We start from the raw sequence: 116,068 nt of genomic DNA, 5'->3' as shown, positions 1-116,068 counted from the left end.
ATAAATTGGCATTCCCATATTTCAGGGATATGGTAAATTGGTAAAATAATTTCAGAAATAAAACTTGCTTAGAGTCAAAAGAATGGAAGAATGTCTATGAATGTGGATTTTGTAATGCATAGACTTTACAAGAAAGCCTTTTTATAGGCTTTAAAAACAGCACAACAAATGCTTTTTTAAAATAAAGAATGAATACATAAGTGGCTAAAGAGATGATGCCAAGATGGGAATTTAAAAGAGAAAATAGGAGGAGACTAATCATAAAATCCTTGTTGATCAAGGAAAGGAGACTGAGATGGAAGATGTTGGAGCAGAGGAAAGTTGCATTCCAAGCTATATCATGATGTGGGACCACATCAGTGGGTGTGCAGTTTCTCAGTGAGGTGGGTGAAAGAGGGATTTCAATAAAACTTAATATTGGACATTCAAATCACCCGTGGGTGCTGCAGGTGCAGATGTACCACAGAGGGAGGGGAAACACAGTTTTTGTACAGAGAAGCCTGACACAAAAAAATGCTGCCTAATCTTAGTCATCCAGAGGCTTCAGTGTGTGCTGGTGCTTGAAAAGCATGCTTTGTCTCTCAGTCTGCCTCAGAGATTTGACGCAGGAACCATCTTGTTCACAGCTGAGTTCTATTTGGCCTTTATAGAAGAAATAACACCAGTCTTTCTCAAATTATTCTATGATATTTAAAGAGAGGAAGCACTCCCAAATACATTTTATGAAGCCAGTGTAACCTTGATACCAAAACCAGACAAAGATACATCAAGGAAAGAAAACTACATACCAATAACCCTGATAACATAGATGCAAAAATCCTTAATAAAATATTAGCAAACTGCATTCAAAGACACATCAAAAAGATAATACACCATGATCAAGTGGGTTTCATTCCAGGGATGCAAGTTTGGTTCAATGTATGGAAATTAATATGTGTAATTCATCACTTAAACAGAATTAAGGACAAAATTTACACGATCATCTCAATAGATGTAAAAAAGACCTTTGATAAAATTTGACATCCATTCATGTTAAAAATGCTGGAGAAGCCAGGAATTGAAGGAACTTACCTAAACCTCATAAAGTCTATTTATGATAAACCCCACACCAACATCATATTAAATGGAGAAAAACTAAAAGCATTTCCTCTAAAATTAGAAACAAGATAAGGCTTCTATTCTCACACTTTTGTTCAATATAGTTCTCAAAACATTAGCCAGAGCAATCAGGCAAGAAAAAGAAATCAAATGGTTACAAACAGGAAAAGAAGAATCAAACTATCTGTTGGTTTACAATATGATCCCATCTAAAAGATCCCAAAAATCTCCACCAGAAGACTTCTATAGCTTACAAATGAGTTTACCACATATTAGGACATAAGATCAACACCCCAAAATCATTGGATTTCCTATATTCCAACAGTGATTCAGCCAAGGAAGAAATCAAGAAAACAGTCCCATTCAAAATAACCTCAAAATGATTAAGTACTTGGGAATTAATCTAACCAAGGAAGTAAAAGAGCTGTAAGATGAAAATTATGGAACACCAAAGAAAGAAACTGAAGAAGAGCTTAGAAGATGGAAAAACATCCCATGTTCTTGGGTAGGCAGAAGCAATATTTCAAAATGGCTATGCTACCAAAAGCAATATACAGATTCATATCAATCCACATCAAAATACCAATGACATTCCTCACAGAATTAGAAAAAAAACAAGTCTTAGATTAATTTAGAAGAATGAGACTCAGAACAACTAAAACAATACTAAGCAAGAAAAGTGAAGCAGGGGCCTCATAATACAAAATCTGAAATTATACTACAGAGTCATAAGAACAAAATGGCATGGTATTGGCTTCAAAATAGACATGAAGACCAATGGAACAGAATAGAAGACATAGAGACAAATCTACATATTTATAGCCATCTGACATTTGACAAAGTTGCCAAAAATATATCTTGTAAAAAAGACAAGTTTTGTAATGTCCTATTTCAGACTTCCTTAGGATGGGGTTATCATGGGTATGAAATTCCTGATCTTGGGAAAGATTGCCTCCCAGAAAATCTCTGCATGATCTCTGAAGACACTGCCCAGGAAGGAGCCCACATACGGAATATATACTGATTTCCGCAAAATAACATTTCGTTAGCATTATTTCAGAGTTTAGTTGAGGGATCGCTTTAGCTGTGTAATTTAAGGCTCTCTTGGTAAAGTTAGAGCTTTAATGTGCCACATTACATCTTGAAGACCAATCTGAGGGATAAATATTGGAGTTGATAATCATGCCCGAAAAAAAACAGAAACCCAGATCAAATCTTCCTCTGTAGGAAGTAAAGATTTGTAAGTTTATGAAATTTGACTCAAGTTAACTCAGGACAAACCTGTGACTTTTGAGTCCTTTGTGATAGTTACTATTGGAAACTTCCACACAGGAACCATTTTTTATAACCTCCTAGTCTTACTTACCTTTGGATAGACTGACACAAGAATACATCTCAAGTTATATTAAAAGAACCATTGTCTTTTCTTTTAAATATTCATGTATGACTGCATTTTGGTTATACTTTCCTGCCAGGTATTTAAGTCCAAGTTTGTTAAAAAATGAACTTTTTCTTATGTACTGTTAATGCCAGCTGAGATTCCTCAGGGGCAAATCTTGGAAACTTGTGAGAAGCCCCTGTGACTTCTTTAGTTTCTTCCTCTACCAGTTGTGCCTTCTTTCAGGATGGATCAGAGTCTTGCTGACCACATGTGGTTAAGCTTAAAAGCACTAGAGAAATTTCTCTCCCCAATGAGCCTCCTTTTTGCAAAATGTATGCTGGTTGGTTTCCTGTTTTCTAGGGTCTCCACAATCCCTCTGATCAGGAGGTTGGGTAACACTAGAGTTTCAGGGCCCTTAGATTGGTCACATCATTCCCCAAGTCCTGACTGAACTCGGAGAGGGAGGATAAAAATATTGGCTGCTTTCTCCTTAGACCTTTTATTTCCTTGCCTTTGATTTGTAAATTTTGGTTTTAAGCATCTAGCAGGACTGCCAGTATTGAAGGGAAGTAATTCATTTTAATTTTAATATCTATAATTTACAGTCACTTCTGCTTAATTTCAGTTAGCATTAGTAGTGGGAGTCAGTATCACATTCTATCTGTACCTAGGTGACGGTGACAGTTTATCTCTAATTAACTGAAATTATTCTATTAGAAGTAGTACTTGTGCATAACACTAAAGGCAACAATTGAAAGTTTTACAAGAAAAATGCAGAATTATGTTAGCAATAACAAAAACATATTTAGTTTGTACACTAGTTTTGAACCAAGAAACATAATTTCTGTAGTAACACTAAAGCGACCTTGGTGTCTACTTACCCTTTACAAAGGCCCATGTTTATTAATTCACATTTGAAATCATCTACAAATTTTACTTTCTTACAAAAGTCTTTTAAAACCTATAAATGAATTTTATAATTTACCCATTTTAATGGTGAATTTTGTGTTACTCATGAAAACCAAGATATTAGACAAACCTAGTTAACATTTTAAGCCATAATTTTCTTATCTAAAAAAATTCCTAAGAGCAATGGACATTCTTGTAAACCTTTTATAGAAACTGATGCTCTTTTTGTTTTAACTTTATATACTAATGCTCTTTTGATTGGCTGACCACCTAGAAAAATGTGTGGGTTAGTAATATTAAACACATCTTTACTCTGATTTTTTTTTAACCAATTTAAGTCAGTTGAACAAAAAGACATTTGGATTCATTCTGTTTTTTAAATTTGTGAGCACATCTTTATCTATGAGTCAATTTAGGTATCAGGTACACAATATATAGACATAAGCATGTATGTAGACACACTATACAATACACAGTTGTGCACAAATATGCATAAAATTAAACAGGAAACAAAGACTTCATAGTTTTTTACCCAGGATTATGTCCCCACCACTAGGAGATAAAAGAGCGACAGATGTTTTTACCCAGGGTCTATCAGATTTAACCCTTTTGAAATAAAAATAGAGCCTGTCACAGAGTTTGAAAGTATGGCTCAGACAAGGGAAGGGCCTCTGCAGTGGGAGATGTTAGGAGTAGGGTCTGTCAACCACAGTGGTTGCTGAAATCAAAGGTTCAGGTGGCCACTCATCCTCCATGGGGGGCAGATTCACTCTCGTCATCACCAGATTATTGTCCCTTCTTTGAACTCACTTTTCTTCCTTCTTCCCTCCTTCCATTGTTTTCTTCCTTCCTTCATTTCTTCCTTCTTTCTTATATACTATGATAGAAAAATTTTGAAAATTTTTATTGCCTTCCTATTTTCATTTAATTGTATTTTTATTCATTTTTATTGGTGCAATATTATTATACATAATGGTGGGGTGTGCTATGATGTATTCTTATCTGTACATAACATAATTTGGTCTGTTTCATTCCCCATATCTTCAATTTTCCTCCCCTAGTGTTTCCCCAATTTCTTTTACTACTCTACTTGATCTCTCTTCTATTTTCAACAGTATTTTTTTTTCTTTTTTCTCTCTAGCTTTTGCATATGGAGAAAACGTACAACACTTGACTCTCTGAGTTTGGCTTATCTCACTTAGGATGATGTTCTTCTGTTCTATGTTTATTCCTTTGAAGGATATAATTTTATTCTTCGTGTTTGAGTACAACTCTACTGTGTATATACCAAATTTTCTCTATTTATCTGTTGACAAACACCTGGCTTATTTCTATCACTTGGATGTTATGAATTTTGCAACTATACATATGTGCATGAACATTTCATTGTAGTAAGCTGACTTTTTTTTGGAGTAAATGCTGAGGCATGGTATAGCTGGGTCATATAGTGGTTCCATTCCTAATCTTCTGAAGAACCTCTACACTGATCTCCACAGTTGTACTAATTTAGATTCCACCGACAGTGTAAAAGTGTTTTCTTTTTCACCACCTCCTCTCCAGCTTTTATTATTGCTTATAACCTTTTTAGATGGAACTGGGGGATGAAAAGATAGATAATGAAAATACTGGTGAGAGGCAGTAATTAATGAACTAAGATCTAAGTCAGAACAGAAGGAAGTAATAGTAAAATGGAGATTCTGGTTAACTGAGGAAAAGCACTTTGGTGAGACAGAAAGGAAGGAGGCAAACAATATGAACATTTATTAATATGAAAGTGAGACCATGGATGTTTTGGAAAATCTCTTCTGTCCTTCCCACCCCCCAACATAATTAGAACCAAGGAGAGTAGGGGAAGCCTGGGTTGAGTACTGGTGGTGGGGAAAATGTTGACTTCTTGGAACAATAGTTCCAATAAAGAGAAGAATGGAAGCATGTGTTTTCAAAATGATAAGTGGATGTTGATATATAATGTGGGCGGAATGTGAGAAAAGAATGGAGGAACTTTAGATTATGTAGAAAGAAATGAGAGAGAGTGGGGTATGAAAAATTGTGGAATGAGACAGACATCATTACCCTATGTACATGTATGATTACACAAATTGTATGAATCTACATCATGCACAACCATAGAAATGAAATGATGTACCCCATTTATGTACAATGAATCAAAATGTAGTCTGAAAAAAATAAAAAAATAAAAATTTAAATAAAAAAAAGAAAATGGGAAGAATTGTCAGCTGCCTTCAATGGTAAAACTTATATTAGATATTCCAAATTTATAACATGTATTAATACATATGGTTGAATGAATTTTCTCTAACTCTGCTCCCTAGTTTCAGGCATAGAAGAGACACTGAGTTCTGGGATTGATAGGACCGGGATTTTGCTGCTTTGGGAGGTAGACGTACTATGAGAATATAGGGACTCTAGAACATTTAGTAAATTAGAAAATTGTGTTTCCCGAGCAGAACAGAAATTATGTTCATTTGGACTAATAAGCTCAAAGAATTGAGGGTAAGTGTGGGTCATCCAACAGGAAGTTGGAATTCATCACAATGAAGACAGGAGTTGGATACAGAGGTCTATTTTGAACCAGTTGCCTACTGCCTTAAAAGTCAGTAGTGATCAAGAGATTGGAAGTAAATTTGGAGGGACAATGTGTGGTATGGCTAGAGGCATGAGCCTCAAAGAAATATATTTTTATACACGTATGCAGAAAACATTTTTTAGAAGACTACATAAGTATTTGGAAGCTTTTATTGGGACTTGGAAGAATTCTGAGTTAGTATTTAAGCCAGGGAGAAAGAAAAATCACTTGAGAGAGCTAAAACAAGTAATATTCTAAGAAAGTGACATCCAAATTTTGGTAAGATGATGAAGGAGCATTCTCTTAAGATTTTGAATATACAGGGATATTTGAACACAAGGGAATGAAGACAGCATGCTATTATATCAATTTATAAAATATGTATGCATATATGTGAGGATTAGAAGATAAAAACTAAAAATAGTATTGTTGGTACAATTGTATTCTCTCTACCCTACAACTTATATTTGTTATAATGCTCCCTTATTTTTTTAAAGGTGATAAGCAAATAATTACTTTCCTTTCCTTCTTAAAAAATAACCTTTATTCTGAAGCCCACTTATTTTTTCTATAAAATTTTTCATCATGACACTGGGACTGAGCATTTTTCTTTTTTCTTTTCATATCCTATTCATTTCTTCTCTTCACTTTAAAATTTTCCTTTTTTTTCAAATGTATGCCTGCTGTTCATTCAAACTTGTAACCCTCTTTCCTTAAGAATTATCACTTGTATGGCAAAATACTAATGAATTTAAAAAAAAAAATTCCAAGATTTGGGAATCTTCACTTTGATCTAAACAGAAAGGTATAGGTTTGAGGTTTTGCAAACAGTACTTATTTTGAATACAGATGAAGGATTGTTATTAAAATAATTAAGTTGGAAATTCCACATGTTTAAGAAATTTCTTGTAGAAATATTTAGGAGGAACTTAAATATCTTCAATGGAAACTTCCTGGGTTTGGTGATGTGAAAAGAAAGCAATCAAACTGGATGTTCTTCTTATCTTCAAGACTACACTTTTAAATACCAGTGGGGTACAAAATGTATAAAAGTATAATTTCACAGGGAACCTGTGATATTTGGTTAACATATTCATTATTTCCATGAAGATTCATTAACTGTGATCTCAGGTAATGAATCTTCAATAATTGAGAATATAGACTAAAATATTACTTTGCTAACTGCTGGCCACAGAATGCTTTTAGTATTTTCCACTGTCAGTTATATAATAGCATAAAAATGTTCCAAGTAGATCAACTATGGAGTCCTTGGACATGCTATAGTAAAATGTGCTTTAAGTAAAATGAAGTTGGATTATGTTTATTCTTAAAGTTATCAAGTTAACAATTTCATTTGACTGTTTTTACCATAAATTAATATTAACCACCTAAGTTGTAATCTATTTCTCATGAAAAAATGCTAAATATAATTTTGTAAACTGCAGTATTTGAGAATACACAAAACCACACTACTAATAAAAATGCTAACGTTGTATAAAAACTTCTTTACAATCTTAATACATGGCAACATCACTTGTGTTAATATCCATTCACAATAGCATACATAGCATTTTTGAGTAGGTATCAAACAATCTCTGAGTTTTACACTTTATGATTCAACAACAAATTAAATAATCACAACATCACGAGGTCCCATGATGATGTTCTATTTGGCAGCTTGAAGACAGTTGGGAGCAACAGCATATTACTCCTTTTTAATTTTGTGACATATCTACATTTTCCATTTTTCTTATTGGATACAGTTAAAACTTTTTTTTAACCCATCTGAAATCTGATTTTTATTTCCTTTTTTTTTATTGCTGCATGTTAGTTATACAGAATAGTGGGTGTCATTATGGCATAGTCATACATTCATATTGTTTGATTGGTTTACTCCAAAATACCTCCCTTCTCTCCTCTTCTCCCTATTTTTTACCCACTTAATCTACCTCATGGTCTCCCTTCTATTTTCATATCATCCCTATTTTCTTTTGTTCTCTCTAGCTCCCATATATGAAAAAAAATCAACACTTGAATTTTTGAGTCTGGCTTATTTTGCTCAATATGATTCTCTCCATTTCCATTTATTTTCCTGAAAATGGCATTATTTTGTTTTCTTCTTTATGGATGAATAAAACTTCCTTGTGTCTATACCACATTTTCTTTATGCAGTCATCTGTTGATGGATACCTAGACTGATTCCATAATGTGACTATTCTGAATTGTCTTGCTATAAACTTAGGTTTGCATGTATCTCTAAGGTATACAGACTTTCATGCTTTTGGATAAATACCAAGGAGCGCTTACAGCTGGATCATATGGTAGTTCCATTTCTAGTTTTTTGAGGAAACTGTGTACTAACTTCCATAGTGGTTGTATTAATTTACATTCTCACAGTTCAAAGTTTCCTTGCATGATTGCCATTCTGACTGGAGTGAGATGGGATCTCATTGTGGTTTTTACTTCATTTCCCTCTAATGGCTAAAGATGTTAAACATTTTTTTTTCATATGATTGTTGGCCATTTGTACTTCTTTAGAGAAGAGTCTGCATAGTTCACATGACCATTTATCAAATTTGCTATTTGGTTTTTTGAAGCTGAGTTTTTTTTTGTGGGGGGCAGTTCTTTCTATATTCTGAATATTAATGCTCTATCAGAAGAGGAGCTGGCAAAGATTTTCTCACATTCTGTAGTCTTTCTCTTCACAATTATTTCCTTTGTTATGAAGAAGCTTTTAAATTAGATATCATCCCATTTATCTATTCTTGGTTTTGTTTCCTGAACTATAGGAGTCCTATTTAGGAAGTCGTAGCCTGCTATATGTTAGAGTTCCCCCCTATGTATTCTTCTAGGGAGTGTGTTATATCTAAGTCTTTGATTAATTTTTAGTTGACTTCCATACAGATTAGAAATAGGGATCTAGTTTCACTCTTGTATATGTGGATATCCTGGTTTCCCAGCACTATTTGTCAAAGAGGCCATCTTTTCTCCAACATACATTTTGGTATCTTTGTGAAGAATCAAATCACTTTACTTTAAAGCAAGGAAACTATCAAAACCTATAAAAGAATGTTCATTATAAGTATTTTTGAAAACAACTTAATCAAAACTCTTTTTAGTTTTCTACAAATTTTGGGCTTCAATAGTTTTGTTGGTAAAACAGATTTTCTAATGATCATTACAAAGAACATGAGCAAAACACATTTGTCATTTTAATAAGGTTCAAATCTTTTGCTGTTCCTCATTTTAAAATGTGGTATGAATTTTTTATTTGCTGCATATCAAGGTTTTACCTTACTTCATAATTATACAGCTTAGTGTAGAGAACGAGTAAAGGAACAACTGAGGTATGAATTTGGGAGATAAATTTTCCATGGAGTATTACATCTTGCCAGTTTAGTTAGCTTAGCAGTATTGCCTACAATAAAAACACCTTTCATTTCCTTAGGAATAGGTATAAAAAGTGGATTGTTATCTAAAGTATAAAACTGTTGGTTTGGTCCCCAACATACTTTGGAATATTTAACTTATCTCACTTTGGTTTGGCAGTGGTCATTTAATTTTAGTAACTTCTAAGACTGCAACGTCACTGCCTACTGAGCCTGAGTTTATAGCATTGGAGAGAAGACAGGACTGGATACAAGAACTTCTGGATTTTGTTCCAACACTGTCAATAGCCCACTGAACAACCTTGAAGAAATTCATTTGGTTTTGACATCACATTACTCAAAACAGGAGGCTGGTGTAAATAATCTCTTAAGTTCCTCCCAGTACTAACAGCTATGAATTCAGCATTCATTTCAATCATTTATGATGAGTTTATTTTTCATTTTCTCGATTGCATGAACAAATGTCTTCCACACATTCTCCATCAAATAAATATATTAACAAATTTGTTCAGTTGAAAGGGCATAGTCCCACTAATATGTTTTTTGTTGTTATTGTTGAGTCGTGAGAATGTGACCGAGAGATAGTAAACCTTTTTGGTTCATTTTTCTATTCCAGATTATAAAGTAGCTGCTTCTAGCTTTTAGGTTACACATTAACCCTTTAGTACCCATGCTACCTAAAATCCTGTTAAGATTTTTAGGGATTACATTTTGCATTATTTACTATCAGAATATATATTTGATCTGTCATAAAATGAATCTGAAAAATTGCAGGCTTTTTCCTATTAGAATATGTGAATGTTAATATAGCATCACCACACAGGAGGCAAACTTTAGTGTTTTTGTTTGTTTGTTTTTAAACCACAAATATATTTGCAAAATTCACAAAGCATTAAAAATGCCAACACTGTATAAAAACAAATCAAACTTATTTATAATCTTAAAGCATTTTCAGCATCAGCTGTATTGATTCAGTTTACAATAATATACTTTGCATTTTTAAGCAAGTCTTAAATATTCTTTGACTTTTCATCTTTATCACTCAGAAGGAAAGCTTCACAATAATACCATGAGGTAGATAGCTTAATGTCCCATTTGGCAGAAGGAAAACATGAGGTAAAACATACTACATGATTCCTATAATACCATTCTTATAACCAAATACCAAACTCGAAATATGAAACATAAATCCTCCTTTAAAAACTCCACTTTTCTGTTGCTCAGCTTTCCATATGACCTTTTATATTTATTCTTCTCATTTGTGAATGTCATTGAATTGATTTTTTGAGTTAAGCACAGAAATATTTAAATAAGTATACACAGTTTCACAGATATTTAAGCACAAAAAGTTATCACAGTCTTGTGAAATATATATATATATATAATTATACAAAATTATACATCCATTGTTTTAGAACTTACATGGAAGAAAGCAATTTGTTGTTTTGAGAGAGGTTTGCTTTCCTCAATGTACCAGAGGAGGTGTTCACCTTTAATATAAAAAAAAGTCCAACATCAATCAGGCCCACCTTTAATATGGTAAATATTCTTTAGAAAGCTTTAGACGTTTTTGTGCTATCTGCAGAGTATAGGAACTTAAAATTAAGGAAGTATGAAAATTTAAGTTTTCACTCGGCTTTCTCTGATGATATTTAGTTGTTACTAATCATAAATTAGAAATTTGATAACATTTTCTTTGTGAAAGTGAAGTATGCATGCATAATTCCTCTGTGCTTATGGTCTTGCAAACAATAACAACTAGGAGACCTTTTTTTAGTTGTGTTTAACTTGTTTATGCATATTACACAAAAGTACATATACATGTAAACTAACAAAACTTTTCAATCATTAAATAAATGCATGGGCCAGATTTTTCTCTGATAAATAAGAGCAAAAAATCCTGTCCCACATTCGAGGGTTGGGAGTGAATACAGATGCACCTCTGTAGCCACAATCATGGCCCCAGATGGTCATCCTGTTTGTCTATAAGCAGACATAGTTCAAAATAAATTAAGGAAACATAAAAGTGATTTTTGGTAATCTAGTACTTCACCTAATGTTTTTATAATGTAACTTAAAGTAATTTGAAATCAATTGCATCACTTTAAAGAAGCAAAGGGCAATTTTTAAAAAGTATAGTAAGTTTTATTGAGACCAAAGCATATTAATAATGATTAACAGTAATCATCCATTTTGAGAGCTTATTGAATGCGGACACTGTCATAAGTGTTCTACTTAATGTATTTAGTCCTCATTACAACCATATGAGGTAGTACCTTTTTAAGTCCCAAATAGAATTGAAAGAACTAATGAATAGAGATGTTAAGTAATTCACTGAAGGAAACACAGTTCAAATGTGGCAGATACAACATTCAAACTCTGGCAGCCTGTGTCAAAGAGTCTGTGCTCCGTATGACTATATCCATCGCTAGGCTTTGTGTAATATTTAAGCCCTAAGGTCATTCATTTATTTGACAGATTTGAGTTCATTTATCTAAAGCTTGCTGAGGTGTTTGTCTTTATTTACTGCTTACTATATACCAGGAACTGTCCTAAGTACTTTATACAAATCGGTTCTCACAACCTGACGTTCTGATATACATCTGACTTGTTGGAAAGGTGAACTGCTGACTTAAAAAAAAAGCACCAGATACCATATGCTGATGTAGATATTGCTAAACAAATAATTGGATGACTCATTCCATCAAATATTTAGAGTGTTTTTTTCACAAATAATTATTGAAAACATTCTGCTAACATTTGTCCCCTTCTTTTTATCTTCTTTCCTTTATCATGGAAAAATGTTCCCAAAGGTCTTCTCCATTCTGGGCAGACTCTGATTGATGTATGGATGGCAAGATACCATTAAAGAATAAACCAGAAATGCTTCTTAATAACACAACAAGCTTCTGGAAGCTAGTTATTGAGTGCCTAATGTGATGTGAATGGCAAGTTCAGATACATGGTAATGCTCTGTACTACTATACATAAACCCAGGTTAAAGCTCAAGTTGTATTGCAGATCCCATGCTCCTCCATTCCAGCTACAAAATGTCCAGTCTAGAATGTCGAAGCTCTGAATTTTCAGAAAGACTGCTGTTTGACTTTTTGCTGGAAGAATCCCAGATGCTCCAGGTGTTACATAAGGTAAGATTGTGGCAGCCTGGCAATGCTTCATATCCTGTGAAAAATGATGATCCCCATCTTTCATCAAGGAAATACACCACTTGTAAGTATTTATCACATTAAGAAGTATCACAGTTTCCCATGTGAGTGAGGAATCAGTACTACCTGTCCCTTGTATTGTCTTCTTCCCTCGTGGTAGAGTTTATTCATAAATTCACAGGGTCCACTTCAAGATATTAGATTGGTTCAGGTCTCAAGAGTTTCTTGACATCTAGCAAAAGCACTGATTCAAATCACATGAATCTAAATAATAATATACAATATGTAGATGTTTCAGTTCTACTTGCCATTAGTGTAACTCATGGGCCACCCAAGCTAGATACCAGTCTTTGAGGCAATCCAGTCTCGATACTTAGTCACTCTTGTGTAGACACCAGGTTTTTTGGGAAGAGCACATGATTGTCCCCAACTTACTATACCAACAATGTACCAGATGTCATGATTATCATAAACCAGAGGTCCACCAGAATCACCCTGGAATAAAAACAAATACATATTTGAAAATGTTAATTCCAATTTAATTTAGTAGGATGATCATTGTATCATCTCTTCTCCACAGGGAAAATAAAACAAAATTTGGTACATGAAACACACAGCCAGACTATAAATAGACTATATAATGTTTCTTTCAATTGAAATGAAATTGTGTGCTAAAATTTTACATGTAATGTAACTCATTTGCATGGAATGGTTACATTATTTTCTGGTTCATTATCCTTGGATTTTTTTTTTGTTAGTTTGATTTAGTAACATTTCATCCATATAAAATGTAAAATATAGAATTATTATTTGTGGTTGAAAATGTCAATGATTTCTCTTGTTGTTAGCTTAACTATTTAATGAACCTACTCTTGGTCTCCTTTTCTTTAAATCAGTTATTTTTAATGCACATTTTCTTGCTAAATTTTATAGATGTCCCTTTAAAACTGTTTGGAACAGGGAAGCCTAAATAGATAAATAGATATATATGTAGAGGTTAAAAGTATGGGCTTAGCAGTTGAGCAGTCTGAAGTTCAGGTCCAGTTCCATTAATTACTGACTATGTAATCTTGGGTAAAATACGTTACCTTTCTGAGCCTCTGGCACTCACTCTTTTATTTATTCTTTTGTTAACTACAATTTATTGAGTTCCTCTTATGCATTCCATGAATTTTTAGGGATGTTTGGGATATAGTGCTAACCAAAATGTAAAATTACAACTGTGATATATGCTATGGAAATATTACAATAGGGAATGTGACTGATGGAGGCCACAGGAACATTTCCCCCACAAAGTATAATTGATTTCTGAAGGAAGTGGGGTCAACCATGGAAAGGAAAATGGGGATGGAATGCATTCCAGGCAGAGAGAACAGTATGCAAATATTCTGTGGCAGAAAGGAGCCTGGAATATGCAGGAACCTACCTGTGGTTGGGGTGGGGTGTGGAAAGAGGAGAACAAGGCTGGCAAGTTGTATGTGATGAGGTAGGAGGAGATGAGTCCATGCAGAACCCTGTGGGTCTTGCTTAGATGTTTTTCTTTGTTTTGTTTTGTATTTTAAGATAAAAAGAAAGCCCCGGAAGCATTTTAAGGAGGGATTTGACATGATCAGATTGGCATCTTGTTAGAAATCAAGCTGGCTTTCATTTGATTAATGTACTTAAGGAACTTAAGAGTGAAAATGAGGTAGGTGGTTGAAAGGATGGCTGATGGTGTCTGTTGAGGAGAGAGGAAGGAAGGGGAAAAGAGGGGAGGAAGGCAATGGAAAAACAGTGATGGAGAGAGACTGAAGATGGTAATATCCATGGGATTAGGTCATCAACTGGATATGGAGTAGGAAAGTAAGTTGGGCTGAAAATAATTACAAACCAAGGGAAGACAATGTTTAAAGAAAAGGGAGTGGTGAGCACCCCATTGGTGCGTCATTGGAAAGTTTAGAAAGCACTCTTGGTGATGTAATAGGGCAAAAACCATATTGAAATAGCTGAAAAATTATTGGGTGTTGAGAAAATTAGTATCAAATTTCCCCCAAAATATTTGATAGTAGAGCAATAAGATAGGAGGCAAGCTGGAGGCATCTCAGTGAAGAAGGAAATTTTCCTCCTGATTTAAGATATCTGACTAAAGAAGGATTTAGTGTAAGATAAATATTGACCATAAAATATGAAAAGTAATCTTCCCCAAATGGCCAGTAAGAATCTAAGCAGAAATAAGTATCAATCTTAGAGAAGAGACTGTTTCTCTGTGGAGATCTAAGCTGAAAGTGGAAGCAGTGGGTCCAAGCAAAGAAAGGGCTACATGCTTGGTGCTGGGAATAGGGGAAATTCCCCTCTTATGGTTTCTTCAAAAATTGGAAAACAGCCATTTGCTGCAAGTCAGGGGTAGGAAAAAGTAGAAATTAATGAAAGTTGGGAAATTTCAGAGAATGGTAGATTTGGAGGGAAAAAACAAAACAAGAAAGCAAACAACAAAAAATAAATAAACCAGGATCATCAACTTTGTTATCTACAAACTCTAGTGGAACCAAGGTTCTCTGTGAGGATATTTTTTCTAGGAACATTTAACTGCTTGAGTGCAGGTCAAGAGACACAGAGAGAAAAGATTGGGGGCAGGGGAAGGAGCAACAATAAGCTTGCAGTAAAAGGAAAAGTTTGTTGTTTGTTTCTTTGCTTTTAATGAGAGATGGGAATGATGTCAGCAAGATGGAATAAGAGTTTTCCTGCTCAACTCCCCACCCCACAGGAATTCCACCAGCAACTATCCGTAGATAAGAATTTTCTCATGAATATACAAGTTTGAGAACAAGACTGACACACCCTTTTGGACCACAGAACTGAGGACAGCTATACAGAAGAATAGCAGGAGCAGTTCCATTTTGACCACGTTGGCCCTCCCAAGAGCCAGCATAGCACTATACACAGAATTCTATGGGACGCTGTTTTTGTAGTGGGAGGAGAGGTGGAGGCAGACATTTGCTTCCCCACCATTCTGGGTCCCTACATAGGAGGCCCTTTCATGTCCCACCCCATGGGAACATTGGAGGTATCAGCAGAGATAGACTAACTGGGGCCAATTAGAAACAAAAGGACTTGGGCGGGGCTTACGGTGACCACAGTGCTAATCTTGGTGACTCAGCATTCTGGCCCTGGGATGGTTAGGGAGCATACCACCACCACCAGAGAGTAGCCAATAGCATCATGCTGTAGGAAACATGGTAAATGGGTCTCCCATGCTTGATGCCCCGGCCAGATTCCCCAGCCAGTGTTCTAGTGCTCTCCTTAATTCTTCCACCAACTGGCAGACAGAAATAGCTTAGTGAATATCTACTGAGAGAACATTTGACCCCACCCATATCCAACCATTAAGCATCAATACATCCAAACCCCAAGTATCTCCAAAAGTCCTTGCTAAGGTAGATGTCAAGAGCAGGTCAGTGAATGTCTGCTGAGGAAAGCATCTGACTTTGCCCAAGCTTATCATCTGAAATGCCATGCCACCAAGCCTTGGTACTCTGCTTAAGCCTACAGTAGGATAGGAGACAAGTTCTTGTCCATATATATCTGTGTAACATAGCCTCTGGCTTTTCCCCACCTATACCCATGAGATTTAGTAATGATCTCAGAGACCTTTCCCAACCTCTAAGCCAAGAACATGGTCCTGCCCAACTATAGATGATCAACTGCAGAACAGGTTAGCCAGGGAAGTCAATCTACAATGCTGCCCAAATAGAGCAATTATAGAGCCCAATAGCTCAGCTTGAATACAGAGTCCAGTTGATGGTTTCACTAGACAACAGAGCACAGCTAGCAGTTATACTTGACCACAGAGCAGAGGTAACATCCCAGTACAACTAGAGAACACAGCACTACTTGTCTTGAGTCACTAACAACTGACCCAAATCGAAGTCCAGTGAGAATAAATAGTCTGCAGTTGCCAAAGAACACCAGAAAAGGATGGAAGAGGTAGCTCTTTCCTCCAGATTGTATATAAGGAACCAGGAGCAACTGAAAGATAAGTCAGCAGAGGGGACATGTAGGGATACTAGACAAATAGAAGATGGGAATTTGTCCTTTTCTCCTCTGTTTTTTTTTTTTTTTTTTGTGGTGCTAGGGATTGAACCCAAGGCCTTGTGCTTGCAAGGGAAGCACTCTACCGACTGAGCTATCTCCCCAGCCCAGGAATTTGTCCTTTTGAAGATGGAAGAGTTTATGATAACACGGCCCAATATATAAGAATAGGGTCTAAGGTGACTGAGGAAAAGTCTCATTCACTAGAGATGAAATGTAAGAACTCAGAGCCCATCATTTAAATGGGTCAGTGTTGATACTGCAGGATTTGGGGCGGAGAGGAAACCTGTTTTAGATGACAGTGTTTACAGTGTGAGAGGGACAAAGGGAAGTGTCTAAGACATTGGAATGAAAACGTGTTTGAGAAGTTATGATAGACGTAAGTGATGTGCCATTCAGAGGAGAGCTTTCTCTGTCTTTTGTTTCTGACTTTGAGAAAGCAACAGTAGATCATAAAAGTAATTGTGTGAACAAAAATAGGGAGCAAGACTTTTATTTCCTAATTTGTAAGATAATTACAGTACTGCTTATGTCTCATTATATTAAATGAAGCAACATGTAACAAGTTCTAAGGTTTTGCTTTAGCATACATTAAACATAATACAGTAATATTTGTATACCTAGATAAACTTAGCTCATGATGAGGTAGATGCCATTGTTTTCCTCCCAGGTCAAATGTATATCAAAGTTAGACATAGATAATGGAAACTTTTCTTTTAAAGTTTTGGTCTTGACTTTGGCCTACCTTACATGCATCCACTTTTCCTTCCATGAAGCCAGCACACAACATCCCTGAAGTTACCAGGCCATCATACACATCCTTTCTGTTGCACACATCAGTTCCTATGGTTTCTACCCTGGCTTGACGAAGTTTATTTTGTGTAGGTCCTGTTACACAAGCAAACAAACAATATGTATTTCAAATATAATTGCATATAAGACATGAGAGACAGAAATGTTACATATTTCTAGGAGCAAAAGCATAAGGTTATTTTGGTAACTTTAGTTATTCTTTATTTTCTGTATAGTAAGTTCATACAAAGAAAAATAAAACATACACAATCCAACTTTATATCACACTAGTGAATCGTTCAGGGCACCCTTAAAACTATATACAAACTATTATGCATTTTACATATTTATATATTATAAATATATTTTAAATATATGCAAATATTATATATATATTTTAATAAGGGGAGGCTCTACAGTTTTCATGAGATTCTCAGAGATATACAGCACATCAATCTTTTCCAACTGATACATTTTCCATATAAGGAAACTGAGACCAAGGAAATTCACTAATACCAGGATATAGCTGCACACAATTAGGTTGAAACTACTCACCATCATCTACAACGGAACCAAATCCTGTTACAAATACACTTGTTTTAGGTGGCAACTTCAAAGATGAATCTGGGAGGCAAACCCTCTGGACTATATTTGAAAATTCAACTCGGGTTGTGAGCTGAGCCAAAGCAATGTCGTTTTCATTAGTTTCTCTATGGTAATTTTCATGGAGAATAATCTTCCCCACACTTCGTTTCACTGCAGGTGGTGTTATAGTTGTACCAAAAGTCACAATCCATTGACTTGGGTCTTTATTCCTACAAAAAATTAAAAGGTAAGATTCATTGAGCTTTATCTTTAAAAAAAATTGAGACTATATATTTCCCAATTATGCTAATGAAAGATTCCTATGGTGAGAGAATTTACAATTGATGACTTTTAGAGAAAACTATTTCCTATGATTAATGCAATGAATTATATTCCATTAATTAATTAGCATGAATTTGCAGGAGGCAAAGATTTTTTCCCACTTTATAGGTTCTCTCTTCATATTCTAGATTGTTTCCTGGGCTGTGAAGAATCTTTTTGATTTGATACCATCCCTTTTAATGATTCTTGATTTTACTTCTCGCGCTTTAGGAGTCTTGTTGGGGAAGTCATTTCCTAAACTGAAATGATGGACATTTGGGCCTATGTTTTCTTCTTGTAGGTGCAGGGGTCTCTGGTTTAAGGCCTAGGTCCTAATCCACTTTGAGTTGAATTTTGTGCAGGGTGAGAGATAGGGGTTTAATTTCATTTTGCCACATGTGGATTTCTAGTTTTCCTAGCACCATTTGTAGAAGATGCTATCTTTTCTGCAATGTATGTTTTTGGTGCATTTGTCTAGTATGAGATAACTGTATTTATGTGTGTTTGTCTCTGTGTTTTCTCTTCTGTACCATTGGTCTTCATTCCTGTTTTGATGCCAATACCATGCCATTTTTTTTGTTAATAGACTTCTGTAATATGATTTAAAGTCTGGTATTGTGATGCCTCCTGCTTCACTTTTCTTGCTAAGGATTGCTTTGACTATTCTGGCCTTTTATTTTTCCAAATGAATTTCATAACTACTTTTTCTATTTCTATGAAGAACATCATGGGAATAGTAATAGGAATTGCATTAAATCTGTATAGTATTTTAGGTAGTATGGCTATATTGACAATATTAATTTTGCCTATCCAAGAACTATGGGAGATCTCTCAATGTTTTAAGGCCTACTTCAATTTCTTTCCTTGGTGTTCTATAGTTTTCATTGTAAAGGTCTTTCACCACTTTTGTTAGATTGATTCCCAAATATTTTATTTTCTTTGAGTCTATTATGAATAGGATAGTTTTCCTAATTTATCTTTCAGCTGATTCATCACTGATGTATAGGAATTCAATTGATTTATGGGGGTTGTTAATTTCATATCCTGCTACTTTGCTGAATTTGTTTTTGAGTTCTAGAAGCTTTCTGGTGGAGTTTTTGGGTCTTCTAAATATAGAATCATGTCATTGATGGATAGTTTGAGTTCTTCTTTTCCTATTCATATCTCTTTAATTTTTTTCTTCTAGTTGCTCTGACTTGAATTTCCAGGATTATGTTGAAAAGATGTGGAGAAAGAAAGCATCCTTTTCTTGTTCCAAGTTTCAGAGGGAATGATTTTAATTTTTCTCCATTTAAAATGATGTTGTCTTTGGGTTTAACATATATAGCTTTTACAATGTTGAGGTATGTTTCCACTATCCCTAGTTTTTTAGTGTTTAGAACATGAAGAGGTGCTGTATTTTGTCAAATGCTTTTTCTATATCTATTGAGATAATCATGATTCTTGTCTTTAAGTCTATTGATATCATGAATTACACTTACTGATTCCCATATGTTGAACCAGCCTTGCATCCCACTTGATCATGGTGCACTATCTTTCAAATGTGTTTTTGTATGTGAATTGCTAGTATTTTATTAAGAATTTTTGCATCTCTGTTCATCAGGGATATCATTTCAAAGTTTTCTTACCTTGATATGTCTTTGCCTGGTTTTGGTATCAGGGTGATAATAGCTTCATAGAATGAGTTTGGAAGGATTCCCTCCTTTTCTATTTCATGGAATAATTTGAGGAGGATTGAGGAGTTCTTTGAGGGTCTTGTAGAACTGGCCGAGAACCCTGGGTTTTTCTTGGCTGGTAGGCTTTTGATGGTATCTTCAATTTCATTGTTTGAAATTGATCTGTTTAAATTTTCTGTGTCTCCCTATTCAATTTGGGTAGGTCATATGTCTCTAGAAATTTGTTAATGTCTTCAAGATTTTCTATTATTTGAGTATAAATTTTCAAAATAGTTTCTGATTATCTTCTGTGTTTCAGGAGTATCTGTCATGATATTTTCTTTTTCCATCACAAATTTTAGCAATTTGAGTTTTCTTTCTCTCTACATTAGCTTGGCTAAAGATTTACTAATTTTATTTATTTTTTAAGAGCCAACATTTTGTTTCATTGATTTTTTTTTTTTTTACTTTTTTGTTTTGATTTCATCGATTTCAGATCTGATTTTAATTATTTTCTGTCTTCTGCATTTGGTGTTGATTTGTCCTTCTTTGTTTAGGACTTTTAGGTATAATGTTAGGTTATTTATTTGGTGACTGTCTATTCTTTTAATGAATGAGCTCAATGTAACGAACTTTCCCAGAGATTTTGATGTTGTATCGCTATTCTCATTTACCTCTAAGTATTTTTAAAAATTTTATCCTTGATTTCTTCTGCTATCCATTGATCATTCAATAGCACATTTTAAAATTTAGTTTCCACGTGTTAGAATGTGTTCTATTTTTTAATCATTGATTTCTAATTTGAATCCATTATGATCTGATAGAATGCAAGGTAGTATCTCTAATTTTTTGTATTTTTCTAAGAGTTGCTTTGTAGCCTAAGATATGATCTATTTAGAGAAGGATTCATGTGTTGCTGAGAAGAAAATGTATTTAGTCATTGATGGATGAAATAGTCTATATATGTCTGTTAAGCCTAAATTATTCATTGTACTTTTTAGTTGTATAGCTTCTTTATTTAGTTTTTGTTTTGAGATCTATCCAGTAGTGAGAGGTGCATTAAAAATCACCCAGTATTATTGTGATGTGATCTATTTTGTGCTTGAAATTGAGAAGGGTGTTTGATATATGTGAATGCTCAATTGTTTGGGTTATAAATATTTATGATTGCTATGTTTTGTTGATGTATAAGTCTCTTAAGTAGTATGAAGTATCCTTCTTTGCCCTTCTAATTAACTAATTAGTTTTCCAGTCCACTTTATCTGATTTGAGCATAGAAATCCCTGCTTGCTTATAATATCTTTGTGAATGATATGTTTTTTCCCATCCTTTTACCTTCAGTCTGTGTATGTCTTCCCTATGAGGTGAGCATCTTGGATACAGCATATTGTTGGTTCTTGCTTTTTAATCCAATCTGCCAGTCTATGTCTTTTGATTGATGAGTTTAGGGCATTTACATTGAATATTATTATTGAGATATGATTTTTATTTCCTGTCATTTTGGTTTATTTCTGGTTTTTAATTCGAATTAGTTTCTCCTTTAATTGACTCTTCTTCTTGTGTAGTTCCTCCCTTTCCTGATTTTCACTTTTATTTTTCATTCCTACTTCATGAACTATTTTATTGAGTATGTTTTATAGTGCAGGCTTCTAGTTGTGAATTATTTTAACTTTTGTTTATCATGGAAGGTTTTTATTTTATCAATTCTGAAGCTTAATTTTGCTGGGTGTTGTTTGGTTGGCATCCATTTTCTTTTGGAGCTTGTAGTATACTATTCCAAGACCTCCTAACTTTGAGGGTGTGGGTTGAGAAATTAGTTGAGATCTGTATCAGTTTCCCTCTAAATGTGACCTAATCATTTTTCTCTGGCAGATTTTAAAATTCTATTCTTTGCGTGTATGCTATGCATTTTTCAAAATAATGTGCAGTCATGTGGGTCTGTTGTAATTTTGTATATTTGGATTCCTATAAGCCTCCTGTGTTTGATTTTCCATTTCATTCTTTAGGTTTGGAATTTTTCTGATATTATTTCATTGAAAATATTGCACATTCCTTTGTTTTGTATCTCTGAGCCTTCGTCTATCCTGATAAATCTTAAATTTGTCTTTTCATGTTATCCCATATTTCTTGGAAGTTTTTTTCATGGTCTCTTAACACCTTTTTTCTGTATTCTACTTTATTTTCAAGATCATATATTTTGTCGTCATTGCCTGAAACTCTGTCTTCCCAGTGGTCTAGACTGTTGGTGATGCTTCCCATTGAATTTTTAATTTTGTTCATTGATTTTTTTCACTTCAAGGATTTCTGCTTGATTTTGTTTTTTTCAGAATCTCTATCTCTTCTTCGAAGTATTCTTTTACTTCTTGTATTTTCTAATTTCTCTCATTACATCATCCATTACCTCACAGGTCAGATTGGTGATTTTCAAAGTATTCTGCATTGCTCCAGAGATCAGTGGGCAACACCCAGAAATAGGGGAGGGGTTTCTTCTTCTCTGTTTTACTTATTTTTATATAAATAAATATTTTTTTAAGAACCTTAGGACTGGAGTGTTCATTTGAAAACTGGACACCAGATACTAGAATTCTGGGAGATAAAGTAATGTATAACTCCAGGCCTATAAGAGCTCACATACTAATCAGGAAGACAGAATGGAATTATCCATAACTTTATGCATTGCCAATGAGAGAGGAAGTCTCATGTAATAGGCCCAATTCCACATGCTTTGTGGAATAAGGACACTGAGACCTGGAAGTTCAGGGATTTGTTCCCCTGAGTGTTATAACCAGCCAGTAAGTATTAAGAACAGACAGCCCATGTCTCTAGATAAATCACCAAGAACTTTCTTCCTGACCACACTGCTTTGCAAAAGCTAAGATAATTTTTCATGAACATAAAGATAGTAAGATTTGTCTTAAACACAATTTTAAAAATAGACTTTTTCTGATGAAAAATACACCTTTGCAAAAATTTAAAACCTATTTGTATAACTGTTACATTGTCTTCAAATACCCCCTTTCCTCTTTCATAGCAGTATATCATGCCGTTCAACTACATGAGATTATTTCACTCTCCAAACTGAGCTCTTTTCTCCAGGATAATCACCTTACCCAATTTTTTTGTCTTATTATTATCTGTGTAAATTATGCTATAATTATGTCTTATATTTTAAAAAATTCTTCTTTTTTCATCACAACCACCATCAACTGTCATATTTCTCTGCTCCCTGTCATTTAAAAAATTCCTATTAGTGGTCTTTAAACACACTGCACACTATATTCCATTCATTTTCTCTTGAATCCATTCCCATCCCCATAATACCACCAAAATATCTCTCATCAAAGTCACTAGTAATCCTAACTTTATCAAGCTTAATAGCCAATTGCCATGAATGTCTTCCAGCATACAGAGACCTATTAAGTATGTCAGTCATTACAGCTTATATTCTTCATTATATATAAAGCTGGATTCTGGTTTTATTTATTTTTTAGTTTACATTAACATAAATCTACTATAAACTAAAGTGGATGACACTCTCACAAAAAGAGAAGCACAAAGATTAGACTATGAAAACCTGAGTACATCAGAAAGCCTTAACAAGTGAGGGGGACTCAAGTTCACCTGCTAGCTATTTTGTGACTTATAAATATACATAAGTGAGTCTTTTCTCACTGAGGGAGTAACAGACAATCACAATAAATTCATTAGGTAATTCTTATAAAGAATAATGAAAATATCCTGGAATCATTTGGGCTATTGCCCTTAGAAGGGTGAAAAAAATTCAGAATCACCCAGGACAGGCCTCTCTAAAGGGTGCATAAACAGTGGCTTGGGCCAGGCAAAGGGACTTTATTCAGAACCTTTGTATCTTGAGACCTTGCAGGAAAATTTTTTGTACTCTAAGGGTAAAACTTCTGGAAGAAAAGATGGTTATGTCCCTGATCTCCTGGGATAATAGGGTGCCTGTGTATGTCTGTATATGGAATTGGCACAGTTGAATTTTGAAAGCTAACTGTGAAAACCCAAGCAGACAGCTCCCACTGGGTTATACATGAGGAATCTTTGCTATTGTGAGGGCAGTGTGACAAAATAGCCGGTCTCACCTACCTTCCAACTCTCCAAGTCATACAAGCCCACTAGGTTTCTTGGATTATGTAGTGAGAAGGGAGAGGGGGATATGATATTTATGATTTTTTCTTATTTCTAAAGTCTATTGAATATTAACAGTGGAAAATTAGAGTGATTAATTGGGGGGAAAGGGCAGAACAGAAATAGATAACTTTGCTTCTTGAGTATGGAAGAGATTGAACTTGTTACATGTATAATATTTAGTCTTCACATTAAAATCATCTGGTATCATAGGGATGATAGCACTGGGATCATGATGACACAGGGAAATTCATGGTAAGAACTACCAATAATTCAAACCAAACATCATGGATGAGGCATAGAGTAAGCACAATACATTTAGGGGACAGGGTCAGGAACACCTGGAGTAGAGTAAACTAGTGAGTTGGGCTCTTCCCACGTACTGAATCAATGGCATGAGAGGACTGGGGAAAGAATGTTCATAATAACCCCAGTGAACTTACTTCCGGAAACAGTGAGCTGCTGTGAGCAGCCATGTGTTACTGATGAGGCTGGCTCCACATTGATGACCTGTTCCTATGAGTTGCAGGCTGGCCTGCCATGGCCACTCCCCTTCCATAGCAGTCTCCCTTCCCTGGACAATCCTTTCTGTAGAAGAGGATGCTGGTAATGGCATGTTTGAAGATGTCATCCTTATCCCACAGCCTGTCACACAGAAATATACTTAAGGTGAAAAAGGAGGAAAAGAAATACACACACACACACATACACACACACACTTGTTGTGTGGAGATACTTAGCAAATTCATTGTCCCAGCCTTCTAAACCATTCCTAACATTCAATCTCTGAGGTTGTTTTACATTTTATATGGTTTCTACTGATTATATATATATATATATATATATATATATATATATTTTTTTTTTTTTTTTTTTTTTTTTTTTTGGTGCTGGTGATCGAACCCAGGGCCTTGTGCTTGCAAGGCAAGCACTCTACCGACTGAGCTATCTCCCCAGCCCCTCTACTGATTATATTGAGGCTCAGAAGAAATATTACTGACATTTTGGAGGCATTCAGTTCAAGAACTGATTTCCATCTCTCTCTATAAAACATATATAGATGGATAATGTAAACCAAATCATAAATGAGATTAAAATACAAGAAAAGACAGTTTTAATATAGTGCAGAATAGATTTAGAAACTGGAAAACATAGCCAGATTGGACAAGCAGTCTGCCATGGGAAGGTGGGCTTGGGCTTTTCTAGCCAGGAGAAGTGAGTGGGGCAGCTCTAAAGTGCAGAAAAGAACTTTTGTTCTTTTGACCGTTGCCCAGACATTTTGACTTGTATTTTATCAATAAATAGATAATTTATTGAGCATCAAAAATTTGTCCACAAAAGATCCACAGTTTTCTTGGGTGTCAGGGGCAGGATTGAGAAGGGGGCAGAAAATGTACCTATCAGACATTTCATTCAAATGCAAGAAAACTGAAAATAATTAACAAAGCCTAAACCTCAACTCATTACCAGTTTAAAATACTCTCTTGAGTTGTGAGAGAATATTAAAAGAGAAATATTTAAAGAACATATTAATATAATATCTAGAATACTATGTAATTTTTAACTTATCCCATGGATCATAAAACTTAAAATTATATTTAATATAAACTTATAAATTTAATATCTTCAATATTAAAAAATAAGAAAATGTAATTAAAGGACTACATGGTTTATAAAAATATAAATGAGCAAAAAAAACTTGGTAAATTATACTTCTGATTTTTCTGTGGTTCTTATCTTTACAGTGAAATAAATAGTTATTTGGGGATTTTGAAACTTACGACTATTGAGAAGATTCCTCATCTTTTTGCTGTCAATAGCTGGAAGAAGCAAAACACAAGTTAGTTGGAAGAATAATGTATTTCCATTTTCAGGTTATATTGCTAAATCATAAATTGAAAGTTAATTACCTGAGACATCCATATTTCAAGAGGTATCGGATTTTTCTTGTAACCAAATAATGCATAAATAACCCTGTACTCTGAGTTCAAAGTGTAAAATTTCACTTGCAAATAAAATCAGAGAGCACTTTATTTTCTGGTTTTGCTTCAGAAATGAAAAAGAAATCAGAAAACCAGGAAAGAAAGAATAGGAATGAATGTGCCTGGTTGCTTTCTTTGAGGTACCCAGTATAAGAGTATAAGTCAAAGAAGCAAACTTGATTGCCACTGCAGTTGGTGTTTACCATACTATGTGGTTTAAGCAACTTCCCAATGACCAGAGAGCAGAGGGCAGCTCCAAGGAGCAAAAGGCACCACAGATCCCTTGGGGCCCAATTTCAAGGTCCTGGTCTAACAAAAAGTGGGAATTTAGTCCAGGTCAGTTGGTAACCTTCTCTCACTGAGCATTCTTCCTCCTGAAGAGTGCTAGGTAAGTCTGTGACTCAGGTAGCAGGTACTCTGGGCAGGGCATGAAGTTCTTTCACATACAAAAGTCCAAAGAACCCACCCATGCACAAGCTCTCACTACACTTTATGCTTCTCTTTAGAGACATCTTTTCTCTTCAGTGTTACTTATTCTGGTTCATTTTAACTCAGCTACATTGGATTTTTGTTGATTTGATGATCATTTATTTTGTTCTGTTTATTTGTCAGAGAAAATGAAGAATTATACTGCAATTTTTCTCAAGGAACACTGACTTTTCTTTTAGGGAATGAAAAATTTCTTTAATATTTCCAGGGTTCCTGGCTATATCTGAAATAAAACTGAGAAGACCAGATTAACAGGAGGAAATATACACATTTAGCTAATAAAAGTGCTTGTAGCATGGGAGTCTTCAGAAAAGAAGATTGAAAAAACCAGGGAAAATCATCTGTTTTTATTCTTAGGTCTGATGAAGAATGGACAGTCATGTACTGTAGAAATGTACTTGAACTAAAGGGTGTGATCTAACACTAATAGATCAAGGTGGGTGGAGGACCCACCAAGCAGGGCCTGACAATTCAGTCTTCTTAACCTCTCTAGGTGGAGTTCTTTCTTCTTAGGTGTGGGGCAGGACCCTCAGGAAGAAAGGTGTGGTGATCTATAGTCAGAAATCATAGGTCAGAGAATTTCTTTATGTCCAGCTCCTACACAGAAGGGTGAGGGAAGGTTAGAGTAATATTTCTAGGTTGTATCACTCGCTTGAGAAAAGAAGAGCTCTAGCTTCTATGATTTACCTTGAAGGAAAAAGGGAAGCAGAAGAAAGAAGGGATGGAGATGAACAAAAAGATCTTGCTTCTAAGGTCTTTTTCTTTTTTCTTTCTTTTTTTTTTTTTTTTTTTTTTGACACCAGGGATGAAACCCAGCAGTGCCTTATCACTGAACTATATCCCCAGTCCTTTTAAGTTTTTATTTCGAGATAGGGTCTCACTAAGTTACCTAGGTCTTGCTAAATTGCTAAGATTGGTCTCCAACTTGTGATCCTCCCACCTCAGGTTGCATAAAGTGTGCCTCCATGCCTTGTTTCTCAGGCCCTTTTGATTTCCTTTGATTCAAAGTACTCAGTACAACAAGGCACCTTACTTTGAAGTATTCTGTTCTAAGCCATAACATCTCACAGAGGGATGTGAACCCCAATTCCATCTAGGAATTTCCTGAATATGTCTATTTTTAAAATGAATTATATGTGTATGACAGAAGAAATTATATGCAATTGAGTTTTTGTTATTGAGCTTGATCATAGAATATAGTTACTTTGGCATTAAAACAACCTGTATAATCAAAAGTCTTGGTGCATAACCAGAAAGGCCCAAAATTACTTTTTAAAATTATAAAATAAGAAACTTTACCATTTAAAAAACTCAGTAAACTTCTATTATTGATATTTTGCTTTAAAATTTATGATTATGCCTTAGGGACAGTTGTCAGGAATTGAAATTAAATTTGAGATCTCCCTTTACAGAATGCATTAGAAAATCATATTTTATTTTGGAATATAACCAGTTAACAATCAAGGTGAATACTACACTCTTCATTATTTCTAATAACTTCATGACAGTTATCCCTAATATTTGGAGAGATTCTAGCTAAGATGTATTTGAAGGATTTTTAAACTCTCCCTCTTTTATTTTAAATCTGAAATAACTAACCTTGGAAATACATAATGAAAAACAATGAACAGAACAGGAATACCTATTTCATGTGAGATGTGTGCTGCAGTTGGAGGCAGAGGTAAGAAGATTAAAATACAGTTCCTATCCTTGGCACTTAAAATCTTATTTGAAACAAAGAAGTTTACTTACTAATTGTATGTTGTAGACAAAAACTGAAATGTCTCTTCGCTTGGATGTCAAGTAGATGTAAGGTGACTTTCATTTTAGTTCCCTAAACTTCCTGAATTTTTTTGTCTACTTTGGGGAATAAATACAAAGAACTTTCCTCATATTTGTGTGTGTGTGTGTGTGCGCGCGCGCGCGCGCGCGCGCACACATGTGCACGCATGCATTTGTGAGAACAATAAGAAAACAAGTGAAAAGTATTTTTAACTGGGAACAAGAAAAAGGACCTCTTTATAATTCATGTCACTTATTCTTATTAGGCAGGCAAACCTCCAGAATGATGTCTGTGTCTTTGACACTATAAAAATGAGCCTCCAGAATTTTTGACCTGTAAAGACCTCTGAGATTCATAATACCTGTGTCTAATTCTAGCCCAAAGGTTTGTTGATCTCATGTCTCAGAACTTCTCAGCTTCCTTACCTGTAATTGGTGAACATAGTAACTACCCTTTGTTGCTTTTGTAAGGATCCAAGCATCTTGTTATATAAGAAAAAATTTCAGAAAGTTTATCAAAAAACCGTAGTAAAATAGTATAGAAAGTAACACTAAATTTCCCCTCATAGTGAATATTTTACTTTAATTCCAAATTGATATATTTATCAGTGGTGAATTCTTAAAGTGAGAGAATACATTTGACCAAATTCTTATGAAAGGTAAAGGAAATTGTAAGTGATGGGAATTACAAAAATGCCCCCCGCAAAGAAATAAAAAAAAGAAAAGAAAAAGACTTACGTGTGAGTCTAAATGATGGTTTGTTTATAGTCAAAGGCAACTGTTTGATCTTCAGACTTTGATATAAACTCTTTTCAATTTTCTTCTTGATCATTTCAGCACTGCCAGTAGATGGGTATCGAAACATGAGCACCATAAGAATGTTCACACCTTGTTCATCTGGACTGAGAGCAAAACAGCAGACAAATGGTGACATTTCTGTAATCATGGATGATGTTTACCTGTTTAGAATCAATGAATTTAAAGAAACATAATGGATGACATATGTGACTGATTTTAAATTACTTCTGGATAAAGGGGATAGGAATGGATGTAAAATGATCAGGAAGTGTTGGTAAGTGAAGGTAACATGCTAGAAATGCTAGGTAAGTGATATTTATGAAAAATCTTTTCCTCTGTTTCCTTCCTGAGTTCATGGTTTTAGAGAGGTTCTTGGGAGGAGATATTCAGAATTCATGCTTTACATGCACTTACATCACTTACTTTTTAAGGCATTTTCAGCAAAAGTTGTAACTGAGATCATTATTCTTCAGAGTGGTGTAGCAAAGACAAATCTTTTGTTTACCGAACCCTATGTCCTTTGCTTCCTTGGCACAGAGCTAGATTTCATTTCTAACCCCTCTTGAGGTTGACTGAAACGTTCTAATGAATTTTGGCCAATGGGATGTGGGCAGAGACAATATTCCTCCATTACCAGACCTGGCTCTTTAAAAACCTCCCATCAAAACCTCCCATACTATTTTCCATGCTCTTGTTCTTCCTTTGTCTGCCAATTGTAAGTGGAAGGTCCTATGGGCAGTTCCATCCCACAATGTCCACCAGTGGAGACATTGTCCCCACTTCTGCCTCTTTGGACTTCACCTTGGAAGTGAAATAAAATTTTATTGTATTAAAGAATTGATATTTAGGTATTTCATGATCAATTAACAAATGTATAATTAGTGAAAGGAGTTTGTAAAGGGAAATAATACATAATACATATTGTGATGTGTAGGTCTAGAAAGACTTCAATAACCTTTTCAGAATGAATTTAACTTATAAAAGACACAATGAACAGAAGGGAGATAGGAAAATGTAAAAGGTAAGAAAAGTAAAGAAACAAAAGAAGGAAGGGCAAGAGGGAAAGAAAAGACCTGGACCCTTAATCATTTAATCATATGTGTATTTACTTTATCACCACCAAGTAAAGTAAATAAATTTTACAAATACACACACACACACGAAGTATAGAATTTAAGTATAGAAACCCAGTATAGAATCTTTCAAACATCATACAAACAGCATATTCAGAATGGATTCTAGTAATTAAATTTAGTCTCTGATATTAAATCATGTTTAATTTATGTGTATGACCTTTCACAAAAACATCAAAATAAAAAGACATTTAAAATAATATCAAAGATGCACTGACATTAAAGAAAAACCTTATTGCATAGAAAGTCATAGTCTAATGGTTGTGCAACTGTAAATGAGGAAAATAAAAAAGACATAAGTTCTACTTAGCTCCTTGCTTACGAGGCACAATGGTGTTCATAGTTCCATCCCTCCTTTTTCCGTGTCTTTTACTCCATTTTGCTTTTTAAGAGACTTTCTTGTCATTGCACCCTTTACATCTTCCTATTGTGGTTGGGAAATAGGTCACATAACCTGGGTTGTTTTGAAATCTATCTCTGGCTACACAGATTTGCTAAGGGTAGCCTAGCAACCATGATGATTAAATACTTCATCTTAGCAGTACTGGTTTGAAGTTACAAACCAAATTTACATACCTTATTTTGATAACATGAGATTTGATAAATCGACCCCCTCCAGAAGAACGTCGAAATATCCTAGACATCTGATTAAAAGAAAACGTATTAGTCTTAAGAAAAATGTTACTCCTTGTGTTATCTAGAGACTAGAGGCAAAGAAAGTTTTCAGTTAATTCCTTGTCATGTAAATTGATTTTACACAGTGGTAAGTCTAAACCTGAGTTTTAATTCTTATGGAACTGAACAACCTTAACAACATTGTTCAACTTTGCTGTCTCTGTTAATCGAGATAATAACAACATCTGCCTCAAAGAGTTAATCTGAGACTCAAATAAAATTATGTCTCATATTTCAACCTGGTCTACTTTCTAGGAAATGACTCATGTTAGTTTTAATCACTATCAAATGAATTAAATATATACTATTTTTTTAAAAAGCATCTTTATCTCTAGAAAAACCCCTCCTGTTTCTGCACTCAATTCTGAGTATGGCATCTGGCCCACTATTCCAGGTTTGTTGATTTCTTAACGATTATGCCATTACTAGACCTTTTTTCACAACTTGCAGCATCCGTCATGTGACTCTGACACTTCTCATGTTGTTAGTCATATCTCTATGCCCTCAGGATTTCACAAGAGATACCAGGGTTGGTTATAAGTTTCACCATGTATCATACCAACAGTATTTCATTCCTCAATTTTTCCAGACTGGGCCTTTGAGATATTTTGTAAGTTCAGTGAACTGATTTGCTAAAGGGCCCTGATTTCCTAAAGGGAGCCCCGTTGATGGTTGAAGCACTATCTTAGGGTCAAAGAACCCTGGACTAAGAGACAGAAGTAAGAATGTGTGGATCCGTATAAGTTTGTATAAGGTCCATTTTGGAAGCAAGTCTTGCTCCCTATTACTACATCCTTTGAGAATAGGGGATATTATCTCCCTTCTCACAGGATTCTTCTCTCCCCTTGAGTCCTCTGAATTAGTAACAATGTCAAGTAGATTTGACTGCCTAAATATTAAATCTACCTCCCTTGCTTCTATCCCATTGCTATGTCTAAAACTAGGCCCTTGGAAACTCAAGTTTATGTGGTTCTACCCTATCGTCTTTCCCATTATCTGTTCCTTCCTAATGCTAACAACCAATGATGGTTCTACAATTCAAGCCTTGCTGTTATATTTCTGCTTCCAGCCCAATGTCTCCCTCAGTGAGTCCACAATCTTATCCCTTCATTGACTCCCCACCTTGCTCTGCCCACTTTTGCTGCTTCCAAGTTTCTCTCTCACTTTCTCCTTCATTTTAAGGTGCTTATTTTATCAAAGTTTATATGGAAAGCTTGAATTGGCATTAATATACACTCACTGACATTAAGTATGTGAACAGAGAGAAGCAAGTGAAACAAGATCAACCATTTTATTTTATAAGACATTGAATGACTTACCTTTAAAACAAGAAAGAGTAAAGAATATTTATAGCATAGAAAATCAAATTTACATATTTAGACACTGTGATACAGTTAACAGAGAATAGCTTTCTTAAAATTTTAACTCCTGATTTGGGAGGCCTCTGTAAGTTGAGGCAAGCCTCAGCAACTTGGTGAGACCCTCAGCAACTTAGATCCTGTCTCAAAATAAATTTACCAGGGGCTGGGTGTGTATCTCAGTGGCAAAGCACCCCTCTGTTCAATCCCCAGTATCGAAATCAATAACTAAATACAGATAAATTATAACCTCTTTCTTGATTTCCATTAAGGTAGTGCATTTTATCAAAATAACAATGACGAATCTCTGATATCCTTTCCACCCACAACTGGGGTGAAACCACTGTCCAAATAACAAGATTCACCTTCCATTATTAACATATGGCATAAAACGATCATTTCTAGTTTGTAGGTTGGTATAAGTTTTCAATTTATCCACAGTTACCGAAAAGTTTTACTGAAAGGACAGTAACAGTAACAGCTGAATAGAAAATCAACCCTTTTGCTGTTAAATCACCTCCAATGGTGGGCTCTGAATATTAAGGGTTTTCTTCCATTAGTTGGATTCTCTGGCTTTCTCTCTGATGACATTAGGCAAAGTCCTTTCACTAGTGACTTCTCTTTCTGGATAGCTAGATCCACTGTGGTAGATATGACCTCTTTACTTCCTTTTAGCCCAGTTGCACCTGCTGCCTGTTCTGGAATTCTGTTCCAGTTTACCCTCAAGATCTTTTCCAAGTAGGAAAGGATTTGAAAGAAGATACAAACTATCAATCCAGACCAGAGACCTATTATCCCAAGTTTAGCAGCAAACATGAAGATACTCCAATGGGAAAACCAAAAACATAATAACCAAGGGTGTTCCAGATAGCATCAATCTTGTTTTCCTGTACCTCCCAGGACTGTACCCAGATGGCTCTAAGTACATCAAAGAGATGAAAAGGAGAAAAAAAAAAAAAAAAAAAAAAATCCCAGGCATTACTAGTTTCACAAGGGAAATGATATCTCTGGTGAATAATCAAAAAGTATATTCTTCAAAACTGAAAGACAATCCCTTCAAGAGGACATGCTGGCATACAGGAGAACAGTGAGGCAGGAGCACAGAGCCTGCCCAGCATTCCCTGCCCCAAGAGCACTACCCAGTCATTAGCTGCCACACCAAAACCATGGGACATCAACTAGACCACCACAGCCAGTTCATAAATGAAGGCCTGGGTTCCTAGCTGTTCCACATCAATCAGTCCTGCCAAGAAGGGTTCAATCTCAAAGGTCCACTATTCCAAGCACATCATGAACATCCTGGGAATTAGCTAGCTTGATGTTGGAGATCCACTCTTGGAAATAGTTCTTGTCAAACCTCCCCAAGTGTGGATGTAGAATTTTTTCCACCAAACAATGGCGAAAAAAATAGAGCAGAAAGGAAGAACTGGGAAGTGGTTTTGTTAGGCAGAACCTACCACCCCAAGGTCTAGTGCACACAAAAGCACATTCATGCTCACATTTTGGACATTTGCTGCACTAATGTCATGAGGCACAATGACCACCTCACTTCATATATATCTTGTCTGCAGCTGAACAGGAATGCTGCTGGAAGAGCAGGAATGAAAAATCACATAAACCTGGGCTATCCTGGAGATTCCAGGGTTTTAAGAGCTGGGGAATGTCCTCCGTATTGAAGAGGGTAGCCCAGAACGGTAGACCACACGACATCAAGATGAGGGTTCCTCTTTGAAGAATGATCCCCATGCATTTCATGTTCTTGTCTACAAAGGACTGAGATATTAGTGTGTCACAAGCCAAAGCTAATTCAGTTTCAGCTACATTCCCAACAGCATTCACAACCGAGACACCAAGTGTGACAGCATTCCCCTCGATTGTGCCCAGATGTCCAGGGAATATGAAACTAACAGTGCTAATAAGAAACATCATGGATTATGCTAAGGACACAGAGCCTGAGAATGCTGCTTGCTCAGCAGCCTCCTGCCACCAGTCCTGGGTAGAGGGCCGTGGCGACCCTACAGGCAACCGCCCCAGTGGGGGATGCCCCGCCTCTCCTCCTGTACAGGCGGATTCTAGGGGACGGCCTCATGCGGACCTGCCCAGAGGCACCAGTGGCTGGGTGCCTACCCAAGGAGGGCGAGAGGCGGAGGCAGAGACTGCCTGCCCTGCCTGCTTAAGTCCCCACTGCACCATTGCCCCGGGAGACGCGTGAGCGGCACTGACCTCCCAGGCTCCCAAACCTCCCTCACCCTTTCCCTGCCGCTGCCAGGCTGCTGGTCCCAGTCGTGATGGTCAGTGAATCCCAGGGTTGTGTGAGTTGGGGAAGGCAAGGCTTCTTATCTACTGAATCAATCGCTCTCTTCTAATACACTAGGCTGGTTGGCACTTGAGTGAATTAGCACATTCAATTCCCTCTTCTGATAACAACTTTTGCCCCCAGGGCAAATTTCTTCAGTTAAAACTTTGCTCTCCTTGAGAAACTCCAATGACATCTAAGTTAGCTTCAACTTACCCTCCTTTATTTAGGCCACCCTGGCATCTTGCACATGATTCTATTATAGCAGTTATTGCGCTGTTGTATAGTGTTTCTCCCAGTATAGATTATGAGCTGTGTGAAGTCAGGAGTGTGTCTGCTTGGTCTTTGTTATTTCCAGGGCTCCACACATTGTCAGGCCTAGAGTAAACACTCCAGGCATGGCTGATAAGTAAATGAACGAATGAATAAACGAGTTTAATTAAGAATCAACAACACAGTAAGGTTGCCAAGTGTTAAGTGTAACTCCCTGAAACATGGGAGGAGACCCCAGGGATAAGTTCACAAGACTGGTCGATTATTCCAAGGGTTGCAGTCGTTCTGAATCATGCCAGTTAGGCTTTCACTGAACTTCTCTGAGCTCAGTTATTTCCATATTTCGAAGAATGTGGAGAAACATTAATTTTTAATCTCTCTAGAACTTCATTAGATAAATGTCCTCTGAAATTTTGAACTATTTATATATGACACTTTGGGAAAGGATGAGGAATCTGTCATATCAGAGTATACCAAGAATCTGTTTGAACTCTGATGTGATCAAACCCTGGTCTCCTTTAAATGACTTCTATTTAAAAATGTATAGAACCTAGTAAAGTACAATGTTGTTTAAACTTCACACTACCTTGGGAGGAAAGTATTATTCTCATCATCCCGTTTTTAGATGAAGAAACTGAGGCTCAGGAGGCTTAAACTTGTTTAAGGTGGTACAGGAAGAGGTGGTTCTGGGATGCGAACCCTGGGAATCTGGCTTTAGACCCTGTGTCAACTACATTGACTGGCACTGAAAACCCTTAGTTACATATACTTGAAGACAGATGTTCAGTTCTGAGGGGGGAAGATAATTTTACTAGTTATTATTTCACTTTAAAAAAGATAATGGCTGTGGTGTTGATAAAATTATTCATTTGCCTTAAACCAGATCCTAATTGTAGTACTTGATTTGAACTCCAGCATTAAAAAACAAAATATGCTTGAAACGATGTGTGTGGCTTTGACTAAGAGCCCTGGTACCTATCCAGTTACTGTTTTTGGCAAGCTTGAGCTTGCATCTTTCCTCTGACTGAGAACTGCATGCACATTAAGTCTTTAAGAAAGATCAGTAGTTATGAGATGCTGGCAATTACTAGATGCCAGCTAGGGAATCCCTCTGAGGTTCATCCATGGAAATAAGTCAAACTCTGTAGGATTCCTACTACTTTCAGTGGAATATATACCAGCAAAGGATAAATAAATCAACAAAACTGATTCTTTTTCCCTTTCTACTCCAGGAAAGATTCCTGCTACCTCAAATTGATTTCCTTTCCTCTGATTCCAGAAAATACTGATCTTTCAAGTCACACATTTTGAAAATTATGTGCTACACTGTGGAAGCTTTGACGTTATTATGTTGTTATCTAAATTTCCATTTTGTATTCTTTTCCTTACATAAACTTCTATATAGAAAAAATATTATAAAATCCTTTAGGGAAAGATTTTATAATACTTTACTGACCTTGGCATTCTTCACAACTTTGCCCAAGGTAGGTATACAGTAACATTTTCATTAATGATTAAGTTTTCAGCTGTGGTGAAGCTTAAAAAACATTACGAAGAAAAAAATATCTGGTTTTTGTATGCCTTGGTGACTCTTTCATTATATGTGTATCTTTTTCCCATTTTTCCCATTTAATTTTTCATTCAACACAATCAATGATGAATCTCCAATGTTGACTCACTATGATAGACACTGGATAAAGTATTGAACAAAAAGGTACAGGCCCCAAATTCACAGAATAGAGAGAGAGAATCAAAAGACATGAATTCTCAAAGACCATTAGTAAAGTAATATAGGATAATAGCTAGGGAACTATAGTAGAGGAAGGGCTCTGAAAGTAGGTGATGTTTAAGTGATATTTGAAGGATAAGCAGTCACCAACAGAAAGCAGTGTCATGGGGCAATCTTCCAAGTAGAAAAAAAGTGTACAAAGAATTCTAAAGAAGGCCAATATTGGTAGAGCACAGATAGCAAGCAGGAGAGTATAGAAAATGCAGAAATTATAGTCACAGTTGGTGAGGAGTTTGAACTTTATTCTAAGTACATTTGGAAGTCATTTGTTAATTTTAAGCAAAAGAAAATGCAGAAATTATAGTCACAGTTGGTGAGGAGTTTGAACTTTATTCTAAGTACATTTGGAAGTCATTTGTTAATTTTAAGCAAATAAATAACAAAATATGTTTTCAAAGTTCGTTCTGACTGCTATGTAGATAAGATATTAAAGGGATCCTGAGGTGAAAGCAGTAACTGTGAATTGTCTATGTAAAGGAAGATACTAGCTAGGTACAGAATAGAGAGAATTAGTTGGAAGTAGAAACATGACTTGTGAATGGATTAGACTTGAGAATAAGAGAAATGTAGGCATTCTAGCAACTAGGGAGAGTGATGACATTTATTGAGAAGGAACCAAATGAGAGAGTAAGAAAATGGGAGAGGAAATAATTTTCAAGAATGAAATTTAGACATCAAAACTTTGAAATGCCCATGAGAGATCCAAGTGGAAATGTTGAGTAGACCATAGAATGCACAGGTGTGACACAGCTTTATCCAGATGGCTCCAAGGGAGACAAATTTTTCCCCTTTTCCCACACCCCATAAGGGTGTCACAATTTCATCCTCTTGGTAACAGTGGTCCAAATTAGGCCAACGAGATGACAAGATTACTTCTTCAAAAATTCATTAAAGGCCAATTTTGGAAAATTGTCTTTTACTGCTTAAATTACTAACCTAGGAAAATGTAAATATAAAGCAGTGATTAGCTATCTTAACTGTCATATAGAGAATAATCAGAAGGAGGAATAAAAACCCAAGGGCTTGGTTGATCTCCTTAACCCAGTCATACCCAAGGCCAGATAAGTCTTTAGGTTTTCCAGGAGTCTTCACTTTATTTATCTAAATATCTTTACTTTGATTGTTAATTTGGCTTATGTTATTTGCCACCAAGAGTGTCCTATTATGGAAATGGAGGAGATCATTTACAGATGACCAGAAGAAAGAGAAGCAAAGCCAGAATCATACCTTGAATGATCTAGAGGCCTGGGCCAATGAGGATTTAATGTTTATAGTTGCTTAGCAAGCAAGCAAATGACATATGTCTTTTTTTTTGTTCTTTTTTTCTTTTTCTGTACTGGGGATTGAACCCAGGGCCTTGTACTTGCAAGGCAAGCACTCTACTAACCGAGCTATATCCCCAGCCCAAAAATCCTTTTTTATTTGTAATTTTCTCAAGAAGTTGGATTCACCTATATATTGATAAATTGTGATGAAAGCAGAGTTGCAGCATGTATTTACTCTCAACCCAAATTGCAGTTAGTGGATGTGTGTACACATCCCCCAGTTTCTGTAAGTATTGACTGATATCAACTCACACCTGCACTTCTCCAGAGGCTTGCCCTTGCCTGACCTGAACCTCGCCCAGGGATGTCTGGGAGGTTATGCTCCACCTTCCCTGGGAAAAACTTTTCAGTATAAAACAAACAACCCAACCCTCATACTTTTGCACAGAACCACCTCTATGATGTGTTCTAAGTTCCAGTCCTCCCAGAGAAATCAGACTGAGGCAGCACTTTTGAAACCACATCTTTGTCTAGCTTCTTCCTTTGCTCTTTTCTGATGTCTTAACTTCCTTACAATGTTTTCTTGAAAATGTTAATGAAACATTTAACCAAGAACCTTCAATCATAGATCCTGCTTCTTGGGTTCCAACCTGTATAAGAATAACTCAATTGGAGCTAGAGAATGTTGTGCTATTTCAATGTTCTATTTTTTTTTTTTTTTTGGAAGACCAGTGATCTCACATCTCTAACTTTAGATGATCCAGGAAAATATTGAAAAAACTTAAATATTAACTTTAGTATTCAGTGTCTAGGAGGAGTTTTTGTATTGCAAATGTTATTTCCTTGAATTAAGAAAAAAAGAAAAAAAGGTAAGAACTTAAAGATAGTCCCTCAAAATATGTTGCAATTTTTGAACAAAAAGAATCCTACAAAGAAGGATTCATGGAAGCTATTATTGAAATATGAGGTTAGAAAAGTATAGAACCAACATCTGTGGGCCCTAATAATGTCTTTATTGACATTAAAAATGATGCATAATAGAGGGGAGTCATGGGAATTTTCCAGTCTTCATTTTGAAAACCATTTACCGCCCAACTATAATAACTGTCATGTCATTCATTTATAGTTAAATTTTGGGATTTTTCTGAGAATGTCTTTATAAAGCAAAGCCAATGTATTATAGAAGTCATGGGAAAATATCAGAACTGCTGTTGATATTTATTTTTGTCTAAACAAGTTTTTACAGCTTTGGAATGTGGACTCCTTGCAGGAATTCACTAATTACCTGCTCTTCCCAAGAAGAAAATGGAAATGGGGCTGTTTTAGAATGACATCTAGCACAGTGTTAGTCTTGGGATGAGTACCCATTAAGTCCTTTGTGCATTGCATCAAATTAAAGAGTCATACTGTACCCCTTAAACTTAATAAAATGAGCGATTCTCACCATGTAAACAATTACTATCTTGTTTTAATTACTCTATTTGTCACTTTTAACTCTGCCAAAACCAATGAAGTATTGTTGAAATGTACATACAGTTTTTAAGCAAAAGAGTTTCATGGCAAACCCTTCTACACTTCTGACTCTGGGATTTCAGGTGGGCTTTGGGGAAGAGAAAGATGCTAAAGACAATGACTATCTTTAACATTTCTTTTCCTGAAGAAACATGATTTAAACTAATAATAATTCAAAATATTAAGAGATTGTTAGAGATGGATATAATGTTTTATTTACCAGCTCTTTTCTTGACCATTAATAAAACATAGTATGATTTCTGTAAAGTACTGGATTTGACAGATTCTAGAGTATAGCATCCTCTAAACATTCGTTAAACACATACTTTAGCAAATTAATTAATGAATTGATGGCTTAACAGGTCAGTGGACAGATAAATGAGTCATAGGCTATGTTTTTATATCATTATCTTCAATAATCATGAAAGTCAAATCCTTACTTGTTCAGAATGGAAAGAGTCTATTAAGAAGTAAGAAAAGAATCTGCAAAAAGGAATAGTATTTAAAACTGAAAAAAACATGATAATTTCTACATTTCTGAAACACTAATAGTCTAGTAGTTTCTGGTGATAAAAGATGAAAGATCAACATATTTTTGTCATCACAAAAGACACTGGAGTCAGCTAGAAAACTTATTCTTGCTTGGTAGCACAGACCCCTCCTGTATAAAACCTTAATTCTATTGATTGTCCTTGAAGATCATTGAAGTGTCATGATAAATGATAAGAGGGAAGGGAAATACAATATTCTGGAGTATGCAGGTATTGTTATGAAAAATAATTCTAGGAACTAGGAAATTTTTAAATGGTAGTTTTTGACACATGTAAATGAAGAGATTTTGGTTCAGAATGACAGAATGACCATGTAATTCCTCTTTTTTGAAGACCTGATTAAATTATGTTATGTATCAAAATAGGGTTAAACCCATGATGCTGACAAAATTAAAAGAGATTTCTCTAGTATATAGAGATTCAACTCATGCCAATGTGGGGGACTGATAAAGTGGGGGAAGACACAGACTACACCAGTGTTTCTTACCCTTGACATTATTAACATTTGGGGCCAGATAATTCTTTCTTGTGGGAAGGGAACGTGTCCTGTTGAATTGTAAGGTCTTCAGCATCTCCTTGATCTCTACATACTACATGCCCTTAACACCCCTCCACACAGTGTGACAACAAAAAAATTTCCCCAGCCCTTGCCAAGCCTTCTTTTGGAGACAAAATTACTCCTTATTGAGAACTACTAGGTAGCACTATGAGTCAAGAGAATTCAGCCAAGAAGAATTCATCTTCTTTGAAAGAATAAAAAAAAAAAAAAAAACAAAAAAAACACCAAAAGCAGCTTAGCCCATGGAACCAGTAAGTACAAAAAAGAGTGGGGTAAAGAAGAGAGAGATTACAAAAGCCAGTCACTTTTACATTGAAAGTCAATAAGAAAATGTACCTTTTAAAGATAGTAATTAACAATGACAAAAAAATAAGTACCTAGGATTAAATCTAAAGATAACTAAGACTTAAGGAAACAATGTTTTATTGAAAACATCAAATAAATTCTAAATAAATGAAGATATCAATTATCTTTACATTGAACTCTTGATTTGAAGCAAGTTAAATCAAAATCCCAATATGAAGAGTTTCTTGTGTGTGTTACTTGATATAGAAAAACAAAGAACCGAAAATACCTAAAATACACTTGAAGAAGAAGATGATAATCCCAGGTATACTGGGTTGGATGATTGCACCTTGAAAGAGCTGAATCCAGGAATCCATGAATATGACCCTATTTATAAAAGAATCTTTGCAGATGTAATTAAGTTAAGGATCTTCAGGTGAGAACATCGTAGATCATCCAGGGAGGCATTGAGTCCAAGGACAAGGGCCCTTATCAGTATGGAAAAACACTGAGAGAAGAAGGCCATGTGAAGATGGAGACATAGATTAGAGGTTCCATTTTATGTAGCAACAAGTCAAGAGATGCCTGGAATTGTCAGAAGCTTGAGTAGGCAAAGATCCTCCCCTAGAGTCTTCCAAGAGATTGTTGACATTTTGATTTCATATTTCTGATCTCCAGAACTGTTGAAGGATAAATTTCTGCCATTTTAAACCACCTAGCTTTGTGGTCATTTGCTACAGCAGCCCTAATAAACCAATATAATAGGGACCAAAGCTTGTTGTCAGGCAATAGAGGTCAAAGTATTGTGGGTGGTAATGACACAATGAGAAACAAGGCAGCCAATGGAACAGGTTGTAGAGCCCAGCAACACTCAGTTCACTTAAGGAAACTTGTTTTGTGGGAGAGATGGCTTGGCAGATCAGGCAAAGAAGGATTGGCTATTCAATCAGTAGTTTTAAGGGAACTGCTTACTGTGTAGGGAGGAAAATCCCTAAATTCAACTGACATGCAAATAGCAATTCTATACTGAATAAGTCTTAAATGCAAAAAGCAACACCAAGATTTTTGGGGGGACAGATATCATCAGAATAAGGATTTCTTATACAAACAAAAAAGGCATTGATAGGAAAAGAATGATACCTTTAACTATTTCAAAATTCAGAACCTCTGTTCATCTATTTATAAATACAATGAAAAGGTAAGTCACAAATGAAAATCATGCATTTAATACATATAATGGACAGAGGATTCATTTTCAGGAAAACGTGTTTCTAACAAATTTTAAAAAGACGAAGAAGCAATAAGAAATGGGCAAAAAATCACAAGTAAGCATTTATAAAAGATGACTTACAAATAGTCGATGGTAATTGATGAATCTCACTAATAATTAGAAAATACAAATGAAATCCATTTAAGTGCATAACTAAATTTGAGGTTGATACCAAGAATTGTAGACATACCACATCCTTTTATATGATCCTTTAAGCACTCTCAAAGACAAAAGTAACCAGAATGATAAGGTGAGTATGCCAATTCTATATTGTTAAAGAAGGCTAAAGAAAATGACTCAAATAACTCAAATCAGAGTTAAAAACAGGGAAAATATGTTTCAACAACACTTTCCTAAGCTAATTAGTTGTCTACTCTATGATCTGCTACATATATTTGCTGGTGCAGAATACCATCTTTATAATATTTCATATCTGTATAATTCTTACAGCTGTCTGGCCTAAATTCTGCATTAGCTCCATTTTACAGTCAAAGAAAATTGACACAGAGAGACCAAGTTCCTACATTTAAAGTGGTAGAAAAATTAATTCATAAACATTTAAATTTACTGTTGAGCTCACCATTCTTTCAATCTGATGACTCCTTTCTGTAAATTCTCTTGAGGATCTCATTGCGTAATTTTCTTTATATTTGATATTTGTGACTTTAAAAGAGGCAAGATAATAGAATGATTTATCATCTGAAAGATAAAATAAATGAAGGATTCATGGTTAAAAATAACCAGCCCTTTGTTTCTACCCTGGTAAAAAGCTACTGTGATGCTATCTGTTTCCCCTTAGGACAAAAATCATTGTAGATACATTTCAAATATTTTCCAATTTCATTATTGCAGTCAGTCAAAATAAAAAATTCAGGTCCCAAAATACACCTACCAAATACTTCATTTATACATGCTTATGCATATTACAATTTTCATACATTTGGTCATGCAACAAACAACGGAAAGTGAATATGAACACGATGGCTGAAAAGTCATGTAAAAATAATTTATTTCCTCAAATAATTGTTAATGTACATATATCACACATAAACAGTCATATGAAGATATGTCAATTAAACTGATCTTTTTCTGTACTACTGCTGAGCTTAGTTAAATAGAACTCTGTATTTATTGTTTTCACTTTCTTGTTTCCCATTCACTGTAAATCTACTCCCAATATACTATTCAAACAGTCATTATCAAAGACAGCAGTTATAATATTTAGTGTTTACTGTTTTTGGTTTCTTCTTTGTTTTACTCCTTGATTTTTTTGCAACCTCAGTCGTGTTCTTTGAAACATTATCTTTGGCTCTATGAAGTCATGTGGTTTTCTTTCATCCTTCTTGACCACTTCTCATTTACAATGGAAAGCTCTTTATTTCTGTCCTTATTCTTCCCTTCCTAAGGTCCAATCCTTGGTGGAGATATTCATCCTAAGCACTTCTCAGTGATCTTAATTGGAATAACTTTAACCACTATTTGTTGGTATCCCCTAAATTTTGATCTCCAGACCAAACTTTTGTCATGAGTTTCAATTCCATATCAATTCACTTCAGAAGAATATTCACCATACATTCACTGTGTCTCAAATACTATATCAAAAGTGAAATAATCATTTATTCCTTCCATAACTCAAACTGTTCAACTCCCATATTTATTTTTGTGAACAGTACTATCATCCACGTGGTCACTCAAGACATATCTTCATCCTCATTTCCAAGCTCAAACTAATCTTTCAGTCTTTAAATCCTATGGATGCAGCCCATTTTAATCACTCCAGTCTTTCACTCCATCTGCAGGAGCTACATCCTTAATCAGGTACTCATTAACACCACCTAATGCTGATCCAAATCAAAATGCCTTTTCTATCAAAAGTAAATCTCTCATTTATGTTCTCTATCTTAAATTATAATCTATTTCTATAATCTACTTTATCACTCAGACTAGAAATCTTTGATTCTTTCCTTGTTAATCATCAGGTTTTGACAATGTTACTAACTAAGTTTTTTTAAAAAATATCCATCGTCCTCACAAATTCTGCTACCACCACTGCATGATCCAGTTCATACCTTCATCATTCGTTGCAAAATATAATAGCTTTTTGACTAGTACCCCTGCCTTCAGTCTTGCTTTCCTCAAATTCATTCTCCAGAGTGATCTACTAGACTGCAAATTTGACAATATCACTTCTCCAACTAAATCATTAAGCACTGTCAATGGGAATGACTTATGGAGATTTTCTAGCCCTGGAGCTGCCTACCTCTTCAGTATATTCTGCCATGTTCTCCTTAGAATTTATGTTAAAACCTCAGCAAACTGTTTGTATTTGTCTGTGTTTACTCTGCTATTCTCTTTCCTTAGGATTTTACTTCTGTTAACACTTTGACTGGAAATGCCCTTCCTTAGGAATGCCTTTTCTCTGGACTTCTCCAATCCTATCTTTGATGTCAACACCTATCAAGAAAGTCCCTGGGACATCCAGACTGAGATGGGGACTTCACCTATTTAGCTAAGTATAGCTTTTGGAACTCTCTTTTGGAAAGCTCTCCTTTGCACTTGGCACAGCATCGTAAAGCTCTGTAGATGGTAGTACAATAGAATGTCAGCCTCTGGTAGGAAGTATTGCGCCATTTTTCATTCAAAGGGGAGGCAACATTTCAGGTAATATTAACAGAAAAAATAGTACCTTCAACTTTTTAAGTAATGAAATAATATATATTTCAATATTGTATATTTATTAAGTGCATAATATATCAGATGCTGCACTAAATATTCTAATTTAGGTTTTCATTTTTAAATATTTTTAAGATTATAAATGCTACATTGGAAGTCAAGAGAAGTATTTATAAGTGAATAAACATAATCTATAACCCAAAGACCTAGAAATAATTGATATTATTATATATTTGTTTTATTTTTCTCCTGTTAAAAATAGTTTACTTGGCTGAGATGCATTATCACTACAATTTTGTATCTTCTTTCTTCCATTTACGAACCTGATACTAAGCATTTTCTTACTTCTTAAAAAAGTATATTTTATTCATTCAAAATTAATTGAAAAAGTGCACCAGGAATGATAGATTACCCCAATAATTTATGTTCCATTTTGTTGTTTTTCTGCTTGTTTTTATTTTAAGATTATGGCTTAATTCTTATTGATGAATGAATGAATAAATAAATAATATTTACCAGGGCCTGAGAGACACTAAGCTGCCCTGTGTATTGCCTTATTAAATTTAATGGATTCAAGCTACTTGTCTATGCATATCTTGATAAAATTTCATAGCCGAAGTCCTATTACAAAAAGATTAAAATTGAGATGTGAAGGTCCAATTCTAACTCCTATATTCTTCAAAATTTGATGCAAATCTATAAGGTAAGATTTACTTTTACGCTTTAGCAAGAAATATAATAATCAATCCCAAATAATCCTAAAAATTAATCCAGATTATAAAAATGTTTGTTGAAAAATATAGTTTATTACATAATTCCAATATCTAACAAACAAAATAACAACAACAACAAAAATAAAACAACCAAAATAAACCTCCCAAAAGAAAACAACTTGCGAATTCAAAGTTTGAACTTTCCTAGTTAATGCCATATTTCTTGTGAATGGTTATAGTAGTTTTAGCTTTATTGGTTAATCTTAAAAGACCCTCAAATAGTTGTATAGTATGAAGTTATCATAATCATACATATACATATATGCCATGAACTTTTCCACTGGCAGAAGATATTTGCAATAGGCAATGAATATATATTTAGAAAGAACTATTCAAAATCAAAAAGAAATGACAGATGACTCAAAAAATGAGAAAAACTTAAGCCCTTGGCAATAAACCGAAATGAACAATTGATACATGGATAGGTTCTCAACATTGTTGTTGCTCAGTCAAATACAATTGAAGTTACAATGAGAACACTACAACCTCACCAAATTAGCAAATACAAAATGGTATGTAATAGTAAATGCAGGTGATGAAATATGGAGCTATGGAAACTGCCACAAAGTGCTGGTAGAAAAATTTGGTATTATTCATAAAGATAAAAAAGCACCTACTCAATTACCCAGCAAGTAATTATGTATACCTACATAGGCAAATTCTTGCATGTGTTTACCAAGATACATGCATAAGAAGGTTCATAGTGGTGCTATTCTAATGCCTAAAACCTGAAACAATTCAAATGTCCACAAATACTGAATAAATAAGTTAATTATGGAATATTTAAGACAATTATGGAACATTTAAGACAATGTCCTGGCAAAAAATAATGCATCAAAACTGCCCACATCAAGGTGGATGATTTTTACAACAGTTTTCAGTAGAAGTCAGCTTCAAAAAGTATGTTAAATGTTGTTATGTTTAATGGTTAAATGAGATTTTACTTTTTTTGCCAAAATAAAATAAGGATCCAAATGAAAATCCTGAGGATAAATACCAGAGAAGTTTATCAGTCTTTTTATAATGTTGAGTAGTAAACTTCAGAGACATGAATTCTACCAAGCACTGCTATGATTTGGAAGTGATTTGTCCCCCAAAATGTGTTCATGTGTTAGATTCTTAGTCTCCATTGTGGTGAGATGAGAGGTGGTGGAAATTTTAAGAACTGGAGCTTGGGGCTGGTGCCATCCCTAGCACTGCAAAAAAAAAAAAAAAAAAAAAAAAAAAAAGAAAGAAAGATAAAAAAAAAGGGGGGTTTTGTGAAAGGTAATTAACTCATGGGGGAACTACCCTAGAAATTAATTAATACCTTAAAATAAAATGTGCTGTTTTAAAGAGTAAGGATGTTTCCCCCCAAATTTCTAGCTTCTTATTTCCCCATGTGATCTCTTCCTCATGTGCGCCTGTCATGATGTCATTAACCATGTTGTGACCCAATGAAGGGGGCACTCACCAGATGCCAAACCAAGACGCAGCCCATCTTGGATTTTTCCCTTCTAAACTGCAAGCTAAATATCCAGTAAACATTCAATTTCAGGTATTTTGCTACAGCAACAGAATAGGGACTCAGACAAGTACTTGAGTCAATAACAGAGAAACTGCTTTTTAAAGCAATACCCAATTAGCATAAAAATTATAAGTCATGAATGTATGAGAGAAAAAAAGCATTCCTTAATATCCAAAAGTTGATCTGGTACTATTAGCTGGGTCTTGAAATTCTGTTTGAACATCAGGATCAGACAAAGCCCTTCTGTGGTCATATTAGACAAGACAAAAACAAGACCATTCCACGGTATGTCTGAACTCAAAGACAAGAACCTTATTCAAAGCCACAAAGTAAAGGAAAACAAAAGAGAAACACCCCCATCCTGGTTAATATGGGTGACTGTGCTTCTTTAATCCTTAATTGCAAATTTAGCTTCGTTTTATTGTTCTTTGCCTCATAGATGAGATTTATTATAATACCCAATCCTAGCACTCTTCTAGCTTTCTGACAGCATCCAATCCAGAGGAAAAACATGGTTCCTTCAACTTTCCCCCAAATTACACAACACAAAAAAAATTTTACAGTGCATCTTCCAAATAATCTCTTAATGAGCAGACCTGTGGTTTTCCATAGGATATGCCCTTCCCTGAAACCACTAATAGATGTATTCCTCATGATCTGTGGCTGGAAGGCATTGGTAAACAATATATTCTAAGAGTTGCTGGATTATTTTATTGTTTCTTATTTTGAAATGACCCAGTTTTAATGGGTTGTGGATAATTGGTCAAAATTTTAATACAGCGAAAACCAGTTTCATAACTACTGAGCTCTTTAGGGTCAAAATAAGTTCATCAAATATACTTCAACTGGTGATTTAACTTTTATCCATAATTCTGCTAAAATTCTTATTTCCATTGTAATTATTACACCCACATGTTTTTCTTCTTCTGTCTTTAGATCTACTCATTTACAATCTTTAAAAGCAATATTTAAAAACGTAAGTTTTCCTTTCATTATTGTCCTGGTTACGGAAATGTGATTTCTTCATTGACTCCTTTGTGCTATGAAAATGTGTATATCCATTATAACTCTAACTTATCTCAACTTGCTTATCCTCTGTCATAGTTCATCTTCTTCCTTTAATAAATGCCCATTTCAGAAATCTCTTCAGTTATCCTCAGGGAATGTCCTAGTACTGGATCTCTCAAATCCTTGACTGTTAATTGCAGGATTAGCCTCTTATTGCTGTTGTTTAGTGACTCAAGCTAATACATGCTTACCTTGTACATTTCTGGAGGTTAGGAGTCTGAGGTCAGGGCTAAAATCAGTGTGTTGGTTCCTTCTGAGGCTCTAAGGGGAACACCTGTCTTGCCTTTTTCCAGAGGCTATCCTCATTACTTGGCTCATGCCCTGCATCACATTATGCCATTCTCCCTTTCTGGTGTAGCATTGACCCTTTTTCCTTTCTTTTATAAAGACCCTTATACTTATATATAGGGCCCTTCTAGAAAATTCAGAATAGTCTTTCCATCGCAACATGTTTGGAGATGTTTGGAATGAGGTAATATTCACAAATTCTGAAGATTAGGATATGGACACCTTGGGATGAGGATGGGGCATTTATTCAGTCTATGACAACCTATAAGGGAGATTCTTTGGCACGTTTTTTCTATTATTATTATTATTATTATTATTATTATTATTATTATTCCTTCACTTTTTCTCTTTCAAACACCTGTAGCATTGGGGCTGATGGGTATTTTAAACACAAAACTACTTGGGTACTTTCTAATCCAAAGGAAATATGAACAAGAAAAAAAAATTATAGAGGGTAACTTCACTTGTGTTTTTAATCTTATGAGAGTCTAAGAAATGGATATTATCAATCCCCCAAGAAAAGTGGGTAGAAGGTAAACTGAGAATGTTTAACAATATATTTTTTTCTTCTGGAGTTCTTTCAAGTGTGGTTTTATAGTTATCACTGGCATGGGTGCCTAAATTTTTAGGTAAAGTTTCAATAATCATCTGTAATTACAAACACACAAATCAAAGGCCAAGGTAAATGAATCTTAGTTGATTATCATTTGGCTTCTTTGTGATACTGACTATCCATTTCTCCATTAACTAGTAATTAATTCTGAACTTTCCCCATCATGAAACAAATCTAGTTTTCCTTCAAAAGTAATGCTTGATTTCTAGTCACTGAAGACTTTTATTTTTCAGTTGAATTTTTATCACTCAAGCTTTTCTTGAGGCAACTGAATAATATATTGATTCTGATTACACAGTATATTAAACATCATAGGATATTATTTGTCTTTATTCTAAAGATTTGTTTTTACTCTTCTTTCTTTTTTTATGTGTGTTTCTTATAGAGGAATTTACCAATGTACTATATATTTAAACCTCTACTGGGTAGAAATACATAGCACCGAGTTAACTGTGGGAGCAAAATACAATTGAACAATTAAAATATTAATATCATGCAGATGCCATTTTTCATACAACCGAGAATTTCAAGTCACTAAGTCATACAGTACTTGGGAAATAGAAATGTGACCTGGATACTTACCCTCAATAACAAAATGAGTAACAATACCAATTGAAATTCCTATGATGGCTACAATTGCCAATGTGAAAAGAGCTAGCCTTATCGGGTCCCAAAACTGTTGTCTTCTTTGATATTCAACTTGTGGATATTCAGCTTCTGAAATTTCAACTGGTCTGTGAGAACAGAAAAAAAAAATCAGTAAGACAATTGAGAAATGCGTTGCACTTCTGCTTTATGTCCACTTGCTATGATCCTCTGAAAATAGCTTCCTTTGCAAAACAACAATGAGATGCTTAAACCTGGAAAAGGACACTAGGTTTTAATTTGCATACACTCCCCAATATCACAACACAGTACAAATTTTAAAGTTCTACTGATGTAGACATTCAAGTGATAGTGTTGCCCCACTACATTGTGTCTGGCATACTGGGAATTTGAAATTTTGGAAGTGAAACACAAAGACTCACTTTATAAAAATGTAATTTAGAAATAATATTTTGATGTTATTTAAATAAGGGAACTTTAAGCAACAAAGTTATATAATATTCCCACCAGTTTTACTTGGTTAAAAAATAAGAGATTTTAATATGACCATTGTGTAAATGACCTTTAAAAAATTCTTAGTGGTGAAATTTTATCTTATTTCAGTTAGAATGGTAGCCATTAAGAATATGAACAATGATTTACTGGAGAGGATGTGGAGAAAAGGAACACTTTTACACTATTGATGGGAGTGTAAGTTAGCACAATCACTATGGAAATCAGGATGAAGATTCCTTAAAAGACTAGGCATGGAACCACCATATGACCCAGCTATACCAATCCTCCATATTTATCCTGAAGCATTAAAGTCATCATACTATAGCAATACATGCATTCCCATGTTTATAGCAGCCCAATTCACAATAGTGAAATTATGGAACCAGCCTACAGTCCATCAGTGGATGAATAGATATAGAAAATGTGGTATATATACACAATGGAGTTTTATTCAGTCATGAAAAAAAATGAAGTTATGTCATTTGTCAGGAAAATGTATGGAATTTGAAATCGTTATGATAAGTGAAATAAGCCAAACTCAGAAAATCAAGGGTCATATGCTTCCTCTCATATGGAAGTTAGGAAAAAGGAAGAAAGACATAGTGTGGTGGGATATCACATGAAAATCAAAGGGAGATAAGTAGAGTAGAGGAAAGGGACCAGGGTGAGAGAGGAGGGAAAGAAAATGCAAAATACTGGGAATAATATTGGGAAAATTATATTTTTGTATTGTGTGCATATACAAATATGTAACAATGAATCTCACCATCACATACAACTAAAATTCACCAATAGAAACATTGGAAAAAAGAAAAAAACATTCTTAATAACTTGGTAAGTAAGCTATGGTTGTTACTTGTTATAAGGGTAGTGGTTATAGTGTTACTTGTTCAGTAAGTAGCAATACTACTTTTGGATCATGGTTCTTTGCATTTCATTAGCTTCTCCCAGTGAAATCACACTTGTGAATTATCCTTGACAGAACTCCTGTATTCAAGAACACCTGTCCTCTTCACTCAACTCTGACCTGTTCCCACTTGTGCACTACCTTCTTATCCGATGACATCTTATATCATGTATATTATTTCTCCAACTTGAAAGCTGTCATTTATTATTTTATTTTCTGACTCCCCAAAACAGTATTCAATACTGTGATATTTTGCAAGTGAGTTTCTTAAAAAGTTTTTACTTTTAATTTTATTTAGTAAATATGTATTATGAAATTTCACTAAATTAGATAATGTGGTTAAGTACCCCTGGGTTTAATCCCTGATATCAAACAAACAGAAATAAACAAAAAAGGGTAGAAATATGAAAAATCATTCATTACTAATAATGAATACTGGAAATAAAAATAAAATATGGGTTTGCAAATTATGTCCAGACTGTATGTCTCTCCTGGCACACTGGAAGAGGACAAGGCAGAGCAGGTGGCTGTAGAATTCATGAGGACATAAATAACCCAAAGGAAAGGACTAGAAATTTACCCTGCAGGGACTGCAGAGCTAATAAAATTTTAATCAGGTAGTGAATTTAGAATAATCACACAAATGTGAATGAGGACAAGGACAAGCTAAGAGGGACACGTCAGGTAGATCATATTGAAGGTCTAGAGAGGGTGAAGGCTTAAACTAAGGCTACGGTATGAGATGCAGAGAAGATCGATTTAGTTCTAGTCCTTGAACTTTATTGAGTGATTTATTGGGTGTGGGATAAGGAAAGGATTAATGAATCACTTATTTGGATAACTAGGCAAATGGTTGTGCCTCCAGGCAAGATGAGGAAGATTCAAAGAAAAGAATTTCCAATATAGACATCAATACTGCTAATAAAGAACAATTTGTTGTCTTTATATCTGATCCTGAGCCAAATGGAATGAATCTGCTTTATGCCCTTTCTCTGTGACTCATTTTATTTTGGTTTTGTCACAAATGCCTGTTTACATGATTCTAATGAGCAACTATTAATGTGGAAAGTATCCCACTCCCCAAAAAAGATTACTAGAAGTTACAAAAGAATGCATTGCCTTCTTTCTCACCCATGATTGAAGTCTCTATTTCCAAAATCTATGGCAATGCATTTCTTATTACTTATTTTGTGGATGTTTTGACTGCAGTAATTCATTTTTGTTCTCATTCCCGTTCCCCTTAAGCTTTGAAGATTTCAATGCTACACCTTGAGCCCTTCAAAAAGTAAGAAATGATGAGACTCATATTTTATCACAGGGGGGTGATAATCAAGTTTCACAACATGTTAACAATGCATTATTATAAAGGAGACTTTCTTTTTCTTTTCTTGTGGTCACATTTAATTTTAAAATGAGTTTCTTCTTTTGGTGATCAGCTATTTTCAGTGTGCTGTCACCGGAATGGAGACTTTTGTCTGATGTGAAAGTTGTAGTATTACCAAATATTCATTTCTATGTTTTGAAGTATAACCAACAAAGCAGTATGAAGATAATGGCAAAGGAAATGGTAATTACCATCACTTTTTGCAAAGGAAGTGGTGTATAACCTAAGGAGGGGGAGTGGGAGTAAAACTCTAGCAAAGTATTCAGAAAATTATAAAGCAATTTGTTAGTTAGGCTAACAACTAACAAATTATTTTGTTTGTAGTGAGCATAATAATAAATAAAAATGCATTCAATGCAGTTTTATCACATGAAATAGATGTTATTTTATTTTTAAAATGTTTGCTGGTGCATAATAATTTTCATAACAGTGGGATCCATTATAACATATATGAGTACATGCATGTAACTTTCTTTAATTTAATTTACCAGAATTTCCCCTTGCTCTTCCCTTCTCCCTCTTGATCTCCCTTCTCTACCCTACAGTTCTCCCTTCTGTTGTTGTTGTTGTTTTCTTTCCCCTTTTTCCTCTCTAGCTTCCACAAAGGAGAAAAAAAATATGACTCTTGACTTTCTGGGTCTGGTTTATTTTACTCAACATGATGCTTTCCTGTTCCATCCATTTTCCTGCAAATGACATAATTTTGTTCTTTCTTTATGGTGGAACAAAATTCCCTGGTGAATATATACCACATTTTCTTTACCTATTCATTTGTTGATGGGTACCAAGACTGGTTCCTTAACTTGGCTATTTTGATTTATGTGGCTATAAACATGGTTATGCATGTATTGTTACAATATGCTGACTGTAATTATTTTTGATAAATACTAAGGAGTGGTATAACTGGATCACACTGTGTTTTTATTCCTAGTCTTTTGAAGAAACTTCATACTGGTTTCCCCAAAGATTATACTAATTTACATTCCCACTAACATTTCCCTTTCCCCTGAAAGGCATTCTTATGTGTGCAATGAACTTGAAGAATTTGGCTACGAAATTTAGAACTGATTGTTAAATATATAACTGGTTTAACCTTTGATATTGTTTTATTTTGATGATATTTAAAATATTTAATTCTTTTAAGTATTCCTAAATGATTCCACTGATTTTTACATGACAATTATTTGCTCATTTAAATCCAAATATGAATTGGATACTAAGTGGAACTTTTTAACAGTCTTTTATGTTATTTCATATTACATCTGTTTTAAATAAAGCAATTAAGCATAATTGTTCTTAGTTCTTTGAGGAGGGTATGTTGTTTCTCTTTGTTTTATTTTCTTTATGTCAAAGTAAAATTAAAATTAAAATTTGGAATTGTATAAATGAATAGAGAACAAAAATATAACTCAAACATACTATTCCATTTAAGCATCTTGTCATGGTTAAATGGAAAATGTACATCTTTTAAATTGGCTGTGGCTTTTATGAGGGAAACATAAACATAAGTCAGCTGAGTGCAATTCTGACTTTGTTATTATCAATAAGCTAGTTAAGTCCTGGACCTCAATCTTCTCATTTTCAAATGAAGATTTAAAGCCTTTATGGCTTTGTGAAGGTTCCAAATAGATAATGCAAGTAGACTCAGAGGACAGTCATGCTTGTTACTTCACTGAAGAATGAGCTTTGTTTTGCAATGGTTTGTTCTGTTTTTGGTCTTGACTTTAAATATAACTCGTCAGATGACCTGACAAGCTATCATAAAGAATATTTTTACATTTTCTATAGAATAATCTACACTTAGTACAATTACTGTCAAATTACGCCTGCATGTTATTTTTCTTCATAACTTACGTGAATCATTGTTTCTGAATTTGTTGCCAAATGAATAACAAACTGATCTCTAGAAGTATAAGCATCAAAGATAAAAATCTTTTAGTTTTCATTGCCAAAATTCTCTGACTAGTTTAGCTGGTTCTACATATATACACTTGACAGAACTAAATTAAATCTTGATCCTCAGGCTGAAGTAACAAACCCAAGATATTTAAAATAAAACTCACACTTTTGTTTTAAAAACCTCATGGGTAAATAAACCAAGAAGGGCTTATATTCTGACTTTTTTCTTTAATACTTTAAATACCAAGCAAAATGGCAATGTTATGATATTGTATTAGTGTTGTGATGAAATATAAAACAACTACCATCTTTAGAAGTCTCTATCATTAAAAAAATCTGCTCAATAAACAAAATTCAGAAACAAAACATTTTGGTATTTTCCAGAGAAATAATACTTTAACGGTTGTAGTACACATAAAACAGTTCAAAAGAGCAGTAATTTAGCATCAGAAATCCTAGGTTCAAGTCTGTTTGTTCATGTATCAATTCTCTTTTCTCATGAATCTGATTCTCTAAGAATCCCTCATCTATTAGATTAGGGTGATAATACCCTCTCTTCAAGGTTATTATGAGGAATAAATTATTAAGGTATTTCATAAATTTTAAAGAACTATATAAACAGAATTTAGCAGAAATCATAGAAAAGAACAGCATACTTTCTATTAGGGTTAGATACAAGATAGTTTACACTTACCCTAATCTTGCATAATTTCTGACATAAATGTTTCTGCTCTTTTAATGAATGAATGGACAAATATCAAATGTAAGAAATTAAGTCTAAATCCTAGCTTCAAAAAACTTGTTTATACCCATAGGCTCTTAGTGTAAGAGTTATTATTTAAAGCTGAACAATTATGTTAGAACCAACTACCATGTTTTAATCACTAATGGAAAGTACTAGAAATATAGTGAATAAAATACAAATACATGATTCCTGATGTCATAATGCTTACAGCTGGAAAATACAGACTGATAAAAGTAGTAAATATGGAAATGCCTACAAGTTTGAGAAGAGCTATAAAGAAGAGTAAGGTATCTGTGATTAAATTAAAGAGGGTATAGATTGGGTCAAGGGAGGGAACTACCTGAAAAGAGTTAGTATGTAGGTAAGTGCTCTTTGTGAGGTGCCACTTATGCTGAGACATGGCGAGAAGAGTGTTGCTGGCAGGTTTGTTTCTGTCAGATGGAAAGATGTGCAAAGTGTCTTTATTGGAAAATAACAGTCTGTTGGTAAAGCGTACCATGGAAAGAATTATGCAGAATCAGCTATAAACCAATGCGCATTTCCTCACTTAAAATTTAGAATGTGAGAGAAGCAATTGCTTTAACAGAATTTCTTCTATATTCCCAGCGATAGCTCCTACTCATATTTTTTTCTAAATCTAAACATATTCAATTTCCTTCTTATGACCTAAATCAGTTAGATATAGCAGACTATCACATTATTTCAGTGAGACCAGAAAGATGTATATAAAAGGTCAGTCATACACCTTTCTCTCTAAAAAATCTTGCAAATATTCTGATCAAGAGAGTAACAACTGGGCTGGGGATATAGCTCAGTTGGTAGAGTGCTTGCCTCACAAGCACAAGGCCCTGGGTTCAATCCCCAGCACCATGAAAAAACAAAACAAAACAAAAAACAGAGAGAGTAACAATCATAACAGTATCTTCCTCCATACCCCACTAGCAAAATGCAACCTGAGTAGATTAGCAATTAAATCTGAAAGCTGTTACCTTTGAGAAGCAATCTTTGAAAATAAGCACTATAAGCATTCCTAAATAAATTGATAAGAAACCCTGTCCCTTCCCAATAGCTGGTGATGAAACTAGTATATGTCATTTCCCATAATCTTACTATATGACTATTAAGTTCATAGTAAAATCTCCCAAAATTTCATATAGATTGTATGACAATAAGTTTCTTCATATAACGTGTGTCAAGTGTTTCTAGACAAAGTTCTACAGGGACTGAACTTGGGACATACCCAGAACACATGATGCATGATCTGGTCAGCAGGAAGATTGTTACATGTGCTTTTCTTACATTCAATTGCATTCTACTTAAGTTATTGTGGGACTAATACATCCCAAACACTGAGGATACAAAAATTAAAAAGAGAAGACATAGGCTTTGTATTCAAAGGGCTCATGTTAGAGAAGAAAAATGCAAAATAATAAAATCAATATATTATCATTGGGAAAAAATAAATGTGCCAAATATAGTGATAAGTAAGCATGAAGGCCTAAATAGTAAAAGTTGTTTGGGAAAGGAAAGAAATGAGTATGGGTAACATTTGTGAGTGTATGCAACAGCTGAGCAGGCCTGTGAAGGACAAAGGGAGTTTTCCAGCCACACAAAACAGGTTAAATAACTGGTTTGAATTAATTTACTTAAAGACCTCATAAATTTAAAGTAATTTTTAGTACCATTCAAAAGAATTAGAGATAAAATGGAACAAAAACCAAACCAAACCAAAACAACGACAAGAACAAAAACGCAAAGCCACGTGAACCAGATAGAGAATCAGAAGTAAGAATTTAAGAGAATTTGAGAAGCTATTTTCGTAGTTTAAACAGTGTGACTGAGCTCAGCTACAGGCTGTGGGCTTCTCTTCAGAAGCTCTTTTTGTGGTAAGACTGCTGGAAATCGTGGAAAGCAAGAGTTGGGAAGGACTGCAACCAGGAATCAAAAAAGGGAGAACAGCATCATCATCAAAACAGCTGAACAGAGGTGCTCAACGCTTAGCTGCTTTCCATAGGATGAAAATGAACAAATGAATTTAAAAAATTCATTATACTTCAGGGAAAGCATCTGAGGGAGATCACTGCAATTGAGCCGGGGAGTGTAGGGACCCTGTGTGGCATGCAAACTCAGGATGGCAGTATAGAGAAGAGCAAGAGGCACCCTGCAGCTGTGACCCTGGCCCCCAGCTTGGATCAGCTCACAGCCAAGGGGACTCCCCCTTGCAGGGAAAAGGTAAGCACAAGGTCCCAGTAGCCTCCCTCGTAACAGCAGACACTAACAGTCGTAGCTAGAGGAGAGCCCATGCTCCTCACAGGCCCCAAGCCCAGTTGAGGAAGCTGCCTTGCTCCAGAGAAAGAACTTACGTTGTGTCCCCAGCTTCCTGGGAGCCAAGCTGGTCTACGTAATGGCACCATCATGAGAATGGAACCGCTGCTAGAGTGCATCTTCCCCCAGAGGAGGAGTCCCCACATGCCCCCGCTAGGACACTCTTATTCTGTCACACAGAAAGCTGCACCTCCCTGACCTCAACCAGACCTGGCAATACAATGATGACCCTGGCACTCTTCCTGCACAATGGCCTCGACTCCAAGGAACAATTATCCCGCAGAGTAGTGAGGCTGTCCTCAAGACCAGGTGATCTTACGTGTGTCCCCTCCAAGGCCTGAGGATTGGCCCACCAGGCAGCTCCCCCCCTAGTGATTTCTCCACCCTTCTACCACCAGTCACACTGCACTCAGCGTATGCCCCCAAAGACCTCAGGATCAGCCCTCTTGGCAGGCCTAGAACACAGCAAATCAAACCACTGACTCCATAAACATCTGCCATCTATCCCACTGAGAAACTTGCAGCTAAAGTGAAAAAAAAATAATAATAGTAATCACATGGAGGCTATAATACTTTTTACTCACACAGAACCAAAGCCAAAGCATCCTTCCAACTAAAATATATAACACAGCTACAGGAAAAGTCATTTACTCTGAAAACTATTCCATAAAATTGGAAAAAGTGACTGTTTAATCACATGCACCCATAGAGACACAAGAAACGTGATACATCAAGGAAACATAACAACTCCAAAGGAATACGATATTATTCTAGTCATGGACCCCAAAGAAAGATAAATGTATGAGATGCTTAAAATGAAATTTGAAAGAATGATCTTAGGGAAACAGCGACAGGAGCATACATATAATTCAACAAAATTAAGGAAAAGATTCCTGATCTGAATGAGAAATTCAATAAAGATATAGATATTATAAAAAAAGAACTAATTTAAAATCTTGGCTCTGAAGTAATCAATAAATTAAATATATATATATATTATATACAAAATTGAGACTTTTGACAACATACTAGATCAAGCACAAGAAAGAATTTCTGCACTTGATGAAAAGTCTTTCAAGATAATCCAGTTAGAAAAAAAAAATTGTGGAGGGGTGAAGAGCTAATTGTGTTGTTGCAACATTTAAAATAATAGCAGCCATTTAAGTTACGATGGCATTAATATTTTCATGATGAGACAAAATTTTCTACAGACTTGATATGAATTTCAAAGACAAGAAACATAAAACAGAGGACTACAAAACTGTGCCCAAAGGCACGTGAAGTCATGTTCTGTATCATGAAGCCATCCTAGAGCTGCGGAGCCATGGTGCAGGTGGGCTAAGGCACAGGCAGTAGCCCCTGCAGAACCTGCCATGCTAGTGTGGACCTGAGGCGTGACAAGCCTGGGCTGAAGCAAGGTAGGGCACCCTGACCAGCCCAGTGTGGAGGCCTGCTCCACTCAGTGTGGCAGCCAGAACTCCTGAGCATCCACGGTTCATAAACCTCAAACTCCACCCCCTTTCTGACCAACCGTGAGAAAATGGGGCAGGCCTGAATGGAAGTTCAGATTCAAGAGTTAACCAATAGTATTAGTGCTTTTCAACCCCTGATTAGCATTAGTTTGGGCTAATAGGGTTATTGGTCCATACTATATAAGCCCCTAGACTATCACACTCAGTCAGTAAGGTACCCTCTTCCCCCTGCAAGAGTTCTGTTTCTATTCTTCACACTTGAATAAATCCTACTCCTTTCACTCTTGCCTTCTGTTGGCCCATGGATTTCATTCTTTGAATTTGCAAGACAAGAACCTGGAAAGAAGTTGGTGGTAAGCTGCTGGAGTCTATTGCAACACTGGAGGGCATAGCCCACCATTTAGAGCTGCAATACAGAGAGCTGCCACAAACCACTGGATGATAGTGAAGATTGGGCTTTGCAACCCTCAGAACCCATGTGGACAGGCACTCCCTGCTGTGATTAGCTGCTAACTCTAAAAAAGGAATTCTTGGCTGCAGAAACCTGCACCTTACAGATTTCACCCATAAACAGAAGCAATGAATGGAATTTTATCTCAAACTCTGCTTCATCGTGATGATTAGTGACTTCAGAAGCATCAAGAATGGGTAAAGTGAGAGGAAACCAGAGGAATTTCAAGGATGGTTTAGTTATCAAAATTAACTTCCTCTCATCTGGAAATGACTGAATGTCAGGCAATGGAAAAGGACAAAATTTCGGAGTGTGGACAGAAATTGCACAGCACCTAGTGTATTTATTAGGATATGGAAAGCTCTGACTACGGGGGGGAAAGATGTTAGTCCAATTGAATTCCATTTTCATAGAAGAGTATAATATAAAACATACAAGTATGTGTTGGTTAGATTTCCATCACTGTGATAAAATACCTGAGTTAATAAACTTAATAAAAGAAAAGGTTTATTTTGGTTCACAGTTTTGGAGGTTTCAGTTTGTGGTTGGTTGGCTTCATTGTTTTGGAGCCTTTGGTAAGGTAGCACATAATGGTGGGAGGGTTAGGTAAAGAAGCCCCTAACCTTAGCACAGCTGGAAAGCGAAAGAGAGGAAGAGACCGTGGTCTCACGATCCCCATGAAGACATGTCCACAATGACCTACTCTCCTCCCAGTAAGCCCCACGACTCGAAGACTCCACCACATTCTAAAAGTGCCAAACGATTAGTGCATGGGTCTTTGGGAGACATTCAAAAATCTAAACCATAGCAATGCAGGAGGGAAGACTGAGATGTAGACAAGATAGTTTTTTTGATAAAAAGACCTGCTTTTTCTGAGCCTGGTTGCAGTTATAAATGAATTTTAAACATGGGGATAAGGACTTCAAGGACTCTTTTCTTGATTTTATCCAGCACTCTTACATAATCATGAAATTTATAATAAGCCATAGGTTATAATTTATTCACTTTAATCATCAATGCTCAAATACCTTTTATCATAACACTACAAAAATGTTGTCTAGAATGGAGGAAGGAAGGACTATATAGAGGGGAAAGAGGGGTGGGAGGGGTGGGGGGGAAGGAAAAAAAATAACAGAATGAATCAAACAACATTGCCCTATGTAAATTTATGATTACACAAATGGTATGCCTTGACTCCTTGTACAAAGAGAGAAACAACATGTATCCCATTTGTTTACAATAATAAAAAAAAGAAAAACAATGTTGTCTAGTCGATCCCTAAAACCCTAACTTCCTGAGGAATCTCTTCTCACCTTCAATTAGCCTGATGATGCTTTTTAGACTCACATTCCCAAAGTTTATATATATTACACTTGCTGTATTTCATTATTTCATATACAACATGGATCTAATCCTTTTGAATAGACCTTTTATAATTCCACCAGGGATTTTAACTGATTACCTACACACACTATTCTGGGCACTGGCTCTTCACTAATAAACAACTTAAGTTCCCTGTTGTCTAATAAATTAAAATCAGTTGGACATTCACAGTTCCTTTTACTAGTAAGCCAAACTATAAGATTAAGTATTTTTATTGCCATGGGAAAATGTTAAGGACATGTCAAAAAAGCAATTTCCACATCTCCCATAAATTGACAAGTATTAATAGGAATTACATAACAGATGAATGTACATGAAAAAGCACATCCCTTTGGGAACTCGATGTCTGCTTTTGCTCATTGAGAATTCAAGGCTTTGGCTCTATTTTAAATTCAACCATGTGATGCCTCTTAAAATTAGTAAGAGAGAAACAAGAGTTTATGTTGAATGAATTTGTTTATTTATTTCACTCAGTAACATGGAAAGAAGGATAAGTTGGGAAGGTAAGAACAGATGAGAAGCTGTTCTGAGGGTCCTTTGCAAATACCCTTTAATAAAGTTTGACAATATTATTCAAATCTTTATGATCACCCTTAAAGGGTGGGCTTATTCCTATGTTTGTTTCTAAAGCTATTAAAATGCTGCAAGGAAACACTACAACTAATTTGAACTGGGTGAAGTAATAGGTCAGATAACTGACACCACCAAGATAGGCTTTAAACGTGTCACTATCCCTGGCATTAAAGAAATGTAAATAACAAAACATAAATCACACACCCTTCAATGTGCAGCATAAATATTGATGTGTTAATCAGATGTTCCCTCAGTAGCAACCCCGAGGAGAAATTCTTTCTATGTCTTACACATGTCTTAACATATTTGTATTCAACCTGAAGTATAGATATGCATTAGATATTCTGTTTGGGCACAGTCCTCTCTACCGCTTGCCAAAAGTCCTTCATTTCTGGGAATTCCCATGATTAGTGATATGTCTTTATTAACATCTCTTTAGCATGGGTTAACTGAGGTTAATGATCTTCCTTAACACACAGTGATACATGCATGATAATGGGAAAAAGTTAGCAACGGAAAACAAATACAGTGTTCATTTTAAATGCAGTTTTGGATGCACAAAGGAATCTGCGAATCTCAGTAATATCCACAGACACAGACCCTTGCTTCTCAGGGTCCAGCCATGGATATATGGCAGAGTGGAATTTAATCAAGAATGGACTCTTTTTGATTATGGTCTGATCCATGGGCAGTTAAAAGGCAAAGTTTGTTTTGACAGATGACAGAGAATATGGCATAGTGATTAGAAGCATAGATTCTAGAGTCCAGCTGTTCTATTTTAAATTCTAACCCAACACTTATTAACTGTGTGATTTTAGGCAAGATATTTAATTTCTGTGTGTCTCACACTTTTCATTCACAAAATGAGTATAACAGTGTCTACTTCAAAAGTGTGTTGTGAATATAAAATGAGGCAATGTGACAAAGTGTTATAAAAGTGACTGTTATTATTGAAAAGCTATTAACTCACTAATTCTTGTTGAAAAACACTGAATTTTCTCTTCTTTTGCTTGAAAAATTCCTTCCCCAGAAATTTGTGCATCCTATTTCCTCAAGGGTGACTACTCAAAAATCTCCTCAGAGTCGACATCAGCTACTCTCTTAAAACAGCACAGATTGCTTCTGGGCCCTTTCTTCTTCTTAGTTTTATTTATTACTAAATTATGACTTGTATTTGCTTATTTTCTGTCTTCTTCATTAAAATATATGTGCTTAATAACAGACAGTAGTGAGTGTTACATTGTTTTCCTATAAAAATCATCTGTTACTGTTTCACTATTTTAAAATATAAACTTCTTCACTAGGTAGAATCACAGGTTTCTGCCAAAGATATATGCAGTTATTTGGAATTAATTTTTAAATAAAAATTTCCTTATAATCATGAGAATATATACTACAAGATAATGGGTTTCTGTGTAACATTTTCTACATATACACAACATACTTTGATCATATCTACCCTTCCTATTATTCTCCCTTACAAGTCTCCCATTTCCATCCCCTTCCCCAATAGTCCCCTTTCTACATTCATGTTGTTTGTTTGTTTGTTTTTGTAGATTTTATATATGAGAGAAAACCATAGTGAGTTTCCTCAGTAAACTAAACATAAAGTTGCCATATGATGTAGCTGTACCTCTCCTGGGTATTTAATCTGAAGGAAATGATTATAGCATAAAAAAGATAACTGAAAACCCATGTTTATTGCAGCACCATTCACAATGGCCAAGTTATGGAATCAGCCTAGATGCCCATCGATGGATGAGTGAATAAAGAAATTGTGATATATGTGCACAGTGGAGTATTATTCAGCCATAAAGAAGAACAAATCACAGCAAAATGTATGGAACTGAAAATCATTATGTTAACTGAAATAAACCTGACTCAAGAAGACAAGTACTACATGTAATTCTTTTAAAATACACATATGACTGAAAAAGAAACCCTTGGTCACTTAATAAAGGTATCTTGAAGGAAGAAGTTGCATAACACTCATCTATTTTGTTCGACACAATAAATCCACACCAAAAGGAACTAACTCTTCTCTCATTTTACCCAACATTTAACTCTAATGGCAAGCAATTTATGGAGCATTTGCATCATAGCCTTTTGTTGGTAATTTAAAAATATTTCACAAATCTATGTAAAAATGCTTTAGATTTATGTGTGTTGATTTTGTATCCTACTATTTTGCTGATTTCATTTATTAGGTCTAGAAGTTTTCTGGTGGAGTTTTTTGGATCCTCTAAATATAGAATTATGTCATCAGCAAATAGTGACAGCTTGAGGGGAAATGAGGAAAACAATTCCATTTGCAATAGCCTCAAAAAGAACAAAATACTTGGGAATCAATCTAACCAAAGAGGTGAAAGATCTCTACAATGAAATCTACAGAACATTAAAGAAAGAAATTGAAGAAGACCTTAGAAGATGGAAAGATCTCCCATGTTCTTGGACAGGCAGAGCTAATATTGTCAAAATGGCCATAATACCAAAGATGCTATACAGATTCAATGCAATTCCAATTAAAATCCCAATGACATTTCTCATAGAAATAGAGAAAGCAATCATGAAATTCATCTGGAAGAACAAGAGACTCAGAATAGCCAAAGTAATCCTGGGTAGGAAGAGTGATGTAGGAGGTATCACAATACCAGACCTTAAATTCTACTATAGAGTAATAATAACAAAAACAGCACCAAAATAGACAGGTAAATCAATGGTACAGGATAGAAGACATAGAGACCTACCCACATAAGTACACTTATCTCAAACTAGACAAAGGTGCCAAAAACTTACAATGTAGAAAAGATAGCCTCTTCAACAAATGGTGCTGGCAAAACTGGAAATCCATATGCAGCAGAATGAAATTAAACCTCTATCTCTCACCCTGCACAAAACTCAACTCAAAATGAATCAAGGATCTATCAATTAGGCCCAAGACCCTATACCAAATAGAAGAAAAAGTAGGCCTGAATCTCCATCACATTGGCTTAGGACCAGACTTCCTTGACAAGACCCCCGTAGCGCAAGAAATAAAAGCAAGAATCAACAAATGGGACAGATTCAAACTAAAAAACTTTTTCTCGGCAAAAGAAACAATCAATAATGTGGAAAGAGAGCCTACAGAGTGGGAGAAAATCTTTTCCACACACACTTCAGATGGAGCACTAATCTCTAACCTTTTAAAGAACTTAAAAAACTTTACACCAAAAATACAAAGAACCCAATCAATAAATGGGCTAAGGAACTGGACATACACTTCACAGAAGAAGATATACAGGTGATCAACAAATATATGAAAAAGTGCTCATCATCTCTAGTAATTAGAGAAATGCAAATTAAAACCACCCTAAGATTTTATCTAACTCTAATTAGAATGGCTATTATGAAGAACACAAGCAATAATAGATGTTGGTGTGGATGTGGGGAAAAAGGCACACTCGTACATTGCTGGTGGAGTTGCAAACTAGTGCAGCCACTCTGGAAAGCAGTATGGAGAATCCTCAAAATACTTGGAATATACCCACCATTTGACCCAGCTATCCCACTTATTGGTTTATACCCAAAGGACTTGAAATCAGCATACTACAGTGACACAGCCACATCAATGTTCATGGCTGCTCAATTCACAATAGTCAGATTGTGGAACCAACCTAGATGCCCTTCAATAGATGAATGGATAAAGAAACTGTGGTATATATACACAATGGAAAATTATTCAGCCATAAAGAAGAATAAATTATGGCATTTGCTGGTAAATGGATGGAGTTGGAGAATATCATGCTAAGTGAAATAGGTCAAGCCCAAAAAACCAAAGGCTGAATGTTTTCTCTGATAAGTGAATGACAATATGTAGCAAGTGGGGGTTGTTGGTGGGTGGAGAGAAGAATGAAGGAATTTTGGATAGTGTTGAGGAAAATGGAACTGGAGGGGGTGGGGAAGGAGAGGAAGTAGAATGAGACAGACAGTATTACCCTATGTACATGTATGATTATGTGAATGGTGTATATCTTCATTGTGTACAACTATAGAAATGAAAAGTTGTACCCCATTTGTGTACAATGAGTCAAAATGCAGTCTGTATAAATAAAAATTTAAATTAAAAAAATCTATATAAAAGATAGAAAGGGCTGGTAATAAAACTGTTGCATCAATGAGCATTTTAGTAAAATTTCTTACAATAAGTTAATAGTATGAGTTGCACTTTATGAAAGCACTGATGGACACAAGTTAGTCCCAGTAACATCTACCCTGAAACTCATTATTTCAAAACTACTCTATAAACTCATAATAATGATTTGCAGGGATAATGCCATTTTATTTCTTTTTAATACACCTCCATTTTATTATTAAAAGCAGAGTTATGACAATGTAATGATTGATTTTGTATTGGCTTCTTATTTAAAAGAAGCCTGTGTATTTGGAAATTAATTACTTAACAAAAGCATAAACACATTTCAATATTGACTGTCATTGTCTGTTAAAGTTGTTAAAACAAAATACCATAAACTGGGCAACTTAAAAAAAATTGGTTTTTCACAGTTCTAAGTGCTGGAAAGACCAAGATCAAGGTCTCAGTATTCAACATCTGGTGAGGGTCCAATTTTTAGCTCCTAGAAAATACCTTCTTGCTGGGTTCTCACATGGCAGAAGAAGTGACAAAGATCCCTTGGTCTCTTTCATATGGGCGTTAATCCCATTCATGAGAACTCTGCTCTTATAACCTAATCAGCTCCTATAGGCTTAACTTAATACCATCATCTTGAAGATTAGGATTTCAACATATAAATTTTGTAGGGGTGGGCAGAGGCACAAACACTTAAACAATTGCATGGACTAATAATCACCTAATTATGCTTTTAATGCCAACAATGTTATGATAACGTTCATTCACCTTTTTTTCCCCAATTTTTCCATCAGCAAAGAGTCACCTGCTATATGCTCTAGGTCTAAGGATACACCAGTGAGCACAACAGATAAAACCCACCCTAATATTGTTTACAAAGAATCCAGTGGAATCAGAAGAACAATAAACACATAAATGAGGGAAATAATATGTAGCACAATAGATAATGGCAATTCCTATGGAGGAAAAAAGAAAGAGTAAGCCTAATAGTGATCCAGATGGTGGGAGTAAAAGGGTGGTCAAGGAAACTCTCACTAGGAAGATGATACCTGAGCAAGACTATAATTAAGTGCATGAATAACACATGCAGATGGTGGAGAAATGTTTTCTCAGACAGGGGCAATATCTTTTGCAACAACCCTGAAGCAGAAATGTACATAACGAGCCTAATAAATTGTGCTAGACATGAATGACAACTTCATTATTTTTAATTACTTTAAAAAGATAATGGTATGAACAGAGCAAAATTATTAACAACATATTGTAGGGTGTATGTATGGTGAGATGTGTAATAGGAGAAAAAATAAAATACATGCAAAGAATAGCACAAAAAATGAAAGAAAATTAAAGTAGGTAGCATACACATTTATATTATAAAAAGTAGTATAATATTATTTGAGAGTAAAATTAAAAAATTTTAAAACATATATTGTATAGAGAATAAAATGTTCATCAATCTAAAAATGCTTAAAATACTGACAACTGAATTTTGATGATGTGGATAATATTAAAGATAATTCTTAAGAAAAACTATGGGAAATCACATAGTGGTGGCACTTAAGAATTTTAAGTAAGAATCTTAATTTAAAGGCCAATAATAGAGATGATGGAAAAATATAAACAAATTATTAGTCCAAAATAAGTCATAAATGAGTAAAAGTTGATAAAGAACAGATGAGATAAAAATTAAGCAATTAGAAAAATGGTTAGATTCAAATCAAGGCATACAATTATATTAAATGTAAATGAGCTTAAAAATCCAATTAGAAGACAGAGATTGTCCAAGTAATATAGAAGAAGACCCAATTATATGCTGGGTACAACATACCAATTTTTAATATAAAGACAGTTAAAAGTGAAAAGATGGGAAAATTATAGTTTATATAAATACCAATCAGAAGAAAGCTACAGTGGTTATGATAATATCATACAAGATCAACTTTAAATCACCAGATTTACCAAGAACTGAAGAAAGAAGATACATAATGATAAAGGGGTAACTTCAACATAACAATGATATAACAATCTTAAATGTGTTGACAAACAACAAGACTTTGAAGTACTTGAAACAGTTTTGATAAAGAGGAAAAATAAATTCACGTTTATAGCTTAAGAAATCAACACAATTCCTCATTTACCGATAAAGCAGACAAAAATAGTAAGGACATGAAATACATCAGCAACATAATGAGCTATCTTTCTCTTTAGTTGACATTTATAGAACCAATTCACCCAACACCTGTATAATTCACATTCCTCCAGTGACATGCAGCATTCACCAATAAAGAACCAATCTGATCTATAAACACACTGCAATGAATTAAATGCAAATTAAATCTTATAAAACACATTCTCTGACCATGGAGGAATTATACTATAATTTGTTAACATAAAGACATCTGAAAAATTCCCCAGTATTGGGAAATTAAACATTATTCTTCTAAGTGACTTATTTTTTAAAAAAGGACACAAGGAACTTAAAAAATATTTTGAATTGAGTACAAACATTTCAGAAAATTCCTGGGATGTCCCTAAGGCAATGCTTAGGGAAATTTTTGTAGCTGTAAGTTCTTACATTAGAAAAGAAAAAAATAATAATTTAGTCTAGACCTTAATACATTGAAAAGATCAGAGCATACCAAGAAAAAGCAGAAGAAAGGAATAATAAATATCAGAAACCAATGAAGTTGTAAACAGAGACACAATGGAAAAATCAATTAAAATAAAAGATCCTTATAGCCTTATATGAAGTTTATAAATCACTTCCTAGAATTATCACAAGAAAAGATAAAAGAATAGGAATGAAGAGGAAAATATCACTATGGATTCTTTGAAAATCAATAGGATAATAGAGAAATACTATGAATAACTTTATGCCAATAAATTAACTCATGTAGATGAAGTGGGTAAATTTTTGAAATATACAAACTACCAAAGCTCATTCAACAAGATTCAGATTACATGCCTAAAAATAATAACAATTTAAACAGACTGCCAGAAAATATAAAACAAGGGAACACTTCCCATATTTTTTTTAAGAACCCAGCATTATCCTGATAGCAAAACCAGACAAAGACCTTATTTTAAAAATCGGACTGGATGCTGATCTCAGTGGCTCGGGAGATTGAGGCAAGAGGATCTCAAGTTCAAAGTCAGCCTCAGCAATGGCAAGGCACTAAGCAACTCAGTGAGATCCTGTCTCTAATAAAATATAAAATAGGGCTGGGAATGTGGCTCAGTGGTTTAGTACCCCTGAGTTCAATTTCTGATACTCCTGCCAAAAAATGACAGAAATTCCTTTAAACAAATAAAAATTGTTAACAAAATATGAGTCAATGAAATTCATCAATGCTTTAAGTTAATAATACTTAAATAAAGACAAGTGGGGTTTACCCTAGAAATGCAAGGTTAGTTGAAAATTTGAAAATTTATCAGTATAATGCTCCCTATTTATAGACCAAATCAAACCAAAAAAATAAAAATAAAATAAAAATAAAAATTGATCATCTCAATAGATTCAGAAATAGCATTTGGCAAAATTCAACAAAGCTTGATTCATGATAAAAAAAAAGAACAAAACAAAAACTTTCAACAAACTAGAAACAGAATCTTGTCAACTTGATAAAGGTCTTCTAAGGAAATTCTGTAACATATGGATTGGTGAAATATTGAATGCTTTTTCCTGAGATTGAAAACCAAGCAGGGTGTTTGCTCTTATCACTTCTCTTCATGTTGGAAGTCTTAGCAGGTACAGAAAAGCAAGAAAAGGAAATTTAAAAAACCCTACAGAATGGCAAGAAATAAACTGCCTTTATTAACATACTATGTAGAAAATTCCTGAGAATCTACCATAGAGGGACTCTAATCTAAATTTATAAAGACCATTGGGTAGAGGGTCATATATAAAAATCAAACTATTTTTGTATACTCTTACTGAACAAATAGATAGAGAAACTACAAAAGCAGGATAATTTACATGACATTGAAAATCATGCAGTATTTATGTATAAATCTAAAAAAATTTGTAAAACATATATATGTAGGAAACTAAAACATTGATGAAAAAATCAAAGAGAACCCTTAAAAACAGAGATATATATCATGTTCATTGACTGAATAACTCAATATTGTTAAATTTGACAATTATCCTGAAGCTGAACAATAAATTCTCAGAAGAAATCAGCTACTGATCACAAAATGTGAGTCCTTCACCTTTATTCTTTTTCAAAATTACCTTGCCTAACCTCAGTCATCTGTATTTCCATATAAACTTTAGAATTTCTTTTGGATTTGCCAAAAATGTCTAAAAGTATAAAACTTATAAATGACGCAGAAGAAAAAATTCATGACCTTGAAGGAAGTAAAGATTTTTTTAGGACACACACAATCCCCTAAAGAAGTGAAAGCCCTTTTTAAGTGGAAAATAACTGAAGCATTTATATTCTGGCATTGGAAGTGCAGAATGGTACTTCCTAGAAAATGATTTGGAAGTTTGTAATAAGGTCAAACATATACTCATGTGATTCAGAATTCCTTGTCCTAGACATTTATTCAAGAAAAAATAAAACTTATTGAAAACCATATATATGATAAGAGTTTAACTTTCAAAATGTTTAAGAAACTTAAAATTCAAGAGGAAAAAAAAAATAACCTGATTAAAAATTGAGCCCAGGAGGGGCTGGAGTTGTGACTTAGTGGTAGAGTGTTTGCCTGGCATGCACAAGGCCCTGGTTCAATACTCAGCACCACATATAAATAAATTTAAAAAAAGATCCATTGACAACTAAAAAAAATGTTCAAAAAAATTGGTCCAAGGACCTGAATATACATCTCACTGAAAAAGGCATACAAAAAGCCAATGGGTATATAAAAAGGTGTTTAACATTATTAATCATGAGAGAAATACAAATCAAAAAATGAGACTGCCAACTCACACCCGTTACAGTGGTTATTATCCAAAGGAAAAAGAGGAAAGGGAGAGAAAGAAAGAGGGTGGAGGGGAGAGAGAAGAGGAAAGAAAGAAGAAAGAAAGAGAGGAAAAAGATAAGGTCAGATGGTAGGAAGGAAAGAAGGAAGGAAGGAAGTCAGGACCAGTGTTGGTGAAGTTGTGAGGAAAGAACACTTGTACACTGTTGGTGGGAATATAAATTGTTCAACCACTATGAAAAATGGAACGAAGTTTGCTGAAAAAATTAAACAGAGAGCCAGGCATGGTAGTTTATACCTGTAATCCCTGCCACTTTGGGAGGCTGAGGCAAGAAGATAGCAAGATCAAGGTCAACCTGGTCAACTTAGTGCGACTCTGTCTCAAAAAATATATATATATAAATAAAAAATAAATCAAGAATGTAGCTCAGTGGTAGAGTTCTTGCCTGGCATGCAAGGGGTCCTAGGTTTGATCACCAATAACACACACACACACACACACACATACAATACAACTACCATTTAATCCAATAATTCCACACCTGAAAACATATCCTAAATAATTGAAGTGAGGATCTCAAAAAGATCTTGGCATCCCATGTTTCTTGCAGCACCATTCATAACTGAGATATAGAAACAACATTAATGTCCATCAGTGGGTGGATAGATAAAGAAAATGTGGTGTACATAATGTAGAAGATTGGTTATTTTAAAGGAAATCTTGCTATTTGTGATAACATATATTGAACTAAAGAACACTGTGCTGTGTGCAATAAGCCAGAAAAACAAAAATAAACACTGAATTATCCCACTTACATGAGGAATCCAAAATAGTTGAACTTTTACAGAACATGAGCCTGGAATACTGTTTACCAGGAACTTGGGGGAGGGGCATGGAAGGCTTCAGTCAAAGGGTTCAAAGTTTCAATTATACAAGATGATTAAGTACTGCAGATCTACTATACCATACTGCATAAAGTTAGCAATACTGCATTGTCTAGTGTTAAGTTTGTCTAAAGAGGGTGGATCTTATGTTCATTACTCTTACCATAAAAGAAAAAAACATTTTAAAATTTCTTAAATAGTGAAAAATAATAAAGTGGGTCTTTAAAAAAAGGACATTTGGAGATGATGGACAAATTTATAGCCTCGATTGTGGTGATAGTCTCATGGATATATACTAATCTTCAAATTCATCAATTTGTATACATAAATGCGTACATCCTTTCAGCAATTTGTTTTGGTCTGAAATGTCCCACAGAGGTCGGTATATTAAAAGCTTGGACCCTAGACTGTGGCACTACTGGGAGATGGTGGAAGTTAGTGGAAGGACATTAGATCATTGGATGGGGGTTGGGTGGGGGAGTGGGCGTGCTTTAGGGGAGATATCAAGACCCAGGCCCTTCTTCCCTCTTTTCGATTCCTGGCCACATGAAGTGAGCAGACCTCTTCCACCTCTTCCACCTCATGCTCCATCCTTGATGTGTCATGCCACCACAGGCCCAAAGCAGCAAGGTCCAAGGGTCATGGACGGCAACCTCCAAACCATGAGCCAAAATAAACTTTTCCTCCTGAGCAAAGGTTAAGTATCTTAGGTATTTTGTCTCAGTGACAGAAAGCTAACATAATTCATACCTCAATCAAGTGGGTTAAAACAACATAAGCAAAAGAAGTTGGATAGGGCTGGGGTTGTGGCTCGGTGATCGAGACCTTGCCTGACTTGCATGAGGCACTGGGTAAAGGTATTGTGTCCATGTACAGCTAAAAAAAATTTTAAAAAAGAAGTTGTATTGATAGGAAACATCAGCATAGGAAAAGATTAATTGTATATGTTTGTAAATATTGATACCATAATAGACAACTAAAAGTCTGTTGAGGTATACTTAATCTCTAAAATTGGTAATAGGAAGGACATGCAGATTATGATATGCTACATCTCCTGGTGTTGCCATTGGCAATACATTATTAAGATGGATGGGCTCCTAAGAGTGAAGTTATTGACTAGACAAACTTACAATAAAAATGAGCCACATAAACCTAAGAAACGAAGAGCTAATTTTCTTCTTAAGCAAATATCTTGGTGGGCTCCATGCTTATGTGGGAAGTATCCTTCAACAATCCCATGTGTATTTTCCTTGTCATGTTTTCTGTTTTTGTTTAGAATCTCTTCAACTAGGACTTTCCTTCTTAGTAAGACTATCACCTGGTGAATGATTAAGTAAAATTTAGACCATTCCACTTCTACAGGCTGAAGTATCACAGAGAAAAAAATATAGTTCACTTAAATTTTGCACAATGGCATGAGAACTTTTCAGTACTTATTGCTTTGAAAAGACTGTTAGAATATTGAAGCAACTCATATTTTAAATAGAGAATAGAAATTTGTGATTATAAGTATTTGTTTTTCAATTATCTTGAGTACCAAAGGGGAGAAATTTATTCTGAAGGGTAAAGAAATAGTGTGCAGGTCATGTTTATTAAAGAGAGAAACTTTCTGTTTATATTTTATGCAATTTGGAAGCACCTTTTACATATGTTGGATATGCTAATTGCAATGTATTTCTAGAAATTCTTTGAAAATAGTTCTTCCATCCTAAACTTAGTAAAGAATGCTAACATTTGTATACTCATTTGACAAATAGTAATTGAAAGTTTTTGCTGGTTGAGGCTGGGATGTTTAACTAAGCATGTGCATGGAGTTTATGGCTTAAGGGAGATGCATATATTAAAAAAATCATGAAGATACTTAATTATTATGATGAAAAACAGTACAAGAAATGCAAGGTGCTCTTATATGCCTATAACAGGGAAATTTTATCTTGAGCAGGGGATCAGGCAAGATCTTTCTAAAGGCATTTAAAACAAGATGACCTGAAGGAGCATCTAATTATGTGAAATTTAGAGGGTGGAGCAGAATCTGCAGAGGAGGCAGCCTATGCCACATGAGTAGATGTGTGACAAACTCATACCCTGAAATAAACCAGTGTTGATAAAACTGGTGAGTGGGAAGAGAGCAATATGGAATCACAGCAAAGCAATATGCAAAGTAAATTCCCAAATTTGGACATGAACATCAAAATAAGCATTATAAATCTACTAATGTCACAGCATATAGAGTTCATCAAAGAATAACACTGTAATTATATACAGTTGCATCATGCTTCTCTAAATATTTTAAACTTTGGTAAAGGTGAAAATGTTAGGAAATTCAGTAATAACTGGGATACTGTACAAAGGGATACTTCATAGCAATAATTCTTATGATGATTATAATATAAACATCTTAGCATCCTCTTGTATTTTATAGTCTATTACACTGTACTCTCAGTTGCATGCTAACTTATTTTTTGCTTATGTGTACAAAGTTTATTTTTCCAACAAAAGTATAAGCTCCTGAAAGACAGAAATTTTTCTTCTGCTTCTTCTATACAGAAATATATAAAAATATGTAGTTTATGGCAGTTACTTAGAAAATCCTATTGACTTGAAAAAATTTAAACTATGAATATGAATATGAATCTCAAATGAACCTCAGGCTCATAGCTTGCCAGGATTTCCCCTAGATAAACTCAATGTTTGACACACAACAATTAAGAACAACCATAACAACGTCCCACAATCAAATCAAGAATCCCTGGCATTGCATTTTATTTTGTTCTCTGAGACTGTGAACAAATAATGGTAGGTCATCTAATGTAGTAAGAACAACAAGACTTTTCCTAGGGTTTAAACTTCATATAAGGTAACAGGCAGAACATTTACTTTTTTCCCTCAAATATGACCTCAGAGACACTATTTTCATAAACTGACATAATAAAAATTGAAAAGAAAAATGCAAAAGAGAAGTTCATATCAAGTCTCACCTCTCCTTCTACATGACACACCCAGCTGACTGAATCCATACCTCCTCCATACCGCTCACGTCAGCTTCTTTTTAATTTTATGAGCTAACCCAATTATCTGTCAATAAATTCTTTGTTTTTGTTTTTGTCAACAATCTTACTTACCATTGCATTATTATGTATTCTTTCTCATCAAATTCTCTTTTCAACTCAAGCCCAATTGTTCTAATTAAAATAATTTTAACCATTCTCATCTCTTACTCAAAAAAACACTTTTCCAGAAATCAAGATTTGTTAATTGTTAATTCTGTTAACTGAGTTTGGGAGAACATGTCAGGGAACAAAGGCAGAATTAAAATAGTGACTGAAAAAGAATCCATAAACTGTTACCATACTTTCTTCTGAAAAGTATTTGTATTACTTATAGATGTTGAATATTTGTTTTATGCTAGTCTTAAAATCTTAAATATTTTGTTTCTTATTTAAAAATTAAATAATTATATAAAGTGCTATTAGTTGCAATAAATTTAAATTTATAATAAATACCAGTTCTCTCTTTCTCTGTCTCTCTATATCTACATCTACACCCTATCTACACTTCATGCATACAATCTGTGCTTCTATACATAGTATAGATGCCAAACAGAATGTGCAACTTGCTCTGCAGTTTGTGGCAAAATAACAAAATAAGTAAATATGTATTTTTAAAACAGTTGTTTTTAGTAAGCAGTCAATGTTCCTCACAGGTTCCTGTTTGATTGTCTGGCATAAAGGTTTGTATTTTAGTGGTATTTTGTAATCTTGTTCAGAGGGAGGAGCTATGATTAAGATATAAATGTCCTAGATAAAAGAGATCAACAATGTTCTAATTTACAATTCATAATCTGCATATTTAATAAACAACATTAGCATGTCCCAGAATCTGTCCACCACATTACTGAAGGGTCATGTGAGAGATAATGAGCAGGTTAGAATGCTCCATTCAAAGAAGTTTAAGAGCCTCTCATTCTTGTAATTTTCCCCTCTAATACTGAGTTGCCTTAACTTAACTAGTTAACTAAACAAGCACACAACTCAAATGCTATTTCAAAACATTTATGATTTTTTTTCAAATAATTAGTTTTTATTAGCTGAAGTTCTGAGTGTACATTAAGTGGTTCATTGATACTTAGAGTTACCTAGGTTTGAGGGTGTATTTCAGTAGTGGTGTGCTTGCCTAGCATGTATGTGGCCCTGGGTTCAATTCCTAGGACTGCAAAAGAAATAAAATTTAAAATAAAAACATAAAATCATAACATAAGTTGTGGAATAACAACAGAATAACTTAATTTTGACTTCTGATCTTTTAAAGATAAGTTTACAAACTGTATGCTCTGTAGTTTAATTAATGTAAGGGATTTTGACTGTATAAGAATACCTAGGTTCCATTGTTATGTTTCATTTTCTGAGAGATCCAACTGTTACTTATGTAAATAGATCAAAAGAAATGTAGTTTGTTTGCAAATTCATTAACCAATGTATACTTCTATATCTGGCTATAGATAAAATTCCAAAAGGAATTACTGTCAGGAAAGAAAAGTTTATTTCACAGCTGTAGGCATAGTGATAACCATATTTCATTAAGTACACTGTAGGATTTGGAATCTTGTTTTCATATATTTTCTCCTACGCAGTTCAAGCAGTTAAATATTATAAATGCAGGATTAGTTTCCTCAACATCAGCATATGAATTAAAAAAATGCAATTCTAATAAGTAGATTCCATTCTAAATAATGTTTATGTCAATTATTCTAATGCATAGATAGCACATAATTCAAGCAGATATTCCAGTTCCAGTCACTCAGAACAACTGCTAATACATGCTTGTGTGTATTATTTAAAATTAAATCACTTCCAGAAAGACAATCATGAATACTGAGCACTTTATTCTTATGGGTTGAGAGATATGGGCATTTTAGTACTATCCAAATGCTAGATTCCTTCAAGTGTGTGTGCGTTTGTGTGTGTGTGAATGCAGGGTGATGATTAACTTTGACCTTGGGCTTAGTCATAGCAGAATTAGCTCAGCTTATTCAAGTTGGTGAGGTACGAATATCACATTATGTTCCTTGATAATAAACTGCGACTTTACCTTAGCCATTACAATTTTCAACTAATTAACAGTTTTAGAGGAAATAAATCCCCATATTACAAATAGATAAATACAGCACTACTAAAAAATTGATTCATAGTCCATAAGTTTGTGAATTAAGAAGAGAGCAGTTAATAAGCCATATCGTCCAGGTTGCCACAATTTCGTTATAAGTAATGTTCAATGTTCTTTTTAAAGCTGCTGTCAGCAAGAGGAAGATGGCAACTGACTAACTAAATGAGCTGAAATGAGGCAAAATTAATGGTTTTGTCAATTTTGAAGAAATAGAAAGTACTGACGAAACTCTTGCTGCTCTGATTGGGCAAAGGAGTAAAGAATACAGGAGCAGTCCTAAAAAGAATTAACTGCCAAAAAAAAACGAATGAATTATGAATTGCAAGGAATCTAAGGCTGTGTTCTCTAAAGAGAACACATTTCTTAAGTTAACTAGTAAAAATAAATGTTAACTAGTAAAAATAAATGTTCTCTAAAGAGAACATATTTCTTAAGTTAACTAGTAAAAATAATTTTGCTCATTCTGAAAAAAATGAAGACACTTATCTCAACTATTTTATTTATTTATTTATTTATTTATTTATTTATTTTTGGTGGTGGGAGTGGTACCAGAAATTGAACCCAGGGGCACTGGACTACTGAGAAACAGCCCCATCCCTGTTTTAATATACATATTTTTTATTTAGAGACAAAGTCTCACTGAGTTGCTTCGTGTTTTGCTAAGTTGCTGAGACTGGCTTTGAACTCGAGATCCTTCTGCATCAGCCTCCTGAGCCTCTGGGATTATAGGCGTGAGTCACTGCTCCTGGCCACAACTAATTTATATGACAATATTCCAATAATGACAATAATTGTAATATTCCATTAGTTCATATTTTTAAAATAATTGATATGATATAAAAGCTATGAAAAAAGTAAATTGATCTCTCTTTTACCTAGCAGAAATGGTGACCAGTACCCCCTAAAGCAACTGAAGTTTGAGAATGATGATGAAGGTATGATCAAGGACTAGTAACCACCAAAGGTTAATATGATAATGGAAGGATGAATGAATAGAGGAAGGAAAGATAGTAGGGTCATAATGGGGCAGGAAATGCCTTACCTGTATAGTAGAGAGGAGATCTAAGGTGATGTCTTTGAGAAAGTTTCGAGGTGCTATCTAAGGTAATATGTCAAACTCAGTCCTCAACAGATCTCTACAACCTGTTCAGATTTACACATGTGATTGAAATAATGAGTTCAGTGTGAAAGATGGAACCTAGATAAATGATCTGATTTTTAATGTATTTTCAAAAACCTCTATCAAGATGAAATTGTAGGTTACTTTACGTTGCTTCTCTTGTGATTTGACACTGATGAACTTACACTGTAGGCCTTGGACATTGTAGGTGCTTCCCTGTTCAACTTTATTTGAATGATTTTAAAAAGGGAGGTGTGCAGAGCAAATATGAAAAGAATCTGCCAGTGATTATGAGAGGAGGATATATATATATATATATATGTAAGAGCTAATGCAGTTGTTTGATACCTTGTTGATCAAATGGTTTGGTTTTCCTTCTTACTCATGGTAGTACCAAAGCACATTCTATTCTGTTTTGCACTAGATTTTTTTTTTTTTTTCTATTTTCAGGAGTTAATTCTTGCCAGTTTGCTCTGTCTTATCTCACCTGATGGAATGTGTCTTTGAGATTGTTTTACATGCTAGTAGCTATGCCAGAATTTTTAAGACAGTAGAGAAGACTTAAATGTTGCCTTGATGTTTAGTTTTTAAAATCATGAATTCTGATGTTTCCTAAGAAACATCAAAAATTATATTCCATAAATTATATTATGGGAAAAACAAAACAAAACCATGAAGATAATTTTGGACCATACAAAATTGTCTGTATATAATAAATTTCAACCTACAAAACAATTTCATATGATTCTCATTTGTACATCATATTATGTATTTTCTAAAGTTATATCTTAAATTAATGCATTTTTACTTTATATAAGATACCTAAGATGTGGGCTGCTCATCTGATGATAATGTCAAACTATAGGGAATTTGTTGAGTCACAGTTTGGGCATGCACACTATTGGAATAAAACATAACATATGGAATCTAAAACAACAAATAGAAACATATTCTAATGGTCTTTAAATTGTATTTTGAACTTGGATTTTCAGTAGGTCTATAAAATGCTAAGGCTTTACGATGCCTTAATGACTGTATGATTCAAAAATATAAAAACTTTTTTGCTATTTTCCCCTACATATCTAATCCTGCAGTACTCCAAAGATAAGATATCCTTTTAAAAGATTACTACAAATAATCATTGTAATCTATGGAGACTTGTCTTCCTGATCAAGATACTGGTTTCCATGTTGTCTTCCTACACTCATTCAATGATGGTGAGAAGTTCTGTTTAGATTTTATCAAGGCTTCTTCAAGAACAATGGGAAACTATATTAGTATCTAATGTTTTAAAAACACATTTCATGGGGCTGGGGTTGTGGCTCAGTGGTAGAGCGCTTGCCTGGCATGTGTGAGGCACTGGGTTCGATTCTCAGCACCACATATAAATAAATAATAGAATAAATGTCCATCGACATCTAAAAAAATATTTAAAAAAACACATTTCACAAATGTAGCTTTCATTTATGCAAATAAACAGGAATGGGTCATAGAATGTTAACATATAAATTGAAAATCTACTTTTTAAAAAGGTAGTAGTTAAAGAAATTTTAAAAATTGAGATTTTTGTGAAAAAGTACAAAATTTTATCTCATAATTATCATATTTATAATCCATATCATTTGTCTAATTGCTTATGTTTGCTTTAAGATTGTAAAAACAGTATAAAAGTAGGACAATGTTTGTTGTGTTCTCATACATGTGTATTTTTTTATATATATCTGATATCATATTTATACATATGATATATACACACAACACATGGGTATATACAATGTCTGTAGGTATTTACATATTCATGTAATATGTACTACTAGTACTCTAAAGACTAGTATAGTAGGCATTTATTGAATGAATGAATGGATGGATGAAATTTTAAATCTAGTTCCTGAGCATTTATTTGATGTTCTTATCTCTTCAACAATAAATCCTCATCAGCACCAAACATAAATTTACCTGGAATAAATTCTCCCTACTGTTCAGCTTTGTATTCATCTACTGAATTACTGTATCTCAAATATTTCATAGGCCTTCTTTAATAAATATGTAATGAAAAGTAAACTTGAAATTTTCATTTACTCCTAGCCTTTCCTCTTAGTTCTGTTCTTTAGCTTTAGTCACATGTAATCATAAAGCAACATACAAATGTTGAGACTCTACATTGGACAGGCAAAGTGTTCGGCACTAGTAACACAGAGAGCTCTCTGTTTAACTGGGAAGACGATTTGAAACAAGTAATTAAACATACAGAAGTATGTAATAGAAGTATATACAATGTGTTATGTAGGTTTGAAAAGGATGACTGTGCTTCAAGACTAATCAAGAGGTCAAGAGTAAAATGATACAGAAACTTTGATTAGGATCTTGAAGGAAGACTATGGGGTCTTACCAAACGTGAGGAGGAAGATTCATTGCAGGCTGAGGAAACAACACCTAAACACATAATTTTCTTCCACTCTCTTCCTCCTGTTCTGCAGATGAAAATTGAACCATACAAGTGCACTGATCCCCACTAACAGTTCTAGATTGCAAATTTCATAATTTCTTCTTCTTGCTTAAATTTTTACTGACTCTTGTTTAAAAGTTCAGAAGATTTTAATCTGGTACACAAAGCTCTTCATAAAATAATCACTTTGCTTCATTAGACAATTTTCAACATCTATTTGCAAGCGTAATTAAAATTTTGTGGCCTTTGCCAAGGCTCTTCCCAGCCCAGGATGCATTTTTCTTTTCTTACAACCACTTTCTACTTTTGAAAGACTCCACTCAATTATTACATATCCAGAGAAGCTTTAATGAGGTTGGGTGGTTACCCCCATAACACCCTGTTTGTGCTTCTTATTTTTGATTTATCAGATTGTGCCATTAGGTGTGGCTTATTCAATTACTCTTGAAGGTCTACTTTCTGGCAATCATACCTCTTATCTCTGCCTCACTTTTGGAGAGAACCAAATGTAAGTATTAATGAAAAAATTTAAAGAGTCTATACTCTGGAATAATTTAGATGGTTTGCTCATGCCTTAAGTTAATGTTATCCATATGAACTAGTGGTTAGCTCTTTGAAATCAAAGAGTTGAAGTATTTAAAAGAACTCTAAGATTATCTACTGCAGTATTTTAAAAAATATTTTTGACCATGACCCACAGTAAAAAATGTTTCACATCACAATATGGTACATGCAAAGATTCACAAATCTGAAACATTTCCACTACATAATACTTAGACTTACTAGTTAAAACATAATAAAAGTACAGCAAAATTAATATCAACTATTATTTTATTACTACTTATATGTAACAAGGAAAGTTGATAATGTGAAAATAACCAAATAATAAATCAATAAACCAAAAATAACTTCCTGCTTATCCACAAAAAATTATTTCAAGTCCTATTAAATGGTGGCAAATACCTCCATCCTATTTATTTAGCTATATACTCTCCCCACATTTTACAGATAAAAATGAAATCTTGAGAAGTAAGGGACTTTTCCAGAAAAGTGAGCACAAAGCTGGACCTAGAATACATCTAAATATTATGCTGTTCTTTTTCTACTTCACCACAGAGTTAGGACTTTTGCTAAGAAGCTACAGCTCACATGACTCATTTACTCTAGGAGACTAGATCCCTTGGGCAAAATTCCTTAACTAACGCGCACAATCCATACACTTTGGCAAAATATGTGTACTGGTCTGGAATCCAATTAGAAAGGATATGTGAAATCATCAGACCTATACACTCTGAATCAAAGCTGATGAGGTTTTAATATGGACATTTCATACATCTATAATGATACTTTCAGAGTAGAAGAGTGAGTGATTAGAGATGATACTATAAATGGGGAAGAGAAGAACCAGCTGGTAGAAAAGCCATACGCAGAATTAAGAAATAAATGAACATGAAAGATCTTAAAGTTCTTTGTTAATTCTTTGAAGCTGAAATTGTTAGATATCATATTTAATGAATGTTGGTTAAACATAAAAGTAAGGTTATTTTCTCCTGCACATTTTACCTTGTTCTGCCCTTATTTTGGTAAATAACAAGTAAGTATACTTTCTTATATTTTTAAAAAATCAAAGGGAGATCATTAGAGTAGAGGAAAGGGACTAGGGAAAAGAAGAGGGGAGGGAAAGGGGGAATTAAAAAAGAAAAAGTACAGATATTTTACTATAAGGTGCTATCATGAAAGGGTCTGTGGGGGAAACTTTATGAATGAAATGGACAGTCATTCAGGCTCATGCTGTGATTGAAAAGTAAAATCGGGAGGGGAAGAACACTCATCATTTAAGAGTGCAAGAGCCTACAGGCTTAACGTATTTTATTTAACTGAAGACAAACTCAAATGACTGAGCAATTACAATTATCACAAAATCGTGTTTAAGACTAGGAAATTTGTGTCTGTAGAGATATAAACACCTATTTGAGAAACAAGTTCAGACTAAGCAGGAGTTTAAATGAAATCACTCTTAAATATCATTTACTCTTTTCTGAGTTTAAAAAAAATACCTGAATATTACCTAAATAAAAAAAATATATAAATGTTTTTACCTTCAGATCATTAATTGATCAATTATTTTGGAGTTTAATTATGACAAATGTCATATGGAATCTAAGTTTTGTTAGTTTAATAATTATTATTTATGTATTAATTTTAATTATTTCATTCAAGTGATACAATAATTTCATTACTGTTACATTTTTTAAAATTTAACATTTAAACAAATAAAAATTCTAATAGACTGTCTTCTTCAATTTACACTTTGTTGTCTCAGAAGATATTTCAATAAACAAAAGTGATAAAATATCACGCTGTTGAGAATACTAAAGAAATGAAATAAACTATGTTAAGAACTTTATGATCTGAAGCACAGATTTTTATGTGTTTAAATATAATACAGTTCACATGTTACTACATATCATTTCCATTTCCTTTATCTAGAAAGAAAAGATTACAATGGCCCCTTTTGTTTTAAAAGTCTTACATTGAACTACAACAAAAATAAAAACATAACACAAAATACAATAACACACATAAAAATAATCTTATTTTTAAAGTAATCTGTACCAGGCATCATCTGCACAGCCTGTCTCAGGAGTGGCCAGCATCTGTTCCCATTGATAACTCTTACTGAGAAAAGCTGAGTACTTACGCGTACATCATGGACCCGGACTGGGGCAGGTTCTATTCAGTCACCATCTGATCTGTATCAGCCAGGTCAGGGCTGGGAGGCTAGAAAATAATGATAGTCACTAGCACAAGAAAAGAAGCAAGTCTAGCCAGTTTAATGACAGAGGTTTGCCATCTTGACATAGTCTGATAAGAACATGATCAATTCTGTGCCAGCTGTTTCCACACCATGAACTGTAAATACCCACACAGAGAAGCTCCAAGCAGCAAAGGGCTCATGAGGTGCAACTGGTGATGATTCAGAAGGTCACACTTTTCCGGTTGGGGAGGTATGATCAGCATTGAGGTGTGGTCCCAATTGGTTTTTAAAATATACAAAACACTAGAGTACGCTGATAGAACTCCTGACTTCCTCATCAAAACATTCTGTCTCTTCCCTTTGAGGGAATCTGGAAGGTGTGGTGGAGAGAAGTCTTGGGTTCTAGCCTAGAGTACCTATTTCACCTTGGTGGTGTGACTATGGGCAAGCTGCTTAACTTTCTGAAACTTATTTCCTCATAAGTAAAATGGTAGAGTTATATTTGTCTTTTCTAATACTTCCTGTTTAGCTCTGAAATAATTGATTTTATTAAAAAATTTTATTCACCACCAAAAAGTCAAAGAAAGAAAGAAAGAAAAGAACAAGAAAAATCAAAAAGTCAAAACCTCCTTTCACCTTCCTATTATCAGGAATAGTTTAGTCCATCATAATGATGTGAATTCCTCAGTATTTATAATTAATCCCTTTACATACTTGTGTATATTTATGGAGATTTGAGAATGAATACACAAACTTTTAATAAAGATCAGTAAAACATCAGTCAGTATAAACACTAGAAATTTAAGAACTACTTTTAAAGACTCAGAGTCAGGAGATATTAAAAAAACTCTGTAAATGTGCTTTTTTGTTGTTCATACAGAATACCTTTGTCTAAAATATGCAGGTAGAAGCAATCTAATATTAACATTTTGTAATATTATTCTGCTAAAGCATTAATAAGAAATATATTTCCCAAGATTTTTGACAAATGGAAAAATATGAAGCAGAATCTCAGTTTGTATAACCATCAACAATATGAAAAAAGAAATATAATTTTGAGTAGCAATAAAATTTTATAAATAAGTAGTTCACAAAAGTTACCAATAACTTTAACTACATTGAAAACTATAATTTAGCCAAAGCAACTTTCCTCTTTGGTTTGTTTCACAAGTACAATTTATAAAATCAAAGAAAAAGGTGCTAGAAAAATCATGTCAATTTTAGTACATGACTGTATCCTGTTATTATTTTATTTCATAATAATATAGATGCAAATGTTTGTGCTATCTTGAAATTAAAATTGAGTAAAAATTCTTTTAAAATCATCTGAATTCTTATATTAAAACATTTATTTTTAAAAAATTAATATTCTTATAATCCTTATTTGTTAAAATTTATAAAATACTATCAGCCCTCTTTATTAGTACATAATAATGAGGCAGAAAAGAAAGGATGTGTCTTAGGTGGAGAAAATTATGCCATTCAAGAAGCCAGTTCTAGTAAGTATAAGAAACAGCTTTGAGGAGTCTGAAATGAGGTGTGGTGTATACATATTTTTTCTCTTAGTTAACCAAATCAGCATTTTCATATTGAATCATAGCACTTGCAAGAGAAGAACTTAAGTGATACAACAATATGTACTTTCACCATCCTTAAGCACTCAAAGATTGCAACAGAAGCAATCTAATTTTTAAAAGTTCAAAAATAGGTTACCTATCTCAGGAAACCTTTTTAGTGAGTGATTCTTTCGAATTTTCTTTGGTTTGATCTTAAATCTTGCATCTCTTTGCTTTCTTTCCCACTCCTACTCTCAGTAAATAGGTGAAGATGACTTTTTTTATTCTGTGAGGTAAAGTCTTTGCCATAGTAGGAAGGCAGTGCACCAGGCTCCTGGGGAAGGCAGACACAGTCTTCAGTTTTGGCACTGTCGTTAAGAACAGTCAGAATATACTTGGGAATATTCTTAACCTTTCTACCTCTTAGTTTCTCCATGTGTAAAGTGGGGATGACACTTACAACTAGTTTGATAATAGATATAAAAGACTAAAATTAGTATCTGGGTCATAATAAAGATCTCAAAAATGTTAGGTACTTTAACTCTCATTCTTTTCCCCAGAAGTAGCACTATTTTGGTAGTTGTTTTCAACAGTCCTTGAAAGTGATATTTTCCAAATTCTTCTGACATATGTGTTTTTTCATGTTGCCTTGACTTCTTTGTTATGTTATAAATAATGAAAGACGTAGATGTATTAGGTTCTAATTAATGTAGCATCTGGAGATTTTTAATGTTCTTCAAAAGGCTGGATAACTAATCCTGAGGATTGGTTGGCATTAGTAATTTGTATTATAAAAGTGAAATTATTACCCGTGAATTTTACTTAATTGGCTCTCAACATGCTCACACATGCATTGCTGCATGTGGGCAGGTACTATAGTGGTTTCTATTGCTGCATTGTTGATTGATATTATTATCATTCAAAAGGCAATGAGTGTATGTCATAAATTGCCAATGGGCAAAAGTCAACAATGTCATTATAATAAGACATCAGGAGAAAGTTAAAATACTTTGAAGTCTATCACATTTTTTTGTGTGTCTAAAAGAAAAGGAAGGAATAGAAATGTATAACTTTAGAACACACTCTATAAAAACACTGTGGACACAACTGTAATTGCATATCTCAAATTCACTGAATTTTGAACTTAGTAAATCAATGAGTTATGAATGAAGAAATAATTTAACTTCATATCTACTGGTAGCCTATAGATTAAAGGTTGATTTCAGTTTCACTTCTACTTATAAAGCAATCAACATACTATTTTTGCAATTAAGAAGGAACATAAGAGGATTTAGTACATGATCACAACTTCCCAAATGTGAGCACTTGGATCCAAAAGATGCTAGGATGGAAAGAAGAGACTAGCCTGAAGGAAGGCAACAAGCCTCATGGATCAGAATGCATGCATTGTAAGCCTGAGAAAAAGAGATGAAAATGAGGGCCTTTCTAATACTAATACATTTTAGTAATAATTGACATTATTTGTGTTAGAAAACTGAGACAATTAAATTTGAGGACACAACTGTAAGGTTAACTTATATCCATGGATCATTTCCATGTGTTCATTATCACTACTTTTTACATTTTGTGAGGTAGCTGTTGCCTACCTAGATTTTAGGAACATGCAAGATATGTTAAGAATTAGTGGTTATCTCAAAGTTAATAAAATAATGTCAGTAGCACTGAAAATCTGTTTACAATCATCAAATAGCCATTTATTTTCATTTTTTGAGTGATTTATGGAAAAACATTTCTTGTGAAAATGGTTTAACTTGTTGGAAAACATTAGTAGGTTCTGTTGTAATAGAACACGCCATCAACTTCAAGTCAAATTTTAGGTAATTATTTATACTTTCAGAATCTATATTTATGTATTTGCTCCTTTCATAATGCTTTCAACCTGGTTCTCTAAAAAGAATAGTTCTCATAAATAAAAGGCTTAATAACATCTGTGTTAACATTTTTTTACATGGTTAATGTAGTCTGAGATTGTATGTTTCTGGGGTTTCATGGTAATGGCTATATTTACTGACTAACACTTGTTATTTAAACAAAAATCTTGAGCCTGAAATCCAACTTAACAGGCAGTTTGAATGTCAGAAATTATTGTAGACAATAAAGGGAAATTTAAATTAACATAAACTTCTAATGTAAAGGATCCTTCTACAAAAAGAATTGACCTTTAAAAATTCTCTTCTGAGCATAGTGAATAGCATCAAAACCAAACATCAAAATCACAGGCAGCCAATAATACTGTGCCAAAGACTGATCTAGGAAGGGATTCTCAAGGACTCACAGAGAGTGTTCATGCTTCTCCATCATCAGAAAGAACAGATAGTGCCTTGGATCATTCAAATAGCCTATGACCTTAGAGTGACCAAACTCATGAAGAGCAACAAACAAACCCCATAGTGAATAGCTTTGTGAATAATATGTTTACCTCATTGTGCAAAACTCTGAAGTGAATAGCAAGACTGTAGGCAAGATTACATTTCTTCCATACTGATTACCCTACATCAAAGTGATGAACTGGGAACTCCACATCTAGGTTTTTGCTTCATCTCACAAGTTTTGATATATCCATAGAGTCTTCCCCAAGAACTGATGCTTTTCTTGGACAAGAATCATCTTTGCCTTTCATTCTTATTATTGGTATTCTCTCTGCTTAGGGGTCATGATATGTTTTCAAGTCATTTGTACTTGGTCTCCACTTATTGTCACAGTTCAAACTTGTGCTGAACCACAAGTTTGAAGACATTTAATTCTGAACCTTGCCAGAATGCTTTTACCTAATTTAATCTGCCTCCTTCCTTGAGTAAAATATTTTAACTTTTTCTAGTAATGCAATACTATCTACTTAGTCCTTTTATTTATGAATTTGTATTTTCTTTTTTATGATGAGGTTACTCTTTAAAAATGCAGCATTGATAATGTTCCCTCTGTTTGAGTCACCAAAGATGTGGTAAGAACCACAGGAAATAATTACAGGAACCCTTGGGCTCTGATCTAACACATTGCAAGATTTCTTCACCAAATGTGTGAACTGAAGCAATCTTTCATTGACACATAGGTATACTATTTTTCTATTAGATGGTAGTAGCTATCTAAAAAGAAAGTCTATGAAAATGTCAGAGATGGGGGAAAAAATTCCTAATTTCTTTTCTGGGATAAAGATTAGAAAAAATATGAGAAGGAAGTTAGGATGGGATACCACCCTGGAATTGAATGTCTAAGTAATGAGGATAACCTCCCTAGACCTTGTTTTCTAGGTGGAGAGGTGTGGGTGAATAGATAAGTAGATAGGGAGGAGGAGGAGAAGGAGGGGAGGGCCGGGGGAGAGGAAAGAACAATCATTTTAGGGCTTGCACTAGGTCCAGGCTATACTGATGTGTTTCTGTCACATTTACTGAAATTATAAAATTTTGTTTGTTGTGTGTATGTGCTTTTTTCTAAGAAAAGTTTTATCATTTTCATCAGAGTCACCAGAGTCTATGATACAACACTCATTAAGAATGTTTGAAATAGATTACCTTTGAGGTTCTGTTGGTTAATTATGTCTTATCTTTCCAATGTGTAGTACCCAATCCAACACTAATCTAATTTCTAATGGATTTTATTTCTTGAATGTTACTCTTCTCTCAAAGCCTCAGGAAGAAAGTACATAGGAAAGAATGTTTGGGATGGTCTTGATGATACATGAGCCTCTCTTTCTTCTTTCCTTTCTTTTCTTTTTCTCTTTCATTCTCTACATGCAATCACACTACCCGATGTGGATAGAAATGAATATCACAGACGTTAGAAGAAGCAAGCAAAGGATAAGCAGGATGAGGAAAGACAAGAGCAAGAGTAAAAGAAGCAGACAAAGAGACTAGCAAGAAAATGAAGAGTAGGAAAAAGAAACAGCAAGAGAAAAGGGAGTAGAAGGAAATGGATGGTGAGGATTTGGGGAAGAGACAATCAATAGTACAATAGAAATCATCTCTTGGCCATATGGTTAAGATTTTTAAGATCTTTCATGAGAAAATAAAAATATGTATTTAGATTGTATCTTATATGGTTACACATTCATATGTGTTTGAATGTAAATAGATGGCTGTATGTTTTTATTTTTGAAGTATTCAATAATTATACTTTTATGTAGTTCTCATTCCACAAGATGCATTTATCTAAAATAATCAAATCATCTTGTCATCTTTAGAATTTTAAGTTAAAAATATTTCTAGATACCAGACTCAAACTTTCATTTATTCATGTAGTCATTAAACAATATTTAGTGAGCACCTGCTATGTGCCACACAGGGTGTTAATTGTTGAGCAAACAGCATTCATCTCTGTCTGCAGAAAATCCACAATTGAGCAAATAAGACCAGTACCAAGTAAATAATTAACAATTATTGTTATTGTAGCTCTTGATCCTAAGGTATTGCTACCTAAGAGGATGTTAAATTAATCATGAACTCAAAGAACAATGGGGGAGTCAATGAAGGTGTAAATACAGTTTGATAATACAAAACTGACTTTTACTTACAGAACCTGTCATGAGTCCATCAGCTTATTTGCATACAATATATAAAACAAAGCACTGGGTAAAAATTCCTCTTCCCCATCCTTCCTTCCTAATCATTTAATAGGGACTAGGATTGATGACTTACGAAAATAAACTATATCTATAAAATGTTCCATAGATGCATATTAACATCTGTCTCCCAGAGGTTTTACAGAGATTAAAGTCTGTCCTGTTTGGTATAATATGAAATGCAAAGCCAGTAATACTTGAACTATTTCAAATACAGCATGAAATAAGACTGACAGAAAATGTGGCTTGTTTGGCTTCTCTGGACCCCAGAATCTTCACTGTACTAGTCAAGTAGGCTCCTGTTCCACATTGTACTTCTGCTATCTAAACTATTAGACTGCTGTAGTATGCTATAATTTTCATGAGAAATACACATTCAACATGATTTTGTTGAATTGTGTTTAAGATAATATCTTGAAACCATTTCCTGCTTTCAGAAATTCTGAACCATTTCCAAGAGCAAGCTTTGATTTTTGTCTACTAATTACTGACATTTGGAAAGCATCTAGATTTGTCTGATTCAAAGAGTTCATGAGAGAGGTGAGGTACAAAGTCATTAGTAGAGATGTGGGAGGAAACTACTAGAACCTACTCTACATGAATTTATTTAATATAAAGAATAATGAGAAAGATGAAATGTTCTGACTTTGGCATCTTCATGCAGTTTTGGATGTTAAACGGTCATATGTCACATATGGTGTCCTACATACTCTGATGAAAGACTAGGGGTTCAGCTGATGGTGACACTGATGTTTGTTGGTTTGACTTCATCATATTTTGTTGCATTGCAATTAATGTGTATTGGATTAAGTGAACTATTTAAGAAAAACATTATTTTCCACAGTAAACCATTTTTTCATGGCTATCAGAGTAGTTACCTGATATGAGTGGTATTACCTTTGACTGTAATTAAAAACTGTGTGGTCTTTGAATACTCACAAAACATCATTATATTTGTACTTCCTAACTTAAGTGTTCAGAACCAATAGGGAAAATAATCCAAACAATTGTGGGTCTTTGTATTTTTTGTTTGTTTGTTCCCAAGGTACTCACTACTATCTTTTTTTCTAATGTAAATTGTGTGGGTGTGCATATGTACCTGTGCACTTGTGTGTTTATCTCCAATTCTTCCTATCTACTAAGAAATCAAAGTTGCCTACAAATTAAATTACATATGAAAAAGGGGGAAATTGCCAAACTTATTTGTAGCATCAATAAGCTCTGAATTAGGAAACTTTAGTAAGTAGAATATAATAGAGGAATTCAAGGAATTTCCTAGCCATCAAAACTTTGGTGAACGGGTAGATACATTCTAATATGAAGACACAAAAATTGTCCTGATCACTTACACAAATGTCTCAGTAAGCCGTATGTTTCTACTTGTGTTTTTAAGGTCAAATGGAAGTTTAGGAACACCTGAGGCCATATTTTAACTTAACATATCAAAGTGTTCACATCCAATAAAATAAGGTATGCCACCTTAGCTTTCATATTGTGGGCAATTATATTTCTCATGATGGAAACAATTCCCTGGAAATGTAAAAATAAAACAAGACAAACTAATTTGGGCCTTTGTTGATTCACAATGTTATTTTTATCCCTCCTTTGCTCATTTTGACTGAAACTCCCTGTGATGGCTACTTTGTATATTTTTTTCCACATTTTTTTATTGGTGCATTGTAATTGTACATAATGACAGGATTTGTGTTACATATTTGTACATGCACACAATGTAACTATAATTTGGCTAACATCACTCCCCAGCACTTCCTCTTCCCTCCCCTACTTTGTTATATTCTTTGTGTGTGTGTGTGTGTGTGTGTGTGTGTGTGGTGCTGGGGATTGAACCCAGGGGTGCTTAACCACTTAGCCACATCTCCTTGCTTTATATATTACTTAGAGACAGGGTCTTGCCGAATTGCTAAGTGCTTCACTAAGTTCCTCACGCTGACTTTGAACAAGCAATCCTCCTGCCTCAGCCACCATGCCTGGCTACTTTGTACATTCTTGATTTAAACATTCAGTTTTGATATTATCCCCATTCTCACATTGATGAGATGCTTTATCTTCCTACTTCTGAAAATATTCAACCCATTTTATGAGAATTTTTCCTTCAACACATTTTTACCACTATGTGTACTTCCATTATTGCTTAATAAAATCTGAGGTATAACAGGTATTCAACAAAAGTCTATAAACAACTGGAACAATTTTTTTTAAACAATGTATGAGTTGAACTGATTTTACCTGAAAAACAAAAGACAAAGAGACCTAATAACTTTTACTTTTTTCTTTCTTTCTTTTTTTGGTACTGGGGATTGAACCAAGATGCTTTACTATTGAGCTACATCCCCAGCACTTTTTAATTTAATTTTGGAGACAGGGTCTCACTAAGTTGCTGAGCCTGGTCTCAAACTTGCAATCCTCCTGCTTCAGCCTCCCTACTTGCTGGGATTACAGGCATGTGCCATCACAGAGAATGCCTGTCAAATGGAAGAGATTCTCTTATTTTCCTTCTGTCCAGTGGTGATAATAAAACCAATGAATGGAAGTTACAAAGAAAAAGATTTTTCTAATTTTTTAAGAAGAGTTTTTACTCAATTTGTAATTAGTGTTGACCAAAATGGGAACTACCTTCTTAACCATGATTTCATACTCTCTGGGGAATGTTTAAACAGAATATGAATGAAAAATTTACTGAGGCTATTATACAGTAGGTTTATATACTGGATAGGAAATTGGATGCTTTATTTTATCTAGGAGTCTGTTTATTCATATAGTGTATTCCCATTAAAAAAAAAAAATCTATACCTCCTTTCTTCATTTCCTTTCACACACTTCATTAGTTTTCAGGAAAAGGTTTTGAACTAAAACGTTTAATTTTTTTTTTTTTTTTTTTTTTTTTTTTTTTTTTTTTTTTTGCAGTGCTGGGGCCTAAACCCAGGTACATATACTGTACAAGTGATCTGTCATTGAGCTACATCATCCCTAGTCTTAAAAGATATCTCTTTTGAATAAGCTTTACACGTTACCTGCTTTGTAAACTGGGCAAGTTTACCTAACTCTATGAATCTCAGTTTTCTCATCAGTAGAAGAGGGATGCTAATATCTACTTTATTCCAATATTGAATACCAAATGAAAAAATGAATAGTTACTTCAGGAACAATTCTTCAAATTGCTTCTGAAAAATTATCAGACAATAAGGAAATAATATTTCCCTTACTTCCTTCTTTCAAGAAATATTTACCTGAATGATTAATGCCACCAATATTTGATTCTTACTACCTTTTCTTCTTCCTAGTTACTTTCATCTCCTGCTTTCAATATGAAATCCTATTTTTGATCACAATCAATACTAAATATCACTTACATTTTAGCTTACAGATGACTTTTTCACATACTTTGACAAAGTCTCTCCACTCCCAAAGGGTTGGATGGTGGTACATAAAAATTGAGACTTGGCATAGTTCCTTGTGTCCTTATCTTTCTAATGATCTCTGTTTTCATTCATGTCTTCAAGCCTTCAAGTGGGAGGTTCCTACACTAGACTTTTGGATTTTTCCTTTTCCAAAACAATGTGTCTTTCAAGAGTTAATCCATTCTAATGACTTTATAGAAGTCTCTTCTTTCAGACAACTTCTTAATCTGTATCTCCACTTACCCATTGCAGTTGTAGTTTTAATAGATGACCTACTAAGCTTTCATTATCTTACCATGACCTTGTTTAATCACATATTTTAAAAATATTTTATTCACCTACTATGTGTCAGACATGGTACCTGGAGCAACACTACAGATAAAATGGTAAGTATGACAACACCACTCTCCTCTCAGAGAATTTATAGTGGTCAGCTGTCTATCTCGTATTCAATCTTTCCACTTACAAGTTTATCTGTATAAGTTGGTGGCACCATCCTATCTCTAGTCACCTGCTTTCAAAAATTGAAGGGTATATATACCACATTTTCTTTATCTATTTGTCTGTTGAAAGGCATCTAAGTTGGTTCCATAGTTCGGCCATTGGGAATTGAGCTATATTGATGTGGTTGCATCCCTTAGTGTGCTGATGTGTCAAAATGCATTCTGCGATCATGTGTACCTAATTAGAACAAATTTTTAAAAAAGAAAAAAAAAATTGAAGATAACCTTCATCTAGGCTTCTATGTCATTCTCTGTATCCATTCAATGATTTGGATAATTAGTCCTTCAAGTAGTTTCTTTAGCTCACATTTCCCCCTCTCTTTTTCCCAGTTTAGCTTAGATTGTTGGAACAGTTTTCTAGCTGAGCTCCATGACCCTTGTTCTTTTCTCTTTCCACTGCCCTTTATGCTAATTAAAAAGTAAATTGCCCACAAACATTGGTTTTGACATGTGACTATTAAAATATTTAATGACGCCCTATTTTATACCTCATCAAGAACTGAATGAATGAAATTCAGAATCCTGTAAGAATCAAATTCATTCCAACTACATTTCTCATGATACATTACATCACGAACTTCCAAGTCTTATTAAGTTTATTATTATTTATCATCCTTAAAACATGCAGTACTTATTTTAACTATGTGATTTCTCTTCTATTATCACAGCCTCCTCACATTTAGGTGTTCTCCCTGTCATTTTCCCTCATTTAAATATGATTCTGTAAAAGTTCAACCTAATTATCATCTCCTCAATGAAATCTCTAACACTTTAGGTAGTTTAAAGTACAGTTCCAGATACAGATTGCTTAGACCCAAAACCTCCTTCAGTCACTAATTTTGTGGCCTTGGTTAAATCCTTTAATCTTTCTATGCCTTAATTTTTTCACCTGTAAAAGAAAGATGAAAATAGCAACTATATTTTAGAACAACTGTTAGTAACAGATTAAATAATGAATGTAAATTCCTTGGAGTATTATATGGCAAAAGTAATCACTCAATAACCATTACATTATCATCAGTAGCTTACAGTGGTAATATGTTATTCCAGAACTGTTAATCTCTCCTACAGTAGACTTTTCTATCATTTATAATCAATGTTGCACAATTTAGTCCTGAATGATATGCAGGTTTGTCTTATTTACTCTTGTGTATATTCTGATTTTGTCTCCAGAACTCCATTTAAAATTCTGAAGAACAGAAATGGAAACTTTTGTTTCTTAGTTGTCCTCTAGTGTCTGGTCTAGACCCATGGTAGGTAATCAATTAACTGGCTGATTTGTCCTAAACTGTTCTGAAAGTTGGAAGTACGATATGTTCCCTCTTCCGTTTTGACCCAGGAAGTGAAAACAACTTCATATATACAAGTTGCTTTGTTGACTTTCCAGAATTCTCTAAGAACTTTCTTTCTTAACTGATAAAAAAAAATCTTATAATAAATTATTCTTCAAAATCAGGATAACCATTTCCTCTAAACAGTTTCCTTGTTTTATTAGTGGCTGATTTAGGTTTTTCTAGTGACTTAAATAAAGAGTTGTAACTTGATGAAAAAGACTGGTATGTCATAACATGGAACTTCCATTGCTGTTATTAAAGCTGGAGTTAGGGAGTGTAGAAGCTGTCTATTCTGCATGCAGGAAATAAGGGAGTCTATTATTTATAAAGAATTTAAACTATAAGGAAACCAGTTAAGGCCGGTGTGGTTATTATTATCACCCTGTATCCACAGTTCTAAACAACATCATTGATAAAATGTCCCTCCCTTCTGGAGGTGGATAGTTCTCACTGACACCCACCCCCACCCCACCTCCTACATCACTGCTCTAAAATTATCTTTGTGGAAATAAGATTTTTCCTGGTCAATATGGAAGTTCTGACATATCTTAGTGTAGCTTTTTTTTTTCTTACTATTTTCCACAGTAAAAGCACATTTTATATCACAGCATCATACATACATAGATACACACATTTGCACAAAATAGTCATCTTTATTATTGACAGATTATGGCATTAATATTGAGAAATATCTTTAGCCAACCAAATGGGAATTACCAAGAAACATTCTAAAAGTAGTTTCTCTGGGGCCTATGAACTAGAAATAATTCAAATGAAAATCAGTTAGGCTTTTGATATTGAGGAGTGAAAACAGAAATGAAAATCCTGATTGATTTTCCTTGGCCTCTTCAGGAAGCAGCATAGACAACAGGGATAATAAGCAGGAAGACCAAATTCTAGGATGGGGAGTGGGTGTTACCCAAAGCCTTTTCACCTTTACCCTTTGAAATTTCTATTTCCAAGTTTGGCGTTGTCATTTCAATTTCTCCCCAACCCTAAACCCTATCCAGAATATACTTTTTACTCTCATTTAATTCTGGTCAATTTCATATTTGATTTCCAATTCACATGACACTGACATTCATTACTATCTACCTTTCTCTAAACCATGTGTTTTGTTTCATTCATCTCCAGTGAGTGTACTAATTCCTTGGTTATCTCTCTCACTATCAATGCATAATTCAAGTACCTGTCACTGGAGAGGTTACTTTATGCCTGTAATTCATGAATGAAACCAGTTATGGTGTAATTTTGCCGGTTGGGATTTCTTTATGAAAACTATAGTTAGATGCCCAGGTAACAACAAGATGAGAAGCTTATGCTTTAATGACACATCTCAAATATTGCAAATTATTCTCTCTTATCTGCTCTTTGTTTAAGGATAAAGACCAGTTGTAAACAAGGACAATTATTATTATATAATTTCCACAAATTTATTATAGTTAACTAAAATGTATCAAATATCTTTAGGTAAAGATTTAAAAGAGGATGATTTATTACTAGTTCTGTATAAATAGTCAGACAGCTATTTTACACTGAGGAGATGATGACTCCAAACCTGTTTCCATAGGAATTGCAGGGATTGATTATTGATATACTTTTTTTTTCCTAGTTAGTGTTAATATAGGTTATTATTTACCTTAAATTATTTTTCCCCATTATTAAAATAAGGAATTTAAATATCAACAGTTTTCTTCATGTCCATGATACTATGATATGACATGAAATCATAAAAGGGGATTTAAGTATTGATATCAGATAGGTTAAAATATTATTTGCAGGTGCTGAAATTTTCATTAAAAATCCAAGCTACTTAAGAGGAAAACTACTATCAAAAAATATTTCAGAGACTTGATACAAAATATAAATATATCACATTTAATAACTTTATCATTATTAGCCAGCTGTAATAAAATATTTCATTCACAAGAAAGCAAAAATGATACAATATAACTAGTAATAGCCCTAATTAATGTACTGGACCCATATAGTGAAAACTACATGCATTTTAAAGAGAAAATGACTATGTGGAAAATATTACAAAAAGGACGTATTTATACAATGATAGACATACTTTTTTATATGCAAGCACTGGCAGTAGGCAATTATTTAACTAGTGTAATTTATTTTTAATGTGAAATTTATACTAGGTTTTAAGATGAAGAAGAAGATGAGTAGTACGAGGAGTAAAAAAGAGAAGAAAATGGGTGGAAAACAATTTTTAAAGAAATTAAGAGGAAGAACATAAAAAGTTCTGGAGATTACAATACTCAAATGTTTCTTTAGATATAAACTTCAGAATGTTCTCAGATCATAACTCTTCAAATATTATTTTCTTTAACCTCTCAGAGACATCAACTTAAGTAGCAATGTTCCTCAAATAATCAAAGTAAAAATATATATATATAGATAGATAGATATGTATATATCTACATATATATTTTTTTACAAAATAGGTGTCATAGCAACAACTAAGACAAATCTGATTCAGCATAGAATTTGTCAACCTCTAATTTAATGTCTCAAAACATTAATTTAATAAAATTAAGGCCCCCCTCCCCCAGTGGACTGGCTGAAGGAGTGTGAAAGTTTCAAAGAGTACTGATTTTGGTCTATGGAATGACTATAGAATAGTGGTTCAGTATTTACCACTCAGGATCAAAAATTATGTATACCAAACAGAGGAGAGCTATAGAGAATAAGTAACAGTGTAGATTTAAAAAAAAAAAATTGTTAACTAAGAAACCTGATTCTAATTTCTGGAATTAATCACCCACTACCTGATATATTTCTGCCTTTCTCTTTCACCCACTACCTGATATATTTCTGCCTTTCTCTGGATCTGTTTTTATTTCTGCCAAAAGTAAGTTTGGACTTCATTATTTCTGATACCTTCTTCTATTCTAAAATAATTATACTTTTGTGATTCTAATAATCTAATCTAGGAAAAACCTAGGACTATTTTTATGAGACTGAAACAAAGTTCTGATCATCAAGAAGTATATATTGCTAGAGATCCTCAGTATGATTGTGAAAATGTTATAACTAAAATGTTATGCCTAGGGATAGGAAATAAGCATTAATTAAAACAAAAAATAGCACCAGGAACACCAGCATTACACTTTTTAAAAGTACATGATCTGTTCAGTCATTACATGCATCATCACTATGATAAATATGGATGAACTGAGTCATGGAATGAAAAAATAACAGTAACTTTTTTGTGGGCTTATCTGTTTTTTTAACCTGCCTTTAAGTCTAATAAATCAACATCCTATAAGTGCATAGTTCTGTTATGAGCAGAGTACAGAATTAAGTCAGGTTTCCTCATATTTTTTGATTTTAAGACACCTTCATATTCCTAAAAATTATTAAGGATGTCAAAGGGTTAGGGTTTATGTGAGCTATTGATACTTACCATATTAGAAATTTCAACAAGAAATTTTAAAGTTTGATTGATTTATTTGAAATAATAATTAACAATTACATATATCATATTTATATTGAAATTACATTTTCTCCTTCCAAATTATGAATTCCATTTTATATTTATCCCCTTTTGAATTCAATGTATTGTGATGTTTTGTCTTTATTGAAGCATTTTAAGAAAATCGTGATTCACACAGATATGTAATTAGAAGAAATATTCTAATAACTTTTCCAAATAATTGTGGCTATACTTGATTGTACCCTAAAACTTGAAAAGAATTACTTTCTTAAAGGTTAGTTATAACACAGAATCAGAAGTAATATAAATCTATGTTTTTACTCTGTTATGTTAAAACTCACCAATCTCAATCACAATGAGTGGATCTTTTGTAACATTCATGTGTCATGCACTAACTATTGATAAAGTATTGGTTCACTTAATTTACAGTCATGCAGTTCTCCCAAATATTGAGACATTTCATTATGTAATGACGAAAAAGAGCATTCCTTAATATCGACATCAATCTCATTCATAAAAAATATTTAAGTTTGGGAAACCCTCAAATTCAAAAGGAAGTACATAAGCTTTAAGAAATTCTGAGTTTCACATAAGAGTTTGAATTTTATCTCTAAAAACAAATTCTTGTTTTTTTTTTCCTGAAGTGATAAAATCAATTCATTCATTTTTAACAAACTATCTGCCAAAAATCTAAGTCTAAATAAACCTGGTGTGTCAGTAGTTCTTTCAGGTAAAATGGTGCTACATATTAAATAGTAGATATTTAAGCTCTTAACTGCCCAAGACCTTCCCTAAAGACAGTTACTGTACTTCGGTATGTAGAAGGTTTATACACTTTTCATTTTATCATCCAACTCATTAAATTAGATCTGTATAAGATGATCAAGTTTTAATAAATTAATAATTTACACTGCTTCACCAAGAATAGTCTCAAGTGCAACTGGACTTCTTTTTTTCTGGAATGGTGGAAGTGACAAATTCAATGACACCTGGCAGTTTGGTGACACTGTCTTAATTCACCCTGCAGTATCAGTAGTTTTACTCATCGTTGCTTTTCCCCATCAGTACAAATGTTAACACAGTGAATATGTCAAATGGTACTTGAATATTATTATGAAATGATTCAGCAATCCAAAAGTCTTAGGAATCCACTGGTCCTTGTGGTACAAACTTTGAGAAGCACTGATTTAAACTTTTCAAACAAAACAAATGCCATTATAAACTTCTGAAGATATTTCTAAATTGACTGTAAGAATATTTCTTAATAATAACTTGAAACATATAATTATTAATTTAAGGTTTGAGAGGCAAGAATAAAATTTGAATATGAGAGAGTTTAAATGTAAGAATCAGAAATAATTTTTTTGAAAAGCCCTCCAGAAGAAACTAAACAGAGCAGAAGGAAGTAATACAAACATTTTAAAATAATGTATTAATTGTTTTCCATACCTTGCAATTTATAATCTTGGAATAGTTCCAACATCAGATAACATCTGCTTTTTGTAGCTGGTAGCAGTTGAAAAAAATTCTTGAAGGAAAAGTCTAGAATCTTACTCCTGAGATCCAAAATAGAAGAATGACATGCAGTCACCCTCTTTCTCCCAGGACTTAATCCTTTAAGCCTGACTCAGCCATGGGCTATAGATTCAAAAGGGTTTTTACATCTGAAGGAAGGCACATGCCATCTCTGCTTAGCCAATCATAGAGCCATGCTAAAAACAACAGCCAGTCAATTGAGACATCATCTAATGACCTTAAGCACCACTGTCATTATCTGCAGCTCTCTCCCAGAGAAATCTGAGGACAGCACACATTCCATCAGGTCTTACAGCTTCCAAAATGTAGAAAGAAGCATTGTTATGTTCATTTTATACATGGGTTAAAAAATTTGGTCAAAACCTCAGAAATTCTCAAAGGCAAAAAAATATCAATCAAAGAACTTGGATAAGGGATCTTTATTTCAAGAATATTTTCTTTTGTGCTACTGAAGAAAATGAATAGGAAATAATCCCTACAATAATAATTTTTGGAGTGCTTTTTTCTAGCACACAAAATGACTTTGCAATACTTAAATGTGTGCTGATGAAGTGCGCCATCATAAAACTAACATTTATTCAGTTCTTACTATTGCAAGATATGCTTTTAGTCACTTGAACGGTTTGAATGTGTCCTCTAACGCTCATGTAATGAAAACAACTGTCAATACAATAGCGTCTGGAGGTAGTTGGGTCAAAAGGGCTCTGCGCTCATGAATGGATTAATGTCACTATAATGGGAATAGGATTGTTATTCTGAGAGTGGGCTTGTTATAAAAGTGAGTTCCACCTTTTCTTGTTCCCTTTCTCTCTGTTTCCCTCTCTTTCTCCCTCTCTCTCTCTCTCTCTCATGCCTTCCACCATGAGATGATGCAAGATGTTCCTTGCTAGATGCCAGCAAGGGACTTCCTTGATATCGGTTCTCCATTCTCCATAACTGCGAGCCAAATGAGTTTCTTTTATTTACTAGTTACCCAGTAAGTGTTACTCTGTCATAGTGACACCAGCTGGGCTAAGACTGGCAACAAAAAAGAGTAGTTAAAGGATTGAGTGATATTAATATTATAAAAATTATTCACAATACCTTTAATGTTTATTTGAACTCTAGTTTAAAAGGCTATTGAGCAACTATCTCAAGAAAATAATTATAGCTACATTTTGACTGTAAATTATTGGTAATTAACAAAGACGATATGTTCAAACTACTATATACTATGCTATTAGTGCAGTTTTGGCAGCAGTAGATTGTATCTAACACTTGAAAGATGAAACAACTAAGAGTTATAAGCCTCCTTAACAACTGCTTATTACAGGGTAACTTTTTGCTGAATCCTCTACTGCTTTCCAGCCACTAAGTCTTTAAAATTCTCAGACTCAGCTTTCACATATCTTCTCTATCACATATACTCTTCTTATCCACAAAAAGACTGCTAAAGTTCATCAATTTGGCAAAGTAGTGGGTTAAAAAATCAGTAGCTTTCCTATATACCAACAATGAATCTGCTGAGAGAGAAATCAGGAAAACAATTGCATTCACAATAGCATCAAACAAAAAATAAAAAAAATCTCTAGGAATAAAATAACTAAGGAGGTGAAAGACCTCTACAAGGAAAAATATAGGACATTGAAGAAAGAAACTGAAAAAGAAGACAAAAAATGATGGAAAGTCCTCCCATGATCATGGACCAGCAGAATTAATGTTATTAAAAAGGTTCTATGACCAAAAGCAATATACAGATTCAAGCAATCCCCACAAAAATACCAATGACATTCTTCACAGAAGTAGAAAAAAGAAGTTCTAAAATTCATTTGGAAGAATAAAAGACAGAATAGTCATAGCAATAGCAATTCTAAAAAAAAAAAAAAAAAAGCAGTTCTGGAGACATTGCAATACCTAACTTCAAATTGTATTACAGAGCTATAATAACAGAGATTGCATGGTACTGGCATAAAAAATGACAGATAGACCAATGATGCAAAATAGAAAACACCAATCCTCAGTCACCTGATTCTTGATAAAGTTGCCCAAATCATAAGACAACCTTCTTTACAAATGGTGCTGGGAAAACTGGATATCCACATGTAGAAGAATAAAACTAGATCCTTCTCTCTCACACTACACAAAAATCATCTCAAAGTGAACCAAAGACCTAGAAATTAGAACCAATAATATGCAACTCCTAGAAGAAAACTTGAAGTCAACACTCCAGCATCTAAAAGGCACAGGCAATGACTTTCTCGATATAACTCCTAAGGCTCAGGAAATAATGTCAAGAGTTAATTAATGAAATGGAATCAAATTAAAATCTTCTGGACAGCAAAACAAGATATTAGGAATGTGAAAAGAGAACCTACAGAATGGGATAAAATCTTTGTTAAGTACTCTTCTGACAGAGGATTACTATCTAGAACATATAAAGAACTCAAACACTTTACACCCAAAAAATTAAATAACCCATTTAATAAATAGGCAAATGAATCAAACAGATATTTATTAAAAGAAGAAATACAAGTGGCCAAGAAATATATGGAAAAATGCTCAACATCACTAGCAATTAGGGGAATGCAAATCAAAAGTAGACTGAGTTTTCGTTTCACACCAGTTAGAATGGCAGTCATCAAGAATACAAATAATCATAAATGCTGGAAAGAAAGTGGTGAAAAAGGAACACTTTTAAACTGTTGATGGGATTGTAAATTGGTATAACCACCATAGGAATCAGTGTGGTGGTTCCTTAAAAGACTGGGAATGGACCCAACATATAACCCAGCTGTATCACTCCTGGATATTTATCCTGAAGAATTAAAGTCATCATGGTATAGTGATACATGCATACTCATGTTTATAGCAGTGCAGTTCACAATAACCAAACTATGGAACCAGCCTAGATGTCTATCAATGGATGAATGAATAAAGAAAATGTGGTATATATTCACAACGGAGCTTTGTGAATATAAAGTCATAAAGAAAAGTAAAATTATGTCATTTTCAGGAAAATGGATGGAACTAGAGACCATTATGTTAAGTGAAATAAGTCAAACTCAGAAGGTTAGGGGTCATATGTTTTCTTTCATATGTGGAACCTAGAGAGGAAAAAGAAAAATAAAGATGGGGGAAGATCTCAAAAAAATGTGGGGGAAAAAAAAAAAACCTTGTTAATAAAAAGAAAAATCCTAAAGTCTCTATCTTCAAAATGTATTTTCAAATCTGACTGCTTCTCACCATCTTTTCTCAATATCATCCTAATCTCAAGTTCTGGTCATTTGTGGACAATTATTATGAAGGTTGGTTTTCGACCTCCTAGAATAGTTGTTGGAGATATTGGATGGGTTGTCTGAACTGGCTGCTGCAGATGATGGGTCAGAGTTCCATTTTCTAAATCACCTATTTTTGTACACTATTTGTATATACTGTCACTTGCTAAGTAAATATTTAATAAGCTACATATAATTCATGACATACAGTTTTAAAATATTTTTCTTTTATAATACTTTTAAATTGTCTCATTAAATATTTTTGTTGTCTTTAAAATCTTGAGTCAATAAACACCTCCAAGTAATACTGTGAATAAATATCTAGAACAAATCCAGTCATTTAATAGCAATCGTTAATAGACTGGGTCCAAGAATTTTTTATTTAAAATGGCAAGGATTTTAACCTAAAATACCCATAAAGAAACCAGTAAGAAAAATATATTTTACTGGAGTTATATAAGGAAATGATGGAGATGAAACAACAAAATAACTACTGAGTATTAATTACTGTCCTATCTCATGGATTTAAAACCACTCCTACTTTGTATAATGAGAATCTAACCAAAGACCTGTGAGAATTGTAGATGGATCAAAGAATCCCATTGTAATATGTGGATGATCCACTTAGAGTCAGCCCCAACCATGGTCACTGCCTTTCAAACACTGTTGTTGCACTAAACCTTCTTCCCTCATTTAGATACGAGGTATCCACTGAAAAGGCTCAGTTTTGGAAAACAAGTCACAATCTGGGATTCCAGATTAGCCAGCAAACCAGAAGTTTGATGTCAGATTGAAAGCAAGCCATCTTGAGCCTTAGAGAAGCCAGGAACCAGAGACAGTTATATGGATTCCTGGGAATGTCAGAATTCTGCCGTATATGTGTCCGTAATTTTGTATTAATAGCTAAACCCTCATATGAGGCTTTATGACATAAATAGAACTTGATTTGGACCCCAGAATGCTAAGCTGCCTTTGAGAATTTAAAACAAAACCTTAGGATACTACCTGTTCCAGGCCTGCCTGCCTTACAAAAGAAGAGCAGACTGTATGCATGGGTAAAAAGATATGGCTCTTACAGTTTTCTTACAGACATTGGGAGACATACTGTGATGAATAGCCTATTGTCAAAGTGGCTTGACCACATGGCAAAAGGATGAATGCTGGCTGAGTGCTAGTAGGATGGGAAGGTAGCAGGCCATCCTATCAGACAACCCAAATGCAAACCACTGATGGGAACCCTAATACCTCCGCTTGAATGGACCAATATGAACCCTTTTATATTGAAGAGGATCAGAAATGACCAAAGAATGGGGTTTTGACAGCACTGCCAGGTGAAGACAACATTCTCATGGACTTATCCTTGTGCCTGAAAGACTGCTCTGGCCCTTGGTAAAGCGGGTACGTGAGAGTATGTCCTACAGGATGGAGACCTTGGTGAATTTCATCAAGCTCCACTCGGGAGGGCCACACCTCCACCAGACTATTCAGCAAGTGATTCAGAACTGTGTCTTACGTATCTGAAACAATCTGAAGACTAACACACAACCACTATAAGAGGAACACAGAATGTATAAACACAGTCTTTTGATGATTGACAAGCAGATTTTGCACAAATGCCCTGTGCCAGAGAAAACGTCAGATATTTGCTTGTACTGGTAGACACCTTCTCTAGATGGATCAAGGTTCATTCTACCAGAAGAGAAAAGGCTTTAGAAACAACCAGAGTCCTCTTGAAGGATCTGACTTCAAGATATGGGCTTCCCTCTTGATAGAGAGTGACAATGGACCATCTTTCGTGGCAGAAGTGACTGACTCAACAAGTGAACACAGCATCGGACAGCTAAGGGAAGTTACATACATCCAGAAGGTCTCAATCTCTAGGGAAAACAGAAAAAATAAATTAGACCTTAAAAAATATGGTGGCTAAAAATGCCAAGAAACCTACCTACAACAGGATAAGTTGTTGCTGATTGCTCTCCTTAATAAAGGTATCTCCAGAAGCAGACTTAAATTGAGTTCTGAAAGAAACAGTATATTAGAGATCCTTCCTGGTACCCTGGGGAGAGGGGAAAATGTGACTATAATGAAAGAAACTAGATTAAAATGGTATGTAAAACTATCAAATATCAATTACTGTACAGGAGTGTATTTCTGCCAGGTCCCCAGCAGGGTTGTAGTCACCTCTTCATCCCTTCCAGTAAAAGTCCAAAAGAAGAAAATGACAACAAGTAAACATCTTCCATTTTAAGACCCCCTTCCTCACCCAATTTCAGGAAGAAGCAGCTTGTTGATGTTATCACCCATTTTTCCATAGAAATACAAGGTAGAAATTGACAATGGGAAAATGTAACAGGGGTTCACTTCCCAACCTTTAGGGAAGCAAGATCATCCTCCCCATCTTAGGCTGAGTTATCTATATTGAGCATACACACCACAGGAATGAACTAACTCAGACTACAATGGTGCAAGAAGATCTAAGAAACAATTATCTCTCAAGCCTTTAAGTGAATTATGACCCCTGACAGGGCACAACTGGAATGTCGCCTTTGAATCACCTCCTTAAATGTCCTCTGTTCCCCCTGATGGTTAGAATCATAACATCTGGGACAGGAGTACCTTGTTTCCTCTTTGCTAGCAAAGCAATAAAATTTCTATTTTTTTTTTCTCAAAAATTTGTTTTCATTATTGGATTGGCTTTCAGTAACAAAACTAGAATAATATTTTCAAAGATTAAGAGAAAATAACAACACCTAGAATTCAATTTAGATAGATGATTATTTAAAGGTCTACTAAGAGAGCTTAGAAGTAGCAATACCTGGAAAGTAGTGATCACACCCAGCATTCCAGTCTCAGATTTTACATTCTACTCTTCACTAAAGGAACCAGAGTTCTTTGGAGAAATAGCTGATTCTAAGGTTGAGTCATAGAAATTACAAAATGAGTTTGGGACATTTTGTTCATCCAGAAAGTATGGAGTTACTCAAGGAATTGTAGAGACATGTGAAAAGTACAGAGGCTAGTATGAATGGGTTCCCACTGACCAAAGTTGGGACAATTTTAAAATCAAAATAAATAGTAATAGTATTGCAATCCATTAAACATAATAATAAACTGAAAAGCAATATTGTTATAAATAAATGAATCAATAAATGGGCAAAGAGTTTTTTTAATTCAATAAATGGGCAAAGTTTTTTTTTTCTTTTCGTAGCAGGATTCCTATCAATAAATGTAAAAATAATAATGGAATTAGAAAAATCATCTCTTGATTGCCATCTGACAGCAGTTGATCAAACAACACAAGTGGGTGCTAAATCTAGTAAGCAAAAGGTTGAATAAGAATAGAATAATTGCATGGATTAAACATATCTCCCACAAAATAATTATTAATTATGAAAAATGATAATGGAACATCCTGGAAAACATCTTCTTAATCAAGTGCTCAACATTAACATCATAATGGGGAAAACAGAAATTGTGTTCTGATAGGATATAACAGGAAGAAAATAGCATTATTTTTGTGATGTTTCTGTCAAAATGCAAAACATCAAGTTGACGAATGTCTACAAAATAAGTTACTTATGGTTTTCAAAGTATTGAGGTCATGAAAATCAAAGAAAGATTACAGGTATTTTCTAGACTGCATGCAACACATGATACTGGATCTCTTTGTATAAAGAATGTGGTTGGGGTAACTGGGAATTTGAATGAAGTCTATGGATTGGGAAGTAGTAATATAGCAATGCTAGCTTTCAAATTTTGGTATTTTTACTATATGGGGACAGTTTCCTCATGTGTAGGAAATACACTCTTACATATATGGAGGTGACAGAATATGATCACTGCAAGTTGTAGATGGTGTGGAGAAAATAAAGTTTTGTTAATATTCTTACACCTTTTCTTTATTTTAAAAAGAGAAAAAGAAAACCCTAATAAGCTGACATCAAATAGAATTTTTGGATTAGTTTCCAAAACAAAAAGAAGGAAAGATAAATATCAAAGTTTATGCAAAGGGATCCACTTGTCTGGGATTTTTAAAAATTGTATCATTCCCAATTAATTCTTAATAAGAGTTGACACAATTTGATGTTTATTAGACCACTCAATCATCTTAGATAACTATGGTTATGCTAATGTTACAGATGAATATCTACTTATATTGAATTAGGTAACTCTACTAGGTTTTTAGAACTTGTACCTGCAAGTTTGAAAATCTTGTTTTGTATTGATTGCATCATATTAGCTTTTTGGTTTTCTGTATTTTTTTAATTGATTCTTTTTAGTTATAAATAGCATTAGGATACATTCTGACATAATCATAAAACCATGGAACATAATTTGCTATAATTCAGTCTCTAGCACTTTTCCTCTTACCCCTCTTCCCTTCCTTGGTTCCTTCCCTTTACTGATCTTTCTGCAATCTATTATTTTTTTTAAATTAGTATCTTGTGTATACATTTGATTTGAGATTCACTGTATGAAACATATATACAGATGTATATTTCATGAATGTAGATGGTATATTCATGTATAAAACATATAAAGGTTTACATTCCATTGTTCTTCCTTTATCCCATCCTTTCTTCCCCCTTCTCAGTCCCTTCCTCTACTCTGCTGATTTGTCCTCTATGTTGATGAAATTCCCTCTCCTTTTATGTTTTCTTTTTCTCTCTTTTTCTTTACCCCCACTTTCATTTAGATTAGTTTCTATTATCTCAGAAAACATTCTACCTTTGATTTTTGGGGAATTGGCTTATTTCACTAGTCTCCAGTTCCATTCCTTTACTGGCACGTGCCATAATTCCATTCTTTGTGGCTCAGTATTACTCCATTGTGTATATATACTACATTTCATTATCCATTCATCTGTTGAAGAGCACCTAGGTGGGTTCCAAAGCTTGGCTATTGTGAATTGTGCTGCTCTATGCATTGATGTGGCTGCATTGCTGCACACATGGTTTAAAATCTTTGGATATATATTGAGTAGTGTGATATGGGTCATATGGTGGTTCCATTCCTAGTTTTTTGAGGCATCTCCATACTGTTTTCCAAACTGGTTGCACTAATTTGCAGTTCCACCAGCAATATACAAGTGTACCTTTTTCTCCACATCCTCACCAACCATTTTATTATGTGTATTTTTTATAATTGCCATTATGACTAAAATGAGATGAAATTTCTATGTAATTTTTTTCTGATTGCCAGAGATTTTGAATATTTTTTTCATATAGTTGTGGATAATTTGTATTTCTTCTTTTTAAAAGTGTCTGTTTAATTCTTTCACCTACTTATTAATTAGGTTATTTGGATTTTTAGTGTTAAGATGTTTGAGTTCTTTGTCTATTCTGGATATGAATGGACTTTCTGAGGAGCAGTTGGCAAAGATCTTCTCCCATTCTGTAGGCTCTCTTCATGCTCGTTACCATTGATATGCAGAAGTTTTTTTTTTTTTTTAATTTAATGACATCTCATTTATTGCTTGAATTTTAGTGTATTTCTTGCACTTCAGGAGTCTTGCTAAGGAAATCAGTTTTCTGTGCTGAGGTGTTGGAGTGTTGGGTCTATATTTTCTTCTAACAGTTGCAGGGTATGTGGTCTAATTTCTAGGTCTTTGATCCACTTTGAAATGAGTTTTGTGCAGGGTGAGAGAGGGTCAATTTCATTCTTCTACATATGAATTTCCAGTTTTCCCAGCTCCATTTTTTAAAAAGCTATCTTTTCTCAAATGTGTGTTTTTGGTACTTTTGTCTAATATCTGATAACTATATTTATTTTTTTTTTCTTTTTATCTTCCATTCATTCCATTGGTCTTCATGCCTGTTTTGGTGTCAGTACCATGCTGGTCTTGTTAATATAGCTCTATAGTATAATTTGAGATCTGGTATTGTGATGTATCCAGTATGGCTCTTTTTTGCTAAGGATCACTTTAACTATTCTTGGTCTCATCTTTCCAGATGAATTTCAGAGCTGTTTTTTCTAGTTATGTGGAGAACATCATTGAAATTTTGAAGGGAATTGCATTGAATCTGTGTAGTGTTTCTGGTAGTATGACCATTTTGACAATATTAATTCTGCCTATCCAAGAACACAGGAGATCTTTCCATCTCCTAAGGTCTTCAATTTCTTTATTTAGTGTTGTATCGTTTTCACTGTAGATGTATTTCACCTCTTTTGTTGAATTGATTCCCAAGTGTTCTTTTTGTTGTTTGTTTGTTTTTACTGAGTTATTATGAATGGAATAGTTTTCCTAATTTATTTTCAGCAGATTTATTATTGGAGCATAGGAACATGATTGACTTATGTTGTTCTTGTATCTTGTATCCTGATATCTTGCTGAATTCGTTTATCCTCTCTAGAAGTCTTCTGGGGGAATGTTTTTGGGTCTTCTAATTCAGGGTCATGTCATCAGCAAACAGATAATTTGAGCTCTTCTTTTCCTATTTGTATCCCTTTAATTTCCTTCTAGTTGCCTGATTGCTCTTGTTAGAGTTTCAAGGTATGTTGAATAGGAGTGGTGAAATTGGGTATTTTTGTCTTGCTTCTGTTTTTAGAGGAAATGCTTTTAGTTTTTCTACATTCAGTGTAGTGTTGGCCTTGAGTTTGTCATATACCTTTACAATATTGAGGTAAGTTCCTTCTATCCCAAGTTTTTCTAGTATTTTAAACATGAATATATGTCATACTTTGTCAAATGCTTTTTCTGGTTCAATTGAAATAATCATAAGATTCTTGTCCTTAACTTTATTTAAGTGGTAAATTACATTTATTCTATATCTCTTCAATAATTTAGATTCTTTAACCTATAGATAATTTGCCTAAAACAAATAGATATTAACCATGTGCTTTCTAAATATTGAAAAAAATTCTATTTAAGAATAATGTTTTGTTAAATGGCTTCATCAACTCAGGAGTTGATGAAGAAAACAATTTATGATTGAAGATCAAATAATATTATTTATGTAAAATTAGGAAAAATTAAAAATCACAAATGGGCCAAAGTACATCCTGATTTCTTTCTTCTTAAGAAATGTTTTGGTTGCTTGTTTTGTTAGAGCCTTCAATTATTTTTGAAGTTTTTTTCTTCTGTATTCAACATCAAATGATTTGGATTAATTCCCCAGTAGTAAATAATGCTTGTAAAATACCAAGTTGTATGTGAATTTATAATTTGTCATTGCCCTTGATTTCTTTTCAGATGATAAGTGATCTCAAAGTTAACTTGAAAACATTTCATAAGTCTGACTAAATAGAGATGGCAGGTACAAGAAAAGACTGTAACTTGAGATTTAGGTCTAGATTTTTCCTCTGTTCTTCATTTTTCTCTTTTATGAGATGCTGTTTGATCAAAATTTAGTCACACCACTCAGATTTGTAAGGAAATAGGTGGTTTTTTTTCTTTTTCTGTCAAAGATACCATCTTTCTCTTGATGCTCCTTGACCTTACATGCTATGTAGTATGATTTGAATGCCCACATCTTTTCTTTTAAAATTTTCCACTATTTTATTCCTTAACTAGACTCAATTTATTTCTTGCCCAAAGTTTAGTTTCCCAACTGGGCTGGTCTAAATGTTTTTTATCAGGTAAGTATCTATTTTTATTATGATTCTTTTCTCTATTTCTTAATCCTGTCCTGTTCCTCTCCAAGACAGTATTATTTGTGTAAATACTGTTTGTGACCTCAGGCAGCTTAGGGGTCTCAGAGTCATGAGATCTTTGCTCTTCTCTTAGGGATCTCATACTTGAGATCTTTGCTCTTCTCTGGTCTGATCCTTAGACTTGTCAACACTGAAGTGTGACATATCCTATTTAGTTTTGAGGATACCATGCTGGCACCCACCACTGTAGGCTGGTCTTGGTCATTTGCTTCTGGTCAGAGTCAGTCAGTTTGAACCCAAGTTGCTATCATTTCCTGGACCCTACGCATCTCCATATTCCCTACCGAAGTACTTGGGGCTGTTATTTCCCCTGTACCTATGGAACAGGCAATGAGTAATAGGCCTCAGGTTTGTCTAGCTAACCAACTTCCTCCATCAAATGTGCAATAGTGCTCCCACATCATGCTTGACAAAGCTTCTAAACTACATCATCTAGAACTTCACGGATTGCCTTAGCTATCACAGCTCTGTTCCTGGGTTCACCCATTCCTCTTACTTCTCTCTCCATGCACCCCGAAGTTCCACCACAAGGAAAAGCAGGAGGCAACATCCATCCTTCTTTTCCCTACTCTGTTTCTCTCTTTTCCCTCAAAATTCACCCAATCAGAAAGGATGGAGAATTCACTTCTTTCTTTTCTCCAGCATAGATTTACCTTACTTCATAATTTCCTTCATTAAGGGAGTAATTCTCAGTTTTGTTTAAAAGAAGGAATATACTTTCTACAACTGTGGAAGGAATTTAATGATTTTTTTTCAGGTCTGGCTTTAGAAATAATAATTGAAGCTAGAAAGATTTAGAAAATGCTATTCTTTTTCACAAAGCTTAACTTTCAAAATTATTGCATTCTCTCAACTATACATTAATCTTACTTTGAATTTTAAAAGTTGTAAATTTATCTTACAAAATTTCATTGTAAAAATCCTAACCCAAAACAAATGAATATGCTTGGTATTGACAAGGGGTTATTCAGGCATGAAAGAAGGCAAAAGAGAAAAGCATATTAATGTAATTTTAAAATATCTTATTACATATGCCATCCTTTAATTCCTATAACACTGTACTTTTTAGAGAACAAACTGAATAGATTCTTCTGAAGTATGAAAATGACTAGATCTTTTAGTCACTTATCTTCAACTTTTTTTTTTTTTTTGATCCCCCACCTCATCTGTAACCTCAGCTACATATCTCTATTGATTTACTTGGATATAGGCTCCCATGTTAATTATGGTTTATCCTTTGACATATCACTGTAGTTCTAGGATTTCCAATCAAGAAATTTATAGGACATAAAGGGTATTAATTTAAATATCTTGTATTCTGGAACTCTCTGGATTTTTTTCTGAAATCTTAAGACGTCTTTTCCTTTTCTCTCTTAAAATACAATTGCATCACAGTTTAAGAACTTGGCACTGAATTTAAAGATGAGATCACTTATCATTTTGGATTCTCTTTAAAATGAAACTCTTCTTCTTCCTCTAATTATAAATTAGTGAAATATCAACTTACAGAAATAATAGTGGATAAAAATTCTTGAATTTTCAGTCGAACAATAAAGTAAGTAAAGATAGTTTGCCTTTTAAGAGATGGCCTTTTAAAATGCATCTTGCCTTTCATTTCTATACTATAAAGCTATGGTATTTACAGGTTCTTTTATTGGATAAAAGCCTGGATAAAACTGGGCTCTACCTGGCACAAATGTAGTTATCCCATTCATTTTTATAAGAGGAAATGATTTCTCACAATGGTAGAGAGACCTGCCTAATATCAGTGGACAACAGATGGAAGAGTGAGTGTCATTTTACATAAGATATCAATAGAAGACTATATAGTACCTTGAATTGAAAGGAATCAATAACTGGTTTAATACAGTCACTTTTTTTTTTTTAATGCTGGGATTGAACCCAGGGGACTTTACCACTAAGCCATATACCCAGACCTTTTTATTTTTGCTGAGACGAGTGTTGAATTAGGATGCTCTTCAATCCCCCAAGTCACTGGGATTACAGAAGCACATCACTGCACTGGCCAATGCAACTGCTTTTACAAGTCTCCCCCACAACAACTTTTTAAAAATTCAAGATTATGAGACGTTTTCAGTTCATCTGCCTAAAATGGAGAGGAATCCAGAAACTTGAAATTTGTAATCCATGCCTCATTCAAGAGCATAGGGATTATTAAAAACATGACTTTCAATAAATAATAAAGCTCTTCACTCTGCTCCTTAAAAAAAGAGCAATAGTGTACATTATTAAAAACCATGTGCATAAAATGCCTTCAAAGATTAAGTATTAAGTACTATCATAATATGGATGTGGTTAACTTCTACCTTGGTTAGGCTACAAGGAAGAATAGGGAAAGAAAGAATGAAAAAAAGAAAGAAGAAAGAGAAAAAGAAACAAGACTGACATTTATAAAACCTCTGGTTTTTTTCTTAACTAGGATCTTAAGTAACACTGCAAGATTCTTCACTGTGTATTCAAGGGAGTTCTCTTATGATGAAATTGTATATGACATATGGCCTTATCAGAATAGCTAAATGACACATCATTGTTTTCCTCATTTTCTCATATGTCAAAATGTTTAGCCTTGAATTTTCAAGTAGGATAGCATAATACCAAGATAAGAACTATTTAGTTTCCATCTTGTGCCATGTGCCCTGTTATTCCACCTTTAATTCATAGAAGAGCACTCAAAGTTTATACCCTTTAAAATATAAAGAAACCAAGGCTCAGAGGACAAAGTAAAAGTCACACAGCTAGTAAACAGTAGGGTGAAGATTTCAAATTGCAAATATTTACTTTTTTTATTATGCCATTTTAGCTATTAATTTGGGGAGGGATATTGATATATGTTGGCATGTTTTCTGTTCTAAAATTTTCTATATGTCTCCTTTCCAAAATTTAATCAATGGCTGTGAAGCATCAGTAACTACCAATATCTCTCAATTCTGTCTTCAACTCCATAGGTATAAGAACTCTTAAATTCCAGATGGTAAATATGAGTCTCTTCTCTAGAGATACAGGGCTGACTCCCAGATGAAGAGATTTAACTCATTCTTGACTCCACCACTAGTTTTTGAAAGGTAAGTTTTAAAAATTATCTAATGACTTTTGTCTAAAAAAAATATGATGTGATAGGTGAGATTAAGAGTCAGGTCACAAGTTCAAATGGCGAACACTCCTTGACTAATTTACAAGGAAATACAACCAAAATGTACAGCAGGAATAAGTTGCAAGGCACAATTCTTGATACCCAAATAGGCTGATCCTTCAGCTGAAAAGAAAGCAATGAAAATGCTAAATAAAGAAAAAATCAGATAACAAATGTAGGAATCAACTCAAGTTCAATTGGATTCTGAAAGAAAAAAAAAAAGTCCTTTGTCAGAACAACTGATACCAGAGCATTTGCCCAAGGACTATCATTGATGATTCAACAAAGCAAAGGAAGGACCATGGTTCATGACTCACACAGTAATTGGAGACAGCCCATACACGAGTGGACAGGAAGAACAGGATGTGTTACTCTGATTCAAACTATTTTACTTTACTTCCGTAGTATTATGTTTCAGCTATGTTTTCTTACTCCCTTAGAAAAAATGTTATAGCCCGCAAGAAATAATGGAGACAATGGGTCATTATGATGGTGAAAAGAAAGAGGTGTGGTGGAAAGGGGGAAATGTTTCTGAGCATATGGCTTCTGGTGTGTGTATCGTAGAACAAGAGCTTGGGACTGGAGGGTGGGCAAAATCATGTGTTTTTAATCTTTGACCATTTTGTTTTATTTTGTGGAGTAATATTGAGTTACTGATGTCTACATTTGTGGCTTTATGGTAATGGTTTCACGGGTGGAAACTTAACTTTAAACTCCTCAAGATGCGTACATTAAATATGTATGGATTTTTTTATTTCACTCACATCTCAATTTTTAAAATTGGAAAGAAATTTCTTCCATTGGTTATACATAGATAAAGTTAGAAATAGGAGAGTAAGTAAGCATAAATCTATTAATAGAGATAAAAAGTTAACAAATAAAATATAGGATGCCCATTTAAATTTAAATTTCATATAAATAATAACTAATTTCTTGTTTATGTTCCACATAATATTTGGCATATTCCCATCCTCCAGAGCTATACTACCCACATATGAAGTCTGACACTTCTTTTCTAAAAAAAGTAATATTTAGGGCATTTTTTATAATAAAAATTGGGGTTTTTTTTTGTTTTACTTGATTTCAAATTTAAATGAGTGTTATATACTTTAACTTGATAAAACTGGAAATTTTACTCAAAGTACACAGTTGATAGATTAAAAAATATTTTTATTTTTCTGAGTTTATATTGTCATCAGTTTGTGTGTGATTTAGAAAATAAGTAAGAACACAAAGAATAATTTTAAAAATCTTATCACCTAAAATTTTGGGTTTTACCCAAATTCTTCTTAACTTTACTCCTTATACCCACAAATATAAAATGGTTATGAAATTTTAAAGTTACATAAATGCTAGAATTATTACTTAAGATATGATAGGCAACTTACTAAATGCTGTTTGTGAATGACCTCACCATGTCTTCAGTAAGAACCCTATAAGGTAGGTACTATTTTTACTGTGATTTTACAGATAAAAGAAGAGAGATTAAGCAACTTTTCCAAGACTGCCCACCAAGTAAGCATCCCAGCTGGAATTCAGAACTGGATAGTGCAGCCCTGGTATATGTACTACACAACCTCTCCAAAACTTTAATTGAAAGAATGAGTTTTATTCACAGTCATTTGTTCATTCTAAAAATGTTTGCTAAAGATACAAGCACCACATACCTCTTTTTTGTTTTCTCATTTGGTCTTGGTGATAGGAGCAAGTAATTTACTGTAGAAAAACAGTGCTGTTGCTTCATTAAAATAAGCATCCACAGTTTCTGTGATTAACCAGAGGTTAAGAAAATAATCTTTTAGGAATGAGTTTTCCATATGGCACAGTACCACAACTAAGAGTTTAATTTTTCAATTGGATATGTTGAGATTTAATTCCCAGCTCTGTTATTTACTAATTATAAATTTTAGGTAATTCACTTTTTGAACCTCAATTTCCAAGTTTTTAATAAGATTATTGAGTTCCTACCACAGAAATGGCTTCAGAAGAGTACAACTCATGTAGTCTCCCAGAGTACCTCTCACCTTATTTGTTTTCATATTATTCTGTGGCTATCCCAAAATTCATAATGATCTTACCTTTGAACATGCATAGAGTAGAGGCAATATATGGATGATAGCCTTCACATATGGTGTGGTCACACAGCAGTGCCCATATCCGTGGGCTCCTGTCCTGAGCACAACATGCACAGGAGGCAGTGAGCTGTGGGTCTGGTGGCCCTCTGTGAACATGAATGCCTGGAGTAGTTCAGGATACTATAGACTTGAGCAACTACTGGAGTGAGATTGAGCCCAGACTGACAAAACCAGTGGTAGCAACAGCAACAGAGGTAGCAGCAGCAGTTAACAGCGACCCAAGAAAGATGAATATCTGCACATAGAGACAGGACTGAGATGACCCATAGAAGACCAGTTCATCCGTCTGTACCTAGAACTGTCCCTTCAGCGCCTGCACAAATATCAACTCTTCAGCCTGAATATTGGCATAGGGATGATCACCATTTGTCAATAAATTTGGACAATAAATTGTTACAAAATAAAAACATATACCTGGGCATTTTAATAAGGTCCAACAGGGAATTATTAAAATTCTCCAAAGTAGTTAGGATCTCTGGTTTTTTAAAAGTTCTGAAACATTAAAAAGCAAATATCCACAGGCTTAAAAACAGAAATTTACATTTAACAATGGTCACATATGATGGTAAAGAATATCATTTTCATATGAGCTTTGTATATAACAATTATTAATGAGAAAAACAATTTTAAAATTAAATTTTCAGGTACTTTGAGTGATGCACAAATCATGAGGTCTTTTTAAATTGCTCATACTACTTTATACATTACAGAAAATATCAAAAGAAACAGAACATCATTGAATATTTATATTTAAAATTAAATTTAGTCTTGCACAAAATTCATTTTACAAAAAAATCTTTTT

At 34.1% G+C, this 116,068-nt stretch overlaps 1 protein-coding gene across 4 annotated transcripts; it reads right to left on the bottom strand.

Moving 5' to 3' along the window:
- Window positions 1-8,106: 8,106 nt before the first annotated feature.
- On the bottom strand, window positions 8,107-99,124 carry LOC124994084 (transmembrane protease serine 11F). Of its 4 annotated transcripts, none has more exons than XR_007110449.1 (11): window positions 82,645-82,850; window positions 49,620-49,771; window positions 42,696-42,814; window positions 30,859-30,926; window positions 29,090-29,253; window positions 25,880-25,918; window positions 24,542-24,743; window positions 17,944-18,203; window positions 17,342-17,484; window positions 12,655-13,023; window positions 8,107-12,544 (listed from the first exon to the last, which is right to left on the bottom strand). XR_007110449.1 is itself a non-coding variant. In XM_047565773.1 (11 exons), the coding sequence occupies exons 2-11, from the start codon at window positions 82,653-82,655 to the stop codon at window positions 12,865-12,867; spliced, it is 1,317 nt and encodes a 438-aa protein (XP_047421729.1). In that variant the 5' UTR covers window positions 82,656-82,724; window positions 98,987-99,124; the 3' UTR covers window positions 8,107-12,864. The 4 variants fall into 4 exon arrangements, 3 of the variants coding, with proteins under 3 accessions (XP_047421729.1, XP_047421727.1, XP_047421730.1); XM_047565773.1 differs by adding an exon at window positions 98,987-99,124 and having other exon boundaries at window positions 8,107-13,023; window positions 82,645-82,724; XM_047565771.1 differs by having other exon boundaries at window positions 8,107-13,023.
- Window positions 99,125-116,068: the final 16,944 nt, after the last annotated feature.

Source organism: Sciurus carolinensis, chromosome 10 (assembly GCF_902686445.1).
Source record: "Sciurus carolinensis chromosome 10, mSciCar1.2, whole genome shotgun sequence".
Lineage (NCBI taxonomy): Eukaryota > Metazoa > Chordata > Mammalia > Rodentia > Sciuridae > Sciurus > Sciurus carolinensis.
Note: the sequence above shows the minus strand (reverse complement) of the source record. Positions and strands in the feature narration are given on the sequence as shown.

Excerpts from the sequence above, each read along its gene's own strand:
- LOC124994084 (XM_047565773.1), bottom strand. Across the intron at positions 29,254-30,858 it reads TCTCATGTTATCAAAATAAG|TCCAGATGAACAAGGTGTGA; the intron begins GTATGTAAATTT and ends TTTTGCTCTCAG. Across the intron at positions 18,204-24,541 it reads GCAGCTCACTGTTTCCGGAA|GAATAAAGACCCAAGTCAAT; the intron begins GTAAGTTCACTG and ends AATTTTTTGTAG.